Here is a 144,179-nt window from a genome sequence, read left to right as displayed (position 1 = left end):
AGCTAGGACAGAAACAGAATCACAGAAATGGAGATCATATGGAGGGTTATCAGCAGGGAGGGGGAGGGAGGGAGAATGGGGGAAAAGGTACAGAGAATAAGCAGCATAAATGGTAAGTACAAAATAGACAGGCGGAGGTTAAGAATAGTATAGGAAATGGAGAAACCAAAGAACTTACATGTGTGACCCGTAGACATGAGCTAAGGAGGGGAATGCTGGAGGGAAGGGGGTGCAGGGCACAGGGGGATAGAGGGGAGGAAAAATGGGACAACTATACGAGCATAATCAATAATGCATATTTAAAAAAATAAAGCTAAATTAATTTTAAAAGTTGCTTTGGATTAAAAAGTGTAGGTGATCACTATTTTTTGTAAATCAATCAAAGTTATATCTATTTTTTGTCAGATTAGCGAAAATATATTTTTGGTGTGTTGCAGAATTTTAGTAATTAGTTTATGTATGCCGTGAGATGGAAAAGGTTAAAAATTGCTGGTATACAGATATTATAGTACCTTTCAAAGAAACGGAAAGACTCACACTGGAGAGAAACCCTGTGAATGTAAGCAATGTGGTAAAGCCTACAGAGATCACAGTTCCTTAAAAACAAAATAACTCATACTGGAGAGAGAAACCTTATTATGTAAATAATGCCGTGAAGCATTTAGTTATCTCAGTTATCTTCAAACACATGAAAGAAATCACACCAGAAAGAAACCATATGAATGTAAAAATTGTAGTGAAGCCTTTAGGCGTCCCAGAGAGCTCTGAAAATATGAAAAGTCTCGCTGGAGAGAAACCATTTGAATGGAAACAACGTGGTAAAGCCTCTGTGAGATCCCAGCTTCTTCCAAACACGTGAAAGAAAGCACTTGGGAGAGAAACACTCTGCACGTAAGGAATGTTGAAAAGCCGTTGTTTACCATGCAAATTTTTAAAGGCGCAACAATGTCCTCTGGAGAGAAACCACATAGTCAATAGAATTATAGAATTCAGCAAAAGCTTCAGTTACCCCAGTTCCTTTCCAACACATGAAAGGACTCACTGGATAAAACCTCTTGAATGTAAACAGTGTGAAAAAGACCCACACCATTACACGCGAAGACTTCCGTGGAAAAGAAATGAAATGTAAGTAACAGGGGAAAGCTTGATAGAAATTAATCCATGTGTGATGTGCCAGAAAACTTTCAGCATGAAAGGGTTAGTATTAATGTTGTACATATATTGTGTTTATTGAACCTCTGCATAGAGTACATCTTTGGACTGTGATTTCTACTAATTTCAGAAGTGAATATGCACACAGGATAATTCAGAGTTGCCTCTCAACAACAGTATGTAGATTAACAAGTAGTGCTTCTGCCTTAAAACATGTAATATTTTCTCTCCATTTGGAAGCCTGTTAGGTGTATGGGTGAATCAAAGTTAGGTTTGATTAAGCAGTTAGGTTAAGTATCTCTTCATTAAGGTTTATTTGTTCTATGTTAACGGGCCATTGAAAAAGACAGTTTGGTGTTTGGATTTCCTAGTGACCTTGTGACAGGGGATCAGATCCATCCCTCTGACAAAGCTCCTTTTGAGGGGGCAGTGGAAATAGGGGCATTTTCCTGTTCTCCATACTAAAAACAAATACTTGGGTTAAACTTCATGTGTGGAAAAAAGTGCTCAAGGACTTTGGAAAAGATTTCATGATCAGCTGCTTCTCATAATTTCCTCCAGCACAGAGAGGGAAGGAGTAGGAAGAGAGAAACAAATGAATGAGAGAGAATGTGCTATGTGCGCAATAAATTTGGTTAGGCCTAAATGCCTTCATGAGACTTGTAAATATATTCTAGAAGAAAAATAGAAAGAAATTACCTCTTCCCAGCCTCTCCTGCTCCTCAAATACTAAATAATACAGAAAAGGTATGGACAGGTTTTTGGTTACTAGACCTCATATCTAGAGATTACAGGTAAGCCTCGTGAATGCCTTCTTTTAATCAAGATGAGGAGTGAAGATGAACTTGAATAGAATTCATTACAGTCAATAAAGAAGCAGTTTATTAAAAACAGACTATTAGGATTTCTCCAGGTAATGTGGACCTGACTTTGAAAGAGAAGGGCTTCGTGATTACGAGATGGACCAGTGGAAAAGATTACATGTCCAGGTTTTGTGGCACCCCTCCTCACCCATCATCAGTTTGCCTTGGTGCTCTGCTCTCACTTCATACAGATAGGTTTTTCCATGTGAGACATATGTGAGAGTTTCTATGTGGGTAGCCTGGAAGTTGGACTTTTTAATTAGAGGTCTTTAAGTTGATGGGTTTTATTCAATAAAACCCAAGAAAGAACACCCAACCCAAATGACAGTTTTCCAATGACAGTAAGTTAAGTTAAATTTTCCAAAGTGGAACTACTGTGTATTGACTTGTGTAACTCCCCAAATCACATATTGGAGGCATTATTCCCAGTCCTCAGAATGTGGCCTATTTGTAAACAGAGTCATTGCAGATGTAGTTAGCTGAGGTCATACTGGAGAAGGATGAGTCCCTTCAAACATTGCTGGTGTGGTGTCTTTATAAAAGGGGGAGATCTGAACATAGACACACACGCAGGGAGAACAGCATGTAAAGATAAAGGCAGAAATTGATGTGATGCTTTTCCAAGCCCAGGAATGCCAGTGCCTGCCAGCAAACCACTAAAGCTAGGTGAGGTGGCTGAACCAGATTCTTTCTCACAGCCCTCAGAAAGAACCAGCACTGTTGACGTCTTGGTCTTGCACTTCCAGCCTCCAGAACCCCGAGACAATACATTTCTGTTGTTTCAGTCACCCAGTCGGTAGTGTTCTGTTATATCAGCTCTAGTAGATGAAGACAAGCACTGAAAACAAACATGCTCTCTGGCTGCCTTTATTTTGTGTCATCTACAATACAATCTACGTCACAGAGCAGAACCACAGATGCTAGCAGCTGATAGGAAACAACACACTGGGTTTCTTTAATTTCGTAATTTATCTTACTGAACTACGTCCACCTCCAGCTGCAGCACAACCTGGAGACATAAGATGTTGTGAAAAAAATGGATTTCTAGAATCCTTGCAGGTTAAAATGAGGCAAGTGTTTGAGATATTATTAAAATGAAAAACGCTTAAGAAAAGAAAAGGTGAGAGCCCGAGGAGAAAAGAGTCCGGCTGCATGGTGACTACACTGTACTTTCAGTCTTCCGTGCGTCTCCCTCCATCCTGCAGGCAAACCCTTTCTGTCAGCTCCTCGTCCATCCACATTTACTTGGCCGTTATTCGTACTTTCACCAGCCTTCTACATACTCATTTCTTATCGTATTCCCTTCATTTTCCTCCCACTTTTTAACTTATCTCTTTCCAGTGGGGTGGATACAGTTGTCATTGGCTCCCATGGGAGCAAAAGAGTGTGCAGAAGTGGATGTGGGGTTAGTTTTGCTGGTCCCATTAAGCTGCTGGATTTCAAGTTGTGTTAAGAAGGAGATGAAGGAGATTTTAGGGCTTGGTTTTTGGCAGCAAATTTCAACACTAACTTTTGCTGGATTTAGGGAGGTTAGAACCGCATGAGTCCGTAAGCCAGGCTTGTCTCAAGCCAAGGAAGATTGGATTAGATAAAGAAGGAAGCGGATAATGGTAGGAATGGAAAAGGATGAGGAATAGAAAGTATTAAATGTGCGAATATCAATAGCAATGATGATAATTAAAGCTCACTGAACGCTCATATGCTTAGTACATTTTCTTCCTAAGAACCCATGACACCAATAAATATTTTCAAAACAATGTTATCATATTTTTAAAGTACATATCTGTAACTTCCAGGAAATAATCTGAGTGCATATTATTATTTTATTTTATTTTCCTGATTATTTTATTTTATTTAAGATTATTTTATTTTCCTACTTTTTAAAAAATATTTAAAAATTTTCAAAAATTTATTGATTTTTAGGGAGATAAAGAGAGAGGGGGATATCAATTTGTTGTTCCACTTAATTATGCATTCACTGGTTGCTTCTTGTATGTGCCACTGGGGATGGAACCCACAGCCTTGGTGTATTGGACCAACACTCTAACCAGCTGAGCTCCCCAGCCAGAACCTATTTTCCTGATTGTTCAATAGGCATTTGCTAAGCAATGTTTTAAGGTATTGAATTTCCCTAGAGACATTTCTAAAAACAAAACAACATAAAACAAAAAACTTTTATTCATCAGACAAAATGGTTTAAAATTCCAGGAATTTTTTCACCTGAGATACTTTATGTGCTTTCTTGTGGTGATACAAGCAGGATGTTTAACCCATAGTTTCATTTTCAAAACTTATTTCAAAAGTATTTAACCAGAGGATGATGAACTTAGTGGTAAGTCTTCTGGAAGCTATGGACCTCTGTCTCCGAGTTATCAACTTCTACCCAGTTACACACCACACTGTGCTCCATTAGCCATAGTTGTAGGAATTTGGACTAACTGGGGATGTCTGGGAGAGGGGGCTTCTGGCAAATTGGGAATTCCAGAAAAAGTACCAAAAAAGATACTTTAAATGCCCATTGATCCAACCAACATTTTATAAACACCAACTTTCTGGCAGATTCTCTGTAGTGTTCAAGGATTAAAATGAATAAGATATACCCCCTCCAACTCTGTCCTTGAGTAACTGATTCCCCAACTGGAGAATTATAACCCAGAGAAGAACTATGAACCTTATAGAGCACTCTAAATAAATCTTCAAAAGTACTTCCAAAAACCAAAATGCCGAATTTTCTACTCAGGGACACTGTTTTACATATCAATTTCTCCTAACTAAAGAAAGGCCATTAGAAATTCTGTAGAAAAAGTAACTTTATTTCTCTGAACATACTAACCCTTTTTAGTTTTTACTTAGCAAGCCCCTAGCCCTTATTATATGCTAGATTTTATTGTAGTCACTTTTAAAAAATTAACCCATCACTCATTATAACAAGTCTGTGAAGTAGGTATTATTATTTTCACCATTTTATAGATGAGAAAATTGAGGAGCAAAGCTAATAAGTAACCTACTCAGGTTTACGTGCCTAGCAAGTACGTTACCTTGAAGTAAGATAATAAAATAAATGGTAAAAATAAAAAACTATATTAAAACAAAAATAAAAATATATCATATTCCATGTTAAATTGAATCAGAACAAAAAAATGTTTAATGCCATCCTCATTAGAATAAAATGTTCTGTCCTTGACCTGTTAGAATGTGTGAGAGAATAAAATGTGGAAATATGAAATATTTCCTAAGAAAACCTGGTTATCCTGTTATTCCCTTCAGATTAGGTAAAGAGCGATCAATTAATCTATGTGAGTCTTTCTTGGATCTATTTAAATGTTTGGCCTATGTGTCCTCTTTTGGATAAAACATTTAGTCACTAGTTCAAGCAGTAAATATTATTAATCTGCATTTACTCATTTAAAAAATAGGACTAAAAACAGTACCTACATCATAGGATTATGAAACAGTTTATAATATAATGGTATGAGATCCAGGTAAGATACCAAGGTACTAGAAAGTTATATTCACCAATCAGTACACTCCTCAAAATAGCCCTTATGTTTTGCTATGAATAAAATACAGCTATAAATAAAGGAAACCTTAACATCTTCACAATTCAAAAGTAAATACCAACATGTAAACAAGTCAGTAAACCGCTGTGTAGTTAAGGACAGTTTCCCAAACTTCCTTAGCCCACACACACAAAAAAAGGTTACTTTTCTTGGATTAGCAAATTGGCTTCCTGATCTCTACCACATTAGAGGTTTTTTGTTGTTTTCTTTTTTTTGTAAATCATTCTTCAAAGAAATGTGAAACAAAATCCTACGGAACTCTGTCTTTTTGGAAAACCTCATGGAATTCATTTATGTATGTCTGACTTCTTGGTGAAACAATTAAATTATTACTTCTGGGGTGAGAAGTTGGGCTATAGAAAATCAATTGAACAATCGTATCTACAAGGAAAGATCAAGTTTTTAGCTTTATTATATCTTGTAATAAAAAAGGAAAGCCCTCTACAAGACTGTCTAATTAGGATGTCCCAATAAATAAGCTTTAATTAACAAGCTTTACTTTAAGAGTTCTTGATACCACTGGCCTAGTGCAGATTTGGAGTCAGGACATAGACCAGGGTTGTCAAACTCATTTCCACTGGGGGCCACATCAGCCTTGCCATTGCCTTCAAAGGGCCGAATGTAATTTTAGGACTGTATAAATGTAACTACTCCTTAACTAGGGCAAGGAGCTCGGTGCTGCTGCTGGGTAGAAACAAGGTGCCGGGTTTAATAGAACAAGACAGAGGGCCGGATTTGGCCTGCGAGCCCTGTGTTTACCACCTTTGATACAGGCTGAATCTGATTGAAACAATGGGTGGTTCCCTTGAGCTTATTATCAAAGGAAACTTAATCTAAACTAAGATGCTTCAGGAATTGGTGAGTGACCTGCTTCAACGGATAACCATCAGACTCACAGGACCCACCAAGCATGGAAATGTATTTTTAACTTCATAAGGCTTAGAATGCCTGCCAGATCTTAACATTGGCTAGGTAGAAAGATGAATTCATGAATTCCTATGGCATATCTACCTTCTTGCTTGCAAACACTGCTATTACCTATTTCCTGGTTCAACCTTCAGCCCTCAGAGGCACTTTGCTCTTCATGGTGCTTCTCTTCTGGGGACTTCAAGTTCCAGGAGAGCAAAGACCATTTTGTTCACACTGAACCCTTAATTCTCATCATACTGCAAAGTACTGTAGACGTATGGATGCGCTGTCTGTGTGTCAATACATACGGCATTGGTAATATGGATAGAACGGGAGGAAGTGAACAGACCTACTTATTCTAGAAGCCAATAATGATGAGAAAACACTTTCACCGCTTCTCACATTTTTTTGTGCATTAAAAAATCATCTTACAGTGCAGGTGCTTAGTGGAACCTGAACCAGGTATCAGAATATGTTTCCCCTGGAAATATCACTCTGGTATAAGGATTACTTTGAGCTTAAGGAATTAAGAATTGGAAGACAAGAAAATCTCATTACTTCCTATTAACTGTCTAAAAACCAGGTATAAATGGTTCCTTTTGTAAAGGAAACTTCCATTTGTAAAAATGTTGCTGTACCAGGACCCGAGCGACTCCAGGAATCAACCCTTATCATCCGAGATAGTTTTATCTGCTTAACAAGACGGCCCTTACTGAGCATACATTCCTTCTTCTCACTTTCCCACATTTAACTCCCACACCCGGGTACCCCAGACCATTTTCCCTTTGTTTAACCCAGGGCGGTGTATAAGCCTCACTCTTCTGGCTGCCTCCTTCAGACACCCGTCTTCTTTCTGAACTCCCATATAGAACTGTTTGTTCTCTAGTTAATCTGCCCTTATCACTTTGATCAAGGGCCTCGAGGAACGTAGGAGAGTAGAGGGAAACTGATTGTTCCTCGACTGCCCTATGGCCAGTGCTGCTGTGCTTCTGACCACACACACAACAGTGAAGCCCTAGCTGCTATCTCTAAATGAGTAACAGAGCAACAAATACCTCAAAATCAGTGCACTTGGTAAAAGTCAGTCATTTTAATTCATGATAAACATTATTCTAAGTACATCAGAGGGCTTTTCTCATTTAATCCTCTCCACAACCTAGTAAATGTTATTTCACAAGTTTAATAATGTAGAGATGAGAACACTGAGACTCAGAGAAGACAGGTGGTTTGTACGAGGTTACACAGCCAGTAGCTCTGCCTGCCTCTGAGTCTGCACTGGCTCCAGACAGAGACTGGGCTCTGAAATGCCAACACCACTGCACCTCGAAGAGCAAAGGGCTCTTTCCCACCAGTTATTAGTGTCGTCGTGTCTCTGGGTCAGAAGGACACTTTTATTTGAGCTCATGCTCTAATTCAAAGGGCAGCACTCACAATGACAAGGGGCAGTTCTTCTTTTTTTTTACCACAAATTATTTTATTTTATTAATAAGAATTATATATAGTTAAGGTGTATGACATGATGATTTGATGTATATACACACAGTGAAATCATTGCTGTTATCAAGCTAATTAACATATCCATTTCCTCACCCACAATAGTTACCCTTTTTTGTGTGTGTGTGATGAGACCACTTTCAATCTAACCTCTAGCAAACTTTCGCTACTCAGTACAGCACTATTTACCATAGTCATCATGCTGCACATCGGCCCTCTAGCCTTACTCATGCCACACAACTGCAGCTTTGTACCCGTTCCAGTGTCTCCCCACTGCCCCTCCCCCGCACCCCTGGCAACTGCCATTCTACTCTCTGCTTCTCTAAGTTTGATTCCACGTATAAGCAAGGTCATGAAGGTTTTTTCTCTGTGTGTCTGGCTTATTTTACTTAACATAATGTTCTCCAGGTTGATCCATCCATGTTGATGCAAATGACAAGGTGTCTTTCTTTTTTAAGGCTGAAGTATAAATAGATAGATAGATAGAGAGATAGATATAGCAATTTCTTTATTTATTCAACAGACTGCCACTTAGATCCATCAACAGACTGTTGCTCTATCTTAGCGTTGTGAACATTGCTGCAATAACATGGGAGTGTAGATATCTCTTGGAGGTACTGATTTAATTTTCTTTCAAAATGTACAGAGAACAGTGATTGCTCAATCGTATGGTAGTTGTATTTTTATGTTTTTGAGGAACCCCTGTAGTGTTTTCCATAATGGTCATACCAATTTACATTCCCATCAAAAGTGTCCAAGTTTCCAAAAAGGATGAGGCCTTGAGGCAGACAAGTCAGGGCTTAAACCTGTGTACTACCTGCTCCAAGCTGTGTGAACTGTCATCTTACCTCTCTGAATTTTAGTTTCCTTGTGTAACCATAGAACCAGCTCAGAACGATCCTATCTGGTTAATGAGATACTGAGTTGTTTTTCAGAGACAATAGACCAAAAGTGCAAGTCATGCAGCCAAAGCCTGCACAGAGGAGGGAACTTCCATCTTCACCTGCACCTGGGAACCAAGTCTCGCCCCTCAGCGCCCACGGAACCAAAGGACCAGGACATAATCGGAACTCGAATACTGGAACACTTTCAGAAGCAGAGAGTTCGTGGTCCAGGAAGATCCTGTTTTGAACCCACTTTACCACAAATGGTCAAATTCCAAGTTCCTCCCATTAAAACGTGCCCCACTGGCACTTTTGCATACCTGTTCCCCCTGTACCCTAAAAACCCATCCACCTGAACCCTGAATCAGGAAATTTGGGTTGTTGAGCATTAGCTTCCCAGTCTCATAATCAAATAGCCAGTCTTTCTTTCCCACAATTCTCGAAAATTAGTATTTGTCTCTGCTAGCACCAGGTGAACGGACTGTTCTGTAACATGTGTAAAAGAAACTGTCCTTGTAGGATTTGAAGAGTTGATGATGAAATCCTTTTATAGTGCCTAGCACAACACTGATCATGTAGAGATTATTGAAACAATTTGGGATCTCTTTTTTTTTTGCTACCTTGCCTGATTTCCACTCAGTTGTGAATTTGGTAACTCACAAAAGTAAGTAGGACTTCGGTATGTGAAACCAAATGCTTCTAAAATGGTTTGGAAACAATGTACTCCAGCATATTCTGTCTACTTTAATGTTGTCCTTGCTGAAAATGGATTAATTACCTCTTGCTACTTGGCTGAGAGGGCCAAGATGAGGTTGAGTGTAATGTTGTTTAAGACCCAACCTGAGCATTTAAAGATAGTTTCCAAGTAAACAAGTCATGCCATCAAGTTACTTCTGCTTAAAAGAGGATGTTCTGACTTTATTCTTATTCTAAAGCATTAAGTACTGAAATCTGCAGCAAGGTTAGTTCCAAAGGATATCTTCTCTACGACACAGTAGATAATTCAGTTTGTGCAAAGATTCAGGCAATTTTTCAGGAATGTGCTGCTTGGGGGTAAAGATGCTGAGCACATGAATCAAATTAACTCCTATAGTAAAACATTAATCTGCTCCCCTGGTGCTTTTCCTGAAAGTGTTATAAAGAAGTCACTTAAAAATTGTTGGCTAGCAGAGTCTGGAGACCATCTTTGAGAAACAGAATTCAATTTCCAATCTTCTGGGTAACGTCAAAGCTTTTTTAAAATATGATATTCAACCTTGAAAGGTTTAGTACTCTTCATCTTCATGAAAAGTAACACCCAGATGCTGAGGCCCTGGGCCAAGCCCTCTGAATGCCTGTCTGTCGCTCTTGGTGTTACGTAAGCTCTCCTAAAGATTCACTTGAACCAAGGCCAGACTTTCTAAGTGGAGAAATCACAAGCCAAGCACAAAATCAGAAAAAAAATTAGAGGTTGAAAGGGTAGGGATAAAATGAGGAGGAATGACAAGTACATTTTATGCAAGATTATTCATGCCTTAATATGTGTGGTTTTTGAGAAATACTAAGCTGAGGGCAGACATGATGACGAGTATATATCCCAGTGGGTTTTAAAGAACACTTAATTATTAATTTCTCTTCATTGGTCTCAGTGGCCCCAGAGAACATTCTCCAGGGAACTATTCAATTTCAAAATTCAAGGTCATGTTTGCTCAAATCGGTAAACAGTCATCCACAAAATGAGGGTAAACTGGCACTCAGCAGTGTTTTTATTGTTAAATGATTTTGCCCAGCCGTAGGGTATTTGAGATAGGTTAGGCTAAGCCTGAGGTTCAGTAGGGTAAGTATATTAAGTGCATTTTTGACTGACAATATTTTCAACCTATGGTGGGGTTTATCGGGATGCGACCCCATCATAATGACAGTGAAAGAAAAATAAAATGGCAGAAGCATCGCTAAGAGAATCACTTAAAATAGAGTAAGGAGGCTATTGGGCAAGTGGGGCCTGTGCACAGCTTGTGCCTCCTGTTCTTGGAATTGCTATTAAGTTGCTAAACCTGTTGCTAAACTCTTCTCAAGGTGTAGCCATGCACATCCAGAACAGCAACTGCTGCCTGGACACATGTGGCCTTGACCTCCTCCTCGAAGTATTTGCCTCCCTCATTTGCATTTTGGAACTAACCTATTAATCTACCCAGAAAACTTTTATTTGCATAAAAGGATTACATATATGGTTTTGTCTGTATAAACCCTGCTTTTCTTTGTCCTCTCCAGTGCAATTTGGGTTTTACCTGAATCTGTGACTCTTGGGTAGCAATTCTTTTTGCTCAGATAAAACACTTTTTATTCTTTATCACAACCTTAAGCTTTTTTTGGTTGACAGTAAGCTAAGGAGCATCTGAACTTGATTCCCATTCCAACCGCAAAGCGGATGTCTCATGGTAGACATTTCGGTCCTCCTCCGTAGGTTAACACTCATCAGGTTTGGATGACATTGCAGAAGGCAGGTGGAGAAATGCACTCATTTTTTTGTAACAATTTTTTTTCTTTTTTTTTGGTTTTCTTTTTTTTAAACATTTTTAAAAGATTTTATTTATTTATCTTAGAGGAGAAGGGAAGGGGGGGGGAGAGAGAGAGAGAGAGAGAGAGAAATATCAATGTATGGTTGCCTCTCGTGTGTCCCCCGCCAGGAACCGAGAACTGGCCTGCAACCCAGACATGTGCCCCGACTGGGAATCGAACCGCGATGGTGTGGCTCACAGGCCCACGCTCAACCACTGAGCCACACCAGCCAGGGCATTTTTTTGTAACAATTATGATGATACCTGAGTTATGTGGAAATTTGCTTTAAACTATTAAAGCAAATGAGATTTTGAATGTGTCTCTCCTACATAAAAGAGTCCCAGACCTACTATCCATTGTTTTATTCCGACATTAGGATGACGCAAAAGAACAGTAGGATGCAAACACCTCAGAAACACCCCTGATGACCATGCCCGGTTAAACGAGACACACAAGTGAGTTAACCTCATTAATTTACCCCTGCGAAGAAAAGCGTGGGATCTCTTGCACCTTGATACTAAAGTTAATGTTCCAATGTACCCCTAGCAAGTAAATTTTACAGAAAATCTAGCGAGGGATACGGAAATTGCCTCTTGGTTTTATCGAGAGGAAAAGATACTATTTTGAAATTCAGTATCACAAAAACAGCAGACTTTTGTTTCTCTGCCTCATAAAGTGGATTGCTACAATCTCTATGTGTAAGAGAAAGGCTTTTCGCGGATGAGAAACGAGGAGCTGGATTTTGTGTGATTATTAGGAGGAGGAGGCAGAAACGGAGGAGCTGCTGGAATTTCTGAAAGCCATTAAGATCCGAATGAGAAACTTCCAAGTGCCCTCACGGAGCTCGATGCCATTTTTTTTTCCTGCCGCTCAAATTGTTCATTTTCAATCCAGACTGTTAGCCCAAGATTGATTTTACCAAGTTTTACTCTGCAGGTGATGTTTCACAGTGTGTATTAATTGTAGATTTTTATATAACTTAACACCAACACTGACTTTTTTAATGATTGGATTTGCAGCTTAAACCTAGCTAATCATCCATTTCTACCATTACAGATTCGCTAAGACCAAAATCAAATTTTCGCCTTATTTTCTCAGCTTTACCTCAAGACGCCAAGTGAACAAAAACCCAAACCTCTACTGCCACCCAGTGGTTCCTCTGATTTTTTCCCAAACCAAGCAGCTCTGCCGCAGCTAGCTAACTAGCGTTTGGAAAGGATTTTTTCCCTCTCGTATTGCCAGAAAGTTTTAGGTATTTTAATCTGAAGCAACTAGAAAGAAAAACTTTAAAAAAAAAAACTATAGTGCCCTGGCTGTGGCTCCGGGAATTGAGTTCTGGCCTGAGAACCTAAAGGTCACTGGTTCGATTCCCACTCAGGGCACATGCCTGCGTTGTGGGCGTGGTCCCCAGTTGGGGGTGCGTGAGAGGCAACCTTTCTCTCACACATCATTGTTTCTCTCCCTCTCTTTCTCCTTCCCTTCCCCTCTCCCTAAAAATAAATAAACAAAATCTTTAAAAAATAAATTATACACGTCTATCATATGCGCAATATCAATAATATCGTTTTTATCAGAGAAACAAAACAATGAAAGCAATGGTAGCCCATTCCCATCCTACTGTGTTTGACATGTGACTACATTAACTTTTTATTATGAAATAGAGATTCACATGAGGTTGCCAAAAAAATAAGAGTAAAGATTCCCATGAAACAAACTTCCAAACTGTTTTTAGAGTGGTTGTACCATTTTAGTTTCCCACCAGGAATGTATGAGAAATTGAGTTTCTTAGTGTTCTCACCAGCCTTTGGCCGTGTCACTGGGTTTTGTTTTCTTTTCCATTTTAGCTGTTCTAGTGATGACAGGTGCCTAGTGATATCTCACTGCTGTAACGTGCGTTTCCCCAACGGCTGATGATGCCACAGTTTTGCATGTGCTTATTTGTTGTCCACATCGTCTGTTTGGGAAATACCTGTCTATACCTTTGGCCATTTTCTAGGTTTTGTATTGTTTGCTATTGACTTTTGAGAGCGCTTTGTGTATTCTAAAGCTGCTCAACTACTCAGCCGGTAGCAGGGCCTTTCCCATGGCTCCCTGGTTTAGGTCCCGGGTCGGCCCTTCACCAGCTACAGGAACTGGGGGACTCGGCTACTAAACATTTCCACTTCTGCATTTTTAATTTCCAAAATAGAAGTTAAAATCCACTTATTACCTTGTGTTGCTGTGAGGCTGAGTTAATCAATTTAAAACACTTAGCACAGTGCTTGCTTGCCATATGAAGAATGCACTAAATGCAGCTATCATTAATCAAATTTGATCTAAAAAGTCCGATCATTCCAGTGACAGCTGGAGTAAAATCTGTCTTTTAAGATAAAATACCTTTATCCTAAACGTTGAGTAAGTTCCTCCCCTATCTTCATTTCCTTACTGCAAAATAAGATCATTGTGAGGAGAGAATGAACTAAAGTCTTAGAGACCGTGCTCAGTTCCAAAGTAAATTCTCCTTTAGTAAATACTACTTTTCTAACATTTAAAATTCTATTTGCCATAATTTACCACTCTCAACAATAGCGAATGTTTCTGGAGATCTAAAGCATATGTAAAATGCTGCGTTAGCTAACAGGGTTAAACAGCAGTTAACGCGGTCCTCCAGCCAGAGTGCATTTCACAGTCTACCGGCAAAATGAGGCCATCCGAAAGAGAGGAGGCGGGAAGCTAGTGCTCCCAGAGGCGTCTGAGACTAACCAGATTCGATGCCCGTAATGCCCAAATGTAGTCTGAGGGCGGGCGGATTACGGCACTAACAACTCTGTTGACCCAGTTTTTAAAAACAGGGACCGCAGTGAGCAAACACATGAAAACTGAGTTTCTCTGATATCCTAAGAGAAGGAAGTACAAAGATATCTTTTGCTACAGCACGGCAGAGTTGGATCAACTTAATTATCATATGCAGGAACTGGTTATTGACAAGGAAAATGTTATGTGGTCATGAACCTTTTATGAAGATAATAATCGAATGTATACTATTTTTTTATATTTGATCGTTTTGAAAGAAAAGTGAAACAGACTGCACGTCACAAAGTTCCTGAGGTCTCCCTTACTGTCCAAGGCTGAACCACATCACCGGCCCCCACATCCCTGCTCCCTCAACAGCTCACCAGTTTCAGCAGATGGATAATGACATCTTGTTGATTCAACCCACTTCACCTACAGCAAATTCCTCATTTGCCCTAAGAAGCAAGATGACTCAGAGAAGCCGTCTGAACCCATTATAAGGCCACACAGGGAAGTAGTGACCCAAACAAATCAATACGTGGCTTAGCAAGTTGAAGCTGTTTTGAAAGTTGTTCATAGTTGTGTGATAAGTAAATAGAATCAACTTGAAAGTCAGGGTCTCCTCTTGACTTCATGATGTCACTCTCTCCATTCCAGTCTAGTAATTTTTTGAAAAAATAATAACATTATCTTCTTTTTCCTAGGAATTACTTTGTGGTACATTTTAATATCTTCCTGACAATAAATCTTAGCATTGTAAAAGATGTATATTAATTAACTCATTTATTTACTTATCTTTTGAAGCACGTTCATGGCTTTTCAAAAGAGAGAGTCCGAATAACAATCCAGGCCTGAATGGCTCGCTGCAGCTGGAACAGGAGCAGGAGGAGAACTCACTCACTATGTGGCGTAAACCCTGACCCCTTCCAAGACTCTCTGGGAATAACCTGAAATGCCTGTGCATCTGATGGTTTGGACCGGGGACAACCTGCCTTCTTTTTCTTTCACACTTAAATAGGGTCAAACCTGCGGAGATGTGATCATAGCCGATTTGGAGGGAGAGAGGATGTAGGAATTGGGTCCAAGATGCTGTTACTCTGCAGAAGTGAAGGGGCATTTTGAAAAGAGCTTGCAAAACAAGAGTCTGTGCAAAGCTTTACCATGAACAAAGTGTTCTCATGCATATTATTTAACCCTCACAACCTAAATACGAATGGTGAAAATATATCGTCACCAGCAAAACTGAACTTTCGGTTTTGTTTTGTTTTCTAGGAAGCTCTGAATAAACTTGGAATTGTTCTTCTCAAAGGTAACACATGAAATGATTTTATGCATGTGAGGAAAGAAAAAGAGGTGGAGCATGATGTCAAAGTTAACTGAACAGATCCACTCGAGCAAATAGCAACCCGCAGAACAAAGTGACCTTTGTTCTACAACCTTCCCACTCACAGCCATCGCTAAAATGTTAGGCAAACAATATATGAATCTATATTCTTGATCTGCTAAAACAAATAGTTCTACTTTCCTGAAAGAGATTACATTGCCTGAAGAAGATAGCTAAAATTAATAGCCCCTTTCTTTAGGTAAAGAACAATATCACGCGAAACACAGTAATAAGTGGTATCGAGTCAATGAGAAATAGAGTATTAGAAGTCTTAAGAAGAGAAAAAGCCAGGAGCTTGGGCAATGTCAAGAAGGGTCAGGGGAACATAATACTTGAACTCGGTATTGAGAAATGGGTGGAATTTGGATAGTGCAACTCAGAGGACTAAGCAGGATGGTTGAAGTAAAGGAGAATGCCTCTGTGGGGCACTGCCAGTCAATCTCTTGGAATGGGGTGGGGTCGTCATTGTCTTGGACAAGTAGATATAAAGTTAGTCGAAGCCAGACAGGCCACAGGGTCCTGAACAAGGGTAAAGGACTTTACATTTTATTTGTCCTTTTAAAAATGGGAATTCATTGATGGCTTTTAATAGGAAAGGGATATAATTAAAAGTATAGTTTGGGGAAATTAACCTAACACAGGTCTGCAGCCTAAATTAGGAAGGTGCCAAACTGGAGACAGGGAGACTAGATAAGAGGGTATGGCAAGGAATTTCCCCTGTAGAGGGCAACACTGACCTTCAACCATGGGAGCTGAAGTACACAGGTACCTCGCTGATCAGGACTATCACCTACTGAGCACTTTCATGGAGCAAACCATTGTCTAGGGCTTCATTTAATCTTCCTAACAACACTGTGACATGAGCACTAAGGAAACTGCCAGTGGGTATGTGACAAGTTGTCACTTATTTATGCATTCATTAGTTGCTTCTTGTATGTGCCCTGATCAGGGATTGAACCCACAGCCTTGGTGTATCGGGATGACACTGTAACCAGCTGACTCACCTGGCCAGGGCCTGACTTACTTTCATAAAGAGGCCTAGGCCTCTGTCTATCTTCGTGTTCATAAGGACACTGCACCACACGGACTTCTTCAAGATGTAAAAGTGGAAACAAATGAAATACATTTCTTTCCCCATTTGCACTGGAGCCACACTTTTTCTCTCTCTCTTTAAACACTCAGTGGTGCAGGCAGTTCGGGCCCTGATGGTGCTAAAGGGCCAAGAGGTCAATAGCAGTGGATAACTCTCACCATAGTGAGAGGCGAGGGAAAAAATAGGCCCTAGCCCTTCGTGTTTGTGTTCCCCACGCAGTGTGGCAGAACCATGAATTTCTAGCCCAAGCAAATGAGCTTATTTATCATAGAGCAGAAACTGTTCGAATTACAAGCGTATTTCATTGAAAGGCTGGAGTAAGTTTTTATGAAGTGGGTGTGAGCAAATAAGTTATGGAGAACTCTGCCTCTAGAAGGCGGAGAGGAGAATCTGTCACGTTGGGATCAGTTTATATGTATGTGTGGTTTGTGAGATGCCTAAAACATGAGATACAATACAGTTCCTTAAAGGTTTACTTATAAAATGTAGCTCTCTGATTTTTTAAAAAATGTATGTTTAAACATTGTTTTCGATTTACAGTTTTAAAAGCTCAATTGTTATGATTGCCTTGGAATGAAGTCTGATTTGTTCAAGAATACCACCCTAGCACCTCATCCACTGAAGACGCTGAACGAAACTACCACTTGTCTGACATATTTGAAGGAAATGACTGATGACATTAAAGAGCTTTTGGAGGATTGACGATGTTTTTTATATCTTAGGAGTTGTGTGTCCGATGTAAAATGAAGTCTTATTTTTAAGTAAAGAACAAATGTACTTCTGGTAACAATCTTACATCTTACTCAGTCTTTTTACCAAACTGATTGACAGTTTATATTAGAAGGCAGACAAAGCTTCTAGATGAACACGAGCACGAAACCATTTTTCATCAACATTTCTATTTGTGAATGTTGAATCAGTTTCACAGAATGAGAAACCTGGATTTTTCCTCACGCCATAGTCAAAATTTCACTGATCTGATACACGACACAGTAGAAATGAACCTACTATAGTGGGGAGGAGGGTAGAGGTGATTACATGGTAGTGGAAAAAATACAATAAAATTTTTAAAAAAAGAAAAAATGAACCTAGACCTTCTGATAGGACTGGCACTCACTGTACAGATTTAATAAATTTACTAACAGGTAAGGGTCCATTTTATGAGCTTAGAGTGTTTAACATGACTTGCTCGAATATTGGCTCCATAATGATTTCTTCCTGCCCCAAAACCATCCTACACGAGCATGAGTTAGTCATGATATGTTGTCCATTTCCTTTGAAGTGTCTTTTTGAGAGTGTCACGGAGCATTAACATGTCACTGAAGTTGCATAACATTTTATTGCAATGTCATCTTGTGACTAACACGGGTAAAAGTTCCCCGCATCACCAGGGTAACGCCACTGCAGCTGGCTCAGACTGGAGTTGCTCTGAATGTGAGCTTCTCCCACGGTTTCAGTCTTAACCACAGAGACTCTCCAAGGAGGAATTGGGAACCTGGAGTATAGTTCAGTTAGGAGATCTCAGTACCGGAGAAGGGGGGAAATGGCCAAGATGAGCTGGAGTGTCACAGGATGCAGGAAGAACCTTCTTCTCCAAATAAGTTGTTGTGTGTTTTTTAGTGACGACACAACTTTATAACTGAAGTCGCAAAGAAAAGAACTGCGGATTATAACTTCAAACATACCTGTGTGAGAAGAATGGTACGAAAATAGTTTTATGATCAATCTCCACTTAAAGAATGCAGTATAGTCATGGTCCCTGGTAGAGTAACTTTATTTTTCTATTCTGAACCATGTAGGTGAGAGTAATACACCTGCAGGGATGTCTTTGATTTAGGAAAAGTCTAGCCTGTACAGGTAAACAAAGAAGAGCTGATACATTCTTGATTTAAACGGAAAGATTTAAACTGAAGAATTTCATTAGATGTTTAAAATAACTGCCTGCTAATGGACCCGATTTAAAAACATGGTGAACTCTCTCTTGGTGTCTTTATAAATTTGCATAACTCATGTGCCATGTGGGAGTTCATCGGACCCTGGTGACCTAGATAAACCTGGATGAAACCCCATATTAAAGTTTGTTGCAGATGTCCAAAGCTATTGGAAGACTCTTGGCTAATTTCAGGACAGTTTACTCTCTCATGACTTCCTCTGTTTCTTGAGCTCTTGTTCCACACACACTACTACATGCTACTGCACATTGACCTGGATATAAAACAGCTCCTTTACCCTGTTTCTCACAAATCGAACCGAAGCATTTGTGAGCATATGTGACTTCACTGATGATTGGAGAGGTTTAGGGGGCAGAAACGCATCACTTGTTACAGTGTCCTTTTCCCCGGGATCATTTTTACCAGTCACCTCCAGAAGTTTCTCTCCCAGCTCTTTCTCTCTGCAGCACCTGCTTTTTTGTTTTGCTGACATGTCTTTCTTCTTCTCCTCCCATCCAAAGGACTCTGAAGAGTCCACTCTTCCGGACTCTGTCCTTCTCGGTAGCAACCAAGAGCAACACATTCCTTCCCTTACCTCGTGCATACCAGCTTCCCCTCCCTCTGAAGTCACTAACTGATACACTCTGAGCATTCATTAACATGTTTTCAGAGCAGAAATAGCTCGCAGAGAAGACTTCTGGACCCAGTGTTAGGATAGTATTTTCTATCTGTTATTATATTATGTCCATATTTGAATGAGACGAATCTCGTGTGGTCATGTTGAAATCAGTAGGACAAAACAAGTAACTGCTTGCAAGTTTATGAGTATATCATGTAAATTTCAGCAAGTGTCGGGGAGGGAAATCTTTTGCTTTACTGTTTTAGCCTCAGGGACTGGGATTGCGTTAATTGCACTAACAAAAGACAGATTAAGAAAAAAGCGATACAATTTTTACATTCACAGAAAAGAAGTAAAAAAACCCAAAGAAGTGGTTAAACTCATGGGCTTCCACACCATTTTATCAAAGGCCAATAAATTGTGAAGGACTAGATGAAGGAAACTAAGTTTGGGCTTCTCAGGCTGATAAATTATGTGAAAGTGACTAGAAAATGTATGAAGAAATCTAATGACAGATGAAGGTTACCTCTTAGTAAGGCTTGTTTATGTGGACTGGTCTTGGGGCCAGCCCTCCCTCTCTGGTGACAAGGGCTGCCCTCCTCACCTTCATACAGGAGAGGAGGAAGTTGATGTCCTGCTTCTAGGTAGAAAAGGTAGGGAAAAGGGCTATTGTTGCACTTGCTGTTCCTCAATTACCTTCAGCTCAAAACAATCAAGATGCCAAAGTTGCAAATTGGGGGTAGCAAGTCCTAATCCCCATCACAAACAAGCAGGGCATCTCTATACCCCACTTTAGAGATGAGGGCACTAAGGCAATAAAATGGGAGGGAACTTCTCCATGACTCTGGAAAGAAGGGGTAAAGCCTATTAAAAATACTCAGTTCTATTGACTCCCACTCACACGTTTCACAGACTCTCTATGGCAATCAATGATCAACACAATTTTTTGAACATCAACAACACACACATTCAAAACTTGAGTACATACTATCTTGTATTCCTGTGAGTCTTTTCTGCCTGACAAGACGACAAGTTCTTCCAAATCCAAGACTAATTAATGAACTTCTCTTCTATCCTCAAGTTAATAACTGGTCACCATATTTAATAAACACATTTGGGTTTCATTTAATAAAAACTTTCGGTATGCTAATTTTATCCTCATGTGAATAAGAGAATAAAACCGCCTTCTATAAATCTTAGCATAAAGATGGCATTGTAGATATCCTTAAATCAGAAAACAGAATTCAAAGGAAATAAATAACCCTTCAGGGTTAACCATTAGTAGAATGCTGTGAGATACAGTTTCATACGAATGGATCAGAAAACTCAACTTCCTTCCCCTTAGTGTTGTTTAGGGCTTTCCCAGGACTTTTGTCCCAAGGTCTTGCATTTTGATCCTTCTGTCTCCCAGACTAAAGGATCTTGTAGTCCCTCCCTCTATCTGCCTTTCCAAGGTGTTAGTGAAGTGAAGCCACTCAGTTAAACGGGATTTTAAAAAGAAAATGAAGAAACGAAATAAAGAAAGAAAAAGAAAAGAAAACTAGGTTTAAGAAGATCACAGCTATAAATAACTAACCATCTCTTGGGGGGTGCCTGATACATTTTTTCTTTAAACTTTCTTTTCTCTCTGTCCCTCTCTTTGTCTTGTTTTGGGAAAGGGAAAGAAGAGGGAGTGTTTAACAGAATGGTAAAAATGTTATATCATCAGTTAAGAAGAGCATTCTTTGGCTTTTATCATTCCTTTTATGTCCCCATATAGTCTTTAAACTTTCTATTTCAGAATTTATACATTACAGTATACTTACTGATTTAGACAGCTTCCTCTACCAGACTGTAATCTCCTAGCATAATTAATTGTTATTTTTTAAATTGTGGAATTGTGAATGAATAAGTATAAATCTATTTTTTCTCACAAACTTCCCTCAATCCTATATCAATGAAATGAATGAAAGCAGTTTCTCAGTTTTTCTTTACAGTTTTATCTAATATTCAACCAAAGTAGTTGGTTGAATGAATCTGAGTGAGTTGGTCTTGAATCACGGTTATTAGCATTTAGCTCCAAACAGAGGATGCCTGACAATCTTGTGTTCATATTTCATTTGGGGACGGAAAAGGCGGTTCTATGGAAAACAGCCTCACAGGTGATCTGATCACGAATTCCTAACTAGGCATTGTGGGCAGTCATGCCCTTAGCATATAACTTTTTGTGTGTTATATAACTTTATGGTAAAAGTTTTATCTTTGCCTTAAGTAAGATACGCCCTGTTCATTGTTTCTGTGCATTTAGGTCAACAGGCCTTTGATGTGATCACCCTCAAGAGAGCACATAATCTTGTTACCCATCTGCACCCCAATTCCTGACTTGCTTTCCCCCACCTCCATGTAATCTTCCTTGTGTCCCCTTCTCAATTTCAAATGCCTACAAGCAGCTGTGAAATTATTATTCGCCTAAGCATTTGAGACCTTGCTGCCTGGTGTATGTTTGTCAGCCTGGCTCAGATAAAGTAATAAAAATTCTCCATAAGTTTGGATGTTTCTTGTGTTGGCACATTAAGTTTCATCAACTTATTCCCAAAGAATGACTCATTATTTAGTAAGAGCTTTTCTCTAATACTCTGGTATATACTTTCATAGCCACAAAACCATCTGCATTGGTTGGATTATTATTTTAACAATGATTTCCTTGACATGCAGCCCACAGAAATAAAGTGAGCTGTCTAGTTCATCATTCTGATCATGAAAATAACACTCAGATTTTCTAGAAATAGTAACCCTGGTGCCAGTCAGAGCGCCCAGAACATACCTGATGACTAATAAAGACGTGTCGAGTGAATAAATGAACAAGGAAAAGCCACAAGGTAAGTGAACTGGTGTTAAGTGCTAAATATACACATACTTTTTCCCTCACTTAAGCCAACAGCCTTATCAGCCCTGAAACAGTGATAAGATTTTGTTGGAAGTCAATCAGAATCCACCCAGAATCTCTGACCAGTCAAGCAGGAGAGGAATGGGTACTTCTCTGAGGCACCTCTTTCCTGTAACAAGAGGCAAAACAGAAAAATCTAATATCTGGATCTTATTTTTTTCCACTCTCACTAATTTATCGTTTTTAATTGCAGCCACATTCTTTCATTTTAACCCCGGCTCCTTATCAGTGAGCACTTGCTCGCAAGTCTCCCTCCCGGGGAAGACTGTGGTTATTAAGGTCCTTCTGAGGAGGAATGGGCGTCCGCCCACATTCCACGGCAGCTCCTCAGCCACTCAGATGTGCCGTGGCGCTTCTTGCAAATGAGAACAAAAGGAGCTCTCTCCTTCCCCACCTAGTTTTCTGGACTCAGTGACAGAGGCTGCAGCGCTAGTGGTGAAAACAGCAAGGCTGTTGAGGAAAACGTTCACACACGTCTCACATCACCAGGGGCAGATGCACCCTCCAAATAATACCACTGCCTCTCTGAGAGGCCCCGCCATCACTCCCACAGGAGTTTGGGGAACACACCCTTCTGTGAGGACAACTGGGAAGAAACCAACGAGAGCAAGATCCTGTTGTTGATTTCTGTGTATCGTCAGGTTTAATGGACTCTTTCCAATGCTGGAAAAGACAATCTGATACAAGGCTAAATTCTCTTTCCCAGGGCATCTCCATTAGGGGACAAACTGCTGCACTCTTTCCTTCCTACACAGATAATTTTACAGGTACAGAATGAAGCTGATAATTCTCTGGCTTTAGAATAATAATAGATATACGAACATAAGAGGCAAAATTTGGACCAAACATTTGGGTAGTTGAGAGAAGACAAATTTATGATAGCTGGCTAACATCTTCTGGCCATTGGGAGAGGCTAAGGAGTTCAAGTGAAGATTCCTGTTGCAGGATGAGGTTCTGTCTGCCCTTGACACAGAGGACAACACGACTCTTCAAAGCCTGCAGGGAGATAAGTGTATTATATGACCTCAGTGGCCCATTACAGCAAATTGGGGCATCAGCACCTTGAGCAACTGGTCTCCAAATGTAACATCTTCGTAGATGCTATGGCTCAAACAGCTTTAGTTTTATGTATTTCTTTAAGAAGAGATCCATTGTTATTATCTTGAAATGGAACATTGGAAACACATCAACTTTTCCTCTTTCATTTATCTAGAGTTCAAAGTATTGCAACAATTCTGTCTCTTTTCTACAAGAAACTGCTACAGGTTGACCCTGAGTTTCCCCCACACGAAGTGAATTGAACAGTTAAGGGTTTTGGAGATTTAGCTCATGAACTAAATTCCCACATTAACCATTGTGTCAAGTTGGAATTACAGCTATTGGAAAATAAACTGCTATAATAGTTCAGAGTGAACACTGAGTTTTGTCCAAAATCTGTCACTTCCAATGACAGTGAAAATTACATTTAAGAACTCACTCTCCTTCTGGCTTTGCAGATGTGGTTTTACACATCATATAAAATAAATCTGTGGAAGTAATCAAGGAATACCAAATGCTTGGTAATAAGATAAAAAGTCCACTTAAAATGATTAGTTGATTTTTTTAGATATTAATCAAAAAGGTTCCAACCTGCTTTATTGGTAATTAATCTATTTTGACTTTTATTTCATTTCTCTGGGGGAAAAAAGCACATGATTGTCTCTGTGGAAGTACAATTACCAGTTGAAACTGTATTATAAAGTTTTTAAATGATTGAGTTAAATTTGGTGCTTTGGTGAAGTTATTTACTAAATAGTTTAACCCTAAGGTATTAGGAGGGTGGAGACATTTCTAGTGAGTCATTAATAATAACAAAACTACCCCCAGCTTATCTACAAGTAGCAAATAGCAGCTGTCGTCTTGGGTAAACTAATATATATATGTGTGTGTGTGTGTGTATGTAAATACATACATATATATATATATATATATATATACACATACACATATATTTTCACCCGAGTAAATTAAATCCAGGCTTCTTATCAGTGAACACTTGCCAATAAGTCTCCCTCATAGGGCAATTGTGGTTATTAACATACCAAGATTCTAGACAGGAGAAACTGTACTTTCTCAATTATTCTGCAGGCCACCTAACAGCACCGTAGCCATTCAGATGACCGTGACATTTCTTGCAAACAAGATTATGAGAAGTTCTCTGGAGTAAAGATTTTTCTTCTTCCCCTTCCTCCACCCCCGATTCTTCTCCTTCTAAACATCCATCATAATGAAATCAAATCCAAGAGAAGGGAGAGGGTTATATTTTAGTAAAAGAGGCCATAAAGCAGAGTCCAAAACCTGAGGTGGTGATGATGAAGTTTCCTTCCCTGCCCCCCGCCCCCACAATGTGCCTTCCCCTGAGGACAGAAATCAGATTTTTTGAGAGAGAAAGAGAGAGAGAGAGAGAGAGAACATTGAACTATCTGCTCTTAAAACCAAAGGATTTTTGAACAGTAGACAAAAATCACCTGGGAAATATTACTTATCGTCAGAATCTTGGGGTCACATGGGAAGTTGCACAAAGGGGCCTTGTTAGGCACAGAGATGAGGTAAGAATAGAAAGCCACATGGTAAGAGCAGGAGAGGAATCGACCTGCTTCTCAGATAACCTGTCATTTCATGGATGCAGATGGACGGAAGAGCAATAGAAACTGATTGCTGTGCTATGTGATTGAGACCTTTACCAAGTTATCATGGTCGTCAAGCTTTTGACTGCCATCACGGTGCTGAATAGAAATATTTTGTTTCATACACATTTTTCAGCTGCCTTAAATCCTGTGTGTAAAGGGAACAACAGGAAAAAGAGAGAGCCACAGTAAACTAGGCCACTAGGGGGACGCAGCAGAGCAAAGGCAGTCCGTTACGCTTAGGCAATTCACAGTCTTCAGAGGAAAACCTTGTATGGAGAAGCAAATGAAAGTGTAACACGGTCAATGCAGTCACCGCCAGGTGAACAAAGTACTGGTGGAGGGCGGGGCAGGAGTGTTTCTCAAGGGAGCTTAGAGTTCTCAAAGCACTTGCAATGGGTATTGAAGAAATAACATCAATTTGCCAAAAAAAGAAAACAGAAAAACGCAAACGGGGTATTCCACACCCTGGGAAAGAACAGTGCATTTGTAGGAGAAGCTCCACGAGAATAGAGCATCCGATGCACGAGGGACTCAAACACAGGAGAGGCTGCACAGTCTGGTAGCGTCCAGAACAAAAAGGTTCTTCCAGCCAGTGAGGAAGTGGTCCCTCCGGCTTTAACAGGAGTCAGAATCACCCGGAGGAGGGCTCGGGGCAATCGAGGTCACCCGGCCACAGAGTGTTGCTCTCAGCAGGTCTCCCTGGGGACCCAAGACTCTGCTTCCCCAGCGAGTTCCCAGGAGTGCTGGAGTTTTAATGCTGCTGATGCAGGGATCGCCCTGTGAGACACTCTGATACAAGATGTTCCTGTTTTGTCCTGAGGGAGTACAGAGACCATAATGGAAGACAACAGAGAGCTTTGTGGGAGAGATATGTGTATCATTGGCTTTGGTTTACAGTGTGAGATATCACGAGAGTAGAGAAATCGAGGAACAACAAGAAAGTCAATTAGGGTTTATTAAGTATTCTAATTGTGGTAGAAATGAGAGCTTCCTGACAGAGTAGAAAGTGGGAGGATGAGGAATGGCTTGGTGCAGTGCTAGTCACCCGATGGCCTTACACACAGCAAGTGTTTTGGGCAAAGGACTGACACACAGGGTTAAATGATAGTCAGGGGTTATGGAAGTTGCAGGACAAAAAAAGTTTGGGTTTGGCTTACTTCACTCCCTCCTCACTGAAGAGAAAAAAAGCCAAACTGTAATCAGTTGGGCGGTGCATGGGAGTTAAGAATGTGGGCACATCAAGTGTGACTACACTCTTAATATTTGTGAACCAGCCCTGGTTGCTGTGGCTCAGTGGACTGAGTGCCAGCCTGTGAACCAAAAGGTTGCCAGTTCAATTCCCAGTCAGGGCACATGCCTGGGTTGTGGGCCAGGTCCCCAGTAGGGGGCATGCGTGAGGCAACCAATGGATGTTTCTCTCGCACATCAATGTTTCCCTCTTTCTCCCTCCCTTCCACCCTCTCTAAAAGTAAATACATAAAATCTTTAAAAGAAAAAAGAAATGTGAACCAATGTCTCCCCAATACATTTACTTTAAAAAAATTAAGGAGGGAAACAAAAAAGAAACAAGTAAAAAAATACAGAAATGTGATAATAAAGAAAGGAAGAATATAAGAACTTGACAAATGGTTGGATCAAGAGACATTGGTGGTTGTTGTTGGAGGTTAAGAAGGATTTTTAGCATGTTTGAAGGCAAACACCAGTGGAAAGGAAAGATGCATAATTCTTGAAATTGGGTATCACTAACTGATAAAGGAAGTATTAAGAAATACCAGCCAGAGAATGTGTCTTTTTCTACTCTTTTCCATACCAATAGTAGCTAAATCTTCATATTAAAAGCATGTTTTGAGTGTGTCTGGGGTGCGAATCTTGATTTACAAGTTAGGTTGTACTTAACTTCATTTTTTTAAATCAATCTAACTTCAATTTCCAAGCGCTGCCCCCCCCCCCTCCATTGGGCGACGCTGAAGCTTATCAGTGCTGTGAAAGCCTGTCCCTGCCCCACCCAGAGCTCTGCTTTGGTTCTGAGTCACCCAAAGTGGTATCTCGGGCTTCCGGCCAACTGCATCCACCCCCTGCACTTACCAGAGTTATCCCTTGACCCCATATGACTCTGGATGGCTCCTTCACCTTTGGCAGATCTTGGGGCGTTTATACCTCCTTGGGAATGTACTGTGACACTCTCTAAGGTGCTCCTGCTGGATGGTCTGCAGTAACTGTCCTCTTGGGAGTCCCAGGTTTTCAGGCCCTGACACTGAGCAGGTAAACACCTCTGTTCTCAGGATCCACCAGCCCCCTCTTTTCTCTCAGCTTTTGAGATCCTCTGTGTGCTCGGGAGGCACATTTGTCCCTTTGCGTTTTTCTCAGGCACTCTATCTCTGACTTCAAAGTATACACCTCCCTTTCCTCCTTACTCAAAAACCTAAAGCCTCCATAGATTTGAGGCTCTGAAGAAATTAAAGAACAATTTCAAGCCAGTTCCACTTTCTGTCCTGCCCCTGCTACTGAACAGGGTCTGGACCCAGAACGGGTCTGCTTTGGGCCTTCCAGTAGTGTGTGGGTTCTCGACTTCATGCAGGAAGGACTGCACAACGTGAGTCCAGGTGATTTTGACAGTATGTTTATTAAAGATGGGGCCAGTGAAACAAAGGAAGAGCTTAAGACAGAAGAAGGAACATGAGAGAGCCTAGGTAGGGCTGCTTTGGCTCTCCAAGAAATAGAAGTCACTGTAGAAGAAGTGAGCCCACTGGGAAGTCAGAAAAAGGGGGCGCTGGAGACAGGCCACCAGTGGCACTGTTGACTCCTTTCTGGACAGCCTCTTAACGTTTGTGGGCTTGTAGTACAGCTACAGCTTCATCCACTTTAGAACGGAGAGACTCTGGAGACTCAAGCATACGAAGAAGTTCTGAATTACTGATTTCCAACAACATGCCAGTGATTTTACCAGCAAAAGTAGGCTGCATGGCTTGAATGAAAGGAAAAAGCTGTTCACCTAACATTTGCTTTTGCTCTCGAGGAGGGGCAGATGCCAACATGGAAGCAGTCAGAGGCTCCTGACCTTGTTTGTGCACAGCAAGCTTCAGCATGGTAACTCGTGGCTGTGCATTAAGATGTTGAGGATTGAGAACTCCTGAAGCATGTTTGCACGGTGGAACAGTGCAGACAGGAGAAGTAGCAGCAGCAGCAGCAGCTGCAGGATGTGAACCCACTGTCTTTCTTGCGGTGTTAGCAACACGTTGTGTGGACATGACTCGTGGAACCTGTGAAGAAGCTGGTTTCATAGTACTAAGTGGTGGTCCAGGAGCAGCTGGGTGGATGGCACTGGGCATGTTTGGGAATGGACGAGGTCTGGCACCCTGAGCAGTCCAGTGAGGACTTGGTCTTCGTTGAGCCATTTGGCTAGGAGGGGAGTATGCAGCCCGATTCTGAGTCAGTGGGTCAGCTGCCAGCTGATAGGGGTTGATTTTGGGAGTGAGCATAGCTGTCGCACTCGTCAGTCTCTGCATATACTTGTTAGTGAGATGAGCCTGGCGCTTTTCTTTGCACGGAGCTAAAGCTACATACCATGGCTTGGTAGCCACAATTCTTCCATTCATTTCTGTAGCTGCTTTACTGGCTTCTTTGGCTGAGGAGAAACATACAAAACCAAACCCTTGGCTGCGACCACCCTTCGTCATAACCTTGGCACTAGTGATAGTACCAAATGGAGAGAACTCTTTCCGGAGACGTTCATCATCAATATGATCGTCAAGATTCGCCACATAGAGGTTAACACCCTGGTATCTGCTGACCTTGTCTTGCCTCTTCTCTTCCAATTGGCGCTTAAGTTCTGCCCGCCGTTCCACTTTCTTCTGAGCTTGGCCGACATAAATTGGTTTTCCACTGAGTTCCTTTCCATTCATCTCATCCACAGCTTTCTGTGCATCTTCATGTCTTTTGAAGCTCACGAATCCAAAACCTTTGGATTTTCCACTTTCATCCGCCATTACTTTCACACTCAAGACAGGTCCAAACTTTCCAAAGAGATCTTTAAGTTGCTCATCACCCATGTCTTCCCCCAAATTCTTGATGCAAACATTGGTGAACTCCTCTGTATTAGCTTCAAGGTCCATTTCTCGTTCTTTAGGAGCCTTATATTGTCCAACAAATATTTTGTGATCATTTAGAAGCATCCCATTCATTTTTTCCACAGATCGTTCAGCTGCTTCCTCTGTCTCAAAATGTACAAATCCGTAACACTTGGAACGATTTTCGTCACAAACCACCTTACATGAAAGGATGTTACCAAACGCAGCAAATGTATCATACAGTGCTCTTTTTTTAATGGCTTTGTCCAAATTTTTAATGAATATGTTGCCCACTCCACTTTTGCCAAGCAGTGGATCTCGCTGGCATAACATAAGGCGAAGTGGGTTGCCCTTCACAATATCAAAATTCATGGTCTCCAAAGCACGCTCAGCGTCTGCTGGCTGCTGGAAGCACACGTAAGCGCAGCCCAGGGAGCGACGGGTTATCCTGTCCCTGCAGATTCGGACGGCTAGGATGGGTCCCGCGGGGCTGAACTTGTTGTAGAGCATCCTCTCTGTCACGTCCCAGTGTAGGTTCCCCACGTAGAGCGTGGAAGGCGAGTGGCTGGGGGCGCCGGCATGCATCTCAGCAAGGCTGCCTGCAGGGCCACAGGCCACGGCCTCTCCGCTGGAGGGGAGCTCGTGTGAGGACCAGGGCCTGGGCCTCAAAGTGGGGAAAGGAAAGGGGGGGGGGAGAAGGGAAAGAGAGGGTGGGGGAGGGGCAGAGGGGTGGGGGAGGGGCAGAGGGGTCGGGGAGGGAAAGAGCCGAGTTGGCTGGGGAAACCGGGGCCAGCGGGACGCTAACCCACCGGGAGAGAAAGCTACGTACTCAACAGCCGCCGAGCAGGGTCGGTCCGCCGCCGCTGGTCGCTGGCTGTGGGCTACCGCCGGGAGCGAGGGTGGCGGGGTGTTCCTCCCGGGAGTGAGCCGGCCTCGGTGTCTGGCTGGGGAGCGAGGGCGCTGGTCCGTCTGGGCAGCGGGGAGGCCCCGGTCGCGGGGTCGCTCCGTAGCTTCCTTTTCGCAGCTGCTGCGAGGGCCGCGGTCCGGTCGTCTCGGCTGCTTCACTGGGTTATTTTATAAAAAGAAAGAAAGAAAAAATAAGTCTCTGGCCGGGGAGACGCGGGTGTCTCGTAATTTGCCAGAGGTGTTAAAAGATATTTTAAGATTTGGTGGGCGTATTTTAAAATAGTAAATGTGTGTTCCTGGCCCGGAGCACACACTCCGCACTCTCAGCGCTCACCGCCCTGGGGGAAGGCCGGTTAGTTTCATTTCTCAAGAATGTTATCAAGAGATTAGTTTCATTTTTAAAGAACCTCAGCAAGAAGGTCATTGAAGTGAAACCGGGACTTAGGCGGCTCCTTTGGGAGGGTTGGGGGAGAGGGAGAGACCTTTGTGACTCATCAGCTGATTGTAAGTTGCTCAGGTTGTTTGGCCTTGTTTCGTTACTCTGTCTCAGTTTCCCTTATTACACTTGTCAAATAATTTCTGTAGCTTGTTCCTATCCTGCCCTGCCCCCCAAATTATTTCAGAAGTTGCGGTAATGGCTGGGGAAAGAAAGAAAGCAAAATAATAATAATAATAATAATAATAATAATAATAATAATAATAATATGGAGGGGGGAATACTCAGACCCACACTCGTACAAATACATCACGTGTCAGCTGTAAACCTTAGTTCTTACATGTGTTGACTCATTTAATCTTCGCACAAAAGAGTATGATATCCATTTCCTAAGTGAGAAGAAGGCGGCTTAGGGAAATTAAGTTATGCGTTCAGGTTTCAAAAACTAGTACATAAGTAGAACTAAGAATGCAACTGGAAAAAGAAATACAGCCCTGACTGGTACAGTTCAGTGGGGTGGGCCTCACCCAGAACCTCACCCATGCGCCTGCGTCAGGGCGCGTGCCTGGGTTGCCGCCAGGTCCCCTGTTGGGGGATTGGGGGCTTGGGAGAGGCAACTCATGGGTGTTTCTCTGGCACATAATACTTCTCTCCCTCTCTTTCCCCCTCCCTTCCCTCTCTCTAAAGAATAAAATCTTTAAAAATAAAAGAAAAGAAAAACACAAAAAAGAATTCAACAACAGCAAAAAAAATCTTATCACCAAATCCATCCAAATTAATCACTCCGGTAACCTCTGCCTAACGATAAAGTTTCTTAAGATATAATAAGGTGGGACTTCCACCCGGATCTACTGACACAACAAGGAGTTTCACAAAGGTCTGCCATTTATGTAGGTATGGGGATTTTAAAGACGTGATTTAGCCTTGCTTGCTAGAGGAATATATACACATGAACTTTAACACGAATATTACCTCAAATATTTACTTTAAAATTACTGTGCATTAACTTTAGACTTTTTGAGGACAGAGTTAATATCTCTATCTCACCCCTGCCAAATGTCTAACATATTTCCTATAAAGAGCAAATAATAAATAGAAATGAATACCCCCACCTATAGATAGATCTGGGCAGTTACTCGCTGAGGCTCACTCCATGGGGGCTGGATGTTGGCATGGAGAAGGCAGACCAAGCTTCCTGGGAAAGCAAGGCCCTTAAAAACTTGCTCCTGGGAAATGTGCTTACCTTGAGTCACTAGTACGGTACTTTCTTATTTTAGGGGCACTCTGTACTACTGTTAATCCATAGTCTGGTAGGGTAGGCAGTCTGGCGCCTAACCCAAAGAAAGGCCAGGATAAACTGGGAAAGCACAGAAGACTGCCGTGCCCCATAGGAAAAGGAATTAGAATCTATGTATGGGATTCTTCAAAATTTTTATTCTCTTTGACTCAGTAAGTCTACTTCTGAACATGTAACCCTGAGGATCTTTTGATGTGTCAGCCTGGCCAAGCCGCAGCTCCTAGTTCTTCCCAAACACTTCCTGAGGTGTTACTGAGAAGGCGTTTTTCCGATGTGATTAAAGTCCGCCATCAATGGACTGCGAGTGAGAGAGATCATTCTAGGTAATCTCTGTGGGCCTTATTCAATCAGTTAAAAGGACTGAAATGCAGCTGAGCCTTCCCGGGAGGAATTCCGCGTGCAGAACAGCCCTGTCAGCCCATCGCTAAGCGCTCCAGACTGCTCTGCCTGGCAGCCGTCCCAACACATGGCACCCTTGCCTAGCTGGCCTCCAGAGTCAGATGAGCCAATTTCTTGCCACGAATGTCTTAACTGCGTATCTCCTACTAGTTCTGTTTTCCTAGTTGAACCCTGGCAGATACTCTAAGTCAAAGGAACCATCTGAAATCTGTGAAAATGTCAGGTACTAAGGTGTGCACGAGAGTAGTTTCATAACAGCGAGCTTCAATGTGCAGTATTACGGCCTTAACTAAAGTAGTAATGGCATAGTTGCTTGGATTTTTAAATTACACGCGTGACATTTTGGTAAACTTGTGTTTGATTTTAAATTTAAAATACATGGTTACAGTTATGTCAAAATAAATTTTTTTAAAAAGCCTAAAAGAGAACATGTATTAAAAGAGGCTGTCTTTGGGAGGCAGAAATATTTATTACACTTTAAACTAAGAAAAAATGAAGTAAATTTTAATCTTAAAAAAATCTAGCCATTTATGTTAATGCTGCACATTCCTTCACAATGGAGAACAGTTCCAAATATAAGTAATTCAAGAACTGCTTCTAACTTCAGAGATGATTTTTCAGAGAAGCTCATGCTTTAAGATTCTGTGCAATGACAACATATTCCTGCATAATACAGGAACTGGAATAAACGTGCAGACTTAGTAAGCTCTTTGGTTCCAGGACCAAGTGGCATAAGTGCCCTGAAGCCAGAGATCATTGCAAAGGAACAAATGAACAGTAGGGATTTTCAAACACTTTTGGCACTAAGCCCCGACAGCTTACGTTTGTTCCAGTCACGTGTTGTGATACTTTACACAGAGCGTTAGCAAATGTTTAATGTAACTAGTGCAGCCAGTCTGAAAAATTAGTACCTAGGAAGCACAGATGATTGCTATGATTCTCCTTGGTGAACTGCTGTCTGAAATTAGATGCTGAGGTTGATATTTTCCTATCAAAATGAGCCGTAATTTGAGCAGTTGCTGTAATAAGCCTCTATTTTAGCACAGATCAGTATCTATGCATGATAATAATAATAATAATTAACCGGTGCTCCTCACAACCCTACCCTCTTTTGCCATCAGCACTCCCCTCACACCCACCATCTGTGCGTGCCCTGGCGGCTCTGTGCACATACGTCTCCACATATCTCCCTGCTCTTAAGCTGTCTTTGAAAGTCAACAGTTTTTGTCAGAAAAGGAGTCAGAAAAAAAGAGACAGATGGAATCAGGGCCATAGACCCATGAGATGAAGTAAGTAGTTAAATCACTCTGATGTGTATGCAGAAAAAAAGGGACGAAATGAATTCTGTCTTGTAGGGTTTGTCCAATTAGAATAAAAACTTAGCCCTAGCTTCCACATTCAGTTATTGACCATCTAACCTACTATCACTTTTTTTTTTATTTAAAACGTTTCATTGCGGCAAAATTCAAGCAATGCAAAACATAGTATATCAACAATTTTTAATACAGTTCAATGGCATTAGGTTCATTCACATTGTTGTGCTACCAACCCCATATAATCACTTCTTAAACATATTCTATACATACCTTTAAACAGACATTAAATTGAAAGCACATACCCCTAGAACAGAAACCATTGCTTTATGTTATTTTATGTTTTATACTGTATGAGAACTCATCTTCCCTCATATATCATGCATACCTTTATTGTGAAAGTATGTGCATGTATTCATAGAAATACTGATATTTCAATAGGTCAACTTAAAAAATATATATCTTAAAGGCACAAGAATGCGGATACCAAATACAGGGTCAGGGGTACCCTCTTCTACTTGTCTTGTGTCTTTGGATCGTGGAGAGACTCCAGATCCTCAGATGTGAGAGGAGTCAAACTTTGGAGGATTCTGAGAGCGTCCAGCAGGGGTTAGGCCAGTCGTGTCCTCAAACCCTCAAACGCATGTGTGCTCCTTCCCCCAGCACTCCTGGGGGTACCCGCTCCTTTGAAAAAAACATCCTGGGGAGGCGTGCTGTTTAGTCAGTAATCCTGAACTCTGTGAGATCATAATCATAGTTTCATGCAGAAATTTTGGAAGAAGTCAATAAACTTTGGCGATGTGCTGTGGGCATGTGAGCTTGTTAAAGAAAACATGTAGTGATCGTGAAGAGTTGATGACAATTCTGGATCCTCTTCTCTGGGGCATCTGTTTTCATTTATATTCAGTTGTTCATCTGCTGTTCATTCTGGAAGGTTTATTGGTAGCATAGACATATTTAAGCAGTTGAATAGTTGAATCTACATAGAAAGTTAATATAGTTGATGGTCAGAAAAGATTAAGGCAATTCCCCCTTTAATTGTAGCCTTGTTACTTTTATTTATATTGAAACTCATTATGGATAATAATGTTAGTTTCTGGGGCAAGTGGCCATGCAGTGCTATGATTCCCAACCTAGAGTTTCTATGTCCTGAACGTAGACAATCCTGTGTCAAGGACTAATTGTGGGCTTTTACCTTGGAGCATCAGATAAACTTGCTCATATGTAAAGAATTGCATTTTATGTTAAGGCCAGTAAGGTTATTCAATAGAATGCCAAATTCGTTTGTGCACAAAACACCGGGTCACTTCAGGCTGCACCCGTGGACTGCTGGGGCTGCCCTTGACTCCTCCCAACCACTGCTCCTCCCCTCATTCAGTCCCAGGCGAAACACCAAAGGCACAAGACTGGAAAGCAAATCATTGGTAAATTGGACTTCATTAAAACAGAAACGTTTGTTCTTTAAAACAAAACACCACCAAGAAAATGAAAACGCGAGCCAAGAACTGGGAGAAAATCTGCACAACACATACCTCAGATGAAAGACATATCCAGAATATATAAAGAACTCTTAAAATGTAATAATAAGGGGACAGACAACTCAAAAAATGCCAAACTGTTCCCCTAGGTGGCCGTGCAATTCCTACCAGCAGCGTATGAGAGTTTAGTTACTAACTGTATGACATTTGGCAAGTCAGAACATCTCACTCCAATTCAAAAACAGTAGTAGAATGCAAAAAGTAGTCACAATGAAAGTCTTTCTGGGAAGCAATTTCCCCGCCCTTTGACACCTGGGAGACCTGGTGACTTTCTTGACCAACAGAATGCACTCCAAACAAGACGGCTGTGCCGGTTCCAAGTCTGGGCCTCGAGTGGTCTTGCAGGTTCCATTCTGGAGCTTTTAGAACTTGACATGACCACATGGATAAGCTTGGACTAGCGGGCTGGAGAATGAGAGATTCGTAGAGAGGCCCTGTTGTCACAGCGAAGTCCTTTATAGATTAGTAAGGCTCCAACTGACGCACCAGCTCACCACAAGGTCATAGAGCCCAGCCAAATCATCTAAACCTGGTCAAGACTAACAACCAGCCAGTGGAGCCCCTCCCCCACATCACTATCCACAGAATCGTGAGTTCCATTCAGGGTCGGTATTTTGAGCCACTAATTTTGGAGGTAGTTTGTTAATCACAATAGATCATTGATATATGATCCTAAATGAGCTATCTCATTTAGGAACAGGGATAACACAAGTATCTACCTGATGGGATTGTTAAGAGATGTATACATAATCCACTCTGTGCCCAGTTAGAGTAGGTGCTCAGATTTGTTAGCGATGATTATTGTTATTATTATTATTAAAGCTTATCTTGTGAAGGGAGGGGTTTTTCAAAAGTAGCACTTCCTGTGGCTAATGTGTTGCCTCATAGTCTGTAAAACTTCCCACTAGGAAAAAATGCGCATGTCGCCGGCTCCAGTGCTGCATTCCCGCTGCCCTGGCCACGAATTCCCGCTCGTGACGAGAAGGGTGGGGGAGCTTCTCCAGGCCCTGGGAGTTAAACGTTAGTGTGTCGCTGATAAAGAGGGGAAGAAACTCTATTGTTCTCCCTAGTCATCTATCAGCTCCTATTCTATCAGATTAAGAAAGCTCTTTGTCTTGTGTGGTATCGAGTTTGACCGAATAGAGGGAGGGAGGGATGCAGGGAGGGAGGGGAGTGTGGAGATGATATTCAGGAGACAGAGGTTCCCAGAGGACCAGGTAGAGCAAACTCGAGCAGAACACCTTATTGATTGTCATGACGTTAGCTGGGTCTCTTACCTGTATTCTGTTGAACGAGACTACAGATGACGATGCTCATTTGGACATGACATTCCAAATTTTATTTCAATGCATCTCCTCTTCATGCTCCCAAGACCTAAAATATAAAAGATACATTTAAAAAATATCCTGAAAAATATATTCCTAAACCTATAAAGCCTGAAAAAACACTAGTTCTTTTTCATCTTTCCTTAGTTTTTTTTTTTTGCATAATTTTCCGATTTTTCCCAGAGTCTTTCTCAGCAGTGCGGTAACTGTTACACTAACAAGTGTTAATGTAGTTCCTGTGTTTCCCCCAAAGGACTATAAAACTGCAAGACTTTTAGGATTTAAGGCAGGGATATAAATATTCCATGCAGGTGTTTCTAAATCACCTTCCACAATCTCAAACGATGCTATACTTGAATAGCTCTGACAAAATGTCTTAGGGTGTCATCTGTGTTTGTATCGAGTTATGTTACATCCAGAATAAATGCATAAAATAAAGCAAAGCCTGCTGACATATTTATTTTCAGGATAGTTCTGTCACATGAACTTTATAATCATATTTGAAAATCCAGCTGTGGAAAGGTATGTGTACTAGATAAATGGCTATTGGTCATTTGCCAGACCACAAAATTGAACTGTATATAGTAAAGAAAAATTCTAAACCAATGTTAGAACAATTCATCCTTTTAAGTTAAAATCATCAATTAAGCACCTAATTTCTGTCAATATCAATATAACAATCCTTTTTATGCCTATTAAAAATAAAAAAAGACTACAACATTTTTCTAAACTCCCCCTAAAAGTGATTTCTTTCCTGGCTTTTAAAAGTCTTGTCTTATCTTAAGTATTTCTATAAATATAAATGTCCTCTGTGCCCAGTGTAATCAATTTTCCATTGTCAGTAAATTCCAAAGAACTCTGCCTTCCACAAGAAGGATGCAATGTGGATCATTTCTACGAGCAAATGTGTTTGGTAGGGGAGGAATGTCTCCGTGTGTTCTAGACTTCAATTTCAGGAAGGTAACAGGTTCAATTCTAAGCATCATTTCCCTCCAATTAGGGACAAAATTGTGTTTGTTACTCCAAAAATACATTGCTTGAGCCACAATGTATGGATATGTTCAAGTCAAAAAAATTTCTATTTAAGCTAAGGCTCAATGTACTGAGGAAACGTCTGAACTGGAACAGTAAGTGGTCATGATTAGTGCTTACGTTGCCTGAGATCTTTGGCAGTTCACATGTGAAGTACATAAAATTTCTGCCTCTTGGAGACCCAAACCACTTGGGGAGACATTTTCTGTTATAAATATGCTCATAAAAATTTAAGTGAATTATATTTGATGAAAATATGGGAAAAATTATATGCTAGCAATTTGAGGAGTCAATAAATGCAGTGTGTGGAGCCAAGGCCTATTACATATGGCCCATGGAAATGTGTTTATAAGATGTGGCTGATGCAATTAATAGAACGAATCTAGCATGTTGCCAGTGTTGCATGTTCAAAGACTAAGAAAATGCTATCTCATTATTTTCCTTTTTTCCATTGCCATTGCTTTCTCCTACTCTACTGAAATGAATGACATGGTTCGGCTGAGCATGTATAATCAACACAGGAGTTGGGGTCTTAGATACAGGGACTTTATTTTCTCCTTATTTCCCCAGCTTAAACGGAACTCGGAGCTTTTAGACTACCAGCCCTATAAAAAACTGTCTTCTGTGCTCTATCCATCTCTCCCCAGTGCTTTACTGCTGGGCTGTTTCTTAGCTCCTCCCTCTAACAGTGTTTGACCCTTTCACTATGCTGGGTGTGCAACGCTTTCCTTACGTGGGACGAAGCAAGGATGGGCAACTTTGGTATTTCTGTAACATCTGGATTTTTCTCTGTCTTCTTTTCTCTCTGTCTTCTTTTCTGCTCGCTCTTCCCTCCCCACCCCCATACGCTCTGGCCGGACCAAGCGCTGGCTCTGAACTCAATCATCTACCGAGCCTTCATCAGCCATGAGGAGGTGTTCTCTGGCATCTACAAGATCCTTGAGACCACAGACAGGTAGTGTCTGGAGGTAGAGGGGAAGAGTCAGTAGGACAGAGGTACCACCGATGACTCGATTATTGTTGGCAACGCCACTGCTGAAGGCCTAGAGGGCGAATGTACTGAAAGCACAGTAATCACAGCTGTTGCTATTCCTAGGACCTACCATTTGCAGGAAGCCAGCTTCTCAGAAGAAGCTGACAGAAACTACATCTCAGATGACAGGAAAGCAAAGAGGAACTTGAAGAACTCAGACCAGAAAGACTAAGACGTTTTATGACAGGGGCTGCAGAACAAATGAAGCACATCCTTGCTAATTTCGAAAATGCTGGCTCTTGATGGATGTGCACATGCGCCCAGATGGCATGGTGGCTCTGCAGGACCACTGCGAGAATGGTGCGACCCCGCATGTGCTTCTCTATGGGTGGCTCAGAAATGGAAACATGCTAGCAGATTTCCCAACTGCTGCTGCTTTTTATCCACACACCAGGACTAGGATAAATGGGGCTGATGTTATTTTTGAGCTCTTCATTGATTTTGACTTTGATCTATTTGGAGCAGAGGCATTGTTTATAGGAAAAACACATCATACAGGTTGTCTAAAATGAAAATACATTTAAACTCATTTGAGAGAACACCTCTTAGTTTAATGTGCATTGAAACCCATCCTGTAGAGTGAGTGTTCCTGGAGAAGCTAGAGCCTGGTTGTGGGCCACTGGGGTAAAGTGTAAGACTGTCTTCAGATAGTGTCTACAGTGAAAACTGTTCCTGGGCTGGGATGTGAAAAACTAGGATCAAAAGTCTTAATTCTGAGTTGAACTAAAGGGAAAGACCATGCTCACCGCAGAAGCAATAACTGAAATGGATTCTGTGGACATTGCATCGCCTACAAACAGGAGTAGTTAACTGGAAGAGATCATCAAAAGAGTAAAAAGACAGTAATACAGTTGGGGGAAAATGTCAGTAACATATTTAAGTGAATGAAGTGGGTTTTCCATGTCAAGAAAGCATGTGCTTTCCTGCCTCCATAGCTCCCGTTTGTCATGACAACAAAGGAATATGAAAGCCATAAACCCACACGAAGGGTACAGGCCGGGGGCTCACAAGCGGAGGCTTTAACAGGTTTCTCAAACAGGGAAATCAGATGGGCACATGGCGCCGATGCAGCAGGAAGGAAAAGCCAAGGGTCAGGGGACACCCGCTGAAAGCCGTAGAGCTGGCGACGGAGCCAGCTTTCCGGGCAGAATGCCAGAGAGCCTCTGCACCAAATCAGTGAGCGCCACTGACACAGGAGGGTCTTAGAAATAGACACAGAGATTAAACACAGGAGAAATAAGGGTTTTAGAAATAAGAAATAGGGATTAAACACAGGAAAATCCCATGGTGGGTGGCATGGAGTAGCCCTTGAGAGCACCCAGCCCAGGTCGGAACAAGAAGATAGAGTCCTCCATGCGGGGAGATTCTAGGAAGAAAACACAAAATGATAGACTTAAATATTGTACAAACATATTGGTAGGATGGGTAGATAGGAATTAGCATGCTATTTCTTCCATGATAGTACAAAGGTAATGCCTAAAGTAGACGAAACAAGCAAAATGTATAACCATATTATTTAGAAATAGTTCTGGTGTAGCTCAGTGGATTGAGCGCGGGCCTGCGAACCACACGATCGCGATTCAATTCCCAGTCAGGGCACATGCTTGGGTTGCAGGCCGGTTCCCAGCAGGGGACTCACAAGAAGCAACCATACATTGATATTTCTCTCCTTCTCTCCTTCCCTTCCCCTCCAAAGATAAATGAATAAAATATATATATATATAAAGAAAGAAATAGTTAGACACCAGAAGGAACAGTTAAAATAGCCAGTTTTTTTCCTCTGGGGGTGTGAGGCTCAGGTAAAGAGCTATGGGGATCAGAAACCTATGTAATTGTCTTACTTTACTTAAAAAACTTTTTATTGTTTTTTTTTCAGTTACCATTTAGTTCCCTTATACAGTTCCCATTTAGTTCCTCACCACACTATTGTCCATGTCCATGAGTCTTTTTTTCTTTTTTGCTCCTTCCCTCTATCTCCGAACCTTCCCAGCCACTGAGCTGTCAGCCTGCTCTCCATCTGAGTCTGTCTCTATTTTCCTTGTTAGTTCAGTTTGTTCATTAGATTCCACATATAAGTGAAATCACATGGTGTTTGTCTTTCTCTGACAGCTTATTTCACTTAGCATAACATTCTCTAGGTCCACCCATACTGTTGCAAAGGAAAAACTTTTTTTACAGATGAGTAGTATTCCATTGTGTGTTGTCCACTCATCTACTGGTGGACATAATTGACTTACTTTAATTTAAAAAATTATGAGTAAATATTATGATGAAATAATATAATTTATGTACTAATTAGGAGAGATTTAAAAATATATATTCAATTGTGGTGAATGTATATTTACAAGAAAGATTCTTAGAGAAGAGTATAACATGTATGGATATAAATTCACAAATAGATAGCAGTTATCTTAATCACTGTATACCCTAAACACATATCCTAAGGAAATAATAACATTATCAGCGATTTACATATAGAAACATTTATCATGGCACTTTTTATATTTAAGAACTTTATAAACCAATACACAGTAGAGAAATGATTTGAAAGATTGTGGTATTAATTCCTGGCACACTGAAGAAGACCAAAAGTTTGTAAAATTTCCAAAAGAGGATATTTGTAGCTATTAAAATCCAGATTTTGCATTTAAAAGCATATTTAATGACATGGGAAGTGCTCATGAATTCCATAAAAAATAAAATTACACCTAAAATAGAATCTCCATTTGTAAATAACCCACACAATCCACATAAATACACACATAGAAAAAAAGGGAAAAATTATATATATCAAAATATTAACAAAAGTTATTTCTGGGTGCAATTTGCTCTTTGTATTTCTAAAAAATTTCAAAATGACAATATAATGAACACGTGTTACTTTACATACTTTTAAAAAAATGAATGTGTTACATACTCAGAATAAAAACAAGATTGTATATACTTATGTAGTTATTTTAACAGGAAGTATAAAAGCTGAAACTATAATAAGTGTTCTTATCTAAAAAATTTGAGTTTACATATTCCTTTTGACCTAAGGGTAGAGGATGTTATTTGTAACTCATCTAAACTCATGTTTAAAAATTTAACAAGACAGTGCAGTAGTCTATTTTCACCATAAATCTATCTTGAGCAAGAATGTTGATAACCTGAGGTTAGCTAAAACTCATTAGCATTTTTCTTTACTAAATCAGAGAACAGCATAATCCAAACAGTCTTATCAGTTTTCTAGACCCCACCCCCTGTCTCCCCACCAAACCTCCATGGACTGACTACCTTTTGAACTTTTTCCCTTCAGTTTCTCATAGCATAAAGTTTTTAGTTCCCATGAGTAAAGTGCATTCTCAAAGCTATAAAGTGTGAGAACATTATCCTGGAAGCAAAATGTTATTGTTAAACTATCAAATATATTTTAACATTGTCTACTTTATAACATTTATAAACTTGAAGGTATATCAGAACAATTTAAAAACACTTGTCTCCTTTAACTTTTACAACTTAAAACCAACTAAAACTGCACTGAAAGGAGGAAAGCTAACAACTTAAAAAAATGCTTATGACTAACTCCTGGTAAAACTGTATTTATGTGTGTGTGTGAGTGTTTGACCAAAGTGCTTTTCTGTGTGCTTCCCTACTCATTCTGACTCACCTTCCTGATAAAATGGGAAACTATAATTGTTATAACTTTTTATATCCTAATCTTAAATGCTAATACTTTGTAGTAAGTTTTTCTATGTAACAGATTTTAAAAGCCTTTTAAAATTCATATTGTTAAATGATAGCTTGGGCCTACAAAGTTATGATACCTTCTACACAGAATTTAATTTGCCCTGGCTGGTATAGCTCAGTGGATTGAGCTTGGGCCTGTGAACCACACGATCGTGGTTCAGTTCCCAGTCAGGGCACATGCCTGGGTTGCAGGCCAGTTCCCAGCAGGGGACTCATGAGAGGCAACCATACATTGATATTTCTTTCCTTCTCTCCTTCCCTTCCCCTCTAAAGATAAATAAATGAAATGTAAAATAAAAAATAAAAAAGTAATTAGTTTGAGTTGTACAATAATAACTTCTACATGCATCAAAGTGTCATGGTTAAATATCATATTAAGTAATTCTTTGCCATGATAAAACAAGTTTTAAAATGTTTGATTTTTTTCCTATAAAATACAATTTCCTGGATACATCATTATCCCCACAATGCCTCTAATAATAATATGCCTCTAATAATAACAGCAGAATATTGACTCATGCAAATGAAAAGTCTATAGGTCATCCTGGCTTTGAAAGAAGCTTTCACTGGCATTTCACTGTCTTACCTTTTGAGATATTGGCTTCTTCTCTGAGGTTCCATGTGGCAGTTTTTCATTCAGGCACAAATAACTTTATCAAGTCCAGTTTCACATCCTCATACTACACTGTACAGAGTAAGGGAGTCTCTTCTGGTAACCTACTGTGGAAAAAGAAAGACGTTCCTCTTTCTCAGAAGGCCAAGCTCCCAGCCTACAGTTGCCTACTCATCTCTCAATCAGTGGCTGGGAATGTGTTGAATGAGTGAGTCCATATCTGAATTCACTTCCATTTAGAACTACATAGCTCAGAATGGGAAGGTGATGTCGCCATCAAGAAACTTGGGCAAATTCCGTAAATGAAAGGAAGTGCAAGAGTGGATAGCAAGTAAGTGTCTACTATATCAATCACAATTACATAGGTGATTTCATATTAATAATTGTTATGCTTCCTCACTTTTCAGAGAAAACAACCAAGACAAAAACACAATTCAGTAGTCTTTAATTCTATGAACAAAATGAACAAAGTAACACACTTTTGACTTGAATCCCAGGTCCCAGGTTGACGAAGCTACACACCCTGCCTTTCAAGATCATTGGAAGAATGGAGAGGCAGAGATGATCCCGTGACGTATCAATGATGATTTTAGGTAGTATTAAGAACAAAGGTTGTATCTGAGCCCCTTAAAAGAACTTTGTGAAAATACTGCTAGAAAATTATGCAGAAACTAAATTGTTGTTTAGGGTAGCATGAGGACACTACTAAATTCACATATGAATTTGTGATAAATAAATTCACAAATAAATCAGATATGAAGAGCCTATCCAACAAATCAATGCATTTAGTTAATTCAGAATTCTAGGTTGGAGACTATTTATTCTATGGGACCCATTGACTTTCCATAGAAACACTGCCAATATTCTTTGGTGACTATAATCCATTCAAGACAGAAAGACCCTTTCTTTGCCTTTCCACACCCAGCCAGTCAACAGAGGATTCGGCATGCGTAGTATTTCTCTCTTCTGTCTTTCCTTTATCTCCAGTGCTATTTCTTTACCCCGAGCTCCATTTCTCTTCTGGACACGAACAGTTCCCTAATTGGGTCCTCCTGTCTCCAGCTATGTCCTCTTTGAATTCGCCTTCTAAAACACCACTAGAGTCATCTCTCTAAAGTGAAATTCTTGTCCTCATGGCTTTTCATGGTTTTGCAAGGTCAGGCTATTTAGAAGGATATACAAGATTCTACCTCCCCAGGTTCATTTCTCACCAATGGTCACTGCCAGTTTTTTTAGAAATTTCATGCAATGCTACTATGCATGCTATAAATATTCTTGTGTATTCTTTAAGTACTTGTGAGAGAATTCATTTAAGATATATGCCATAGTGGGTTGCCATAGATGTGGTGCACATCTCCACCTTTATAAGATTTTTCCAAATTCTATGAAAAGTGGTTGTACTGACTGCACTCCTGCCAAAAATATTTAAGACTTCCTGCTTACAACCTTAACAAAACTTAATTGTTTGACTTTTCAGGTTTTATAAATCTAGTGTGTATCTATCTCATCAATATATTTTCATGTGTCTATTTCTCATTCAGGACTCTTTTTCTCAGTAATTCTTAATATCTTTTATACTTTGTTCTATTGTATTACTCTTATTTATTTATAGATGTTCTTTGCATATTCTGAATACTAGTCTGTCAATTATTTCTACTAAAAAAACTTGATCTTCTTCTTCCCACTTGGAAGCTTCCACTGCCCCCGGACACTCTCAAGATGGCGACTTCTCTGGGTCCCAACACCTACAACAGGCAGAGCTGGGAGGTTGCAGGCTTTCCCATTCTGTGCCAGATGTGTCTTGGAGAAAACCTACATATCCCAATAACCAGAGAAAAGTATGGAAAAGAATGCAAAACCTGTGCCAGGCCATTCACAGTGTTTCGCTGTTGGCCTGGGGTTTGTTTGTGTTTCAAGAAGATGGAAGTGTGTTGCAGACCACTCTGCCTGGTTCTAGGAATTGTATCTCAACCCCTTATGGCTAAAGGTGAGGGACCACCTCTGGAATCCGAGCCAAAGGAGACAAAGCCTGTCTCTAGTAGCAAATGCTGCCTCAGTGTCCTCTCCCTGCCCCCAAAGCTTGGTCGAAAGTCAATGATGGATAAGACCCCTCAAAGCGGGGGGCAACCTAAGCCAGACTGGATCACTTGGGAGGCCTTCATGGAGGACTTGGAGGGGCTGCAACAAGGAGCAATGGACTCTCGCCCCCTGGCTTTGACATAGTCTGAGTCCCCATGTCCTCTGAGAGAAGTGCTTCCTGGCTCTAATCCCCTTAAGCCTGAATACCTGTTGGGGAGGGGTGCTGCTCCTTGCTTTGCTAGAGCGTGTCCTGGGGAAAAATCTGGCATCACAAAGACTTCCCAATAAACCTGTGAAATCTGCTCTGCTAAGAGTGCTTTCATTCTATGTTAAGGATTTGAGCAAGAAACCCTAAAACTCCGTTCCTGACAGACTGACTCATAGTAAGCCCTCAGATTTCTTCGAAATGTTATCTACTGTTTGATCCTTGCCACCCTGTATTCCTGTGTATTAGAATCCAATAAAAGACTATGGATGAAGGGGCTTGGGGCCTTTTTTCTCCTCGGAGAAACTGGCTGCTGCTGGCCTTTGTCTCCCCTGAGAAACTGGCCATCAGCCCACGGCCTTTTCCCAGCAGGGAAGATGGCCACCCCTCCTCTCCAAGCAGATCATGTCATGTCTCAGCCATGATTCACTCTCATCCGTGCCAACTGGGGGGGCTTGTGAGGGAAGTCGCCCCCACAGAAGTGTGCCAAACCAGTAGTAAATCAAAGAATATCTGTGGGACCTGCCTCTTGGATCTAAATCATGGCCTGCCCATCCAGGTTCGTGACACAGGGTTGTCTTTCAAGGAAGACATGCCAAGGTCAGATGTCAACAAACAGTACTATCCACAGAATATGGAGAGGGAGATTGCTAACCCTGATGGAGCACGGCCAGTCGGCATGCTGGGGAAACACACTCTCTGGTGACATGCTGCTCAAACTGGCCCAGACCGCACCCTGTTACAAAAGGAATCGGCCCCACATTTGTTCCTTCTGGGTCAAAGAAGAATGTGAGAGAGAAGGGAAGTGTCCAACTGACATGAGAAGCCTGCAGATCCAGATGACCCTCTTGCCGATCAGAACATTAAAGACGGATGTTACGGAATCAATGACCCTGTAGCAGATAGGCTTCTGAAGTGGGCTTCAATGATGCCTTGTACGGACTCATCAGAGGACAAGACTGTCACCACACTATGTTGGTGGCCTAGGTCGTACCATTACTGAGACAGATCTAAGAGATCATTTCTGCCATTTTGGAGAGATCCAGATGATCACCATTGTACAGTGACCTTTCATCCAGTTTGCCATAAGGCAGGCTGCAGAAGTGGCTGTGGACAAGTCTTCTGGTAAGTTGATTGTCAAGGGCGGTAGACTCAATATGAAATGGGGAAGGCCCCAAGCAGCCAGAGGAAAAGAAAAAGATGACAGAGCCACAGAGTCTGGGATCAAGCTAGAGCCTGTACCAGGCCCTCCAGCTCTTCCTCCTCTTCCTCCTCTTCCTCCTCTTCCCGCAGCAGAAGCAGCCTCTGCCTACTACTCCAACTCACCCGCTAGTGGCCCTCCAGCCGTGGGGAGCACTGCTCTGCCCCCACCCTCTCGTATTGCCCTTTCCCCACCTCCAGATTTAGGGCCACACATGTTCCACCCAGTGAGACCACCTCCTCCTTTCATGAGGGATCCAGGACCAATCCACTATCCCTCTCAGGACCCTGAGAGAACGGGGGCTCATGTCGGGCAACACAGCAGCTCCTAGCACGTTGTCATCATTCTGGGGACCTACAGAAGACAGGGTGCTTAAAAGTCCCAATAAACAAATCTTGGAATGAATATATTTTTCCTTCCTTTGTAGTTTCCAAGGTAGCTGAATGCATTCAGATGTGGGCAGTCAGAGAATGACAGCCGTTATTTGATTGATAGACCTCAAAGAAGCTGTCATTAACACTTCCGGTTACTACTATAATATTCCTAGTAAAATCAATGCTTGTTCTCCTTACTTCTAGGGGAATAAGCAATGGGGTGAATTGGAATAGCCAACGGAGTTACCATCCCAACTATACGTTCATTTTGTGTTATTTTTTTTGAGGAAAAATGTTGACTTTCAGTAAAAACCTTTTGACCATTTTTACGTCCTTGGGTATTTTCCTTTTTATCATCCAACAATAAAAGATGACTAGTATTAATAATCATGGTAGTGGCATGAGTGTGATTTAACACGTCTGCAGTCCCCCCCTAGGAAAGGCACGTGGAAACCAGCAGCCGGCACACCCTGGGCCTCTCCTCACCTTTCCTCTCACTGCTCACCGACGAAGGCTCCTTCGGCTGGTACTTTTACCTCCCCACACCTATCCCAGGAAAGGGCAGAGATAAAAACTCCTTTTTATTGCTATCAACTGGATGGAAACAAATGCCACCAAGTTGTGCATCATTGAAGAAATCTGGTGCCCGGGATGAGATTAGTTTAAAGAACTCCCTGTAAAACACGTTAACAAACTGTGAAACGAAAAGCACCGGAGTGCGTTTGAACAGAGTGCGTTTGGCCGACAGCAGGAACTCCGATCTTCAGCACTCACCTTTGTGGGTCTCGTTTTAATTCCCCGCCTCTGGGCAGGGGACTTGGTTTGGTCTTAGAATGTTTGGGTGTAATTGAATTGTAGATGGAAAAAAATGATGTTCTGTTTTGTTTTTAAAAAATTAAAATGGGTCAATTAAAAAAAAACCCAAACTTGGTGTCTGCTTTCTCATCTCACATTGTCTTTTGATGAGAATATTTTGGAGGGATTCTCATTTTTGTTTCAGTGGTGAAATCACATGGGGAGAAATCACACAAAATATTGTGAATGGAGAATGAGGTGTCAACGTGAAGTCACAGAGGATGAGTGTTCAGAGGCCCTGAAGTTTTTTTGGAACTTGCATGTTTTCGACGAAAGCCCTCCAGTAACTTCTGGAACCTCCGAAGGTTCCATGGTGCCTCGTTTGAGAACTAGTGCCCTGGGCCGAGCTTCTCTGTGCAGGGGAAGAAACCAAGGCTCAGACAGGTGCAGGAACTCTGGTAGTTGCCTGGGGCAAGTAGGAAAGGCTGGGGCAATATGCTGGAGTGGAGGGGCTGTGGGGGCAAGGGGCTGTGGGGCTGATGTGGTTGGTGGTCTGGATCTTACAGGCCTTGTTCTCCAAGGCCACACCAGCAGTTGAGCCCCACAGATATGCAAACTGAAGTTTTCATTCCGTGTACTCTCATACCTAACCTCGTACCCGTGGCATCCAGACTTCCAGCTCACCCTCTCAATCTTGTTGGCTCCATCAGAGGAGGAATGTGAGCACTGGAACCATTTTCTTCATGTGCTTTATTAGGGAAAACGAGGGCTGACAGAGGAGGCAGACTGGGTAAGAACAGTGCAGAAATTGTGTGGAAGTGGGAAGATCTGGCCATTGTTCATCACTGGCAGTTTGATCTTTTGTCAGCTGAGGCAGAAAAGGCTTTTCAGGCTGTAGGTGGAAAAGGAGGCCATCTCCAGTGCGCCTACAACAGCTGACCAGCTCTCTGGAGGAGGAGGCTGGGCTTGACGGCCAAGCAATAACCAACACTAACTGTGTCTCTAGATGATCCTGTGTCTTGTCCATATGAACATCTAGATCGTCTTTTGAGATGCAAAAAGGTGCTGATTTTGGTGCTGTTAAACCTCTCTAATAATGAGAGCATTTTCTCAGACGGGTCCAGACACTTGTCCCTCAGCATAGACACCTGGACTTTGTGGGCACGGTGGGGGTGGGGCAGTCATGAGCCCCAGCTGCATCTCCGTCACACAACTGTGCCCGCCCACACTGGCCTCAGCTTCAGGTGACTGATTCTCACAGCCTTCGGGCTTGGAATTCCCACATGGCCACAAGGTAGTTTTCTCCCCCTCCTCTGTGAGATTTCTGTGGTCTGTATGTCTGTGGTTCACTTTACTCATCAAATTGATGAGCCAATAAATTCCCTTTCATGCTTAAGCCAATGTAAGTGATTTGTTAGATGCTGGAGGCGGAGGATACCTCCAACTACCCTCCGACCTCACATTTGCAGGGCTACCTTCAGTGTGAACAACCGATCCTCCAGGAAGCCACCTTCTTTTCTGCCAGTAATTGAAGTATTTAATTTTAATGTCAAATATATCTATTTTTAACTGTTTCAATTGCAGTTGACATTCAATATTAATTTTAGCTTCAGGTGTATTTTTTCTCATGGTTTGTGCATTTTGTGTTTTGAGAATCATCTAAAATTTGATAACCAGGCATTATAAAACTAGTTACTGAATAATAAATACATTTTCTCCCCTCTAATCAGTAATGCAGTGTTTGTCTTTTATTATATAGAAAGCCTGAGAGCTCTCTACTCTGCTTAAAAAGCCAATTTGTCTGCCTTACGCTACAATTGTTTCAGTTTTAATTACTCTTACAATTACTAGTTTTACAATAATTTTACCTATCTTATAGGATCAATCTCCATCTTGTTTCTCTTCCTCAAAATTGTTATCTTTGGGCCTCTTTCTAATTCTTTATAATGTTAAACTGGAATTAATTGTAGTAAAATTATAAACCAGGTGAGAATGAACAAGCTTTATTCAGTCTTCCTAATATGAAGATGGTATGTCTTTCCATTAATTTGTTCCCTTTAGTGTTTTTACTTTGTATAAGTGTTATATTTTTATACATGAGTTTCACATATAACTTAAATTTTTTTAAATTATTGATTTTAGAGAGAGCAAAAGGAGAAAGGGGGGAGAGAAAAAGAGAGAGAGAGAGAGAAATATCAATTTGGTGTTCCACCTACCCATGCATTCATTGGTTGTTTCTTGTATGAGCCCTGACGGGGGATCAAACCCACAACCTTGCCATGTCAGGACAATGTTCTAACCAACTGAACTACTCAACACATACAGGGACACATACAATAAATGTTTTATTACATATGGTCCTATGTACCACTTAATTATCTGTTTCCTTTATACATATAAACTTCAATTCATGGCTCCTTTACATAAATAGTTGATTTTTTAAAATATTTATTTATTTATCTTTAGAGGGGAAGGAGAGAAGGAGAGAAATGTCAATGTATGGTTGCCTCTGGTGAGTCCCCCCTGCTGGGAACTGGCCTGCAACCCAGGCATGTGCCCTGACTGGGAATCGAACTGCGATCGTCTGGTTCGCAGGCCCGCACTCAATCCACTGAGCTACACCAGCCAGGGCGATTTTTATATATTGGCATAATATCCCCAAATTCTAAACATTTGCAGTTTATCTGGTTGTTCTACATAGCGCTTGGCATTGCCCCTGTGAACGTTAGAACACAAATCTATTTTTGGACATGCATTTTCACTTCTCTCAGTAAAGCTAGGAGTGGGATGGCTGGGCCACATGACAAAGTTATGTTTAACTTGAGGAGAAACTGCTAAACTCATGGAATTATGGCTTAAGTTGGTGCAACTGTATTGTATGTGAATTATTCCGCAATAAGGCTGATGAAACATGTGAGGGGAAAAAACTGAAGGCCTCAGATTTTTACGAATCTAAATTGACTTTGGGGAATGACTTTGGGGAAGCAAATGACTTTGGGGAAGCTGCTGTTTCAAGCAAACTTAATACTCTGAATTTCTACTTCCTCGTTTGTCCAGTAGGAATTTCCCTTAATTTCTTGTGATAAATACTGTATTTTCTGTAGAACATTTAATTTATTGCAGGAGTTTTTTACATCTTGTTTGTCATACTGCTGTAAGCTGCAATCATTTCTTCCCTAAAACTTCACCGGCTTTTAGTGCTTTAAATGAGACCTAGGTACCTTTTTGTGTAAACTTGAAAAAATATGGTAGTTCATCTAATTTCTTCACTTTTTTATTGGGAGAAAGAAACTCATCCTATGAGTTTCTACATTGTATGAGCTCATAAATATTAATGTTTACAGCATGGAGAACAGTGTTAAAAGTTACCAAGTTGGAAATTAATGGTATATTATCAAACCCACTTAAATACATCAACAGACCAACAATTACCAGAATCTGGAAACAAAGCAGATAGGAGACGGCTGCTCTCGGGCTTGTACAGGGCTTGCACAGAAGGTGCGTCTGGCGGAAGACAAGCTGTCGGGGGAGCTTATGAACTCTTGTGCTCTCTGCCTCCCGCTCACTGCCCCAGACCCGGTGCACCCGCTGACGATGCTGCCCAAGACTGTATTCAAAACTTAATATGCCTTCTCCTACTTCTCAAATTAGGTTGTACTTGATGCATTTTTAAAAAGATCATATATCACTGAATTTGAATTTAAGTGTAAAATATGGATTCTTAGTGATCACTTTCCATGTATTTAAAAGAGGACTGTGACATAATATTGACTCACTAGGTCAGAAAGGGACTCCAGATTTTGTATTTCTATTTAAGATCCTACTCAGGACCAATTAATTAGGCAAGGCATTAGACTAAAGATAAGTGTAGAATTTCCCCCAACTCAATACAGATACTAAGTCAAAGATAATCCTTAAATCGATGTTCTTATTTAAGATATTCTTATTTATTTTTACAGAGAAGGGAAGAGAAGGAGAAGGAGGGAGAGAAACATCAATGTGTGGCTGCCTCTCCTGCGTGTCCAACTGGGGACCCAGCCCACAACCCAGGTGTGTGCCCTGACTGGGAATCGAACCAGTGACCTTTAGGTTCGCAGACTGGTACTCAATTCACCGAGCCACTCTAGCCAGGGCAAAGATAGTCTTAAATTGGAAGAAATACATTCTCTCAAATCCCACTTCCCTCCATCTCCACTCTCATCCTAATCCGAGTCCCCCTTGCTATCTATCTTTCTCAGGTTGTAACAGCCTCCCAAGTGGTTTTTCTGCCTCCAGCTTGCCACCTCTTGTTTATCCTCCACGTAAGCACTAAATAATCCTTCAGAAACTATGATATTCAGCTGCTTAAAGTTTTCAGTAAGTCGACTACACACTGCCTCTGGGGCCTGTGGAGTGACCCGGCCGCTGTGACGTCCTCCTCCACCCACACACACTCAGTAGCTGCACCTAGTGCTTCTTTCAAATAACCTTCCTCACAAGCCTTTGTTCATGCTGGTCCTTCCGTTTAACCCTCTTCCCTGGCTCTCCCTAGTCACCCTTTAGGATTTGGATTTAGGTTGTTACTTCCTTTTAGAAGACTTCCCTCCACCCCAGATAAGTCAGAGGCACCATATTCCCTTTTAGTTCTTACTAGACACTGTTGCTTAACTCTTTCCTGCTCAGCTGTTAGGTCTGTGAGCACAGGAACCATGTTTATCTGGTTCTGCTCCTGCAGCCAGTGCCTGACACACTGGCTGGCACCTAGCACACACTTCAATGGACTCCCATTGTAAATTCATCCACTAACATGCCGACAAAGAATGGTGTCTCTCTTCCAGAACACATGCTGATTCTTTCTTTTTCAATGCATTCTTCCCATAAATATCACACAGCATGAATGGCCAGACTGCAGCTTTCAACTTGATATATCCTATTTATCTGGAAACTTGACATAATTTATAACTTAATTATAATTTGATATTCATGCAGCCAACAAATAATTAAGAACCAGTTCGTAACGAAGGAAGGAAAACATACACAAATGCCAGGCACTAGTAAAGGCCGGAAGAGTGACTGAAGACTGAAAGGCAGAACATTGGAGATGAAAGTCATATAAACAAGTAATAGCCATGAAATCAGTGTAAAAGTCAAAAGTATAAACAAGCCACTAAAGAAGAAAAGAGACAGAAGCATATCATTTGGCTTGGATGGTTGAGATGAGAAAAGCCGTTCCAAAGAAGCGAGTGTCTCACAGGATGAGTAAAAACTCGCGGGATGGAAGGGAAGGTCATTTTCAGCAGAAGGCAAAGTGAGCGAAAGCACGATTTGCAAGAGAACTATGTATACGGAGTTATAGAAGTGTAGAAGCTGACACTGGGGAGGTAGATGAGACTTCAGAGAAAAGGATGCGTTGTCCAGGGTAAGATGTTTGCGCTTTGCTCAGTAGAAATAAGAACACTTAAAAATGTATTGTAAGCAGCAGAAAGGCATAACCAAATGAATGTGCAAGACCACAAGAAGGAAGATCAGTGCATCGTACAAGCAAAGAATGAGAAGAGGGAATGCAGTGTCACGGGAAAGGAGGTAAACAGATGCAATGAAACAGTGTCAGGAACAGGACTTGGTGGGACGGTATGAGGAGCAGTCATTACCTCTGGTTGAGGTTCTCCACAGCAACTATCACTAAAACGAAAACAAACCGCCTGAATTACGGCAGACAAAGAAACGCTTCCTTCCTTCCTTCCCGAAGTCAGGGGATGAGAAAAATGAATAGTCGGTAATGGGTCGAAAAATGATCATTCCTGGCCTCATTCTAATTTGAATGAATAATTTTACATTTATAACTACCAGTAACAAGTTCATCACATATTTTAAAACTTTTAAAAATAAATATACTAGCAGAGATACGTTCGTTCTTAGAGAATCTCAGAAGTTTCAGTGACATCAAAATAATAACAGGAGTAGACACATTGTCTACTGAGGACCCAGAAAGAGAAACATTTACTGGGGTAAATTTTAATGGTAAATTACAAAAGTAAAAGGTAAATGGTGGGAGCAGATAAGGGAACTTATGGTCCAGTCACAGCAACAATCAAAGGGCATTTAAGGCACAGGTATAGAATAATTCTGGTAGGTATCCACAAGTGTCTTTCAGGATCTCAACACCAGTCAAATGGAAGAGCTCCACCCAGTGATTAAATACGCTGATTACACTCCAAGTAAATATCAGCTTAAATGAACTGAAGAATCGGATCTACAATTAGGACTTTTTCCAAAATATTCAGCTTTCCCATCACTCTAATTCCTACTGTTCAACTTTCCTGGGTTAATTAATATTGTGATTCTTTCCTTTTTCTTAATACTCATCATAATGTAAAATTCAAATAATGTATGTGTTTGGTCTGTGATACTTACTAAATAAGTACTCTGTTCCTAATTTTAAAGTGCTAAGTTGAACACTTTGCATCCAAAAAATTTGAATCCAATTAATATTTGCTACTAATGATTTAGTGAACTTCAGAGAGAAAAATAAAATACACGTTATATAGTCTCTCCACTCCTGTACTAGATATAAATAAAAATCATCATAAAATGAACATAGACTTGCCCTCTCAAAATAAAGCTGCACGTTCTTAGCTTTGCTAGCCCTTATCGGTACTGCCTTTCCAGACTTCCTCGCTCTTTGAGTACCACAAGGAACCTGCCGTTTTCACTAGAAGAATTAAGGCTCAAGTAACACAACAATTAAAGTTTTGATTTTGTAGGTTAACTTTCAAGTTTCACACTAACCCCACCTCATCACCTTCTCTACATCCTTCAGCTTGAAAGAGTGAGCACACACCTGGGGATTGTTAAAAAGTAAAAATTAAATCTATAATGTTACTTGGGCTCAAAAAGTGTTGTAGTTTGTAAAATTGACAAGGTTCTTTTACTTTTTAATGTTTCCCCAAGTGCTTGTCAATTATATAAAGTTGTGAGTAATAAATAGCATAAAACGCAGTTCCAAAGTCTTTAATTTTTATTTTTCAGGGACTGTATTACATGGTAAAACATTGCATACCAGAGTAAAGCAAGCAAAAAAATATAGAATTACTTTTTCCCACTTTCTGGTCCTTAGTGGGAGCATTTGAGATCTTGCTCCCCAGACATGTCGTCAGTTTGGCTCAAATCAACTCTTAGAAAATTTCAAAAAAGAAAAGGCCTTCGTGAAGATTTTTCACCTAACATTGCCTCTTTTTAATCTGTTCTCACTAATACCTTACCTTACGCACTCTTTAGGGTGCTCCTGTATGGTCTCACCCCAGATCCGCTCAGAGGGTGGGACAGACAGGGCGGCACAAGCTGCGGATGCCTGTCTGGTTAGTGTAATAAATACCCATCATCCAGCTTAGGAGACAGTTATGGGGATGGAGTTAGTGAAAACTCTAGTTAACTGAGTGTTTAATTATGTAGCTTCAAATACTCTATCCAGGACTTTCCTCTCTCATTTTCTTAAGACCTTCAAGTTAATCAAAAGGGGGGGAATTTTAGTTACAAGCTACTTACCAAACTGCCTGAGAGGAAACTTAACTTTTTCTATAATTTTTAAAAGAGAATAATGGATAATTTGGGTATCTCTTCAATAACTTCAACTAAGTCAGTTTTGCTCTCCGCCCCCGCCCCCCACCGAAAATTATGCTGTCAAAGAATAGATTAAGATTCTTTGTAAGTGTAAATGTATGGTGTTAGTGTGAGGTGATTAATTTAATTTAATTAATTTAAAGTAAATTTCTTTTTCTCTTAGTTCCTGATGTTAGATAACAATGTAACAAAATTTAGATTCCAGTTTCTACTTGATGACACAGGATATCTTTTACTCTATTTTCAATTGATATTTATAAATTGCACACTATATGTAAATTGGGAGATTAAAAATGTTTCAAATATGTAACTGTGTGTACTCTATGTAAAGAAAAAGAAAACAATGTCAAGTATAATTCAAAAATTTTTTAAAGTTGTAAAAAAGAAAAAAGGAGAGGGAGGAAAAAGACAAAGGAGATTTTTTCTTTTGTCTTTGCACAATAAAACTTTAAAAATGTTTCTTTTAAAAAAATTGAATTGAGTTTTGAATTGAGATTTCAAAAAGAAAAATACAGTCCTGTGAAAAATCACTTGTTTTAATAAAAGATAAAAGTTTTTTGTGGCATAAGAACCACAAGGTGGTGCTATAATTCCATGCTGGTACTAATATTTTAGAAGTTAATTATAAGAGTTTTTCTTTGAAGTTCTTGATTTTCATATATTTTTTGAAATTGAAAATATAAAGCTGACTGGATTTGTTTTAGAATATTTACTGAAATTAGTAAATGTGAGGTTTTATGTGAACTTTAAAAGTTCATAATTTTGAAGTCTAATTACTTAGCATGTACTAGAATATTAAAAATGCTTTCTTAAACGTTATTTCTACTTAGAATTTCATCTTAATGTTTCATATGTGACAAATTTGAAAGTACACACATACAACATAAATGGATGGGTAAATAATATACAATCAGATAAACAATAATAACAAAGAAAAAGTACTCTCCTTTTTCCTCACAAATAATGGAATCAATTTTCTTGAAGATTATCCAGGATGATTACTACGTTTTTATTTACAAAGTTAAGAAATAATACTTCGTTTAGTAATTTAAAGTAAATTTCTTTTTCTCTTGATTTAACTTCATCTAAGACATTTTCTCTCTCCAGAAAAATATATTACTCCCCATCACTTTAAAAAAATCCTGCCCAGGCACGTGTACATAGCGGGCGGCCGCCGTCCGAGGGTCTCTGGGGCTCGTCTCCCAACAACCCAGCACAGAAGTCCCCGCCGCGTTCTTCACTGAACTTGCCGCCCGGCTTCTAAACACCAAAGGGGAATCACACCCGCACTTTCTCCAGGTCAACTGAAAATGCGCTGCTGCTTTCTCACTAAGCATTAAATCGTTGTATTTTTGTTTTATTTAATTTTCAATGAGCATTTTTAAGTTTTCATTACGACCTACTCATCAGTACAGATGGCAAAACATCGTGTAGACGGCCTCCTGGGTACAATACGCAAGTCCCAGTTGGAGTGTTTCCAACAGGATGTAAACTACGGTCCTGAAGCCCGTACTTTAAACACATGTTACTTAGCACACTGCCAACAAATGTCAACACAAAAATACGGCGCTACAGTGACTTCACTCTGTAAAAGAAATGTACTGGCGTTTTCCTAGGGAAAGTAAAACAGAGAAAAACCATACAAGCATAGCACAAAAATATTTAAGTATTTATTCAATTCCAAATGAAAAAGCTCATCTATTAAATGGAATTATGATTCTTAATAAAAATACTGTAGCATATTAAAATTTATAGAGAATTCTTAAAATACACAACATGTATAGTAGCCAACATCCTGGAAAAGTTCATGTAGAAAAATTCTATAATTAGTGATTTGAACCTTTTAGTAATTCAGCAGTTTCTTCAAACCTGAAAAATAATAAATAATACATTAAGTAAATAAATATCATTTACTTATTGGTTTGAAGAAACCAATAGGTTTTAAGTTGCTAAAATTATACTTTTGAGTCTAGAATAAATTTCAATATTTATCTTATTTATAGGTATAATTACTGTTAATAAATTAAGTATATCATAGCCAGAAGGGAGGAATAACAATTAGATCCATTACTAGTCTTTATTTCTTGGAGCACATGTTATTTCAGTACTTCTCAAATTTCAAGAAATCTTACAGTTTTTAAAGTAGTAGGCTACCTAATAACTTAAATATAATCTCACATTTCCTTTCAACTACTCTTTAATATAAATATAAGTATCATTTTTAGTATTATCTCACTGATTAAGACTTACTGAAAAATGTTAGCAATACTTTAACAATGCTTAAAATGTCTCCAAACCATCCATCTACGCATATTACTTAATATTTTGACAAATCAATTATCAAAAATAGATAATCCTCTCGATTAACTATCAACCAAAAACATCTCTGTACCCTTTAATCCACAATTAATTCCATTAGTGATGTTTTACATCCCTGGCTGGAAACCCAAACAGTGACTCGTCTCACACACACATAACTGTAGGTGGATTTATTACCCACTTGAGTCCTGAAATTCCACACCTGATCGAGAGACCTTTAGGGTTTGAAACACATATGCACATTCTATATACACTGTAACCCAATACAATTCCCCATGGAGGAATGAATTTCTGCTGCCCCTTTCTGTTACTTACATTTTTTTCATCCTTTCCATTTTCTGGATCGTTGTTTCCTTTAATTTAAAAATCAACAAATTTAGGCAATTTTTCCAAGTAAACCCATCATCAAAGACAGACCACGAACATATAAAACACAGTCTGAAACCTCCCATGAAGTCCTGTTTACTTATCACAGAGAATTTTTATGGGAGATTAAGATTTACACAGTTTCACTACTTTTCTTGCCAATGAGATCTACAACAAAATCTAATGCTTGCTTGTTCTCCTGACCATAGAAAGGAAATCCTCTAAGCAGTTGTCAGTTTTTCTTACCTCGGAAATATCTTTCAAGCCACAGTAGTTAACAACTGAGGTTCTGGGAGTCGAGTCCATTGATACTGTACTATAACCAGAGGACAGAGGGGCGCTTGTTTCCTTTGCTTTGCTTTTTCTCTCTGTGGAGAAATTAATTTTTAGGTTATCTTTGCCTTTCACAGTGGAGTTCTAAAAATTTCATGTGTATATATGAAAGAAAAACACATACTGTAATATAAAATTGTGACTAGTATACAGATAGATGAGTATTTAATATTCTCCTAGGATAATGACTTACATATAAAGACCTAGATGTTAAAAACTGGCCAATAATTACAAAAGGCAATTATTATCTTTATCATGATAGCCACCAATTATTTGAATAAATAGGCAAGTTAATTAATTTTAAAATATAAACTACTAACTCATGGCAAATCTTCCCCACCACTGAATCAATTCCGGAACATCACAGATAAGGCGTACTCCTGTCAAATCAATCAACAGGCTTGAGGACCATTTGGCTGCAAAAACATGCAACCCCCCCCCCTCAAAAAAGAAAACTCCTTTATCAGTTTTATTTTAAGCCAACACAGACAACCTCAATTAGGGAACAAAGTATTACCACATGAGGACCGAAAACAACTAAAAAGACTCCTACATTCCTTTTACTTTCATCTCTCCTACAACCAGGGTCTTTTGTCTACTTCTCTTGCTTATTTGCTCCATTCTTCTACTTGCTCATCAGCATGAACTTGGATAAAACACCCAGTCCAGGCTCAACATCATTTGATGTTACTATCCTAGGAGTCCTTGATTTGAAATTCCAAATTTCCAAGGGAAACAAAATGATTTGGCTCAATGCCTTTTGTATCCATGTTCCTGGGATGAAGTGTCCACTCTTAACCCAATTACTTGAGCTCAGGGGTCAAGACCACATGGCACAACTTTGAAGACTAGCTACACCCCACTGGTTTAGCGAATGTAGGCCGTGTACAGGTTACTGACCAATGCATTTTCTTCTCTAACATATATTATTTACACGTGAAAAGCTACTACTTAAGTTTAAATTAGAAACTTGGAGAATCATTTTTATTACTTTATAGCATTTAGTAATTAAAAAGGTAAAAACAACTGTAACAGTTTGCAATTTTGTACACTAGAATTTATTCAACACTGTGTCATGTAAAATATGTAAGGTGGCTTCTTCAGCTATCTTTGGTTTTGGTAGTTTGTAAGTTCAATATTTTCTTTGCTCCTAGGAGCTTTGCAGTTTCTAAAAGGTAAGTTTGGGGAATATTAAAATTGCCAAATACCTACAAAAAGTATTTTCCTAAACTCCTAACTATACCACCAGTACTAATACTTCTACAAGAACTTACCAAGTTTCAGAATATCTGTGTCACTACTAGAAGAATAATCTTCATTCATTTCATTATATTCTGTATAGTCATCATTCTGGAATAATATGGTTTAGAATTTAGAATGAAATGAAAAGGATAATGTTGTTATTTTATATTATTACTGCTAAGCATAAAATATAAAGATGACATATAAGTGTTTAAATATTTTTAAGTATTTTACTTATAAGCAACACATAAATATTTCTATGTATAAGAAATCCTAAAAATGTGAAATCAGACAGCAACCTTCTTGAATCTACTAATTTTACTTTTTAGGAAGGAAAGATAGGCCAGGACCAGAAATTGAAATCCTGAGTAAATCAAGAAACAATTTCTCAGATTTGATAAGGCAGTGGAAAACTTGGTAATTGTCTCTATAAAATGTACAAGTTGGATAAAGGAAATGAGCGGGAGAAGGAAGTTCTAATTTTAATTTTTCCTCTCCTGTCCACTTTTTCTTCACCCTGCAAAACACACCATCTGTGCTATCATGGGACATAAAATAATTTCATGGCCATGACAACAGCATAAAATAGGCTGTGTCTAAACAGGACTGCCTTCCCACCACGCATTCTCCACGCATTATCTTAACATTCTTTGATTCAGCATTTCCAAAGGAATACTTACCCAACAGTAAAAAGAAACTTCATTGTAACTGAGATATTCTACACGCATTATCAAAAGAAAATACCTTTTTGGACAGAAGCAGTTCTGTCTCAAGAAGAGTGACACGACTGAGAAGATTAGTCCAGGTTTTCTCATCTACCATCACTTTTCCTTTCATTTTTTCTTCCAAAGCGTCTAATCTGCTCTCTACCTGAGTCAGTTTCTTAAGCTTTTCTTGGCACTCAGCAAGCATACTCTGCAGTGCAGTAATCTCAGGATTAACTTTTATATCCTACAATGATTAGAAAGGTTACAAATATTACACAAACAGAACTTCCTTTCGAAGTCAAATGTATTCCCATTTCCACAGTGCCACTGCAATAGTTAAAAGAGCAATACAGCACGCGGGTGGAGGCTGCCGCCCGGGAGGCAGACTGTCTGGGCACTTGTATTAGCTTGTCTAACATGTACCACCTTGATGCTTCAATTTCCTTATTGAAAAAAAACAAAACAGTTCCTACTTCATATGGTTCTTGTGAGGACTGAATAAATTAATTTTCATAAGGCTCTTTAGAACAACACTGGGTAGTACAATAAAACTGTCACTAACTAGCTTCTTGTAACAACACCTAGCCCAAAGCTGAGAGGAAATGACCAAGAAATGACAGCGCATTAAAACTGTTCAGTTTGCTATAAATAGGAAATAAACCTAATGGCCATCTGGTAGTTTTTATAAATACCAACTGTATACTAAGATGTGTAAAGGTCACAAGCAAAAGAAAGATAGAAAACAGAGTTTTAGCAGAAGCAAGAGCAGCCACGCTAACAGGGTCTGTGGCAGTACAGTAACAGAAACGATTCTCTAAGAGAAAAGAGAAAAGGACACCAAAGGCCCCAAAATTAAAATGAAAAGGCAGTAGTGTACCAATGATTCCCATTCATCAATGCAGGAAGGTGAGAGAGACCCTTCACTGTAATGAGCAGTGTATCTCTGAATCTCATTACACTGTAAATTCCTTGAAGACAAGTACTATGTCTTATTCATCTCAGCATCACCCATAACACCTAGCCCAGTACCCTAACTATAAGCAATAAGTAATATCTGTCAAGTTATTATCAGTAAGACTTACCGATTCTTAAGTAATTGTAAAAAAAGACAATGTGTCATGATTAATAATTCAAAAGACTAGATATTCCAAAAATTAGATGCTGAAGCAATTAGGTACCTCAAAGTAAGAAAGACTGGCATGTGTTAAGGAAGTCCAGAATTCTTACTTGTTGCTCAGACTTGATGTCAGGGACCTTTTCTTCAGGATCCTTCATTTCGGTGTCCTTTATCTCACACACAGCAAATGCGGCGTTAACATCCGTCACTGTGCTTAACGCGTCCTCAGGAATGTTCACCCCGTCTTCACTATAGAGGTGGCGTATCACTACAGCCTTCTTCTGCGTGGAGAAAAGTGCCACAGCTGCTGGCTTCCATGTTTCCGCAGTCGTTTCAGGCATACGCAGTGCAACTTTGCCCAAGAACGTTTATCTTCCCTTTACCATTTACAACGGCTTACATGCCACATATAATGTATGTATCCAGTACTAATTAAGCTATTAATATTTTATGTGTGATGATGAAATTATGGTTATGATCTTTTACAGTATTTTTTAGATTAGAAAAAGTATTGAAATATCTCTTCGGTGATGTCTGGGATTTGTTTCAAACTACTTTAGATTTGGGGAAAGATGTAGGGAAACAGGGTTGTAGTAAAGATGAAACAAAATCAGCAAAGGGTTGATAAGATGCTGAAAGTGGGAATGAGTGCTTCTGTAAATGTTCGAAATGTTCCATTACAAAAAGTTATTTTAAAAATAATTTCATCATAAAAAGGTTACCACATAATTCACATACAAGTAAGCAAGAAGTGGCTCTATGAATAAAACTCACTACAATTTTTAAAAAATTTGGTTAAATCACAAAACATCAGACTCTCAGCTAACAATTTACACATAGTAATGCCAAAGGGAAAGTCCTGGGGGTGAGGACCAGGTCAACCTGTGCCTTTACAGAGGACTCATTCCACCACAGGTGCTCAAAGCAGGTAAGGGTAGGGAAGATGTCCTCATTAAAACACTAACCCAAGGCCAGATTATAGTTTTGGGAACTATCAATCACTGGATACTTCACATTCCTGATAGAGAAGTATGAACACAGGTAAAGGAATCACCATAACCTATAACTAATGGCATGCTCTTTCTATGTTCCCATGTTTTAGGAAGGCTGAACACACAATGAGGAGAAAATGTTCACGGGCACATAATATAACCTTCCTAAATCATTGTTTTCTATGTGGGGAAAAATGCAGAAATAGGAATTAAACATATAAAGAGAAAGTTCAATTGGACATTTCTACCCTCTCCTTACAACTTTTGGAACAGTTCCCAGAGAGCATATGGTATGCACTGTTAAAAAACACACAGTACAATATTTAATTGCAATGTCACACCAGCTGCTAGTTAGAAAAGTGTACATTCGATTAACTGGGAGGTAACTCTTAGCGCCACGACACACTCTCTGCACTCCCCCACCTTTCCCGAAGTCATAAACCTGCCCGTGATGTCAATGCCGACAGGTTCTGCAGACGTCTTCTCACTGCTTGAAGAAGGTTCTGACTTAACTGAATTGATCTTTTTCCTTTGTTGTGATGGAGGCTACAAAAAAGAAGTGTTAAGATGTAAAAAACTTTGTGTGAAAGCACGAGGTATATTTAAAGTCTGTTATTTCAATTTTTATATATGAAATATGACTATCAACCCATGAGAGTCTGTGAAACTGTGTTTTTGAAAACTAAGAAGTGATAAAAATATCCTCTTTGAACTGTTAGCTTAGGACTAGTAGCTCCGAGTCTCAAATGTGTGAATACAAGTCACTGGTGTTTAAAGCAAACGCCAGGTATTACAAAGTTACACAAACTGGTAAATAATGCACTAATTATACTGTGTATTAATTTGTTATCTGAGTGAGTAGTTGATTTTATATATTAAACTACTGGCCACTTAGCATAAGTTAAAATCTACTAAGAAAATTACCTTCTCAATACTACTCAACTCCTTGTGCTTTTTTATCACACAATTCAAAATATCACAAATAATCTGGATTTTCCATTCTGCAAATCCACATTGGAGAAACTGCTTTTTCGTCAAGATCGGTTTATAATTAAATTGATCACGAAGAAGCTGTAAAGTGAGAATAGATCAACAAAAAACTGAGAACAATTTCTTCCAAAAATCCAAAATAACACTGGCCATCTAGTTAGGATGGCCTTTTATTTAAAAGATACTGAAGAGATTCATAGAAATGGTAAAAGTCATGACCAGGTAGGAGAGGTATCTAGGTGGAAACAGGTAGGTATTGACGTATCCAAGAATAGATGGCTGTCCAAAGAAATGGAAAAATAGAGCCAATAATCAAAAAAGTTCAAATATCCTCATAGGTACTAGAAATACTCCTTAGCTCACTATAGAATAAAAAATACCATACCAGATATGCCAGCAAATCATAGTTCTATTTGTTTATAATTCTTCCACTACATGAGTTTTTTCAGACAAGTCAATAGGCCTCTGAGTTTCAATTTCTCATTTGTAAAATGAGAGTAATAGATGAAATCAGTAATTTTTCAAACCTAATCTTGAACCCCAGGATTTCTTAGAAGTACCTCTTAGGCTTCCACAGAAGTTGTCTGGGTGAAAGGCAAAGAAAGGAAAGATTAAACAGAAGCCTTACACATAAAATCTCCCATTGCATCAAATGCAACTTCCTACTGAAAAAAGAAAAGATTTGACTTGATAAATGAGTTTTACCATTTCTTAAAAAGTTTAAGAAAACCTGAGTACTTGAGTAAAAAGTAACGATAGTAAGTAGGTTTAAAAAAAATCAAATATGAGATTAAGTTCAGTGTACGTAATACAAGTGGAAATACTAAGTTAGATGTAAGACATGGTCCCAGATCACAATACAAAATCCCAGTAAACGCTGTAGTTCATTCTCACAAACAACTAAATTAACTTACAATTCTACAAACTATAACCACTACTCAATAAAACCACATTTCTAACTTCCGCCAGCATACCAAATTTTACTAAAATTTGATATAAAAAGGGGCAAATGATAACCAATGATCCATGTTTACCAGCTTTTTTAATAGAGTGATATAGGATATTTAATAGAGTATGAAACACAAACTTCAGTTACATCTTCATGGCAATAGGCGCGGCATTTGAATGAGGTGAATGTGTGTGAAAATGCTCTGTCAACTATACCACTGCGTATATATTTAAGAAGGCATTATGAAAATGAATCTTAAAAAATCAGTAACGTCTAAAACAATTATTGCCCCACAAACTGAAAAATACCTTATAGACAGTGTCTATAAAGCGCAAGTCATTCTTTGCCGTGAGCTCTGCGTTGGACTTCATCAGAAGCTCTGCTACGTGAGACGAATATGAGGTCAGGGAATAGCTGATGATGGGCAAACACGCTGCCGTCTCTCCCTTCATCAAACTGTCGTGGGGGAAAATATTTTCAGTGAGCATAATTCCACAAGGTTGGATAACCAGGGAAATACAAGAATTACTGTCAATAACTTATAACTTGCTGCTACAGCCATAATGACTAAGTGGTGCACAAGACCCTTTAGATTCTAGCCCCTGTGCTAAGCCAGTCTAGCAAAAGAATTTCATTACCATGAAATTCTACTACTCATATGCTCTTTAGTACCAAGAAAAATCTAGTACATTTTCTCCTAATAAAACAAATGTACCATCTTACAGAGCTCAGGTGTACTTTACACTCTTGCAAACACTTGTTACTTTATCTCACATGCTTTTTCACCACAAACCACAAAGGAAAAATATTATGAGTTCTAAGTTATAGAGGGAAACAGGTTTGGGATACTGTAAGTAGCTATCAGTAGCTTTCAAGTGCATCAGGCTCCTTTGAAAGCTGTACTTTATTTTAGATTATGCCAATTCCTCCAGTCTAGAAAGGTATCCCACTTTCTCTGCCTATTACTGATTCTTCATCCATCACTTCTCAGATCTCAAGCTTCCCATGAAGCCATCCTCACTGTTCTGATCCATTTTTCTCTCTCCCAGAATGACTCTCAGGCTATTTAGTGTCTGATGCCTCATGACCTGTCTTGTACTGTTTTGTAATTGTCTGCATATACGAACTTCACATTCTCCATGTGAAGTACCTTCAGATTCTCCCACAAGTAATTGAGATTGGTTCAATTACCCAGTTATATTCATTCAACTGAAGTAATAATGCACAGATAAAACATTTTTTCCCACAAAATTCAAGACATAAATAAATATTCCTATTCCCATTCCATTTTATTTTTCTGGTAAGACAAAGAACAAGTATATGATGACAGCATTACAATTTGTTTTTCAGGACAAATACAAATTGTTTCTATTTTATGTTAATGGATATAATATGTTACCTAATGAGAAGACTGCTCTGGCAACCTTGTCTATCTGTAAGACAGTTTTAAAAAGGAAAAAAAAATGCCTGAACAGCAAAACCTGTCCCACTTGGTGCACGCTGTGATTAGAAGATGGCCAAGTCTGCACACAACATCTCATATAAAACAACCTTGGAGATCTTGGTCCTCTCTCATCTAATAGCGACTTCGACTAGCAACGGTAAGGAAAACACGGCGGAGGTGGGAAGTGGGCTGCTGGAGGGGGGTAGGCCCACGGAAAGGCGAATCCAGAGGGCCTGGGAGGGTCAAAACTGCCACCATGACCGGGGGCAAGAGCAGCGAGATGCTGCGGCACATCGACTACAGGATGAGGTGCGTCCTGCAAGACGGTCGTATCTTCACTGGCACCGTCAAGGCTTTCGACAAACATACGAATCGATCCTATGTGACTGTTACAAATTCAGGAAGATCAAGCCAAGGAGCTCAAAACAAGCAGAAAGGGAAGAGAGAGTCTCTGGTCTGGTGCTGCTTCTAGGGGAGAACCCGGTCTCTCCCCGCAAAGAGGGGGGCACCCGATAACCACTTGCCGGAGTGGCTGGGGGCCCAGGGATCAGTAGAGCTGTGGGCAGGGAATCCCAGCTGTTGTTCCCCGGCCCCAGGCCCCTGCAGGGCTCGCTGGGCCGGTTGGTGGGGTTGGTGGGCCCTCCGGACAGGTGATGACTCCACAAGGAAGAGGCCCCATTGCGGCGGCTGCCACAGCCAGTATTTCGGGGGCCCCAACCCAGTGCCCACCAGGCCGTGGGGGTCCTGCCCCACCTAAAGGCCGAGGAGCACCCCCTCCAGTCATGCTGGGCCCACCTGCTGGTTTGAGGCCTCCCACGGGTGCCCCAATCGGGATCCCCCTGGACGAGGAACTCCACTGAACATGCCCCCTCGAGGAATGCGGCTCCCTCCCCGGGGAACGCGAGGCCTTCTTCGACCCTCGGGCACAGTTATGAAAGTAGCTCCGCAGAGGCACCGTCCGGTTCCAAGGGGCCACGTTAGCACAGACCTGTTCGTTGGTTACTCCGTTGCGCTGCAGTCTCACCCTTATTCCGCAAGTTTGACTTCTCACGGGTTGTCCGGTTTCCCTTTCAGGGCCCCTCCCCCGGGAATGCACCCACCAAGGCCCTAAAAACTCAGCCTGGCCTCCTCAGCTCCCTGCCTGTTTCCCAAAGGGCTGTACGTAGTCCTTTTATTGCCTTGTGGCCTATGGAACAAATTTACAATAAACTCTGAATAGCCTCTTTAAAAAACACAAACAGTAAGAAAAGCAGACATTATAAATTGGCACACTAAAGCAAAAAACGAAGAAGAAATTTTAAATGGGAAAAAGTGGAAAGAATCAACATGTGTGTATGGGGCTGTGTCAGGCGGCAACCGGAAGGAGCAGCAGTAAACAGTTCCCTGTCTCAACAGGCTATCACTATTACGGAACAATCTAAAAACGATTGTTCTCCACGCGACCGTGTGGTTTTTATCCTCTATTTTGTTGATGTGGTGAATCACATTTATTGATTTGTGAAAGTTGTACCAACCTCGCACTCCGGGAAGAAATCCCACTTGCTCCTGGTGAACGATCTTTTTGATGCATTGCTGTTCTCGGTTTGCTAACATTTTGTTGAGGATTTTAGCGTGCATGTTCACCAGGGACATTGGCCTATAATTTTCTTTCTTAGTAGTGTCTTTATCTGCTTTTGGAATTAGGATAATGCTGGCCTCACAAAATGAGTTTGGGAGCCTTCCTTCCTCCTGAATTTTATAAAATAGTTTGAGGAGAGAGGTGTTAGTTCTCAGAGTGTTTGATAAAATTCACCTATGAAGCCAAACTGATCCAGGAGTTTGTTTGTTTGTTTGGAGGCTTTTGATTACTTCTCCAATTTCATGAGGTGTAATCTGTCGATTCAGATTCTCTGATTCATCTTGATTCAGTTTCGGAACACTGCATGTTTCTAGGAATTTCTCCATTTCGTCCAGTTAGTCCAGCTTGTTGGCCTATAGTTGTTCACAATATTTTCTTACAATCCTTTGCATTTCCTAGGTGTCTGTTGTTATTTTTCTCTTCATTTCTGATTTTATTTCTTGGGCCCTTTTTCTTTTTTTCTTGATGAGTCTGGTTAAAGGCTTGTTAATTTTGTTTATTATTTCAGAAAAGCAGCTCTCAATAAATGTAAAAAAAGCACTTGATAAAATACAGCACCCATTTATAATAAAAACTCTCAGCAAAGTGGGAATAGAGGGAACCTACCTAAATATAATAAAAGCCACACGTGACAAACCCACTGACAGCCTCATACTCAAGGGGCAAAAACGACAAGTGTAACCCTAAAGATCGGGTGTAACCCTAAAGATCGGGAGCAAGACAGGGATGTCTGCTCTCACCTCTCTTATTCAATGTAATACTGGAAGTCCCAGCCACAGCAATCAGATAAGGAGAAGAAATAAAAGGCATCCATATTGGAAAGGAAGTAGTAAAATTGTGTTTAGTTGCAGATGACACAATACTGTACACAGAGGACCCCAAAGATTCTACCGAGAATCTGCTCCACTAGCAGATGACAGCTAGTAGAGCACTGGAGGGATTAAGCAAAAAGGAATAAGGGCTCCTGGACATGGACAACAGTGGACGATTGCTGTAAAGTACTAGAACTGATAAACAAATTCAGCAGAGTAGCAAGGTACAAAATTAATATCCAGAAATCAGTTGTAGGCCAATAGCAAAGTAACAGAAAGGAAAATTAAGAAAATAATCCCACTGACAATTGCTTCAAAAAGAATAAAATACCTAGGAATAAACCTAACCAAGGATATAAAAGACCTATATTGGGAAAATCATAAGACACTGAAAAAAGAAACTGAAGAAGACACAAATAAGTGGAAGCACATAACATGTTCATGCATAGGAAGTATTAACATCATTAAAATGTCCATAATACCCAAAGCAATCTGCGGATTCAACGCAATTCTTAGCAAGATTCTACTGACATATTTCACAGAACTAGAATATTTCAAAAATTATATAAAACCAAAAAATCTCCTGCATAGCAACAGTGATTCTGAGAAAAAAGAACAAAGTTAGAGGAATCAGGCTACCTAATATCAAACTATACAATAAGGCCACAGTAATCAAAACAGGATGGTACTGACAAAAAACAGACACATAGATCAATGAAATAGAATAGAAAGTCCAGAAATAAACCCACACCTTTATAGTCAATTAATTTTTGACAGAGGAAGCAAGCCAATACTATGGGCTAAAGACAATTTATTTATTCAATAAATAGTGAGGGACAACTTGGACAGATAATGTACAGAAAAATAAAACTAGACCACTTTCTTATACCGCCCATAAGAATAAATTCAAAATGGATCAAAGGCTTAAATGTTAGACCTTTTCAAAACCACAAAAAGCCTAGAAAAAAACATGGGCAGCAAAATCTCAGACATTGCCAGCAGCAATTTTTTAAATCAGATCTATCTCCCCAAGCAAGGTAAACAAAGGAAAAAAATGGGACTACATCAAATTAAAAAGTTTTTTCACAGCAAAGGAAATCATCAACAAAATAAAAAGACAACCCACAGAATGGGAGAACATATTCACCAATACATCTGATAAGAGGTTAATGTCTGAGATTTATAAAGTACTTACAAAACTCAACACCAAAAAAAACAACCCAATTAAAAAATGGGCAAAGGACCTAAATAGACACTTCTCTAAAAAGGACATACAAATGGCCCATAGACATATGAAAACATAGCTCAATGTAACTAATCATTAGAGAAATGCAAATTAAAACAGCAATGAGATACTATCTCACACCTGATTTATTGATGGCTGTCATCAATAAATCAATAAACAAGGGCTGGCGAGAATGTGGAAAAAGGGGAACCCTTTTGCACTGTTAGTGGGGACGCAGACTTGTGCAACCACTGTGAAAAGCAGTATGGAGATACCTCAAAAAATTAAAATTAGATCAGCCTTTTGATGCAGCAATCCCATTTCTGGGATTATATCTAATGGACCCCAAAACACTAATTCGAAAGAACATAAGCACTACTATGTTAATTGCAGCATTGTTTACAATTGCCAAGATATGGAAGCAGCCAAAGTGTCCATCAGTAGATGAGTGGATAAAACAACTATGGGACATTTCTACAATGGAATATTACTCAGTCATTAAAAAAGAAGAAAATTTTACCTTTGTGAGAATACAGATGGCCCTGAAGAACATCACGCTATGTGAAATAAGCCAATCAGAGAAAGACAAATACCATATGATTTCACTCGTATGTGGAATCTAATGGACCAAGTGAACTAACGAGGGAAATGGGAACAGATTCATAGATGGAAAGCAGATGACAGCTAGTGGAGCACTGGAGGGATTAAGCAAAAAGGAGTAAGGACTCCTGGACATGGACAACAGTGGGTGATTGCTGGGCAGACGGGGGTATAAGGGGACGAAATGGTAATGGAGAAAATACAATAAAGATTTTAAAAGGTAAAACAAAAGAAAATCCATTTTCTAAAATATTAAAAAATAAAAGTATTGCTCTTAATGACACTCAGGTCAATAAGAAAATCAAAAGTTTAAACAGTGTACTCAGAAGAAGGGAAAAGAATTGGTATCTTAGAATTATTCCTATACAAAATGTCCTTTAAAATGTTGATGGTTACTGTGGTAAGAAAACAACTTGGCTACTCAAACTGGTTAAGTCCTGGCAAGACTATGCAGTAGACATTTTCCTGTTTTGAGGAACCAGCTGATGATTGACACATGCTATAGAAGTATACTCTGGAATACTTTTTGCTTCTCATATATGATGTCTATAGCACCAGCCGCTAGAACTCAACTTGCTCCTTGCTGTCCTCACTACCCTTTCACCTGCAGTCATCTCGCGGTGTTAACTCTCCTTGTATGCCATCAGAACATCCATCGTTATGTGTAAAGCTCATTACTCCAGGTTTCTACCTGGTTGGTTTAACTCCATTACTTGAACAAGTACCTAATCTGAACTTGCCCCTTGACACTCATTGCATAAATGTCTAAGTAGCTTCTAATATGTGCCAGGCATCAGTCTTTTCTAGATGTGGGGACACTACAGTGAAAAAACTAAGTACTAGATGTCAACTTGCCTCCCAGAGAGAGAGTATTTCATTGAAGAACAATCTCAGGTAAAAAGAAAAAAGTAATAGGGATAGCGGATGGCAGGAATACCATAATACATGGGCATGAATATAGAAGAAATGCATGTTGCTACATTCCATAAAAGCGAGTAAGTCATATTTAAAAAATGGAAACTAAAGTGAAACATTCAAAGTGCGGTCTGTATGTTGAGTTAGCTTAATCATCTTCAGACAAGGTATAAATTGCCATAAGGAATCTATTAAGTAGAATCTTCCAAATCCTAAAGAAATACTATTCAACTGAATGTGAAAGGATGGTGAGTTATATAACTAACGAATTCATTATGAGTTTAAAAGTTGTACACTCAAGTATAGTATGCTGCTACTTCTAAGAGGTATTTTAAATCTCTAGAGTTGGACTTTATGTGAAATCAATGTCTTTTAGATATACCCCATGTCAAATATTACATCAAACCATTACCACAAAGATTACGAATTGCCTTTCGTATTATAGCTTACCCTACACAATCCACCTCTTGAGGATAACTTAGCAAACGAAGCACTTGTTCTAGGTTCCGTAAGCTTCTCTTTAAGTCACCTGTTGCCATTATTTAACATTACGTTCAGCTACTATTTCACCTAAAAATAAAAATCCATGAAACACTGGTTAAGTCTATATATTTTTTAAGCTTTTCTATTCTATCTTGTCATATCTCCTATGGGCACTTACCATATTTATCTTATCTTAGCAACTTCTTCCCTAACTCATCTTCCCTACTGGTCTAGTGCTACCTAGCATCTACCTTACATTACTGAATATAAGGTGTGCTTTTTCCAATATTTTTCCTTGTAAAAAAGTTTGCCTTATGTTCATGCTCTTATAATGTGTCTCATATATGATATTCTCCCGGATAGTTTATTTTGAACAACAAAGTACCATTTGGAAATACATAAACCCAAAATAATCTCCAACATGGCTATTTTGGAGGCTTATAAAGGCTACATTAAAAAAATCAGTAAAAAATGAAGACAAATTTAGCATAGATGTAGTCATTATTCCCAGGGCTCTCTGACCTCACATGGTTACCAATAAAATGCTTTGCTTAAAAAAAGATTAAAAATCATATATACTAACCAGAATGCACAGAGTTAGCAGGATTCCACATGGCAGAAGAGGTATCAACAAAATTTTGGAAGATGAATGAGTGATAATCAACCTAACAGAACAGAGATGGGCCAGTCCTATCTGTCTATCTAGGAGACCATTAGCAGGAAGACAGGTTCAGAAACAAGGAGCCCCTTACAGTTCTGTGAGGAGAGAGGCCAGGGGTACTGAAACAGAACGAGCACTGGCAAGCTCCCATAAAGAGCTGCTAAATCCTAGATTTTTACTTTCCCTTCTCTCTCTGATACATAACTTGCTCAGCTAGACAACTACCTCTCTGCTTCTCTAGGCTTAGTTTATAAAGTTGTTTTCCATGTATGTACGAGTTAATTTTTATACTTTTATGCATATGTACTGGAACTGAACAATTAAGCAAATGGATGGCTGAACAGTAAGAGCCAGGTGTCTCACTGCTGGAGTGAGAATTCACAGATAAGGCAAGGGAGGAGACTAACGGATCAGTTAGAGACACCAGTATGAACTCATGTTTAGCTTAATATAGATACAGACAGTTTCCTATTGAAATATTTATAGATGTGTGGATATCGACAGCTTAGCATATACACATATATTTCCTTTCTCTGCCAGCTGAAAGTGACTAAAGGCATTGACACCCCAGTAGCAAAGAGCACACATGGCATCCAGATCTTGGTTGTAATGCTATTCTCCAATAAAAGGAACCAGAGGTTCCTGGAGAAACGGCCAATTCTAGGACTGGGGCAGGAAATACGCAGGATGAACCACTACTGAGGTCCAGAGAGTAAGAAAGAACACACAAAACAAACAAACCCATCCGACATTGGTGGGGGTATGTGGAAAAGGACACAGGAACCAAATGAAATAGCTAGCTCCTATGGGCAAAGCTAAAGCAATTTGAAAAAAATTAATAAAATAGTATCAAATTGCAATCTAAAGTCTAAAACAAGGCAAAAATCAGTATAATTCAATACATGAACAAATAAAGAAAAAATCTTATAATCATTTCAATACATGTAGAATAGGCATTTGATAAAATTCAACACTCATTCATTGTATAATTCTTAGGACATTAGCAGTGGAAGAAAACTGCCTGTACTTTATAAAGGTTATCTACAAAAATCTCTTGCAAACATCATACTTAATAGTGAAATATTAAACACCTTCTTCCTAAGATTGGGAATGAGGCAGCTTACCCAGTCTCATTATTTCTATTCAACACTGTACTAGAGGTGGTAGATAGTACAAAAGTGCAAGAAAAAGAAATAAAAGGGATAAAGACTAAAAAAAGGAAGAAATAAAAGTCACAAATCATAGATAACATAATTGTACATAAAAAAATCTAAAGAAATAAATAAATTCCTATGGTTGCTGGGTAGAAGGCCAATATACAAAAACCCCTTGTATATCCTGTATTCTCCAAACATTTAGAAAATGTTTAAAAATTATATCTGTATACATAGGAGACTGTTCTGCGTGGTGTGGGCCCAGCTCCCACTCGGAGATGCACGGGACCCATGCCCACGGATAGGTTCTCCCGTGGGGAATCAGGCCTGCATTGTACCTTGACTGCTATGAAACTTGCTTTTGCTAAAACTCCCTCACCCTGAATTGAGGTAGAAAACACTTACTGTATATCTTTATAGTAACTTCCTAAAATCCATGCTAAACCTTCCAAGGACCAGTGTAACCAGCTCAACAACTTTTCCCTTTGCATTTGCAAATATCCTTCTTCTGTGATGTGATTAGGGGCATCCTCTCTTTTGTTTTCTGTAAAAAGTAACCACCTAAGGAGAACCTGTGCATAGCAAATGAAGACCAGAAAAACAATAAAAGCTTGTCAAGGCAAGGGCCGAGGCTTTTTCTCTTCTTGAGAGAGAAGCTGTGCCATCCCTTTTCCTCCACAGGACTCGGTAGTCTGTGTGGATTTGTCGTGTCTCATCCATAATTCTCTGGACCCCATGAGGTCCTCGGGCCTGGGGTCTGCATCATATACAAATAATTTACTATAGTCTCAATAAATAATCATGCACATGTGAATAGATCTAGAAAAGATGTGTAATATGTCAAAAAAGCTATAAAACTTTATTGACATATATTAAAGAAGCCCTAAATAGAAGAGGTATGCATGCTGATTAACAATTGGAAGACTCTACATATTGATTCATAGATTCAGTGGATTCCCTCCTGCCTACCTCTCCCTCCAAAAAATCCCTGCAGTTTTTCTTAGGTGGAAATTGATAAATTGAGTCTAAAATTTATACAGAAATGCAAAAGATAAAGGAAAACCTTCAAGATCAAAACTGGAGGACTTACCCACAGGGTATCAAGAGTCAGTATAAAGTTAAATTTGGAAGTAGTGAAAATATGTACAAATAGAACAACAGAACAGAACAGAGTCCAGAAACAGACCATGCGTACATCGACACTAGATTTATGACAGACTTGATGCCTAGTAGCCCTGGAGAAAGGACGGTCTTTTTTTAAAAATGGCACTTTGTCAGCTGAATATCCAGATGCAATAAATAAATCTTGAACCCCTGATGTAAAGAGTACCTCACACTCTTCACAAAATTAATTTCGGGTTTGTTGAAGATCTAAATGTAAACTATAAGACAACCAGGTTTTCTGGAGATCACCTAAGAGCATAATCTTTAGGAGCTTCAGGTACAGAATGATTTCTTATTTTATGACTGGTGAAATGAAACACATTAAAATTGGTAACTTCTGTTCATCAAAAGACACCTTTAAGAGAGTAAAAAGATAAGCCATTGATGGAAGAGGATGCTGCCATATACACAACCAACAAAAATATTCGTAACTAGAAATTCCTACAGAGCAACAAGAAAAAGAAAGACAACTCAATACAAAAAATCGGGAAAGAGACCTGAACAGGAACTTTACAGAAAAGTAAACATGTGAAGAGATACCCAATTTCATTAATCATTAGGAAAGTGCAAAGTAAATAAAAATGTGAGGTTGTAGAGGATCTGAAAGCCAGACTGCTGTGAAAGGTAAATTAGTACAGTCATTTTGGAAACTTCATTGGCGCTATCTACTAAAGCTGACCTTCATAGGGCCCATGAGGCAGAAACACGGCTCCAAAGAATATACGTAACAGAGTAACATGTTTATATATGTATGTGCACCAAAACACATGAAAAATGTTTGACGTTTTAAATAAAACACTTCACTTTTTTTAAATCCCAAAGAAAATAATAGCATGGAATTATATTTTTAAATGATCTTTTATATTGCTTGTAGTAGGGCCTTTTGCTAAATTCCCAAAAAAGGTTATGACCGAGGGGGTTATTGAAATACATAAATTTTTAAAAATAGTTAAGAACTTTTGCTAGAAAGAGATAAAAGACATACAGTTATCTGAACTATTAGTCTAGTCAACTAGTAAGGCAAAGCTCAAGAGCACACTTTAAAAACATCTATTTGTAACTGTCCATGAATACTTTATAGAAGGAAAATAATAAATAACAATACCTTGAGTAATGAATCCTCTGGGCACGAAGCTCCTTTAAAGTGAAGTCATGACATTAAAAACAAAACAGAACAATTCATAAATCTGGTGAAGTAGAGATAATGTGATCTTTCCCCCCAGTCACCCTTCCAGCAGGTGCCTAGGAGAGAAGTCATCTCCTTACACACCTTCTATCTGTGCTAACTAGAGGTGATGAGGCTAACAGTATGCAAAACCCTAAATTCTGTAAGCTTTCTAGCGTAAGTAAGCTCCTAGCCACCCAATTCTGAACCCTTTCCCCACTTTAGAGACACAGTCTCTTCGTCATCCAAGTCTCCTCTCCTTGATCAATATAGTAAAGGACAGGCTAATGAATATATTTAAATACCCTTATGCATGCATTTTAGTCACAATTTTTCAGCTTAAAAAGTTACTTCAACTAAACATTTACATTTTTAGGCAGAGGGAATTTTAGGTACTGTCAACTGGGATACAACTAGGAAAAAACAGAAGTAATCCTGAAATCACATTATGCAAAATACTGGCCCCAAAGGCCAATGTTATTTTAACATCATCAGGATGACTGGGGGTTAGACAGACGGACAATGGAAGCAATAAGAGAGATGACCTCCAATGACCAGCCTTTACTTTCCAAGGGAAGATGTGGTGGGAGCTAATATGGCTGTAACTACAAACAATATACATTCTTAAATACTGGCATTGGCCGGTGTAGTAGTCTGTCTGAGCCTGTTTTAAGTGTCAGACTCATCTATCTTAACACAATTCTTCTAGGGGCACCTTTTCACTTAAGACATTTTATAACTTCAATATACATTGTATTCCTTTCCATAAACTTTTTAATACTTCCAGATGTATATTGCATCTTTCCAATATATGTGATTTTGCTTTATTTCTTTATTTAACACTTTATGGTATCTTTCCATCTTTCCTTCCTCTGAAGCTCTGGAACAAATAGCAATGTCTCATTATTTCTACCTCTGGTAATGGGATTTCTGACAACAAAGTGTGTCCCTGGAACACATCCTCTTCAGTACCAGCAGAATAAATATTTTGAAGAAGAGTAAGATACAAGTACAGCTTGGATCTGTAGGTGAAGGAGATAAGCGATAAAACAGGACAGAAAAAAATAAAGGGATACAAAATGTGAATATTATAGAAAAAATTAGTTACTGCTCTACATTTCCATGAAAAGCCTTACTGAGTCTATTATAAAATTAAAAAATCAGGATATTAAAAGAATTCATAATCAATGACTTATGCAAAATAAGTTACAACTTTATGATTAATATTTATACTGTATAACCCTTATCAAAGGAAATTAAAAGGAGCTATTACTCAGCTTATAATCTAGATTCAACCATTAAGATGGTCTCAATATTGCTTCCTCCCTTCCTCCAGAGAGCTCTCTGCAAGTCAGGTCTGCCTAACTGAACTCAATAGATTTTCAGTCTGGATACATCACATTGCTGTTGGAGGTCATTAAACGATGCCTCCCAGTGCAATGCCATTAAACTTGAAGTGAATTTTGTTCAGAATGAAGCAATTATACTGACTATAACAATTACGGTTGATAACTAAGTTTGTGACATAGGTCATAGCCCTAGATACAAAAAACATGTATCAAAAATAGAGTATGGGAATCTAATGAACAAACTAAACCAATGAGCAAAATAATACCAGAGGCTTAGAATCATGAACAGACTGACAGATTTAAGAGGGAAGAGGGGAGGTGGGGACTGATTTAAAGAAGGGGAAGGGATTAGTCAAAGAACCTACAGAAGGACCCAGGGACTTGGACAAGAGTGAATGATGATGGAAGGAGGGGTCCTGGGCTGGGTAGAGTGGCTAGAAGGAGGAAAAAGTGGGACAAGTGTAAGAGCATAAACAATAAAATATAACAAATAAAGTAGGAAGACAGACTGTAGAAAAAATAGAGGAGTAGAGATGAAGAAAAAATCCTCTGAAAAGTTTATAAAACTTTCCGCAAAAAAGATACCAGGGATATACTGTTGTTCTAAGAGAGAGAGAGAACGGTCTGGGAAAGAAAACACTGAGAAAAATTGGGGAAAACACAGAGAGTAAGAGACAAGTACAGAGTTCAGTGGGACTGCTGCGTTTACATATAAAACTGTTAAAAAGTTTGGGCAATTTTAGGAAAAAGTCTAGTATAGCCATAATTTCGGAATCGAATCGTCAAGATTAATTTTTTTTTTCATAGCGAAGGAAAAACCAACAGTCTTCTAGGAAAGTAGAAAAATACTGAAACGCCAGCGAAATGCAAGCAAGGAAAACATCCACTACTTTCGTCCCTTCCTTCCAGTCAATTTTTCCAAGGAGCTGGACCGTTCCTTCAACACCATAAATCACAACCTAATCTCAGAGGATGAGCTGCTACGATTCTGCTTACTTCGATGTCACTAAGGGACGTACCAGTTGGATATATCGGCAAGCCACATCTCTGGCTTCCCTCCCACCGCTCGATTTAAAAAGATGAAAAGCCAGACCTGGTCATTCGGGTCCAGGGCCTCAGTAAAGGCATCGGACACAGGAGACCTCAGCCCAGTTTAAGGTGCAATCTCGCCAGTTTCCCCCCGGCTCACCCAGCAGCAGCTGAGCAAACAAGCGGGCTCCGAAGAGGAGAGGGAGAGGTTGCATTCACAACCACAGACAGCCACGGGAGCCCAGCTCCAGCAACAAGTCCCTGCGGCGTCCAGCAACAAGTCACTGCGGCCGGACCGCTGCCCTGGTGTGCTTCTCGCGCCGACGGTTTGTATTTGGAACAGCGGGTAGAAGCCCGCCAAGCACCGCGGCAGGACCTTCAAAGCCGCTGGCTCCCGACAGCTCCACGATTTTTTCGCTGCAGATTCCACACCACGTTCGCTCCGACCCCTGAGGACGTGGACTCTGCTGAGAGGCTTCTCGACGGCAAGTCCGAGCCCAAGCGGCAGAGCAGCACTTGGCTTAGTTTTGATGCTCAGAGTGGCTCGGGATGCGAAATGAGGAAACAAGGAATTTATAACGAATTGTAAACAACGGGAATAAACTTTTTTTCCCTTTAAGGCTCATATCCCCGACGTCACTTCCGGCAACAATAGGAAACGTCAAAACTCGGACAGTCTACAGCCCTAGCTGCTGCAGCTGGAGGTGGGCTCAGTTTGGAGGAATACGGTGCTGTTTCTGGGATTCTCGCCGCCGTCACTTCCACTGGCGTGAACAACTGAAGTTTGAATCAGCTTCTTCATGGCCTGGGCACCAGTTCCCGGCTGAGCCATTTTCTTTTTGGCTAAAAGCCCCCGCCCAGAGACCGATTCGTCGCGGCGGCGGTGGAGATCGCAGGTCGCTCAGGTACAAGCCTCAGCCTAGCTATTTCAGAGCTCTTTCCTCTTTGCCCGGTACACCCCTACTTTTCTTTTCGGAAATAAAGATAACCGGTGCTTGCCAGTTGGCCCAAACTTTCCAACCAACGAGACTTTGGGGCCAATGACAGTGCAAAGCATCTTGAGTGACAGTGGTGGTGGCTTATTGAAATGAGGAATCAGTGCCAGGAGGCGGGAGTAGGTGTGTTCCTTGTGTTTCTAGGCCACTGGGGTAGAAGGTCAGTTTGGGACCCCAGATAGTGACTAGGTTTCACTCTGAAATAAAGCCGAGAAACGTCAATGATTAATCTCTTCTAACCCAAGGTGTTGCTTTTCAAGCAAAATGCGGGGAGGGTGTGCAGAGACACAGTTTTCAGCTCTTTGCATTTTCAGTGATACGAATGCAAGCAAAGTTAAGGTCACGATAAATTGCCAGTTACTTCAGTTGTCAAACTGGTTATAAATTTGGCAGTTCTTAGTCTGTCCTTTCGTTTCTCTGTGACTCAGCTCTAGTTTCCTTCATGGGGGGGTGCTCAATTAAATATTATTAATTGGATGAAATTACACATTAATGATTCCTAATCCTCATTTAAGTATTTGATGGTTGTTCTCTTTTTAAGTTCTGTATGTATTTAGTAACTTAATTAAGCCTACTTGTCTTAACAAGCAGAATTTACATTTTCAAGGTTCTTAGGTGTTTCTCTCCAAATTTCCAATATCATGACCTTTACTACTGGAAGGTGGAGCTAATTTATGTATTCCATTTCAGCTTTTCTTCTATTAATGTTTGGCATTTAGTAACCTTATTTCTTAGGTAGAAGGGACCTGCCCTCCCCCAACCCTGGCCTAAGAAAACTGGTTTACAAAATTGAATAGAATGAAAAATAAACTTCATTCTATTTTTTCAGTGTAAGTAGGAAACTTCTCATTTTTATGCAGTAAACTTGACAATTGGCCTGATGAGATACTGTATTAGTTATCTTTTGCTGAGTAACAAATCACCCCAAACTTTAAAACAGCAGATGTTTATTATGTCAAATTTTTGTGGGTCAGAAATTCATGCACAACTTAACAGAGCCCCTTTGGCTCCTGTTCTTTCATGCAGTTGTAGTCAAACTGTATGTGGGGGCTGAGATCTCACTTGAAGATTCCACTGAGGGGTGTAGAAGGATCCACTTTCAAGTGTACTCACCTGGTTATTTTCAGTTTACTAAAATATTATTTTGTCAAAACAAATGAACAGATAACATCTTAGTGATTATTCACTGTGATATGAAGTTGCATATGTGTTATCTCATTTAATATGGCAGCCATTTGAGCATAAGTATTATTTCCCACATTACATATGAAGAAACTAAACTAAAGCTTAGAATAGTCAAGTAAATCTCCCCAAAGATCCTGTAAGTAATAACCAGTGAAGTGAGGCTTTTAACTCCTCTGTTCCACCACATGGGTTTCCCCCATAGTGCTGCCTCACGGTATAGCAGCTGGCTTCAATCTAAGAGAGAGTACCCCAGACTGCCTAGTCTTTTATAACATAATCTCAGAAGTTTATCTCATTACTACTGTCGTATTGTATGTTAGAAGTGAGTTAATAATCCATCCCAAAATCTATCTGGAGAGGATTACACAAGAGCATAAATCCCAGGATACAAGGATCTTTGGGGGTTATTTTACAGGCTGCCTAACAGAGATACGCTGGCTGATAATAGAGCAGAAATAGTCAACAGAAATGCAGTCAGAGAAGGAGGAATGCCAGACTGTAAAGAAATAAACTTGTACAAGCCCTATCTCTCTTGGAAAACTTACCCCCATCTTTTCTTCCCCCTACTAATTGTCTGAAGGGAGGCTGATTATTTTGCTTGGGAAACTGCCTGACGGATATGTGTGCTAGGAATGCTTGTGTTTTTAGGGTCTACGTGAGCAGAGGCCCTTGCAGCTGGAGGTTGTGTGTATTCCTCACCCATGGCCATTTTATGTGGTTGAAATTGTATCAAAACAAACATGAGCAAAGATAGTTTTTAAGGAAGAAAGAAGAAAGAGTAGAGGAAAGCCTTCTGGAGTAGAAAGAATCCAGGTCAGCGGCAGTCTTTGTATTGGTATGAGATCAGACAGGGGTGGGACTGGTCTTAGAGTGGAAATGTGTCTTGTATGTTTGTTTTTAAGCATAATTAGGTGGCAGGTACCACCTTTTCCAGCATTACTTGGATGCATGTTGCCAGCACAGCTTTTGTTAGTAAGTCAAGTTTAGTAGAAATTAAAAATAGACTTTGGGTTTTTTGTGACACTGTTTTGGCTGTGACTCACTGTAAAATTGCCTATGCTTCTTGAGTTTGGAATGTAGTAAATCCTTATCTGTTAGTTACTAAAGTGTTATTTAAGTTAATCTTTTATTCCTCAGGGGCTCAATACCAGCATGATTGTATCAATTCTCAGATTGTAAACTTGGCTTTTAAATTGGGGCTCCCTATCAGGTTCACGTACTTCATTTATGGTAATTTGGGGCAATGGCTGCAAAATTTTAAACAGATTCTTAAGAAAAGAATACAGTTGAAATACTTACACCCACGAAATATATTATTGTAGTCACTTCTGGGTAAGCTAAAACAGGAACTGTAATTTGTTGAATATGATGAGTTTAATAGGAATGTTTTGTGTTTATTGTGCTTTGTGTAGACTAAAACATTGAACTGCTGGAGATGATCTTTTCTTTCATCACAGTACATTGAAATTAGTCTTTCAAATTTATTTTATAGTTAAGTACTAAACCAACTGTAATACACAGGTATCTATTTTTTTCTACATTTTGATTCAAATGTGGAAACTGAAGCTAATCCCTTGGCTCGTCTGTGATAATGCATTAAAGTCATTAATATTGAAAGTCTATGAAATACACATCTGACTCATGATGTTTTTTTTTAAGATTTATTTGTTTTTAGAGAGAGCTGAAGGAAGGGAGAAAGAGAGGGAGAGAAAGATGGATACATCTATCAGTTACCTCTCACACACCCCCAACTGGGTTCCTGGCCAGCAACAGGAATGTGCCCTGACGGGGGGATATAAACAGGCCAATGTAACCTTCTGGTTCTCAGGCTGGCACACAGTCCATTGAGTCACACCTGCCAGGGCTCATGATGCTTTTTCATTGAAGTATTTTACTTACGATTTTTAAAAATATTTATGTATTTATTTATTTATTTATTTATTTTAGAGACAGGGAAAGGTAGGATGAAATAGTGTGAGAGAAACACGAAATAGTTGCTTCTCCCTCACGCCCCAACCCAAGCATGTGCCCTGACCCGAATGGAACCAGCAACCTCTGGCTTTGTGGGTCGACACTCAACCTACTGAGCCATGCCAGCCAGGGCGTATTTTACTTAAGATTTTGAAACAACTTTGACATCATACATCTACTTCTAGAAATTTATATTCCCTGCTTCTTTATTTTTCCCCCATTATTTTGTTATTTTGACAAATTTTCTGACACAGATTCTACAATAATACTAAAATGTCCTGACTTAAGTTTATGTAATATATGGGGCAAGTAGTTTTGTGGTATACAGATAACAAAAAATATTTGTGGTTTTAAATTTAGGCAACAGGTTTAGAGAGTTTAGCTCTGTGATCAGCAGTTTGCATGTTCTTCAAGAATAGGCTGCATAGGATTTTATAAGCTATTGGAAAAAAGGAGTGAGATTTGAGCAAGTGAGCCATGCTTGCAAATCCCCTGTCTGCTCTCACTGAGTAGTGATTTGAAGTCATGAACATAGGAAAGAGAGATGGAAAGGACAGATGCTAAGTACACATAAACACACATACACACATCTGTCTCCATCACCTCTTCATTTTACTTTAACAAAATTTTCCCACTCTTTTTGTTTTTATAGAATCATAGAATTTTATAGCTAAAAGACCTTAGGGATCATCAAGTTACAAACCCTTGTAATACAGACAAGGAAAGTGAGACTTTGAAATTTAAGTGACTTGCCCAATACTTACAACTACTTAAGGAGTCTGGCCCCGTCCAGTTTGGTTCAGTTGGTTGGAGTGTCATCCCATAACCAAAGGGTTGCGGATTTGATACCTGCTCAGGGCACATACATAGGTTGCAGGTTCAGTCCCTGGTCCGGGTGCTTGCAGGAGGCAGCCAATCGATGCTTCTCTTTCATGTTAATGTTTCTCTCTCTCTCTCTCTCCCTTCCTCTCTCCTTTCCTCTCTCCCTGAAAGCAATGAAAATATGTCCTGGGATGAGGATTTTCAAAAAAGAAAGAAAGAAGGAGCTTGAATCAAATCCATGTTTTGTTTCCATCTTTATTATTACGTGTTTTGTCATCTCATTTCTGACTTGTCTCCTATTTTGGGTTTTCTTCAATACTCATTTTATTGTAATACATTTTTTGGTTTGCATGAAAGTAATTCAGTGAGAATTGCAGGTTTTTTATTTTTAATTCCACAATTCTCATAGGAATGGCCATTGTGGTTGGTGGGCCTGGAGTGTGTGATATGTTCCAAGGAGGTAGGTTGGGATATGCAGCTGCTGATTATAATTAGGTTGAACAAACAGTTCAGTTAAGTAAGAACCAGTGTAATTAAAAATAATGCGAGTGAGAAATGTGATAAATTTATTTCATTTAAAAGTTAAAACAGGGAATATTTTTTTGCAAAAGAAGCTGAAGAAATTAAATAAGTGAAATTAAATAGGCACAAAATTCTCAGCTTTTCAGTTACATTTAAATGACACATCTTAATTTTTACATTTGTTTAGATGCCATTTGGTAACACTCATTGTAGAATCAAATTAAAGAGCAGGAAAAATCCTCCAGAAAACAAAGTAATATTGTAAATCTTTGTGAATTAAAAAAAGTACAACTGGTATGCCTTTTAGGAACAAAAACTGCTCTTGCAGGACCAGATCTTTAAATTTAATGAGTGGGTTTTTTTTATGTGTTTAATGTAGCCTGTGACCTCTTAGTACTTAGCCATTTCCCTCTCTCCTTAGAAAGACCTCCTTGTGGAAGCACCTTCCTTCATCTCTCCACAGTTGTTGCCTTTCAGTTTAGAGGTGTGATTGGTTATCAGGCTTTTTCTTTTCTTTCCTTTCCTTTTTTTTTTTTTTTAAATTCTCAGACTCTTCGAAACTACTTTGGTGGTCTGTTCTTTAGGAAGTAGCGAAATAAATGCTGTGCTGCAAAATAGATTCTAAATGTCTCGTGGAAACTCCTTTCTCACAAAATCTCCTGTGTTCCTCTTCCACTGAGTAATATCACAGAATATTACCTAAAGGTTTTGAAAGCCTAGAGTAAACAAAAATATAGTTATTACTTTCTATTAGGGAAAAACATGAAAAATTTCAAAAAGATGCAAATGAATAATTACCCTTCATCTTTAAATCTTAGTAGAAATTGCATTTGAAGGAGAATTCCCTTGGTACACATTTTAGATCTTTACCTGAGATAGGAAGTTCTTGTTTATAAATTCTACTGTGAAGACACTTAAGAAACATTGGAGAAAACTAACCATTTAAATGACTATTTAAATGAGATTTTTTGTGTCAATCATCGTAAACCAGTGACTGAACCTTGTTTGCTCAGGAAGAGATTTATGGAATTGGTTTGCTCTGAACAAAAGTATTTAAAACAGAATACTTTTTGAGGCCTCCAGACTCCTTTATATTCTTCCTGTCTTCCACTTCATATTCTCTACATGCGTAGTGTATAAACCATTCTTTATTACTTACAGTTGTCTCCACACATGTGCTATTTGAATGCCTAGTGTCATGAGATTACTGAAATATTAGGATAGGTACCTTTTTCTTACAGAATAGTTTTTTATTTAATGTTTAACTGTTACAAGGAGATGCTTTGATTAAAGCTGCTTAATACATTAAATATAGGCTTTATATTAGATATAGCAATAACTATTAATACCATCCCTTTTTTTAGAAATACAGCCATCTACTGCAAGTAAATAGAAAAGTATTATTGTCCTTAAAAACTAACTAGTATAGTTGTTGGTAATTAATCTAATTTGTACTACCTTCTAGGTGGAAGTTCCTTTATGCTGTTTGCAACAGGTTTGTTTAGACTCAAACCTTACTCTTTTTTTTTTAGAAAAAGGAGAACTTTATCCAAAATGATGTCAAAAAAGTACTATAACTGTTTCTCAGACATGCGCATTAGAAAAAAAGAAAGTGACACAGGACCTACATATTGCCTTACCAATTAAAAGAGGTTTTTATCTTATGTTAATTAAGGCTCATAAGCAAGCCTATAAAATAGATAGGAGTGAATTCCCCTGTTTTGTAGGAAATAGCAGGCCAGAAACCTTGTTTGAGGTCATTACAGTCACACACCATGTGGCATAATTGGAGCCCCTGTTTTGAATTCACCCTCCAGAATAACTGTGTCGAGAAAACTTGGACCCCTTTCCCCATCAGGCATTGACGTATCAGTAGGAGTTAAACATTATGGTGGTTCTTAGCGCTGAAGAGGTATCTGTCGTCACTGATCTTCTTTGCCAAACCCTATTTTTGTATATAGTGCGTCAGTCTAAGCAAAGTTAGCTTCTACTTACTAGTTGTCATTTTCTTCTCTGAGTCAAGTTAAATGGAATCTCTCCAAATTTCACAAATCCTCAATTAATGAAATTCAGAACCAGGATCAGAACTACCCTGGTAATTAAATCCAAAATAATCAGGTGTACTCTGAAAATGAAAGAACCAAAATAAAAGTTGTCATTTCAGAGGGCTGGAGGGGTGGCCACAAAACTGCTTCTTACTATAAACTACCTACTGTGGGCTAGGTTCTCTAAATGCCACTGGATAAGAATTCTCCGTTTTCCTGATGGGGAAATAAGGACCACAGACTGCAGGCTCATCGCATTCTGTGTTGCAGTTTGAACCAGATCTCTTTTTACATCAAAGCTCATGTGCTTCCCACAAGAACAGTAGCCTGAGAGAAAAGCCCAGCTGGGAACCAGAATGGAGGTAATAAGCAGTGACAGAGGTGAGAGATGAGAGCCAGTGAGGCAGAAACAGATGGCCCACTGCCTGTGCCATCTGTAGGCTCTCATGACTCCGGGCGTGTGCTTCGGGGGTGAAGAACAAAAGCTTTGGACTCAGATAGACCTGAGTTTGAATCCTAAATCTCCATTTGCCAGCTCTCAGCTCTCAGGCCAAGTTACCTAACTTCTCTGGGTCACTACTACCTCAGCTATAAATTAGAATGATGACCCTACCTCTTAGGGTTGTTGGGAGGATTAACATGAGATTATACATGCATATATACACACACTAGAAAATATATGTAGTATATATAATCTCATTTGATATATATTTTTATATGTAAAAATATGTATACACATACATATATAAACTTCCACAGCATACTTGGCTCAGTAAGAAATAAATGGTGGTTTAAAGTACAAAAACAATATTGTTTCATATTTATATTATTATGTAAGTAAATAAATATTGTGTAGAAAAGGAGGAAACAGCTAGGAATTCCAAGTCTTAAATCTCCACACTCAAAACAAGTTAAAGCGGTGTTTTCCTACTTTCTTTAACAAAGTTTCTCCGTCATTTGAAATAAAAATTTATATCAAAAGTGGCAAAAATAATTCTGATGGACTAATTTGATGTTTTTCTTGACAGGGGCCTTCTACTACTCTGAAGCCCCAATGCTGAGCATTTATCTCCTTAGTTAATGCTTTTCACTCCGTAAGCCCTAGGGCAGGAATCCCTAGACTGAGTGAACATAAAACTCAAGAGTTTTTCCAAAATCGTATACCTAATTCCACAATCAGGAGATTTCTGTGAATAAATAGATTGTAAGATTAATCAAGATAACTAATGGATACCCTTTACTAAGACTCACCAATTAAAATAATTTTGCAACATTGCTTTATCATTTTCTTTACATAGAGATAGATGTTACTGTATTTCTGGATTATAACCATTGTAGTTACCAAATTCAGGATATTTAATATTCATGCAATATTTTAATCTAATTTTTAGACCATTTATCTAGGTTTTCAATTGTTCCAATAATGTCCTTTATAGCAATTTTTTTTCTAGTACAAGATCCAGCCCACATATTGCATTTAGATGTCATGCTGTTTAGTCTCTTCTAATCTGGAACAATTCCACGGACCTTCTTTGACTTTCCAGCTTTGGCATTTCTAAAGGAAAAAAATTGTCATTTTACAGAGTTTATTTGGGTTCCTCTGATACTCTTATGATTACATTCAGCTTATACATTTTCTGCCTGGAACACTATATAATTCATGTTGTTCTCAGGGTGTCAGGTCTAGGGTCACATGATGTCCATTTGATTCTTATTGGTAAAAGTTGATTTTGATCATTTGGTTAACTACAGTCTGATTTCTTAATTTCTTTTTGTAATTAATGAGTAATAATATCTGGGGAGGTACTTTGAGACTGTAAATATTCCTTTCTTTGTCCAATTCCAGATTCAGCATCCATTAATTCTTACCTGGATTATTTTTCCTTTGATGCTTGTAAAATGATGATTTTTCCAATTATTCTATCTTTATATAGTCAATATTTTACTCTAAAGGAGAGCTTTCCTTACTTTTCTATATATATGTATATGTATATTGATTGATTGATCATCATTAAAGAATCATGGATTCTTTTTTATGTGGTAGATTATAATGTATTTTTTTCAAATTGATTGATTTTTAGAGAGAGAGAGGAAGGGAGGGAGGGAGTTAGAGAGAGAGAAAGAGAGGCATCAGTTTGTCATTCCACTTATTTATGTATTGACTGATGGATTGATTCTTGAATGTGTTATGACTGGGGATGGAACTTACAAGCCTGGCATATGGAGATAACACTCTAATCACTTGAGCGACCCAGCCAGGGCTATAACCCATTGTTGTCCTTACTTTTATTTTGATGCTCAAATTGTCCCAGGGCAGTAGGAGTGTCTCAAAATTGGTTCCTATGTCCCTTGACATTGGGCCATTGCTTTAGTTTTGATTTTTCTTTTAGCTCACTGGACATTTATAATTCATATTTAAGAAACAGTTACTTGGTAGCCATTGCAGGGGTGTCCAACCTGCAGCCCGCAGGCCATAAAGGGCCCAGTTTGGCTGTGAATGCGGTCCAACACAAAATAGTAAGTTTACTTAAAACCTTTATTGCTCGTAAGTTTTTGTTAGCATTTGTGTGTTTAATGTGTGGCCCAAGGCAACTCTTCTTTCAGTGTGGCCCAGAGATGCCAAAAAGTTGGACACCCCTGTCTAGGGGATCCCAAGTGGCCTGGAAAGGGAAAAGTTGGGAGAAAGATGGACTTTTCTACCATATTTGTATATAGCAGAGCTTCAGTGGGTTCCTACTCTAGGCAACTCTTAGTATGCAATATATTGAGCATGTGATTTTGTAACTATGTCTACTAGATTACTATTGAGCTCAGCCCTGGCTGGCTAAGTTGGTTGGGGCATTGTCTGTGCACAAAAAGGTTGCAAGTTCTGTTCCCAGCTAGGACACATACCTAGGTTGTGGGTTCAATCCCTGGGTAGAAAGCACACAGGAGGCAGCCAATGGATATTTCTCTCTCACGTCAGTGTTTATCTCTCCCTTTTTCTCTCTTCCTCTCTCTCTAAAGTCAATAAACATATCCACGAGTGAGAATTAAAAAAAGATAAAAATATTAAACCGAACGCTTATTAAAGAGTCCCTGGGTGAAATCAGGAAAAATAAAGCAGGTGATTGTGGGCAAGGGCTGCTGCTGCTGCCGCACTTTAAGGCTTGCATGTTGGGTCTCTGGGACAATAAAAAGTCGATTTATAGATGTATGCGTCTGTATATGGCTACCCTCACTCTGGTCTGACAGCCATTGTGCTGGGCCGCTTGTTAGTGCTACCAGGAGAGGAGGGGAGTCTATTCTCTAATGTCATCCTTTTTCTCTAGAAAAATGCTTTTTCATTTTACCTAGGTAAGGAAAGGAGTTGAGGTGGATGCCTAAGCATTCTGGACACAAAGTATCTGAGTGTTGGTGTATAGATTGTAGTCTGTTTTTTCCTATACAGACATTTAATTCTCATAAAAATTATAAAGGGGGAATGACCCAGAGATGTTAATACCGTTTTTGTTCCTTGTTCTGCTCTGAATTATTCCTGGCCTCATACTGTATTGTAGACTCCTAATGGCTTCTTGAAGGTTCTGTAATGTGCTTCTCTCTCTGCGGTATTCCAGACTCTTCACCTCCTTCCTCTACACGGTTTCAGTGGTGACCACTGTGCCTTCCACTTTCTTGTTGCAGAAATCTGTTGAAGTTTCACGTGCACTCAACATCCTGTTTTCCCTTCTCGTATAGGTTTAGTTTCTACCTTTTTAAAAATGCCCTTTCTCTCATTTTAATAGAAGGCAAAAGTGATAAATACGTGTGCTCAATCTTATACCTAACAAGAAGCCAGAAGTTGACCATACAAGATTTTTTCAAAAATCCTTTCTTTGATCTGTTGTTCAGTTGATAACTCGTGTCAGTATTTTCAGCCTTTTTCCACATAAACTAATTACTCAAATGCTGTAGCACACACAACATATATTTTTTGCCCATCTGACAAAAAATAGGCAATTTCAATTCATTTACATTGGATGGCTATTATTGTGATGGCTGTTGTTACTTTTTTTATTTGACAATCTAAGGAAAAAGAGGTCAGTGCCTCTGACTAAATAGAGGTATTGCATATTTGAAGAATTCTTGTGGCACACCTGTGTCCTGTGGCACACCTGTGTCCCGTGGCACACTAGTTGGAAATTGCTGCCTCATGTCATAAATTGTGTTAATGAGATGGTACCCCACCATCTAGTTCTGGTTTAAAACCTATTTCTAAAACTATGAATGAATTAAAATAATTTTAGTGTTCAAAATATTAAAATTAATCTCTATGATACCAAAAAGAGGTTGTTTTGGAAGGAAAAGCACTAATGATGCATAATAACCCTACATGTAATATGCATATAAAATGTTGACAGGTAGGGGCACAATGGCTCATTTAGAGGTGATAGTGGCTTTTTGTTCCATAAATGGATCTTTAACTAAGCAAGAAGCTGTATGCACTCTTCTTAATATTTTCCAAAGACTTTATTTTTGAAAAATGCTAGAATCTTCCTACAGTCATGTTAATTTCCATTGGTGTCATCCTAGCTACTGGCCCATGACAGCATAGGATTTTATGTTTAGAAAGTTAAATTTGAAGTGTAAGACATGACAGTAAACACCAAAATATGAAATTCATGTACATGAGGTGAAAATAAAATAGCCCTCTGTCTTTTAGCTGATATGACCAGTGACTATCCAATGTCACTTAGTTTGGTTACCAGTCCCTATTCAAGAGGCCATAATGCCAGGCTTTTGAGTCTCCTGTCCACTTCCACACAAGTGGAGTGCATTTGTGAGTAGTGCAGAATTGAGCACAAATATTTGAGCCTTAAACCAAAGAACATATAGTAGCTCTGAGACAGAAGGAACATCATTTGACTACTGTATTTAAATTGATAGCCAAGTTTACATAATTCCAGGAAAATATAAATTCTTGAATAATATTCATCATGTTCCTATTTGGCCTTTGCTTCATTTGATACTTCATCCAATTTTAAAAGGACTTCTGCGTTTTGTTATATTTGTGTTAATTAGTCTCTATGAAATAGAATTTAAACTTACTAAAGAGTACTTAAACCTTTGTTTATAAGTGTCAATTTTATTACCATTCTGAAAAATAACAAAATGTAAGTTTCTTAATTGCCACGATTTTCCTTTTTTTCTTCTCTGAAAGAATTTTGATTTTGATACTTTCTAGAGGACTTTTTAGCATAATTTCTCCTCTGTAACCTAAGTAATCGTGAAATTTTTGCTTAATTCTGTCAGGTAATAAGTAATGAAGTACTATTTCTATATTTGAAGACCAAGAGAAAATATCTTTGGTTTCATTTTGAAGCTTCTTAGAATTTTATAGATCCTCTGAACATGATCAAATAAATTCAAATTTGGGAGAAAATGCAGGGGACTTCTTCAATAATATTACAAATAATTTACTGTTCTCATTATTTGTAGATTTTGTATTAGTGAGTTTGCCTATTCATCCATTTTTTTAATCCCCCAAATCAATTCTTGTGACACTTTCCTAGTCATTCTTAGACATTTGCAGAGCTGCAGAAAATTTGCATCCGTGGAGGCTCACACTGCCAGCCAAGTTTGAATAAGGCCGTGTTCTGCCTTCCTGTTTCAGTCCTCATGTTGCAAACAAGTCTTCCGTGGTCTGTTTAGTGCCATGTTTTTCACATTTGTGCTGTTTGTTGATGATTTCGTGATTTGAAATAGCCCCCAAGTGTAATGCTGGAGAGCTGTCTGGCATTCCCAGTTTAAGAAGGCTGTGACGGTGCTTTCCAGAGAAATACCTGTTAGATAAGCTTTCAGGATTGGTGAGTTCTGTGTTAATAAGTCAACAGTAACACACATAAAACCAGATTATGGATTGATCATTTGCCAAAATGTTTTGACCACAAGCTCGCAGGAACCTAACCAGGCATTTCTGCTAGGAGCAATGGTTCAATATTTGCTAATTGTTTGCAAGGACTTTATAGAACTACAAGCATTGCTTTTTTTTTCATGTACAAACATGAAATAAACTAATTATGTTCTTATAAGAATATTATTTCCAAGAAATAAATATCTATTTTCCTCTATCTATTTTGAGGTAACAAGTAATCAGCAGAGATTTCATCACAAAATACGTATTTGCACCAAAATTCTTTATTTCAAATACAAAAACTTGTTTTGTGTTTATTATTAAGTTTGAAACTCTTTGCCTATTCAGTGATTCCACTATGCAGCGTAATATTTTGACCAAATAACTGGCACAAATGACTGATTTTGAGTTTGAAATCATGTAAGAACACAGCATGAAAATGTATCATGTTTTATATCTCTTTTAGAGCCAAATGTTGCTGCTTACTGATGATAACATCAGGACCTGTTTCATGCCATTTCTGATGGCACTATCATAAGTCATGCTGAGTTAAAAAAAAAACAATTTTGTAAAACATAAGGCAGGATTTTTTGTTTTTTAGGTTTCAGATTTTTTTTTCAAAATGTGGTCATGGATATAAAAAAACTGCATTTATGAAGGGAAAATAACCATGGCTAAAATGGTTATTTTTATTATGTATATGTCTTACCATGTTGTGCAAGTATTGACCTGAACAGATGCGTTTGTTTGGTGGGCAGAACATCAGGACAATTGAAGTATCATTAAATATATTTTATCAGAGTGCTAATTATTTTCACTTGTAAAAAAAGATTTTAATTATTTATTTTCAGAGAGAGGGGAAGAGAGGGAGAAAGAGAAGGTCCCACATACCCACCCCAGCTATGGACCTAGCCCACAACTCAGGCATGTGCCCTGAGAATCACACCTACGATGTTTCCACTCTCAGGCTGACACTCAATCCACTGAGCCACACCTGCCGGGATATTTTCACTTTACTCAAGTATTATTTTGTTAAATTAATAGATAATATCTTAGTGATTATTTGCTGTTGAATGAAACTTTTTATGTGTTATTTAGTACATCCTTTTGAACTATAAGTAGTATTATTTTCCACATTACATATGAAGAAACTAAAACTTACAATAGTCAAGGTAAATCCCCCAAAACCCTGTAAGTGATAAACAGTGGAGTGAGAATTTTAACTCCTCTGTTCAACCTCAGAGTTCACCACACTGCTCCTTCCACGTCTTGCTTCACGAGTCTGCAATGGATATCTTGTCTTTCTGTGAGTTTCATCACTTTCCTGACAGCTCCACCTACACTCCATGACCCTGCTCCCTTAAGGAGGATTGGGAGTGGGGATGGAACACTGTAAACACCCTTGCCTTTCTCCAAAGGACAGACTTAGGATATTAATCTCCTTCAAGTGGCTTATTGTGTTGTGTTCTTGCCCAGTATCAACAACTGCATTAAGAGAAAAATGGAGTTCCAAAAGGTCAATGTACACTACTATTTAACGGGAGAATAGAAAATAGAGAGTGGTTGGTGGGGTTTTTTTTGGTCTGAATTATGTGTACATGAACTTAAAACTTCCATTCTCCCCATTAAGTTTTTTATTTTTATATTTTTAAATTTTTAAAATTTTAATTGTTCAAGTACAGTTTTCTGCCCTAATTTACCCCCATCCCAGCCCCTCCCCCCCCCCCAAGTTTTTTAATTTAAGAACCAGCGGCTGGCGTTACCTTTTTTTACTTGCCGGGTGCTCTCTGAATCACATTCAGCACTCAATTTTAGTGATCCCCATTAAAGCCCAGAGCCTAGGGAAATCACCTTAAATCCGTGTTCCCTAGCAACGTCCCTGAGAGTAACAACAGCTGCTTAACCACACGCCACTCGAAAGATGCTGTAGGGGAAATACACAGACATTGATATTAAACGTCTTAAATCTGGATACTTGAAATACTGTAGTTACCATGTTGGATTTTTTACCTTTTGTTGTGCTAAAGCAAAGGAGAAGGGTATGTTTAAGAATGTGAAATAGCAAACTAGATGAGCTTAGCAATCAATGCGATTTTGAGATCTTTTCTTGCTGAGATAAACACAGAAATAGCCATGAGGAAAATAAAATAACTTTATTTATAATTGTGAGTCTTAAAATGTTAAAGTTGTATCATAATTAAATTGTACATATGTTATAATATGACATGACATTTAAACATTAAGGGAACTTAAAATTCCTTCCACATTTCTTTGATACTCCATATTTTTGGTGTGTGTAAATTGTTTTATTCTTTCCGTTGTTTGTCTTTTTCAGGATGTCATATACTTAAAATCGTATTATGTAGACTTTCAGATCAGTTTCTTTCCCTTAATAATTGCCTTTAAGTTTCCTGCATATCTTTCTACAGCTTGAGCTATGAAGCCTTAAAAAGTGCTGAATACTCCATGACAAGGGTGTACTGGGTGTACTGTAGTTTATCCATTCACCTACTGAGGGACATCCTGGTTGCTTACAAACTTTGGTAATTATGACTAAGGCTGCTATAAACTTTCATGGACAGGTTTGTGTGTGGACATAAGTTTTCATGTATTTAGTTAGATACCAAGGAGCATGAGTGCTGAATTATGTGATGAAAGCATGTTTAGTTTTCTAAGAAACTGCCATACTGTCTTCCAAAGTGACTGTGCCATGATGTATCCCCCCGTCCTTGCCAGCATTTGGTGGTGTCTGCTTTGGATTTCGATCATTCTTGTAGAAGTGTAGTAGTAGCTATCTCATTGCTGTTTTGACTTGTGACTGCCCAATGGCGTGTGATGTTGAGCATCTTTTCACATGCATATTTGCTATCTGCATGTCTTTTTTGGTAAAACATCTTTTGAGATCTTTCTCACTTTTAAGTGTATTTGTTTTTTTTTATTGTTGAGTTTTAAGAGTTCTACGTATATTTTGGGTTCCAGTCCTTTATCAGATGGTATTTTGAAAAGATTTTTTCCCAGTCGGTGGCTTATCTTTTCATTTTCTTAAGATTGTATAATAAAAATAAGAATTTAATTATTGTAGGTTAACCACTAATAGAGGAACTGGTACCACTATTGTGCTTTGTGTTGTAGGGAGGAAAGATTATCTTTTGTGGTTTCTTCGTAAAAACAAATTTTCCCATGTTTACAAATCATTAATATGTTTCTTTTCTTTGTATCTCCCATCCCAAGTCTAAGCTCCTGCAAGGAGGAGAAGTAAAAAATGATCCTGTACATTTTGTGTTTGTTCGTTTTCATCAAGAAGTGACCTGTTACAGTGACCATTATCCAAAAAATGGCCAGCAACTCAATAAGTGTGCGGGTGGATCATGCCTTTACAGATATTAAAAAATAATAACTTTGACATTCTCTGAAATTCTACTCAAGTTGTTCCTAATAACTTTCAAATTTTCTAGTTATCCGTGAATGTTGTTTCTTGGTTTTCTTTTTCTTTTGTTTTTGTTAATCCTTATTGAAACAGCTAATTAAAACAAAACTGTGTTTTAAGGTCAAGCTATGCTATTAAATTTAGTTTAATGATTTTATACAAAAACCAGCTTTTCCCCAAACTACTAAAATACATACACATATTAATAGTCAACTTGTGTTTATAAAACAAGAATATTTTGTTTGGAAAAGAGATCATGAAAGTAATTATTTATACTAGCTAAAAGCTCTTTCTGATTTCCCTTTCCTCAATGAATTTATTTGCCTAGGAAAAGTTACTTGTTTTAAAGCCAAGATCAAATAGGAAGTTCTAGGCCATTTGTTTTCTGTGTGTTTGTATGTGATAAAGTTTAGTATTTGTAACAGACAGATGTGGAGCGGCTCTGGTTGGAGGTCCGTTGGGTGGAGGTGGAGGTGGAGGTGTAGGAGACTCTGGACCACACTCTCTTCCGCCTTTTCTCAGTTATCGCTCACTAATCCATAGTGCTATATGGAGAAGAACTGGAAAATTAGTCTAAATTATGATTTTTATTTAAAGCAACACCACCACCAAATAGTCATTATTGAGCCATCATGGAGTTCTAGGTGTCTAATTTATAAGGTTTCTGAATTAGACTTCAGGGCCTATGTTACATTTTATTACAGTCTACAACATAAATGTAGACTGGCAAGAATTAAACTAAAAGCCTGTTTCACAGCTGTTATGCATCTGGGGGTTTGGTTAAAAGGGGCTAGCATAGTTTAGCCTGAGTTGTGATAAAAAGCAGGGTCTAGAGGCCTTTTAACTCAAGTCCTGTGCTCTGATCAGAGCTCTATTTAATACTGGCCCATAAGTCCACATGATTATAATTTGTAAGTCTTTAGGACACCAGTAACTTTTAAATCTCACCATGTGAAAAATTATTATGTCACCTGTGGACTTTAAAAGTAGTTAGCAAACTGGGATAAAGGCGATAATCAAACCAAATATTTCTGAAACTTTCTTTGTCCAAGTTTTCTACATATGATATACCAGCTATTCTTTGTAATATATTCCTCAGTATGCTTTAATGAGGAATGTTAATTCTGATAAATGAGTGCTTCATGTCAGAGTTGTACCACTGAGAAAGGCAGGTTCCTTTTTTAATGTAACCTTTTACATTTGGCTTTCTCCCAGGCTTGCAGATGGGTCAGGGGCTGTGGAGAGTGGCCAGAAACCAGCAGCTACAACAGGAAGGCTATAGTGAGCCAGGCTACCTCAGCAGAGAGCAGAGCAGGAGGATGGCTGCCAGCAGCATCTCTAACCCCGGTCATCGTAAACAAGTCCAAGGAGGCATTGATATATATCATCTCTTGAAGGCAAGGAAATCTAAAGAACAGGAAGGATTCATTAATTTGGAAATGTTGCCTCCCGAGCTAAGCTTTACCATCTTGTCCTACCTGAATGCAACTGACCTCTGCTTAGCTTCATGTGTTTGGCAGGACCTCGCTAATGATGAACTTCTGTGGCAAGGGTAAGTTTAATCCACCGTGTTCAAGTCAGAGATCTCTAAACATATCATCTTATGTGTTCTTTTTGAACTAGAGATACATGTATTATGAAATATTTCTATCACCGGGACTTGTATTTAAGTTGTCTGTATCAAAACCTGGAAATACAAAGATAGGGTTATCATCACAGTCAAATTTGATATTGGGAAAAGAAGGGCAGTATAAAAGAAAATAATGAATTACAGTTAGAAGGTTACCAATCAAAATGTGTCAGTTTATTACAAATCAAAAATTGTCAGTTTAGTCTAAAAATACAAATTGTTAAGTGAGAATTTATCATTTAAAGCTGGTGTAGTCTTTGCTTGCCTTATAAAGAATAGGCATACCTAAAAATCAATAAATAATCTTTAAATCTTGCTGTTTTTATTGGTACAGATGGCGTATGTGTGTGTTTGTTTACTCATTTACGTATTTTTTTAATCAGAGGTGCTTATTAGCATAAACTGTGGTGAATATTTTGTCAGCTTTTTTTTCTAACCACCATATAATCAATGAAGGAGGCAAATACTAGAAAACAAAGAGATGATCTATTTGCTAAACTGAATATAAATTATAGAAATTTTACTAGCTATTATACCAGTTTAAATTTAAGCTTTAAATCTAAGAATGTTTGCTGGAATAGAATCTATTTTATGGAACCCAAATTAATCCTTAAGTAGCATACATACTTGAGTTGTGAAAATATACCAAACATAGGAGAATCATTGGTGTTCTAGCATTCTTTACCATCGTTTATTTAAGTCTCATTATTTTAAAAAGGGACTGTGTAATAATATAAAACATACCTTTTAAAAAGCACACAATGCACTAGACAGATCAGGTATCATAGAAATGTATGGTGGAGGTTACTGAGGATGAGGGCGTGATGGAGGTGGAAGAGGGTATGGGGGTGGTAAATGTTAATGGAAAACTAATGTAAAAAAAAAGAAATGTACACTCGAAACCTGTACGATCATATTAATCAATGTCACTGTGATAAATTTGACTAAAAAAATAAGAAAAAGTCTTTTTGAGACTTTGATTTCTAAGTGAAAATCTAATTGAATTAATACATTATCTAAATAGCCATCTTTAGTCAAAATGTATTATCAACAATGACATTCCTCAGGCTTCCTAATGCAACAGAATTACAGTTTAATTATATAGTTCATTTTCCAACCTCTAAATAGATATAAATCATCTTGTCATTCTCTCATTGTCTTCAAATAGTGAAGGTACTACAAAAGTAAGAGGAAATTCTATTAATTAGTAATGTTTAAAATAAATTATGGTTACTTTTTTAATGATTTAGTATAAGAGAAAATGAAAATACTTTAAAACTGGTTCATTTTATTGATAATTTTCTTTCTACATTTTAGTATTTCCAGTAAACTTATGTTCTTATCTTTGAAAAAAAATTTTGTATCTAAGCTCATCTGAATGAACTCAACCAGAATGATATATTTTTTATTTGGGATTTAAATCTGGATTGTTAATTTCTTTCAGAAATGCTTCTTTTTGGTTTACCACATAATTATGCCTATTTTTATGACACATGGATTTTTTTTAGTGATAAATTGTTGCTATTTTAAATTAAAGGCTGGCTTAGTTTTTATTTAAACTGTGGATGTGTTGAATACTTACTGAGGTTCTGTTGCTTAGTAATAAAAGTAAAAAACTATGAAACTAGGCTAAAGAAGAACTGAAATGTTGATAATTTTCTAAAGTTACTAAACATACTGTTTTATTTTTTCTTTATTTTTAATTGAATTTGTCAGGGTGACAATGGTTGATAAAATGATATAGGCTTCAGGTATACATACAATAAATCTGTAAATTGTATATATATTGTACATCTGTATAACACACCTATATATTGTATTGTGTATTCACCGCCCCAAGTCAAGTTTCCTTTCATCTACTTGCTGTTTTAAAGTAAATTATTTTTTGGTAATAATAATATAAGTATATAAATTGACTATTAAGAAGGTATTCTCATATTAAATTAGATATGTTACCCAACTATTGTCATAATTTTTGATGGTATAGGCTGAGCAAGTAATTTTTTGTTTTTCTGTATATTGTGTGTGTGTGAAAAGAAGGAAGTTTGAGCCAAAAGTTAATAATCAGTATCACAAAATGAAACTATTTAATGTTTATTTCTACAAGTAGGCATTTGTTGTTGTTGTTTTAAATTTAATTTATTGGGATGACATTGGTTAATAAAATTATATAGATTTCAGGTATATGATTCTATAATACATTATCTGCATATTGTATACAAGTAGGTGTTCTTTAACACACACACACAAAAAATCATATCAGTCTGAGAAAGAGTTATTTAAAGTATTTAAAAATATAATTTCAGTATTTTTCATGTTTCTGGAGTACCATATTTATATTTTATGATCTGTGATGCATAGCTAGAATTCCTGGCATTGTAGTAAAGTAAAATGTTACCTTTCAAATAATGATCAGTAGCTAATGGCTCTGTACAGAGTTGAAAACAACCATTCCAATCTGCAGAAATAGTGTGTTTTCAAATATAAGCTGTTAGCACCTCGGATTTTATTGAATTTTTGAACAATCGTGTATCACTGTGATAGTAAAGAGCCAGTGTTCTGAAGCATTGTCTTAAAAACAGCTATGCTCAATATCACAGCTTTTGATGTATATGTATAGAAGTTACAACATTACAAACAATTTCAATGTCTAGTTTGCCTGTTGTTAATCTATATAGTTAAGAAAAAAAATTTTCCCCCTGCCCAGCAATCTCCATCTCTTCCCCATTCATTTTTATGTCACAATTGAGCACGTATTTTACTTGATCCCGTTTTGCCTCTTAGTTAAGATTGCAAGCTCTGGAATAAGAGTCCCTGGGTTCAAATCCTGCCTTTATGCCAATTTGCTTGCAGCCTTGGGCATCTTTTTTGTCATGCTTGTGTTTCTTTACCTGTAGCACCATCATAGGATTATTATAAAAATTAAGCAAGTTAATACTGTTACAATTCTTCAGTTAGTACCTGGCATTTAGTAGGTACTTGGTAAACGTTCGCTATCATCATTATTAAGTTTATATTTAGCTTCAGATAGTACTTATGAATATTATTAATCTTTGTAACTCACGTTAAGTGCCATCTGAATTGCTAAATTGAAGGCATTTATCTATCATACTCCAGTAAACAAATTTTAAAAATATAAAATTAAACATTTAAAACTTTAGATCTATAAAATCTAATTTGATATCATTTCATGTTACTATTTTATCATTTTTATACACACATTTAACTTGGGAAATTAAATATGATAATGTTCCCTTGTCTGATTTTATCTTTTACAGGTTGTGTAAATCCACTTGGGGTCACTGTTCCATATACAATAAGAACCCACCTATAGGATTTTCTTTTAGAAAATTATACATGCAGCTGGATGAAGGCAGCCTCACCTTCAATGCCAATCCAGATGAGGTAAGTGAAGAACTTGAATATTTGTAACAGTTGAACTTTATTACTTTCTTGCTGCAACTTTCCAATATAATAAACTGCAAGTAAGATAACAAGTCACCGCACATGCCTTTTCAGTCACTGCAAAGCCCAGTATTTGAGTTATTGCTGTTTTTACCTTCCCATGTCACCTTCTAATCTCTCTACCTGCTCACTTTGTGTGACAGCTTCCATGACACATGCAGTCCTCTGCTGGACCTGACTGAGATTTACTGCATTATAAGTGGAGAACATAAAATATGTTCATCAGCTTTTGTCTGCAGCATTTTTTTTCTTGCTTTGTTTATGTTTATATACTACTACTTTTATCAAAGATAATCACAAAAGGCATTGTTCTAGTTTGGGACACATCAAAATGTTGTCTTTAAGTAATGCCTTTAACAGTCTAATTCCATGTTGACATAGAAACTGCTTTTAGATTCTGTTACATAATTGAATAATTTTATATTTATTACTTAATTTTTTAAAGACAAACACACAAATAGAAAAAAAGGAAGATAGGAAAAGCAAGAATTACTGCTTAACAGTTAAGTTTTTTCTTAACATAATACAGAAGAATAATTAAAAGACAATTATTTCACCTACTTTTCCCCCTCTATTCTCACTTTAATATATCCTGGAAAGGTTCACATTTTCAGATAGATGTTTAAATACCAACTAGATTTATTCTTAGAAATCTAATAAAAATTATATAACACTTAGTACTACTTTTTCTGTATTTTATATCCAAAAAATTAACTGGCAGTTATTTTAACTTAATTTTCAAGACCCAACTTTTTGTTTCATTTGTTGTGGAGGTACTGAAGGCTATTTAAATCATACAAATAGTTTTAAAATATCTTAACTTTTTAAAAAAGATTTTATTTATTTACTGATTTATTTTTTTAGAGAGGGGAAGGAAGGGAGAAAGAAGGAGAGAAACATCAGTGTGTGAGAGAAACATTGATTGCACACCCCCAACCAGGGACCAGGCATGTGCCCTGAGTGAGAAATGAACCAGCGACCTCCCGTTTCACAGGCTGGTGCTCAACATTGAGACACATCAGCCAGGGCTAAAATATCTAAACTTGTGCTATGTTATAATTAGAGAAATGTTTCTCGGTGTAAAATATTAAATATTAAGCAGAAATGCTGATTTTAGAAATATGCATATAATACAAATGATACCATATTTTTTAAGTTAATTTGATTTTTGCTTGTTCTATATGATTTCTTTCTCTGAGTTAATTTTTTGTTCATGAATGAAAAATAAAATATAACACCACTACAAAAGATACATATACATTATCAGTTAAATCTTAGCCCCACAAATATAACAAAATGTGGGTGTGTATATATATATATATATAAATATAAAATATTAAGCCTGGTATAGATATTTAAATTAAGATATTTGTTCCCTCCTTTCACCATGGTTTAAAGAGTTTTTACTTTTAATTAAAGAAAACTGATAACTTTATATAAAAGTAGGATGATTTAAAATAAGTTAAAGTGATACATTTGAAACCAGTATGATACTGATTTATAGAAATGAATCATTCTTTGGAAGGCAAATAGGTAGATAAACTCTCACTCATTTTAGGTTTTGTAACTTGTCACTTTATCTCAAATTTTTGGATGCCTTTATCATAAAATATACTTTTTTTACTTTGTTTTTTTATCAAATTCAAGTTCTCTTCTGTTTAAATATACAGCACCAGTAAGTATGTCACCTCTCTGATCTTGCACTATGACATACCTGCTCTGTACAAGAAATTTAATTAACCACACTTAATGTATATGAAAAATGACATAGTTTCAGAGATTTAATTATTCATGTTTATTAGAATTAGGCATTCTTGTTGCTAATTGAAACAGTTCATATGATGAGCTTTGTCATAAAGTATATATTTCACATCAGTCTTTTGAGTTAACTGAATGATGGTCACCAGAGAGGAACTGAGGCAAGATGCTACAGTGCTTCACTCTAGACCCTTGAGTCAGAAAGGCAGCTATTCCCAGCCCCGGTCTTACCGTGCCCAGTTTATCAAGGCTTGCTAGCTCCTGTCCTAATTATGCAGATGTTGAGTAAAACTGTCATCTTCGATTCATCTCACTTGCAAATGTTACATTCTAAGGAAAATGTGACTTGGTAAGTGCCAAGTTATAGATTTACAAAAGTCAGAGAAGTTGGATGTAACCGCTGACACTGATCGTGGTAAGTCGTCACTCCTTGCTGATGGAGTACCCATTCTTTAAGCAAATTATAAAGCCATTTTTATGCAGAAGTGAAAATATAGATAGGCTAGATACACTAGAATGTGATGGATATTTTTAAATATCTAAATTGGAAAAGCTGGATGTCAAAATATGTTTCTGTCTTTGTAGCTACATATGTCAGACGATTGAGTTCTTGTTATACCTCCTCTAGAGTGTTTGGAGAGGGGGCAGAGAAAAGAGGTAAAACTGAAGTCCTCTTTTTATCTGACAAAAAATTTTAAAAATTTAAGTCAAATGTTTGCCAAGAGAGGGGATTGAAGTTATTATATAAAATAAGGTTTTTAGATCTTCAGAATTACTTATTCATCCTACCTCCCGTTGTTATTGAGAGTTGGCTGTATTTTCCTTTTCTTCACTCCCTGGCCTGATTTAAAGATATCCTGCAGCATTCCAGAAGTATTGGATTCCCTGTTCTGAGAGGGGCACAGAGTGCTGCCAGGAGGCATAGAGCTGCACCAGTCAAAGTGTCCTGTGGGTCCAGCATTTTGATTCTGTGCTTTTATGAACATTAGTAATTTAGCAAGTGTTGCCTAATGGCAAAATAGAATTCTGCCTTTACTAGAATGTACTTAGGGTATAAATAGCAAAAAAAGATCTTGAAATACACTTAGAGGTACAGAGAAATGAGGGGAAGTATTTTAATGACTATATTCCATACTTTCTTTCATTGACTAATATAAATAATGTCAATTTGGTTGTTTATCCAAGTCAAGGCTTCAAAATTGAAATCATGTAATTCAAAGAGATATCCTAAGTGATGTTTTTATGTAGAACTTCTTTGTATGAGTTATGCGTTAGCTAAATCTTAGAATGACTCTTCTCATGTTTTTTGAATGGTAGAAATTAGTAGACACTTTTTGGAGGTTTCTTTTTTTTTCTCCTCACTGGAGCACTGTCATCAGATGTGTTATTTTTGGCTTAATATAAGCCTAATAAATAAATTAGTTTTGATGATATGTTTAAATGTAAGTGGTGTTTAATGCGAGTACCTGAGATAAGATGTATATAATTGTTCAGTATTGTAAAAAAAAAAGTCTACTTTCCCATCATTTCTAGTTCTCTACTTAACATTTTGATAGCGAGCATCATTAAAATATTATCAAAATAAGAATACTTACAGCCACAGGGAACAAGATTCTCCAAAGGACATCGTTCATGTCACGGATATGGGTAACCAAACTCCACAGCAACTGCTGGCCGTGGCTCATGGGGTGGGGGAGAAGAGCTGCACAGTTGGTGGTACGATTCTCTAGCACGCTGTTGTTATGTGCATGCCGTTGTGATCTCAGCTGTGCGTAAAGTCTTGATCTTGTGCATGAGCTTGTGTCCTTTGTGGCAGGTGATCACATTCTAGTAGAGGAATGTGCTACGAACCATGTGTTTACATTAGACTGTATCTCCCCTGCATGGACAAGTTATGTGTGTTGAGTTTTTTCCACTAGCGGCATTGTGATAAAATGAGTTTACTTATCATTCAGTAAGCTACGTTCCTTGTGCTCCATGTAGTACTGAACACTTTCTTGACCTAGTTATTTTTAAATTTAGAGTCTGAAAAATTGGTAATGCACGTGGTTTCTTAACTTTATTATAGGTTTATTTTTGTTTGTGTAAATACATGTTTGAAAAGTTTTTAAACACAATGTCCTCATTGTGGTCAGGTAAAAGAAGTCTTTCTTTTTAACTACATAAGCACATTTTTTTTCTGTGTTCATGCAAAAACACCCACATGCATATGGTTTTACGAATTTTGTTAGATCTGGTTAGAATCTGTTATGAGAAATATTTTAAATTTGACCCATGCATGTGTTTTGGATGGAAATACATAAGTAAATTATTTTCAAGATAACAAATTCTTTTTGTTGTTGGACCAGCTAAAATATAGACAGGAAATCTGTGGTTCTCCATTGTAGAAAGAGCACAGGAGTTTATACTCAATTCTTATGAATAACATCTCAGAAATTAAATCTTCCTGATTTTTTGCTTTAACCTACAGCAGAAAGATGTTCTTTATTGTTATTTCATAGCATAGCAACAGTGGTGAAAAATAACTTTTATTTTTATTGTTAGAGATAGAAGGCCCTCATTGATATCAGCAGAATTTACACATAAGCCTTTCCCAAATGTATTTTTTGTCAGTAAGATGAAGGTATACTTTGAACAGTGCCTGATAGCATAGAGAAAGAAAGGTAAACTAAAATTCCTAAATTCTTAACTTGTTATAAACGATATGTATCTAGGGATAATTCATCCTCAGTGCCCTTCACTTTGCTCCTCCACTCAGCCAGTACCACGTGCTGTGATCTGCTACCTGCAGGACACACTTTTCCCTGTGTGTGTTTGGGGTGTTTGGGCTTGAAGGAGCAGAGAACCTAACTAATAATGACTTAAACATATACATTCATTTACTCGAAGGACGCCCAGAGGTAGGTGTCCCAGAGTTATTTCAGTGATACAACGATCCCCTCATGGACCCTCAGTCAGTGCATCGACCTTTGCCCTTTCTTCAGAGCAAGGTGGCTACCACTGTTCAAAACATCCCATTCTCATGTGAGGTTCCCCTTGGGACAAAGAAGGCAGGCAGAGGAACTCTCCTCCACTTCCTTATGCTTGTTAGGGAGAAAAAGTCTTTCAGGAGCCTTCAGTATATGTGTGCTCGTTTCTTATGAAAAGAACTGACTCAAATGAACACCCCTAGACCCACAGAGTACAGAATAGAAAGGATTACATGATTGACTAAACTTAGCATGATTTAGTAACTGTGACTGAGATGCTGGAAGCAGTGAATAGAGTGAAATGGCCTTTAGGCAGGCATCCAAGCATCTGCAACACTAGTTTTAACTAGTGAGCCACTTGGAAAATTTGTACTTCTGCTTCCCTTATTTGTAGGCTATGCCGGGTAGAGACCTTGATACGCACAGGGGGTCCTATTGGCACCAGAAATACAAAATTTCAAATTGGTTGCTGAGACTACCTTCTTGCTCTATTAGGTTCTTCTGCTGAACAGAGAGGCCAAAACAAAACCAGACAAATAATAAATAAAAGGCTATGAGGGTAGGTAATTATGCTGTGGTTGAGGTAATTAAGCCTAATTACCAGAAGGAAATGGTTACTGGCACACAGTAGGGGAAAACAAAAGGTGGAACTCAGGGGACGTCTTAGAGTTCTTTGTGATACTACTATATCCTCTGGTAAAGTCATTTCTGAAACAATCATCGTAGCCCTGGATAGGCAGCCGTTAAAGCTCAGCACTTAGACCCCTCACTATAAACCAGCTGAGAGGCTGCTCTCAGCCCAGCCTCCAGTTGAGTATAGATTATTCCACACTAATCATGTCAGTTCTGTTCCCCTTAACTTCCATGGCATCCATTGAACCCAGTTCTGTCCTGTGTGATTGTAGAAGATTGAGTAGAGAGTGATTTGGGGGGTTTTAAAAAGAGACAAAGAGAAGTAGTACTGTGTGTGCACATGTGTACATGCCCACTTCTGGACATTGGTGTATGGAGTCCCATGATGCCACGTGTGAACTAAACAACCCTGGAGTCATATTAGTTTGCAACTCCTTGATATGCAAGATGATAAGTTCCTTTACTTTTTTTGAATTGAGGTTTCTGTTGTTTACAGTCAAAAACTTCCTAATGCTACATAATCATCATTTTCAGCACTATTATTGCTTCTACCCAAACTTAGAGTAGTTTGATGTCATCTCAAACACCATTTTTATAAAAATAAACATTGCTGTTTCTCATTGGCAAATTAATTAATTTTATCCCCCAACTTGATGATGAGAATTTAATCACAGCAGAAGGAGCTAGTTGACAATGAAAGGAGTCCCTTACCAAATATATTTTTTCCTCTATAAGAATTATTTACCCAGAAGAGCTAAAATGCTCAAGTTCATTGGCACAGTTGCTTTCCTTGTGTCAGCATTAGAGTCAAAGGGCAAAACTATGCCTCTCAGACACTAAATATTATCCTCTGTCTAGAACTTTGATAGTACCTTCAATCTGGTTACAGCCAGTCAAGTCTTACAAAACTGGAGACGTTCACTTTTCCAAGGGCAACATGATGTGTGTACAGGTATCTACCTCTTTTAATCTGACTCATGTGTTGATTTTATGGTTAAGAAGTCACCTTTATTGTGTCTGTACTAGAATAAAATAAAAGATTTATTTTATTTTTTTAAATTTAACTTTCTGCTGCACTCTGTCCTGACCATATGATATCATGGCCAATGTCTCCCTCTCATCTCCGAGAGTCATTCTAGCATGTGCTTTAGAATGAGTACACTGAAGGATGTTTGTAGACTCATCCTCTTAGAAGCTTCAGAGAGAATCACATTTCCCAGGCTGTTATCTAGCCTTAGTTTAATTGAAAAAGAGATTCAGGCCTAGAGTATTCCGTGGTTCGTTCTTCAGTCACACCACCTGATAGGTTTTGCGTTGGTGTTCCTCAGTATGCTATGGGAGATGCTAATCCGTTATCTCATTTAGTGTGAACTGTCTAGAGTAAAACTGCTTTTGGTTTTTATTATTTGGACTGGTGACTCCAAAATTTGAGAGTTTATAATTTAAAGCATTTCATAGCATACTAGAGTTTTGGCCCAACTATAGACTTTTATGGTTGTAATTATTTTTCTTTTTTCCCTTTAGTTGAATTATGTAATTCATAAAAGTTTATAGCTCCTCTTGAAAGTCAGCTGTAAAGTCAGCTGTCAGGAATTTTTGTACAGATGAACTCCTGTAAATATTCATTCAACAAATATTTATTAAGTATCTTTTCATTTACTAGGTTTATGATTTTCACCTTGGGCAAATTAAACTCCCTGTGCTTTAGTTTCACCATCTGTAGAATGGGAAAATAATAGTTCCTATATCATTGTGGTGTTGTAAAAATTAAATGAAATAATGTGCCCTGGCTGCTGTGGCTCACAGATTTAGTGCGGGCCTGTGACCTGGAAGTTCACTGGTTCAATTCCCAGTCAGGGCACTCACAAGCCAGGTCCCCAGGCGCAAGAGGCAACTCATTGATGTGTCTCTTGTACACTGACGTTTCTCTCCTTCTCTTTCTCCCTCCCTTCTCCTCTCTCTAAAAATAAATAAAATCTTAAAAACGAATCATGTATGTTTAGTGCTTCTTAGAGCTTAGTACTTCTAAGTGCTCACCAACATGCAGCTTTAACTTTACACTACACTTACAACTACAACCTGTCCTGCCGAGAGGCAAGCACTGCCCTAGGCTGTGGGGGTTTTCCCCTTTGGGGACTCTTGGGTTCTAGTAGATAAATATTGGCACCTGACGATGAGCCTCGTGACGTGTGTATTGGTCACACCAACGTCTCCCAGCTTTAGATGGTGATACTCTTTGCCTTTTGTTTCATTTCCTGGCATGTGATGAGCAATTTTTTGCACATACAGTGATTTTTTGTTTCAACGGTTCTACTTAGTCTTTGTGGGCATTTAAAATAGTAATTCAGGGCCCAAAATTATGTTCAAATTAAACATGAGTCTTGGCCGAAATGGTGGTAGGATGGGCAGACACTTTAATCACACGAATGAGCACACACATGTGCTAGCAGTGAAACTAGTGTTTAAATCCCAACTTGCTTCTCTGCTTTTCTGCTATTAAGATTTTGTATTTTTAATGCTGTTTTTAAATTGTTTAATAGCTGTTAAAATAGATTTATGAGTGTACATCTTAGAATCTGGGTAATATAAAACTTTATGTAGAGTTAGTCATTTAAATCAGTGCACACACATATTACAAATACGGCTTTTGTGTATTAATTTTTAAATTAGCTAACATTGATGTTCAGGTGTGTCACTTTCTCACTAGTTGGAATTACTGTTAATTAGACCTTAACTAATAGTTTTATCTCCGTGTCTTGATTAAAATGCTTTCTTTTTCTAATTTTCAGACATATTAGAATAGAAGAGTTTTTCAAGAAGCTTACCTCAGCTACCAGCAACTTTGTCAGGAATAATTACAGTAATGATTGCTGTGTAGTTACTTATCAGTTAGGAAGTAACTTCATATTCATCATCTTATTCTCTACCCCAGTCTTGGTAGGACTCTTTTGGGGACTATTAGATGTGTTCTTTTTCTGTGTGAGGCTGTTAGAACTAGTTACTAAGGACCTTATATTGTTATGTAAAGCCTTAAATACTGAGGTTTATGGTTTTTGTCTAGTGTCATTGCTTTTTCCCCTGTGAAAAAGAATTAGAAGTCTCTGTTCATCTCTCTTCCATTTTCCCTGGACTCCATTAAAGGGGACTTCCCATTTTTCTTTTAATTTTCTTTGAACTATCCTTCCTTTATGTGAGATTTCCTATGGCCTTCTTCTGGCTACAAATAATTTAGGCTGTCTATGTGACCATTCTCAGCAGTTCCTGAACATTTACACTTTAATGTACTGAGAAGTTATATAGAGATTGTTCTTAGAAGCCACAGTCCTTGTCAGTTTAAACAAGGAACATAGTAAACTGATTTCCTTCCATCTTCCGTACTCAGGACTGAACAGCATGACTCCTCATCACCTTCAGATCACACGTGATGATCTGGCCGGTTTCAGTAATTGCATCGAAGGGAATGGGCCATGGGTGTGGGCACTCTGCCTTCTCTTCACAGCCCTTAGTCCCCGCTCCCACTCGGGTGTGGGCGGCGTGTGCTCTCTGTCCTTCTGAGGGAAGAGGCAAAACTTAAATCTGCTGCTCAGATTTCAAATGAAAATTATCTTTGCATTTATTTTTCCAGTTTTCTTTGCCTCCTTTCCTCTGAGTTATAAGTCACACAGGGCCTTGCTGTGAACAGCCTAATTATGGGTACCTCAATAAGAGGAAAACATTACTCTTCTAAAACAATCTTTCTGCATAGGACAACTGAAAACACCTAGGCATAGCTTTTACTGTCACCTTTGAATCTAGTGACTGAATTGGGAATAAGAATTATTAGATGCATGAGTAGTTGAAATTACCATGAATGAACGCATTGTGTGACGTTTCTGAAATAGGTGCTGAGGTCAGTCGCACACATAGGAGAGGGCACGGAAACTTCCAGAAGGGAGGGAACAATGCGAAAGTTAGTGGGCAGAATGAATGAAATGACAGAATGAAAATAGATGCCTCGTCTTAGACTTGCCCATTTTGCAGTCTTCTGCATTTATTTTACTTCTGCTAAGGAGCAAGGTGTTGAGTTTTTTTTACAGAATAGAGATCTCCAGGTGAATTTTACCTATTCAAGTTCTATGTAGGGTGTTTTTTAAAATTTTTCACTTAACTATAGAGCACATGTTATATTATTAAATAAGGAGAAAGAGCTACTGGAGTATGTAAAAATTAATAAATTTAACAATTTTCTTAGCAATTCTGAAGGCACTGTAAAAAGAAGAAATAGCATCAGCAGTCATCTTAACCACTGATGTTCTTTTCAAACAAGACAATGGGAATACTCTTATGTGACCTGTAGAGAGCTGTTCCTGATGTGCTAATAGCTTAGAAATAATCAAGAAAACAAAAGTTTTCATAACATGTTGTGTCACCTAATTTTTACATCGTTATTTTTGATGTGAAAATGTTCAATTTCAGCACATCGAATATTAATATATTAGTGCCATGTTGAAAGAAAAATTAGAGATCTAGATGGAACTATGTTTTATAAGTAATTATTGTTAAAATTTGGGGGTTGTTATTTTAAAAGTCTTTCATTTTTTTAAATAAAGAACATTAAATGCACCGTCCAGTTTGCTTTCTATTATATAGTGCTCTAAAGGTAGGTTCATTATCTGAAAGGCAGTACCCACGGTACAGGATTTTCACGTGGCATACAAGCGCGGATTTGAACAAAACGAGCTACATCGAGATTTTCACTAAATGTGTTTCCTAAGTTGTTCTGCGGGGAAACGAGGGAACGCCCTCGCATGCCACAGTCTGGCTTAGTTAATGATTCCCTTTACTGATCAGTGGTTACACAGTGTTTCTGCCGACAGCTCGTACTCTGAGCACCAAGAGTCAGCGCTTTTGTTTTTAATTAAGACTTTATTTTTTTAAGAGTAGCTTTAAGTTCACAGCAAAAGCGGTACTTTTTTATTTGGCTTTGCATGCCTGGTTTTCTAGAATTCACTCTGTTCCCAAATATGTATTTTCTGGTTCTGAGAGTATATATATTTGGGAGATTTTGCTTTTGAAACACACTGTGGATGAGTGATTTAATTTTTTAAAACAGGCTTTTTAAAAGGTGAGAGAAAAGGGTATTTATGTAATAGAAGAAAACAAAGGAGCTACATGTTAAACCTTGAATTGTTATGTGGAAAGAGCCATTCGCACATGAGTAGTGAGTGAATGGAGAGGAGCATAATATAGGTGGCCAAGCTCCAGAACATCTTTTCTTCATTCTGAATGACTTCTTAATATTGGTTTTAGTGTTATATTTGTATTTTCTTGAATTATTTGCTTTTGCCACCTAAACAAATTATGACAGAACAGCTCACCACTCCAATTTGATCGTATAAATCTTGGTGCTCTCATTCACATGACAAATTTTAGTGGGACACTTTATGGAAACTGCTTTATAAAATTTCTTTTTTTTTCCCTTGAATTGCTGGAAACATCTGTTCTACTAAAGAAAAGTTTAACAAGAGATAGGGTGAATTCATTTTACCTGGGTTCTCATTCCGGCTTGGCTCTCCTTTGATTTATTCCTTGAGGATTTCTTGTTCCACCCTGCACTGCTCCTGATAGGTCTTTACCACGTTGCTCAGGATCCTGATCAGCTCGCCTCTCCAACTCTCCCCAGTGCTCCCTTAGGAGAAAACCAACATGCACTCCGCTTTCTACTTTTATCGCTTTCTTAAAACCTTGTCTCTGCACCAGCAGTGCTAGCCTATCCACCAGGTTTAGAAAGCACAATGAACTCACCTGTATTCTCAGTCCTCCCCCTGCTCCCCTCTTCTCTCTACCTTGCTGCTCACATTATCTCCTCTTTCTCTTGCACTTCAGTCTTGTCTTGTATCTATTGATGTTCTTTTCTTCTTTTTTCTGACATGCATGGGTCAAAATTATCTTAGAAATTTTTCATTTTAGCTTTTTGCCCTTTAATTTTGCCATGTTTGTACTTCTTGGTACTAATATATTTTTCAGGTGAGTGGTCTATCCTGTTTCCTTACTTTGTGTTCCTTCCTTAGCTTTCTACTTGCACTTGAGAGCCCCTGTTACTCTGCAAAGAGACCTCTTGAAAGTCACTGCTTTCATTTTTCTCAATCACCAAATCCATTGTCCTCTTTTCCCATTTTTATTTCTAGAGCTATCTAAAAGACAAAGGAAACTAACCACTGTTCTATGCTAGACACTTTTATATCCTCACAATAGCCTTTTTTTTTTTTTACTGATCAGGACCTGAGGCTCAAAAAGTTGGGTAAATTGTTTATGTCAACATAATCATTCAGTGGCAGAGCCATAATTTGGCCCTGCTTCTTGAAAAGTTTGCTTCTTTAACTATGCTGTGTAATTTGCATTGTATACTTTTAATTTCAAAGACTCTTAGCCTCTGGGCATTCATTATTCTGTCCCTGTCCCCTTACTGATTCTTCTTATTCAGGATCCTTTATCTGTACCTTCAATTCTCACTTTTTTCATGTTACATTGCCCACAGTGTACTGTGCCTTTCTAGTTGTATCTGTCAGCATTTCTAAGACCATACCACCACTGTTCCCTTCAAATTAATGCCCTCCAGAACCTTTGGGCTTTTTACTATCTGCCTTTTTTTTTTTTCAGTGCATCATTTCTTTCTGCATCTAAGCCAAATGTGTCGGGTATCTTTGTCTTTTACTTTTGATTATCCCCTGGCTTGGTAGTTAGCATATGAAGGGGTTTTCCCCCATGTTTTTAGAATAGATTTCCCTTGCATTTTTTATTGCTTTTTCACATGTCCAAACCTGAACAAGTTAGGTTAATATTAGTCTCGAAACATGTAATCCATAAAAAAGGAAATGACCAACAATATACTTTTATGATACTTATGTGAGGCAAATACCAATGTTAATTTATAACTAAGGAGCATCAAATGATATTAAAATGATATATATTATATAAATAGGGATTTATATACTATTTATGAATCACATTAGTGTTTTTTAATATTTTATATAATTTTACTTATTTATTCTCACCTGAGGACTTTTTAAATTGCTTTTTAGAGATAGGGAGAGGAGGAGGAGGAAGAAGAGAAGAGAAAGAGAGAGAGAGAGAGAAACATTGATGTGAGATAGAAACATTGGTTGCCTCTCATAAGTGCCCCAACTGGGGGAATCTACCCGCCACTTAGGTATGTGCCCTGACTGGGCATCGAACCCTCAGTCTTTCAGTCCACAGGACGATGCTCCAACCAACTGAGCCATCATGGCCAGAGCATGTATCTTATATGATTTTTTAAAAATAGATTAAAATTGTTTTACATGTCTTAAAAATTGATTTACAAGTAGGTATGAATTGAAGACCCTATTAAATAATATCTAATTGACACTTCTCTGTCTTTGAATCACTTGGGTTAAAATTAAGCACTTCTGATTCTTATTCTTTTAAATGCAGGAATTTTATAAAATACCTGACAATTTTTGCTGAGTACATCAATTACATATACAGTCAACTCTCGATTATCCAAACTAATGGAGGAAGGATGGAACAAGCATCACCATCCCTCTGGTTCCTGCCCCCTCAGACAATTGTTGAAAGCCGCACTCCAGACAGACTCTCTGGCTTTCCATCTCCATCATGTTAACATTCTCTAGTCTTGTATCGCAGATGCAGTCCGAAATATGGCTTGCAGTTGAGTTGACAAGAAAGTTTCATGTTATCACACTTTGTTTCTCTACATTTTTTGAATCGGGTGCTTTAGGACTGCTTTGGTACTATTAAAATTCTCACTAGGATGTTATCTGATGGCTCATACAATTAGTTTTATATAAAAAACTTATCTTTGAATTACAATTTACAGAGAATGATCGCCTTTCAAAAGCATTACCTTGTGGTACCAAATTATTTTTTAACATTTTTCAATATGAAAAATTTGTGAGAGTTTTAAGAGCATTTAATAAAAATCTTACAACTTTTTGAATTCTTAATGTGTATAATATATCTGAGTACTATGTAAGTGTAAGGGGAAGAAATGCTGAAGGAATTTATGTGTGAAAACAGTATGTCGGGTGCATATAATACATCATTTTCTCTACCGATTAACTGCACACAATATGCTATTATCCAGACATGAGCATTCATGGTAATGCATGTATCTGGATAACTGTGAGTTGAAATAAACACACCTGCCTTTTATTTCAATGATTGCACATTCAAATCCACTTAAGGCAATCATTTGAATGTGACCTCCATATACATTGAGAGAACATTGGTTTTAGCATTTGATTTTTTTTGTTGGTGGTGGTGGTTTAAATCTAAAGTAGGTACAGACTATGGGTAATGCTTCTCTGGAAAACTTTGCATGCAGAGAAAAGGAAATTCAAAGATAAATCCTATGAAAAACATAAAGCGTTTTATGTTTTGCCTCAGTGTGTGTTGGAGCTCAGTTCTTGTAGAATATAGCAACGCTTAAAGCCAAAGTGTCCACAGCCCATAAACTGGCCTGGAATTGTGCCCACTTTGCTTTAAGTTAGATAATTTAATTATTTTTCTTTTCAGAATAAAGTTGTTAGCCTTTCATTTGGAGAATCTTTTTTTCTCAAGAAACTAGTTCTTTGAAAAGTCCATGAGAATGCGTATCTGAGCTTTAAGAAATTGTGTGTGTGCATGTGTGGGTGGGTGTGTTGGCTAGCAGGAGTGTTTGTGATAGGGTTTATTTTGAAGTATATATAGTTTCTCCTTCCCCTCCTCAACACCCCCCTCCCTAATTTAGGCTGTGTTTTGGTATAGTTCGTTTTAACTGACATGACCCAGAAAATGGAATTAGACTTTCTTTAGGAGTCTGAACTTTGAACTTCCTACTTTTCATTGCATGTAAACCAGTGTCCATGAATAATAGTTTCAGTTTAAGTTCTAGCTTGTATTTTGCATGTTAAAGCTATAAAAAGTCTTCATGCTAGAAAGAATTTATAGCTATTGTTCTGGTGTTGCCTAATTGTTAAATTTGTAAGTAAAGACTGACTTTATTATTTATGAGATTTGTCTTTCATCCTTAGGGGGTGAGCTACTTTATGTCCAAGGGTATCCTGGATGACTCGCCGAAGGAGATAGCAAAGTTTATCTTCTGCACAAGAACACTAAATTGGAAAAAACTGAGAATCTATCTTGATGAAAGGTAAAAAATTAAAATTTTCACCAGAAATGAGTTTAGTGATGCTTTTTATGAGTCGTTTTATTTTTTAAAAACTATAGTACATAGTAGTTATCTAGTTGGAAAATAGGGTAAAGACAGGGAAAAGGTTCATATATTTTACAAGTAATTTCTTTGCTAGGTTTAACTTGCTAGTAAGGAAAGTAAAAGTTTAAAAAATTCCCCCCACACAACACACACACGCACACAAAGTGGAAGCCCAACATCTTTGTAATGGCAAACCAAAACCAAGTATTTTTTTGAGGAAGCTTCAGTCCGTTTTTCTTCATAACTAGCCATAAAATTTATGTGTTTAGGTAACTAAAAGTTCTGAATTCTGAAATTACTCAGATAAAAATCAAATAGACAAATTGGAATGATGAACTTATAAATCCCAGTGATATGAAATATGTGTGTATTTTCATATCAATACTACACAAAAATGTCATGTACAGTTTCAGAAGTCCTGCAGAGGTGTCATTTAACAGTGTGTTTTGCACATGTAGAAATGATGTCTCCTAGCTCTTCTAACTTGAGTCATATGTACTCTTCAATAATGGTGATCAATTGGCATAAAAAATAGTGGTGTAATATTTTGATGTGATGTCACTGAACTACTACTTTTAAAATTATAGATTTGATACTAATGTGAATGGCTCAAAATATGTTTTTTTATGGTAATTTTCAGTCTTTTTTACTTCTTAGGATTTTTCAACAGCCCCTGCATTCATTATATTCTAGGAACTTTGCTAGAGAGTAGGGGTATGCCGTTGATTCAAGCATAGCCCCTGTCTTTGAGGAGTTTACAGTCCAGCATACTGATCATTGAAAGAAATCTCTTACACAGACATGGTTTCATTTACTCTTTTGCTCTCTAAATGGGAAGTACCTGTGAATCAGCAGTTTTTCTCTAAAGAAGCCAATCTTTTTGTAAATATTTTAGGTTTTTACAGACCATGTGATCTCTGTCACAGCTACTTATAACTCTGCCATTGTGTCATGAAATTAGACGTACACAGTAAACAAACAAGTGAGTGTAGCTGCGTTCCAATACAATTTTATTTACAAAAATAGACGGTGGCCAAATCTGGTCCACTAACCACTGTTTGCCTATCCCTGCCATAAGCTACTGGTAGATATTAAAAGAGTGTGATTATATAATCATGATTTGGTTCAGTGATGATTGAAGCATGTATAACAAAAATGACTATTTATTAGAGTGCTATTAATAAAATATTTATGTATATACAAATATTTCTATCATTGTAAATAACCTGAATATTATTAGAATGATTGCATAAGATGGAATACTGTGGAGCTATTAAAAGAAATGAGTTAGACCTAGGTGTAAAGACATAGAAAGTTGTTCACAGTCACAGGTCTGTCCAGAAAGTGTCCAGCCACGCAATAGGAAAAGTTGAGACATTCAGTGAAGAAGATACAAGATGCAAGAAACATTGTACATAGGACAATGATGCCTCAGTCCACTTCAAAGTAGGTACCTTGGGACCTCACACAGTTCTCTCAATTGCCATCAGCTGCCCTGTCATATTTTCCCTAATCTCATCAAAGGTCTGAAATCTCCTCCCTTTCAAAGGTGATTTTGGTTTTGGGAAAAGCCAGAAGTCTCCAGGCACCAAATCTGGGCTGTAGGGGGACTGAGTTACCTGGCTGATTTGATGTTTTGCCAAAAATCTCTGCCTGAGACGTGATGCATGAGTGGGTGTGTTGTAGTGATGAAGCTGTTAATCACTAGTTGCTCATACCTGCAGCCTTCTGAATCATCCAAGTAGTTTCCATGAAAGAATGTTCAAGCTTAATGCAAAATTTGATGTAGATTCATTGGTCTGCTCACTCAGTCATTTTGAATGTGAAGGCCACACAGTACACATGCTCAGTCAACAGTGTCTATCCCCTCCCCCCACTGACTACTACAGTGAAATTGTCATTGTTCACACATGTGCACTCCAGTCCACTCTCCTTGGCTGCCAGGTTATATTGATGTCATGCAAACTGTTCTCGTTATATTAACAATGGTTGGACTTTTTCCAGACAGACCTCGTATACTGTGTAAAATAAACAAAAGAAAATTCTGAAACAATATATAGAATACATAGATATTTTTTAAAGTATGCATAAATAGTTGTTACGTCTGGTGTTGTGGATTGTTATAGAAGGTGGAGACTCCTTATTTTCATAATTTAAAAATATAAAATATTATGTTGTTCATTTGGACTTAGCCAAGAAAACACTTAAAAAGTATGGTAGCTGCCCTTTTTAATACTGAAAACTTTATTTTTTTATTTTATAATTAGAATTACTTGTTATTCAATTTATGAAATATATTTAAATCATTGCTTAGATAATCACACTCAGATTTTTTTAAAATTTTAAGAATTATATATACTTTATAGGATTAGCTGATCTGGTACTCAGTAATAAAGTATTTTTATTCAAAAGCTGATTAATAGAGAAACATTAACTAAAGGTCTGTCCATTTTTTTTTCTTATTAGGAGAGATGTCTTGGATGACCTGGTAACACTGCATAATTTTAGAAATCAATTCTTGCCCAATGCACTGAGAGAATTTTTTCGTCACATCCATGCCCCTGAAGAGCGTGGGGAATATCTTGAAACTCTTATAACAAAGTTCTCACATAGATTCTGTGCTTGTAACCCTGATTTAATGAGAGAACTTGGCCTTAGCCCTGGTAAGAATATATATATATATATATATGTACATATATATAGTGAATTCCTTCCTTCTCTCACTCCCACCTCCAGGTAAAAACAGTTTCTCACCATAGAGAAAAATTACAGATACTTGTTTTATTGCTTGTAGCAGTGACGACTTTAGCTTGCCGTATCATTTGTATATAGTAGATATACTGTCTTAAGAGGAAAGTTAGACTTCGCTATTTAAGTTTTTAGAAAATTATTCTTGTTTGAATGTTGGTAGTTTTACTAGTCGAATTAAAAACTTGAGAAATATTTTTAAAACTTTTATGAGTTTACATATTACATAGGTAACATGTAGAATTTTTCTAATATGTGTTTTTAATATAACTAGTGTTCATGTGCATATGTACATAATGTAGCCTGAGTCACTTGCATATTTTTTCTCATGAGATATAGCTTTAGTAATCTATTCATATCAAGTTTTATTATGCTTACTAAGAATATAACAAAATATTTATCATATAAAATTGGTTGTAAATGCTTTTATAAGACATAATGTTTAATTGGCCTTATGAAGACTGAGGATTCTGAAATATAAACACCATAGTAGTAGCAAGCAGTTTAGCAGATAGGAGTAGCAAGATCATCCATTTGTAACTGTTTTAACAGTAAACATCAGCCATTGCCCTAACTGTGTGTGTGTGTATAAATATTTTTGTTGCATGGTGCTCAGCTTTAGCAATCTTCTCCCTAAAGATTTACTTTTGAGGGTCATGTGTAAATTCCACAGACCTTAAAATACATATCTCAAATAATATTATTTTAACAATCTTATGAGTTGTTTACATTTTATTTTCTAGTACCAAGTTAATAACGTTTTCTTGTCATTAAAGATGCTTTCAGATTAAATTGGGGTTTTGTAAAATCATATGTAAATAAATATTTGGCCTCTTTTTAAGGAAAGGTAAATATGCTGACAGCACAATAGTACTTTTCGGGGAGTTGAATGGGACTATCACATTTGAAACAAGATGAAAAAGGACCTTTTAAAACTTAGAGTTTTCACTATAAACGCTTGAACCATTTGGAAATTCTTTAGAACTCAAGAAAGTGCAGAATTGGTATTCGGTTAGGATGCTGAGCCCTCCCCGTTTGCCCACTACAGGGAATTTCCCAGGACACTGGACCGTCGTGGCTAAAAATGGGAGAGACCAGCCAGTGTGGCCTGGCGACCCTCGCGTTAGAATCCAGTCTCGAGCCCTTGGAATCGTGAATATGTCTGCATTGCCTCATGCCTGTGGAACCACATTTTGAAACATTTCTTTTTCCTTCCAGACGCAGTCTATGTCCTGTGCTACTCTCTGATTCTGCTTTCCATTGACCTCACTAGCCCTCATGTGAAGAATAAAATGTCAAAACGAGAATTTATTCGAAACACCCGTCGTGCTGCTCAGAATATCAGTGAAGATTTTGTAGGGCACCTTTATGACAACATCTACCTTATTGGCCATGTGGCTGCATAAAAGCACAATTGCTAGGACTTTAACTTTTCACGTCTAACTAAAAGCTACCCAAGGACTTATTTCGCACATATGGGATTTACGTTAGTGCTGGTTCTTCTAGCCACTGTACACGATCAAGCTTGAGTGTGCGGTCTTGTTTCCTTTCACTGTTTTCTTTTTCTGTAATTTCCTTGAGGAACTAAACAATTTTGCAGAATTTTTCTTAATTTTACTTATCATGTTTGCACAAAGCAGAGCCCTTGTCTGACATAGCTGTTTAAGAATGTTAAACTGACATTATAGTCTAAAAGATAGTATATTTGTGCATTAGATTTTCCTGAAAAACTTTACTCACTTCCATTCTTTTTTTAAAATACCATGTAATGTGTACATAATTAACTAAAGAGATTTATAATCATAATTATTTTATTGTAAAAATTTTAACTAAAGCCTTTTTTTCTCTCAAACTGAGTCCTGAAATTTATTTGATTTTTGATCTGAGATTATTAGTTTTCATGAACATTGAATCTTACTTTGGTAAAAATCAATACTAGTTTCTCTTTCCTTTGAACTTTCAAGAGTATTGATTTGTTAGTATGCAAAATAGGCATATATTTTTATGATATGAATTTATCACTTTTAATTTTAAAACTTCTGGGTTAGTCAAGTCACAATGAACAAAATAGCATCACAACATATTTGAAATAATTAGTCTAACTTTACTATTGACCTAGTATTGATGATTTCTGTTCATATCAGTTGGGATAAGGATTTTGTGAATGATAGTAAACATTCTCCATTCATTCATTCAGTAAACATTTATCAAGGGTCTTCCACATGCTAAGCACTATGGTAGGTCCTGGTGAAATTTGGATATCAGTGCTGCCTTCACAAGTGTTACGTGAGTGGGTCATGAGAGGAAAAATACTGCTTAATGGAGATCAAACGTATAAAGTATATCTTAATTAACAATTGGTTAGTAATTAAAACACTTAACATTGGAATGATAAAGAACAGTGTATTTATACAGTAAGACAGAAGTTCCCGGGAGATGCCTCAAAACGAAGAGCATCAGCTTGCAGATGACACACTATGCGATGGACAGAGCTACTAGTTTATTGGGAGGGGATTGGAGGCCTAGGAACCCCTTACTGGGGGGGGGTGGCATCCTAGCTTTCTTCCATCTCTGGCCCTGCATCAGCAATGCAGCTGAACGGCGTGCTGCAGAATTTTCAAGGACAAACCGTAAGATAAACAACTTTTGAAAGTCAAAGGGACTTTTAAACTGGTAGCAAACACTTTCTAAAATTTTGAAGCAAGTATCATAATAATATTCACAGATACATAATCTTGAATTCCATGACTAAATATTTCTTCAATTTCCAAAATGATTAAATAACTTCAAAACTATCATGAAATTTTCTAAAAACAAAGAGTAGTGATAATATTTATTTTATTCCTTTTTTCCAGGGAATGGCACTTTCCCTTCTCTATCTCCTTTTTGTCTTTGTTTTTCCATTCCTGTCCCCCCCCACCATTTGGTTTTTCCACCTGTTTTAGCTTGACTATCTGTTTTCTTTTACTTTTTTTTTGTATCTTCCTTTTCTGTTTCTTTTCCTTTTTTCTGTTTTACTTTTCCATTCTGACCTGACTATAAATATAAATTGCCGGTATTATTTTTTTAGCATTTTATTTAAAAAACTTCAAGCATATAAAAGTTAAATATTACATAGAATGCTAGTGTTCACCTACCCAGATTCAACAATTAAAATTTTACGGCATTCACTTTACCATGTACTTATCCATCTCTCTATCCATCAATCAGCCCATCGAACTGTTTTGATATAGGTTGCAGGAAGTTTCAGATATCAATACACTTCGTTCCTAAAGACTTCAACTTGCATGTCATTAACTAGAGATCCATTTTTAATTTTTTTCTTTTAGGTAAATTTACATTTAATAAAATGCATAAATATTGAATATACTAATTAGTGAGTCTTCACAAATGCCTGCACCTGTGTAAACCAGGACCATATCAAAAGACAGAACTCTATAAAGTGTATTTATCATTAATATTGAACCACTACACCTAAAATATAAAAACTTTGTAACCATAAAATTATGGTTACATAAGGTATGTTTACCTCATTGCCCTATGTGTTATCTTATAGTTGTCATATGTCTTACAAATAACATATGTTATACAATTCACAATAAAATAATATAATTTGCTTTGAACAGTTATAAATATTTTAAAGAAAAATACTCTTATATTTACTCACTGTCATTTCTAATGCTAGGCCTTTTTGGAGTCTCACAGACCTGTGAGGGTCCATTGATTTTTTTCACTGTTTATCTGAATCTTTATTCCAGTTCACTTACTCTCTGGCAGTTATTCTTTTAAGCCCGTTGAAAGAGTTTTTTCCTCTTAATTACTGTATTTTTTGGTTATAGAAATTTTATTTACTTTTTGTAATTTATATTTCTGTGTTATTTCCTATCCTTTCTTTCATTTTGAGCACATTTTCCTTACACTCTTAATCGTTACAATAGCTGCTTTAAAATCCTTTTCAGCTTATTTCGGTATCGAGGTCATCTCAGTGGCAGTCTTCCTTGATCATCTATTGTGAATAGATTACATTTTTCTGTTCCTTCTTATGTTAGTAATTTAGATTTTGTCCTGGGTATGGTGAATAAGGTATAGAAACCCAGGATTCTGATAACATGTCTCCTAAGACTTTTTTTGAACATGTTGTTGGTTAATTTGACTGAATTTCTATCTCAAGCTCCTGCCCCCCTCAGTTGGTGGCAGCTCAGATCTCAGTTTAGTTCTTGAACTCAGCTGCTCTGCTTGGAGTCTCTCCTGTGCATACACGCTTCAGAGACCGGTCAAGGGTTTGGGGCAGAGTTTGCACATGGAATTCAGGGCTCTTCTCTGGTGCTTTTTTTTTTTTTTGCCAGTATTTTTCTCTTTATTTTTCAGCAACTGCCATTGCCCCAAACTCTGTCCCATGGTTCTTCAAGTCAGTGAAGCTATAGGCCGCCATGATACAGAATGAGGACTGCCCTCAGGCTAAGAGCTATACAAATTGGGAAAGTCATTCAGTGTTATTTTCTTCTTCAAAGTGTTCTCTCCTCTGTCATATCAGCCTATTTTTAAATTTTATTTATTTTTAGAGACAGAAGAAGGGAGGGAGAGAAACACCGATCAGTTGCCTGTCATCTGCACCCGGACTGGGACAGAACCAGCAACCCAGGCCTGTCCCCTGACTGGGAATCGAACAGGCTACACCCAGCCAAGGGAGCCAATGGTCAGGGCCTTAGCAGCCAATTTTAGATTGCTTTCCACTGCTTCCAGGTAGTTGATATATTCTGTCCAGAGTTCATGCTTTTTTATCTGTTGGAGGGTGGTTCTGAAAGAGTTACATGGCCATCGCTGAAAGTGGGAACCCTCTCCAATTAGACAATATTCTTTTACTACTTGTTACGCTGCTGAATAGGTTTTGCTCTTGGTTCTTTTTAAAACTAGGGGAGTACAATTTTAAAAATATTCTATCTATGAAAAACCTTAATAAATACTAAGCATTTACTAAATTAGCAATTCAGTGTTTCCCAGTGGGGGTCTCATTGGCTTTTGGGGAAGGATGGTCTTCATTATGGGAGACTGCTCCATACAGTATAGGACATAAATATGCCTAGACTTTCCCTACTAGATGTAAATAGCATCCCTCAGTAATTGTGACACGTAAATAATGTTCCAGCGTTTCCAGGTACCCACTGGGGAAGGATATCCCCTAAAGTTGGGAACTGTTGGAACTTCTTTTGGCTACAACAAACTTATCTTTCTAAAACGGAAACTCCTGACGATACCAAGTAGTTAAAGCCTTTCAATGCCTCACTCTCTACGAAATTGATTATAGCTTGGCCTGGTATGGAAGCTCCCTCATAATCTGGCCTTAGGTTTTCTTTCTTTTTTTTAAAATATATTTTATTGATTATACCATTACAGTTGTTCTATTCCCCCCCTTCAATCCCCTCCACCCGCACCCATCACTGGGCCCACGCGTTTCGTCCCACTGCACGCGAGTGTGCCACCGCCGTCAGCTCTCGCCCCCTGGGGCCTGCGTGGTCTGTCTCACTGTGCACGAATATGCGCCCATGGTCTGCCCCACACCCTAGCTGGTTCTCATCTTCCTGCGTGCCTGTCCTGCCCGACCCTGCTCACTGCTGGCTCCGCCCTCTTACCGTCCCCGTTGAACGGTTAGATGTAGTCGGACTTCCGTATAATTCAATTTTCTGTCCTTTGGTTGTGTCTTTGTTTCTCCAAACCTTTGTTGTATTCAAACTTGGTTGTGGGAGAAGGCACAGAGTTTCCACCTNGGACAGAACCAGCAACCCAGGCCTGTCCCCTGACTGGGAATCGAACAGGCTACACCCAGCCAAGAGAGCCAATGGTCAGGGCCTTAGCAGCCAATTTTAGATTGCTTTCCACTGCTTCCAGGTAGTTGATATATTCTGTCCAGAGTTCATGCTTTTTTATCTGTTGGAGGGTGGTTCTGAAAGAGTTACATGGCCATCGCTGAAAGTGGGAACCCTCTCCAATTAGACAATATTCTTTTACTACTTGTTACGCTGCTGAATAGGTTTTGCTCTTGGTTCTTTTTAAAACTAGGGGAGTACAATTTTAAAAATATTCTATCTATGAAAAACCTTAATAAATACTAAGCATTTACTAAATTAGCAATTCAGTGTTTCCCAGTGGGGGTCCCATTGGCTTTTGGGGAAGGATGGTCTTCATTATGGGAGACTGGTCCATACAGTATAGGACATAAATATGCCTAGACTTCCCCTACTAGATGTAAATAGCATCCCTCAGTAATTGTGACACATAAATAATGTTCCAGTGTTTCCAGGTACCCACTGGGGAAGGATATCCCCTAAAGTTGGGAACTGTTGGAACTTCTTTTGGCTACAACAAACTTATCTTTCTAAAACGGAAACTCCTGATGATACCAAGTAGTTAAAGCCTTTCAATGCCTCACTCTCTACGAAATTGATTATAGCCTGGCCTGGTATGGAAGCTCCCTCATAATCTGGCCTTAGCTTTTCTTTCAAAGCTTCATCTCAAATGTGGTCTGGTCTCTCTTTGCCTCTTACAAGCTGTTCTTTCTGTGTATTCTTCTCTCCCTTCTGTCTCTAAAGTTCCCCTTATCTAAGATCCACTCCAAGTGTATTTTCTTTATCAAAGCTATCAAAGACTGCCTTTACCATAACATTACTGGTTTTAATTGCTTCTTCCTAAACCGTAGCACTTTGTAAATATTTTTATTATTATAATTATATTATAATTTTCTACATGTCTAATTCCATTATTGGAATGTGATCTTATTACTGTCAATGATTGCTCCCAGCTTGTCAGATTTTATTATAAGGACTGAACTAGCAAAGTGGCAGAGGACTTAGAGAGGAGGAATGAATTTCAAAAAAATTAGTAACACTAATAATTGATAAAATGTAGTGATTTTTGGACAAAGTCTTCTAACATGGGGATCTGGTTGTCTTATTAGCAAAGTAGCTACTAGGAGAAGCAACCTGTACAGTAATGGAGAAAAATGGAAAGATAAGGATCCCAATTTTTGAATTTGGAAGTATCAATAGAACATTGATGGACTGCAACTGGAGAATAAGAACAGAATTCATAAACAATTGGGGCTGAATATGTCCATTTGGGGGATTGTATTAGTTTATGAAGTATGTTATATTAAGTGAAGGGTGGGAAAAGAACTCTTCTAGAGAATATGTTGACTAAAAAGAAATACTTGGGAAACAAAGCATTTTAAGTTTTGGCAGAGGAAACAAGTCAGAAAAAGAGGTTTTTTTTGAAACTGGAGAAGGGCCAGAGAAGAATGGTATCCCAAGAACTAGGAAAGGAGAGATTTAGGAAGGATGTTAAGCTCTGCATGTGATGCAGGCTGAGAAAATAGTTTTTTCCATCTACACTCAGCCTTGTTTGAGCCTGCCTTTTCCACTTGGGGCTGAGTTCTTTGAGGCTATAAACTCCCGGTAGTGCTAATGTCTTTTATGTTGTCTGTGACCACACGTTCCCTTCCTTGCTGTGTAATCTGAGCTCTGCTGAAACCCACCAGGGTACTTCCGATCCACTGCACCTCCGACCTGTCTACACCTTCCTGCCTACTGAAGGCTGTGCTCTTTCAAGCTCAGAACACACCTTGCCAGCTGGGTCCTGTGAGTACATGTGTCCTACACACAATCAACACCTGTGTTTTCTAACATACACGATTTCTTTGAAAGAAAAAGAACACAAAATGGAGAAATGCTTAAAAACTTTCAGTTTTCCAAACTTATCATCAGGGGTTTTCCTATTATATTCTGTTAAAACGAACACGTTCTAATCTCATTTGTTCTGCTTTTCCATCTGCAAAGCTTGTCATCCCTCCCCTGGAGTTACCTGTTGAAATGCAATTTGTCCCTCAAAGTTTTTCCCAGACTCTTTTTCCTCCAGCACAACTTTCTCAATTCTCGCAGGTGAAAATGCTGCTGTTGTGTCTCCCTCAGTTCCTAACACAGACCTGGGCCCTGAGCAGTTTCTCCATAAACCCGACTGAGTTATTTTAGCCCTGGTTCAATTTCTACATAGGCATACAGAAGGATGCTTTACTATTTGCATTTTTAAAAAATATACCCAGACCCTTTAGATGTGCTACAGTTTCAAGTCAGAATATTAGTTAATATTTTAAAATATTTATACAGATTTAACCTATGTATTATTCTAGATGTAAATTCATCTCTCTAGTACTTCTAATTTTAAATATTTGGGTAAATTTTGGCTTTGAGATATATATATATATATGTTTAATTTCAGGAGTTTAAATCATTGAGCTTGTAACTTCTCTAAATCGATCTTTTATATTTTCAACAATATTTTTTATATGTGCTCAATGAGAGTAAGCTGGTTCAGAAGTCTTAATATTTAAGATAACCTGTTTATTCCAAGTGGGATTTGTTTTTTGGAGTTTAAAGTAAACTTGCTCTTAAGGATCACGATTTCTTAAAGATCACTTTAAATAACACAACTGCTCCCCATTTCTTCTCAAACACTTGCAAGTGAGTGTGTCCTCTTTGGAAAGCTGTTCTATGGAAATAGCCCAAAATAGACAAAAGGCAGTACATGCACCTTGATCACATCATCGTTTTTAATTTTTTTCAAAGAGACAGAAACAAGTGGAGGCCCCAGATATGGGCCTTTTCTAGCAAATGACCAACAGTATTTGAGTACCTACTGTGTAGCGGACTCTATGCTAAGCACTGGTGCAGTATGCCCAGATACATCCTCGTGATGTATTACTATGAAGCCATGGTGTTTGTATAGTAAATAATACGGAAAACAGTTACAAAGATGATATGTAAAGGGATATTAAGTTATAGACATACTCACATGTTCTAATTGCTATGTAACACAAAGCAAAAACCTATGACTGGAAAAAAATGAATAAAGTATGCCAAAATATTACAGGTAATGACTTTTTTTCTTATTCTTTCAAATATTATTAAAGGTTGCATATTTTAGATACGATGAAATAAATACATTAAAAGATAAATGGTGGCCTTAATTTAATGCGTATAGTTGCCCCTCAGAATGTTCCCATGTATTTTTATTCAAGCTTTGTTTTATTTTTAAAAGACACCTGGTTGATCTGTTAAATCATATCTGAACAAATGTTTTGTTTGCACGCTTAGAAAAGTGGATTGCTTTATTTTAGTTTTGTCTGATCAAATTAAAGACCAACAAAAGAAAGATACCAAATCTTTACTGAGGAAATTTTCATTTGTTTAACAGAAAAGGGCTTTCTTCGCAGCATGGTTGGGGAGGAAGGTTGGATTTAATTTAGAATGATTAATGAGATTTCTTCGGGCTCCTTGACTTGACCGCCACTGCGGTTTGTCAGCGCAACAACCTGGGAAGCCCGGACGCCACTCTGTCGCCCAAAACCACTCTCCAGGGGAAAAATTAACTGGCAGGACTAGTGCCAGGTTCATGTCAGTGGCATTGTCTCTCGGGTATCGACAGCTTAAAAGTCTGGATCAGAAATATGTGCGCTGGGGGACACACATACCTGGCATGTTGTGTTCAGGCTCTTTACAAGAGGCTAACCACTTTCAAAACATTTAAGTCGTTGATATTTTCCCCAAAGGAAACTATTTAAAGACAAGATCTTTACCAAGTTCCTCCTCCCCAATTCATTTTAAAAATTAAACAAAGTAAGAGGATCTCAGGTTACTTTCTGTTTTTCTTTCTTTCTGTTTTTCATTCTTTCTTTCTTTCTTTCTTTCTTTTTACTTAAAGAGTTAAGATGAAGCTTGTCTTCAAAAGTGAAATCATTTTTCGTTTTTGAAAACTTTTTTGGGCCATCTGCATGACCTAATTTTACAATCATGTTTCAGATTAGTCAAGAAGGTTGTGATCTGACTTAATATACCCCCGTTTTACTTATGTAAGCACTTATGTTTAAAATAATCAGTCGGGATTAGCCAAAACAAAATTACTGATCATGGCTAGTTCTTATGTGGTCTATGCAATATACAGTTTTGCTTTGGTGTTTAACGATAAGAAACCGATGCTTATTATCTTATTTTAAAAACTTAGGTCTAAGAGTCCCAGCAGAAAGAATTTCTTCCACCAAATGCATGGAGAAGGATCCTAGGCATCTGATATACATCTGAAGACCACTCTGTAGACATTTAACATAATGCGTCCTGGCCAATTTTTATCAAAACCAAAAAAAATGAACAATGGGTTCTTTTATATTAAACAGTTTTGGGGGCACCCCTCCTGAGCAGCGTGAATGTATGCAGCCTGGGGAGAGAGACCAATCGGCCAAAGCCAGGCCCCCAATGAGTATCTACTTGCACCGCTGGGGTGAGCACGTGGAAGCGGAGAGGCGTGGGAACAGTTACCAAGGCTGCCGCTCTTATTGAGAAGGAACATGAAGCAGCTGTGTGTGTAAACCAGTACAATTGTCGCCCAGGATGTACGTGGCCCTGCAGTGAAGTTTCTTCCCAAGCCAACTGTCATTTTCAATCCTAGCAAGAGAGAGACTGATGATTATGAAATCGGATCAAAGGAAGTCACCTGGATCAAATGATTCGTCTTTGACATCGGACCGAGAGAGCCCAATGCATCTCTGTCTCCATAGAGATGATTGGATATTCAAAATTTGATAACTAAAGTCACTTTTTAATAAGTATTGCTGATATTTGCTTCTGTGCTCCTCTTTATTTTATACTGTTAAGTCGAACGATATTGGCCCTTCTTCTCACCAGTTTCCTATTTTCATTGACTCAGAATGTTTCTAATGTTTTCAGTTATTATTACATCAACTTACTTAAAACCTTAATATAGCCATTATGAGCATGGCCTGCTCCCCTAAATTCATTCTGATGAATTTTGTGCTTTTCTCACCATTTGAGGAAAATCTCATTTCTCACATAATCAAATTCATCATAGCTCCCAATTACTTCTAATATGACCTAAGTTTAGGGTATTATTTTACATTACCCTGAAGTTTTGATTTAGATATTCAAACAAGCATTTTTAATAAACTTTTTAATTTTTTTAAAGATTTTATTTATTTATCTTTAGAGGGGAGGGAAGGAAAGAGGGGGAGAAACATCAATGTATGGTTGCCTCTCACGGGTACCCTGCTAGGAACTGGCCCGCAACCCAGGCATGTGCCCTGACTGGGAATCAAACCGTGATCCTTTGGTTCGCAGGCCCGCACTCAATCCACTGAGCTACACCAGCCAGGGCCTTAAACAAGCATTTAAAGATGTCTCGTTTTTTGTGCAAAGGAGGAATTAACTAGGTGCTGTGAAAGAGACAAAAATAAAGCAAACTGCTCCCTGTTGTCAAGGACTTCGGGGGGAGGAAGGCAACCATAATCACATACAGTTTGATAATACTTTCTTTGTATCACCACGACTCAGCGAAGGGCTGCGAAAGTGACGTGACTTTTGGAAGTTCACAGGACCGCTTAAGGGATTGAGAGGCAGACTCCCAAGTACATCCTGTATGTTACTAACTTAATGAATAGCAGAAGGAAATGTGTTCAAAGATCTCTTTAAAAAGTGTTTTAGAAAGAGAGGAGTGAGCATTTAATAGTGACTAGCTGGATTTGAAAAGGTGAATATTATTTCCATCAGTGTATTACTTGGTGGGACAATAGCCCGATCAGGGAGGCGTGGAAGCGAAAGTATATAAGGGTCATAGAATAGTAAATAATCTGCTGAAATTCAAGGGTAAAGTCTGAGCAATCATTTAGTGGAGGAATGGACTGAAAAAGATAGGTTGGAAAAAGACTATGCTAAAACAGATCTGATACTTTATTTTTGTAGGAGATCAGAGACTTTCCTGAAGACAGGTATCACTTCTGATCTGTGATTTAGGAAGATCTTTCAAAAGGCAATCTAAAATATGAAGTACAAGTGCAACAGAATGTAATATAAGGAAATCAATGAAGGGTACCTTCAATGAGGCTACCTGGCCAGGGCTACACTTAAAACTAAATAACCAAGGTACTCTGTGTTTACAAAAGTGTCATAAGGCATCCGACTTACAAAAAATCTTCTTTAAATTAATAGACTGTAATTAGCTCTGTAATTGGAGTACCCAATTTTAAAATTATACCAAACCCAGTGAAATCTTGCACTGTCAGAGAAATATGCAGATCAGCCCCCAACTCTAAAAGAGCCTAATGGTGCTATTCTCTGCAGTCCTCACTGTCCAAGAATATAATGCTTTCTTAGCAGAAGTGGTAGGAGGAACTCTCTCTTCTGGGGCCCAGACATCATCTTTGAGGTCCTCCTGACTTTCCTGTACTGATTCTGCCTTCACCTTTCAGTGCCTAAGTTTCTCCTCAAAGCCCTTCTCTGCTTGCAAATCAGCCAGATAGCTCTGGGTCACCAGAGCCTCAACAATGCCTCACAAAGGCCGGCACTGGACTCTGAGACCACCCAGTGCTTTTCAGGCGCTCCAGCCAGGCACCTGCCCCATAACGTGGGGGGACTCTAGAGTTTATTGTCTACACCAGGACACCTTTGAGAGTGCTAAAATGCTAAACCAGATGGTACTTCAAGACAACAGGCATAAACTAGGAAGTATGGCCACCCCACCCATGACTATAATACAACGTGATAAATGCAATAATAAAAGTTTAAACAGTTTGCAGTGGAAACATTTTGAATGTAAATGCACCAAAGGGTCAAAATTCATTTCCAATCAGAAACGTCTCTAAATTATTTGCCAACTGGCATCCACGATAAAACCCATACTGTTTAACCAGGCATAGTTGTACCATGCTGCACAGTGGAGCAGGAAATGATCTTTCAGCATCTTGGAAATAGATTTCATAGATTTGGATTCCTGTAGAGGGGTTCATTTTGTAGTTTGGTCAACACCAAAAGGACCTGAGTCTCAGAAATCTCTGCAAAGATTGTGGAGATCTTTAATAGACAATAATGCTAAGTCAAAACAATAGATGACATTTATCCTACTCTGCTGTTAAGCTTACTCTGCTAAGGGCTTTGTATTTCTTAACTCATTTAGTCTTCACAAGTACACTCTGAAGAGATAAACTTGACCTTACTGAGGGATCCCAGGATAGTGAGTCCTGGATATATTTGCCATAGTGATATATATGTATAGGTATAGTATGTGTATATGTATAGTATTTGTATATGTGTATGTGTATCTATCTAAATATATTCATCTCTGAGAGGGTCTGGATACGAGTGGTTCAAGGCAAGGGAAGCAGCAAATGCAAAGGCCATGAAGCAAAAGCACAGTTAATCCATGTATGACAGATTGTTGGCTTTGTGACGAAATACAGTTATATTTGCTTCTCTATTCCAAGTACCTTAAAAGAGTCACTGAAACAAGGAAAAGTCAGGAAATATTTAAGGAATGCATGAATGAATGAAGGAGGAAACCCACAGAAGGAGGTGATTTTAGCGAAGAAGACAGAGGTCAAATCTTGCAGGGCCTGGTGGTGGTGGTGAGACGTTAGGAAAAAATCTCAAACTCTACATTTAAACCACATAAAAAGCATCTCTACATTCTGTATAAACCATTTTCTAAGAAGAGAATATATTTTAATTTCTTTGGGTGATCTAAAGATGAATAAAGGTCCAATTTTATTTGCGAATATCTTCTATTCTGAAGAAGAAACCTGAATAAATGAAGTAATTTTATTTCTTTAATGTAAGTCTGAGGTTGCACCTCAGGTGTGTCTGGAAACAAAAAATATGCTTGGTCACATATATGTATATACATTGGCAGGTGTGTGACTATTTCTCAGCATGGATGTTATTCTAAGTTGTTAGACTTCAGGATAATATGAGAAAATCACAGTGTGATCGCTAAGTTTTTCTGTGTAAATTTGCCTACAACCAGCTCAAGGCTTTGGGGAACCCCATGCAGAGCCAGATGCTCAGACCTGTAAGCAGGTTTGTGTCACCCATACCCCTTGAGACATAGAGAAATATGGGAGGAAGAAAGCAAAATTTCTTAAGATAAGCTTAGGATCTTGTAGACGGGCATTTGGGAAATGCAGCTGACTCTTTCCTTGAAAGCATGAGCCCCTCACAAGGAGTCATGTATAAAACTGAGCACAAGATTCCTTATGACCATTGGCTATTAACTGCTGTGCTCAAAAAGAAACATTTTGGTCCATACCAAGCTGTCAAGTTTTGCATATTTTGCCACCTGGTGGATAGCCTGAAAACTACAGGATTTAATTTTATTTTCTATTCCTAATAATTAATTTCCATACTCTCTGAAAGAATTACCTTAACTCTACCTAGGGCAAAGATTTTGTTTGTTTTCTTTATCGGTGCCCCTAGAATAGTGCCTGGCATTTCATGGATTAAAATTAGTTGTTAAATGAATGGTAAGTTCTCACTGGAGGAAACTCCACGTGAAGACTGTTAATATGGAGAATGTAATTGAAAATGAAATCACGCTATGGTGTTGGGGAAATGCTTTTCCCTACTGAAATGAAAGTTACAGATTATTTCAAAAGTCGGGGGTGGTGTTATATTATCGAGTTAGAAATATATAGCTCATTAAAAACAAGAGGTGTAGTCATTGCTTTGTGTAGACAGATAATGCAGATAGCTTAGTGGCAGCCTAAGGCTCCTTCACCCCAACTGCTCCAAATTAAATGAACTATACCCTGGAAAATATTCTTTCTCCTTTGCCTGAAAACCATGACTAGCTTTCTTCTTGCTTTGGGCTTTGATGCTTGCTATTCCCTTTTTCTGCTGCCAAAAATCATGAAGCCCCGTTAGCCCTCGTTTTAAAATGAGTGCCTATGCATATGTATGAATATATATATTATTCTTTTTCAACATAACATACCATGCTTCTCCTCAGTGAACTGAAAGCCTTAGTGACTTCTTAACATATTTCTCCTAGAATAAAGATTGGTGATTTCATAAAGCAGAATAATGACTGTATTTTTTAGAGAGGGGGTTCCTCTGATGTCTCTTTGATTTCTGAGAATTTCTTTGGAAATATTTTTTTTAAATAAAACATATGCTTATGTTTTAGCACCTTAAAATTTGGGCTGGAAAAATAATTAGGTAATTCACTTCAAATTTCTTTCTCAGGAGGATTATTTTGCATTCTAAAATCAGCAAAATATGTACACATATAATGTGCAATGGTATACTTTTAGTAAATTGAAAGAAGTTAATCATTTTGTTTTCACATCAGGTTGACCTTGGCTTGACATATACTAATATGTTTAGAGAATACATGGTTGAGGTACAATCTTGGTTCTTTAAAGCTGAAACTACATGTATTTGTTAGGTAAAACTCATTTATGTTGTATAGAATTAAAACTCTCCTCAGAGTTCTCAGTTTTAAGCAAACGGTCACACACATCTAAATAAATATTAAATCCCAAGCAAATGACTTCATTTTGACAGAATCTACAGGAAATGTAACCTTACAGATGTAACTTACCAAACAACATCAGTTTTTTAAATGGCAGCTTTTAAGAAGCCTAAACTTTTTAGCGCGAGAAATATCCACATTTCAAAGACTTTGAAAACAGGAGTTGCTTCTAAGGTGATTTCTGCTGCTCTGGGGGAAAAAGCAGTTTAAATATGTTTTTATGATCCCTTCTTACATATCTGTTGATTGGATGTAGCAGTCACATGTACATACAAAATAACATACACAAGAAAAACAGATTTTAGAATACCATTTGAATTATGTGTTTAGTGTACATGAAATCATTTGTTTTCCTCCACTATGTCCCTGGGTCAAGGTCGATAGCATTTCTTTGAACCAGCTATCTATCCCCTTTTATAAGGGTCCCAGGAGGCAGTGGTCATACATTGTTACTTCAGCCTTCACAAAGACAAAACAGTGCAGAGCCCAGTACTGTAACCGGCTACAGAGGACAGCCCCCCGTTGTGCTCCTGCCACGCTGACGAGCCTCCTTCAGGTAAGAGATTAAAACGCTCTTTTATCATTATGAGGTTAGTGACCATTTTAATGGAATAAAAGGATTATTTCTGCTGTATTGGGATAGGAAGTTGGGAGGGTGAATATGTGGGGAAACTGACTTTTTACTTTTATGTGTTTTTCAAAAGTTCTCCCTAACTGAGATAAAGCTAGTCCTATAATCTGAATATTAATATTTTTGTCCTACTGAGGACACAGATTATGTAGAGTCTGACCAAAGAATTCCACGTACTTCTTCTTTTAAATCCAGAGAAAGTGGGTAGGTGATTTTCACTACTTATATTTGATCTATCATTGTGACAAAAATTCTACAGTTAGTTTACTTACCTCAAACTATGTGTAACATTTGAAAAATAAATTAAGAATTTTTAAATTAATTCCCCCTGCCTGCTTAGTATGCATGACTTACGTGGAAAATGATAGTGAAGGTCACACAAAATATATATTCAGGTATGTACATTACAGGCATTAGAAATAGAAAAAAACAACAAATATAATCTCTAAAGTTATCAAAAGACTTTCCAAGAGCTAATTCCTTCAGATTTTCTATTTTGATATAACTTGCTGTTTAAACAAAAAGGTCTCTCATTTGAAGAGAGAGGCTTTGAAAAGATATAAAATAAAACAAAGTGATTGCTTTACAAATGTGCTGAAACTAAACACTAAGACTTCCATGTTGCTACAAAATGTATATGACAAATGAATTATTTTTCATAAAAGTACAAAATTGATAAATGAGTTTCATATGATCAACTATGAATTATAAGTTATGTTTTACTAGGAAAATCATATAGCATTTTAATCTTGATGTTTAATGATTTCTTACAAATACTCATTTATTACTTTCCAATCCACATGAGGAATTCAGAAAAAAATGTTTAACCCAAAGAGTTAGTTGTTCTTTCTTGGTTTAAATGGGGTAAATTCTGATTTCATAGCGGAGAATGTATTAGAATAATTTCTAAAAATACAACCATATGCTTAGTGTTTTGTGTAAGTTCCAGGTACTTACAAATATTTTGTTTCAAAATAACTGCATGTGTTTAAAAGCCAAATACACTATTTGCTGCCCTGGCGTTATAATTTGATAGGGGAGTAATATTTTTTCTGCAAAGTTTTACAATCAAACGTCAATTTAGAAAAGCTGTGCAAACGACTAAAATAACTACATTTCATTAAATCGGGAATGTAATTTCTTCATTGTAACTGTTCTCGTAAAATTATGTGAGCGTTTTGTTGTGTTCTTTTAAAAACTCTTAGTTCTTTTTTTCCTTTCACTTTAACAGCGGTCTGGCACGTGACTAGCACAAACCCTACCGATCTCCTTCCTCGTCTTTGGTGCACCACCGGAGATTCTAAAGGGAATAAAAACCACTTAAAGTCTTTAACATATCTGGAGTAGTATTTATGAATGAGGGTTGTGCCCTTCCGAGCATAGTCGTGCAGCACCGCTGAAGTGTCTCAGCATCTTCTGTGACTTCCACCAGAACTAAGCAAATCTCGAGGCTTTGAGAGATTCCGATCGCCTGGGGGTTGGAGGGGATGGAGCCGCTTCTGCAACCGTCTCCCGCGTGCACTTCCTCTCCCTCCAGGTGCGCGTTGGGAGGGGGCGTGGGGGCGGGACGGCGGGACCGCCACGGAGGCGAAGTAGGGAAGCAGGCTGAATAGATTGCTCCTAGATTGCCAGACCTCATCTCCGCCTCACGGTCGCATCTTTATCTCGCCGTCTCTCTCCTGCAGGGCCTCGAGCCCAGAGTTGGCGGCTGCGCTTCGGCGGCCGGGCTGTGTGCGCAGAGGGGGTTCCCGGGCTTCACCGCCGAGAGCCGGGGAGGAACGGCCCGTTACGCTCCATTCGGTTTCAAGACCGTGTCTGCGTCGCTCTCTGGAATCAAGCCGACCACAAAGTTGAAAGAAATAGCGTGAATTGTAAAGGGGGGATAGCCCCCTCCCTCCCTCAGTCTCAAGGGACAATGTTGCCAAAACATTGGTGCCTGACTTCAGTTAAATTCTTTGTAATCTCTTAGTCGTCTGATTTTGTTTGGAAATAGTTTTAAAAGGTGAATTTTCCAACTGCTGCATTGAGAAAGGAACGGGGAAGGAGCCTGGAAGGGTCAAGTCAGCACCCACCAACGGCGTTAGGAGACCCGCGGTCCCCACCCGAGGCCCGCCGGGAGGAGGCGTGTGCTTGGCGACGTCTGGAGAGGCTGCAGCAAGCTTCGGTGAGACAGCCTGCAGAGACTTGTGGGTTGTGAATGGCAAGAGAAGCGCGTCAGGATCTGCTAGCTAGGGGAAAAAAAGTGTATTTGTAACCGGATGGAACCAGTCTAGCTCCTTCGTAGAGAGCACAGTTTGGCTGCTTGCCTGGAGCTGGGGCTCTGGCCACAGCAGCTGCTAGGTTCTGGAGGAGTTCACGTCTTAAAATAAATGATCAAGGATAATTCATTCCCGAGGCAAAGAGCCCATCCCCCCACCCCACCCTGCACCACCAGGGCGATTCACTTTGAACTCCTGGGCGGATGGTTTCCACTGTCCGCTCGCCGGGCCTTGGCGCTCCGTAGCCTGGCAGCAGCTTGCACCGGAGCTCGCGCAGCCGGCGGCCGCCAGGACACGCGCAGACTCGGGCAGACAGGTCCAGGAGTGGACGTGCTTTCAGTCAATCAAGGGCTTTGACATCGAATCCAACACAGCAGGAAAAGCTGAAAACTCCGCGCCATGGGGCGCCGAGTCGGGAGCCTGGGGAAAGGCGTGCCGGGTGGAGGATCAGTCCTCTGGACTCAGCAGTCCTGCGTTAACTCCGCCGCGGCTCCCAAATCCAGGCTAACAATCCAGGTTTATGGCCGAGTTGTGTCACCAGAGCATAAATCACTGTCAGCCTGGATAGCAGGGGCAGAGCGAGCCCGCGCGCCCTGGCCGCACTGGCCCTAGGCAAGATAACTGTCCCGGGTCGGCGTGAAATTTCCCGACCCAGACGGACTATTTGCCCCCAATCTTCGCAGGAATCTCCTTGGCTCCAGAAACCCGCGCTTGCACTTTGACACGCAAGAGGCGCTGGGGGAGCTTCTCGCAACTGACCGCCTCTGCTCTCGGTGACCTGATTATGGTCCAAGAGTCAAAGAATGCGAGAGCGCATCATCAGATTTCATTTTGTGCGTGGGGAGCCCTGCGCCCATCAAATTTAAAGTGGCATTCTCAAGGTCACTGAAAGCTCAGGGAAAACTGCTGCTTGGTCCTAGTCTCTCGATTCCCGCTCTCACCGCCTGCCCCCTCCACCCTCCCGCCTCGCAGATTCGTTCTGTTTTAGAGGGAGGATCTAGGGATGCCTGTAAAGAAGGATTCACTGTTTACTCTCATAGTAATTAATCGGCATGATTTTCAAGGTGATGTTTCCAGTTGTTGGCTCAGGGATGTACTTCAGGTCTTCTTTCTCAACCTACATCACACATTCGGATGAGAGGAATCTCAGGCAATCTCCGACAGATGTCAGGGTGCTAGACACCCAGCTCACCTCCCAGCCGCTTGGGCCGCTGGGCGACGGGTTCCCAAGTCAGGGAAAGGAATTCCGTGCAGAGCCAGAGACTGGGGGACACGGGGGAGGAGGGGGGTGGGCGCGGGCTTAGAGAAATGCCACAGTGAGGCGAGTGGTCAGGCAATCAACTTTCACCTTCTCATACGCTGCTGTTAGAAAAGGGACTGGTTTTCGTCCAGCAAACTCTCCCCTCGGGCGTTCAGGTCTTGATGTTATCGTGACTATTTCTCACTACTCACATTCATTACTTTGGGAAAAGACACACACACCTCCACACTTCAGTGAACTAGAGCCATCCTCAGGTTCTCTTTGTCCCTGTAGTTCCTTTGACGATTTTTTGAAATCTGTATTAGAACGTTAGCACTCCTTCCCCCACCCCCACCCCAAGCATTTATTTCCAAAGAAGCCACAAAATACTGATTTTTACTTTTTTAATTCTCATTCAGACACCCATTCATTCTCTCTCTCTCTCTCTCTCTCTCTCTCTCTCTCCCTCTCTCTCCAAGAATGGAAAAGAAAGAAACCCCAACCTTCAACTGTCAACTGTTTTCCAAACACCAGATTAATGTTTCCCAGGACTCGGTAGTAACGTGACCTTTCTGTTTTCAGATGTGTTTTTCAACATGTAATCGTTTGTTTGTTATGTCTCTCCATACGGAATAAGGAAAGCTGGGGGAAGGGGTGCATGTTGCCAGAGGGAGGGGAAAAAAAGATTGGGAGCCTGTTTTTGTTCCCTCCTCAACCCAGAAAAGCTCAAAGCATTTCATTTTTATTTTCTTGAAAACAATCCCCAGGGGGGCGAAAAATCCATGATACTGACACTGAAAAAAAAAATCTGAGCAGATGATGAGCAACCATTAAAAAATACTACCAAACAAAAATCCAATAAATGTTGTCTGCCTTTCTTTTCTTTTCTTTTCTTTTTTTTCAATGAGGGGGCTTTCTGGGATGCTAGTAATGCTCTTCTCTTGATCTAGGTAGATACATGAAAAATATTATTTTAAATTATTTATCAAGCTTTCATTTATGATTAGTGTCCATTTTTGGATTGATATAGTTCAATAAAAAGTTTTAGAAATCTAAAAAAACAGGAAATCTCTCATGTGTGTACACTACTTGAGATTCTACAATTTATTCAAGATAAATTGCCAAACCAATATTTGTTAAACTCTAAGCAGTTTACCAAAATCTTGATTTCTGAATGATAGGTTCTAAATAAGATTGACAATATTCTTGAATTGGTTATTAGGAAACCAGCATAAATATTAGATCATTGTTTCTAGGGTCCTGAAATATCAAATAAGCAGTGAAAAGTTTAAAGCTTGTCTTAAGAAATATCTGAAGAAGCAAAATAGCTATTTGGCTTAAAAGAAAAAAACCCAGCAGACTTCATACTTTAAAACAATATTTAATTGTTTGATACGAGTTCCTGTTAGAAAATATTTGATCCCAAATGAGAAGTTTAAAGAGAATCTCAGCCACACTTAAAAGTGAATTTCTGCTACTAGAAAGACGTCCGTTTTACACTTGTTTTTCCCTCCATAAAATATTATTAGGCTGCTTTCCCGGTCGTGACGAAGTATTTCACCAAGGAGCGGAGACTAAATTGCTCTTCCCGTCCAATCAGCAGCTTTTACTGCTGGGACCGACCTCACTAATGAGTCGGTTATTTCTTCCTTTCTCCTCATCGCTTTCTATCTGAGCTCAATTTCTCTCCTACTCCGTTCAATTTAGAGACACGGCGATCCCCAAGCTAGGGACTCATTTGCCGACAGATCGCGTTATCAGGGACTCCCACCCCTTTCCCTTTCTCCCTCTAATGGACCCTTGATCACCGAGAACAATTGCTAAGCCCTCACTGCCCACATGGAGGCTTCACTGCCGCTTTATTTTATAGGCCCTTCCGCGGTTTTATGATTGGTTGCTGTGGTTGGAATGTTTATAGATAATAAACAACTAATCCATTTCTTGCCTAATGAATTGCCCCACCCTCATACCAGTTTAACACCAGTAACCAGCTCCAGGATCAATCTGAGCCAGTGAGTAGAGGGGACGGAAACCACCCAACTTCGCTGCCGTTTAATATCAAAGCCGAATCCCCCAAGTTCAGCAGAAGCCCATTGCCATTTTCCAGGTCCTCTCCCCCTCAGCCTCCTCCCCTTCACCCTGAACTCAAGGTCTCTCCACACGCTCTTCTCCCCACCGGTGGATGGAATGGGCTTTTCCAAAGGTGCTTTTCTTGGCGTCTAATAAAGCGAAAGGGCGATCTCGGAGCCTGGGTGCGCCACGCTGCACTTCGAGATGGGCACACCCCCTCGGACCCGGCACTGCAAAGCTTGTGTCTGCAGCAACTCCTTATTCCCCCGGACCTGCCTCTCTGGCCCTCCACATCACAGAACCGAGGGGAAATGAGCATCGTGTTGGTTCTGAAAGAAGTCATGCCCGCGGCGGAAGATCCAAAATCGGTTTTCAAGGGCGCACGCTGGACAACTAACCTTTGGGAGAGGCTCTTTTACACACCTGATGGCTGCCGCGGCTCATGGCCTCTGGCGGCGGTTGCTGGACACAAGGGTTGTGGTGCACGTGGCTGGGGGCCAGGAGCTGAACTGAACCCTAGGTGTTGCATGGAGGGAGTCCACCGTCTAGACGTGGACGTGCTGTTCGCCACGGGAAGGTCTCTTTTCATAAGGACCCAGAGCGGGGAAGCCTAGAGAGAGTCTCAACCCTCAGGACCTGGATCAACAGTTCTCTTACCAGATGCAGCCTTTTCCCAAAAATCAATTTAACAGCTTTATTTTGCATGAATGCACTTCGTTTACTTTGGCAATAGTTTGAAGGTCCTGCAGTTTTGCTCGTACCAACTTTTCAAAGCTCACGTTCGAGTTGCCTTCCATCTGAGGCCACCGGTCCCCAGCATCACTTCTGTCCCGGAAGCCGAGGGAGGGTCCTTCGGGGCACTCACTTCCTTGCCCCAGCCATGGCACCGCATTCACGAGTGGTTTTGCTTTCCTTTATTATAAAGAGTTGCCGAAGACATTTTTAATCAGAATTAACTTTCCTGGGTGGCCAGATCTTCCCAAAACTGTGGTTGCAGAACCCTTGAGTCCCTGCTCCTGTCTTCTCTCTCTGGTCTTGGTTTGTGAGTCCCATAGTTCAGTGTGGTGTGTGTGTGTGTGTGTGTGTGTGAGGGGCTTCTAATGCTCTACCATTCAAGTAATAAATGTTTATTTAATGCCCACTGTCTAGGGGTTGCAGACACAGCAATTAAATGAACCAACAAGAAACCTTTCACTCCAGGGGGGAGGATAAGGGTGCTGGGAGGACGTGGTTTTTTAAATTTTTAATTTATTGATGTGTGTGTGTGTGAGAGAGAGAGAGAGATTGAGAGAGATCAATTTATTATTGCACTTATTTATGCATTCATTGGTTAATTTTTGTATGTGCCTTGAAGAGGGACTGAAGTTGCCAACACCCCACCCAACTGAGCTACCTGGCAGGGCTGAGGATGTGGTTTCAATGGAAGCATAAGGCACAGTCCCAGGCACTGGGTTGAAATCTCTCTTTGCTCTCTAAGAGGTTTCTTTATCTTGTGGAGCTTAAATCGCACTGCCTTCCTTTCCTGAGGCTTTCCACAGTGCACTGATGCGCTAAATCACAGGTAACAGCACCCTCCCCCTCCTTCCCTTCACAAGCCCATTTTCATCTGGGTGGCCCTGGCCAGAAGGTTCCTTCATGCCACTCTAACTAGTGTTGGTCATCGTTCAGCTCCTGGAGTTGACAATTCAATACTTTCCATGTCCTCTGCAGAGTCTAGGCCCCATACATCTTCAGTGACACCAGGCCAGCTCCAAAACAAAACGCACAAAAAGCACAGTGAGGTCATGTTCCTCCACGGGAAAAGGTTTTTTTCTTTCTCCACCAGGGTCTGCTTGGCTCTTCTACCTGTCTGGGATCTCACTCTGCTTCTGCTCTCCGGGGATGTAGGTGTTGCCAGGAGAAGTATTAGCAGCTCCTTGGTGGCCGCCAGGGCTGGCCAGTTTTCTCCAGGCATTGACTAATTTTGCTGGGAGGTCTCTCAATCACTCTCTCTGTTTCTCAACAGAAAGCCTCCCCTCCTCAGTAGGAAGGGAAGTTGCCCATTTCACAGCCAGGCAAGAAAGCCTTCAGGGTCTCAGAGGTTTCCCCAGGCCTCCCTGCGACCTAAGGTTCTGCATTCGCGCCAGCTCACAAGGATACTGACTTAATTGGTTCGTGATAAAGAAGAGAATTAGGAGCCGCAAAGAAAAACTGGAATTAAAACAAAGCAAAGAGCCTACCGCGAGCTGTTTGATTATTTTCTCTGACTTTGCTATTTGATTTGAACCTGCCTCGTCAGAAAATAAAAATAAATAAGAACACAAAACGTCGACTGGTTCTTCAGCACTGAATGTGTGCATAGTTGATACAGAGAGAAAAGAAAATAAATTTTTGGTTACTTAATGAAAGGAAGAAGTAATTTGTGTAAATAGAGCTTTAGGAAAAGAAACCCAGGACGCACAGGAAAGGGTTGCTGGGACCATTGGTACCTTGGAAGACCGAGGGGGGACGAGGACGCAGTGAATCGTTGCCACGCCGAGGGCTCCGAGCAGCCCAAACACCCTGGACGCAGCCGCACATCAAAGAGCGGAGAGCCGGCTTGATTTGTTTCATCATCAAAGGAATGGCTAAAGATGTCAGTAAGACATCCATGTCTGCATCCTGGGTAGCGCTGGGAACTTTAAAAAGGTGCGCTTCGGGCTGGCTTCTATGGAACCAGGAAGGAGACGAACAGTAGACTGTGAGAGAGAGAAAGCTCTTACCTGCAGGAAGGTACCTTCCTTGGGTCTTGACTAGGCTACGCGCACTAGACGTAGTGTGCGCGCAAACACAGGCACAGCTGTGGGACCTGCGCACCTGGAGGCGCCGGCGGGGGTTCCTTCCCAGAGAGGTGGCGCCTGAAGGGCGTTGGTGCCCAGTGGGCCAGTTTCCCGCCTCCAGTAGCATCCTGGATAACTTTCTGTTGAGTTTAGGAGTGTCCAGGAATCACAGCCTGCAGAAAAGAGAAAATGCACGTGAAAGCACTTTTTCAACCATGAAGGGTTAGGTGACAATATTACTATGTATATCTGAAAATTTCATAGGCAAATGTGGGGACAACTGGTAAGAATATTCTTGGAAAAGTTCTGATTTCATTTCATTAAACTTCTCTGCCACCACTCTCCCCCTCTTTAGTTCCCGCCCTCCTCTGAAGTTGACATTTACTGGGACTTCACACAGTATTTCTAAAATCCAGTCTTGTTGCCTTCTTCCTTTGTGAAGTTAAGCTGCCTGCAAACTTGGCTTTAGAATTAACCAGGGATCACTCTCAGTTCAGAAGCACAAAATCACTGTGTGTTCAGAGGTATGCTTAAAGGAAAAATTCCTTCAGTGCAGGCCTGGAGACCTGGAATAATAACTTACACATAGTGAGTCATAGCTATAACTCAATTTTACTTATCACTTTAATGTAATGTAAAAACTAGACCCAGTAGGCCCTTTCCTCATTTATTTTACAAATTGTGGGAGTTAAGTACTCTGCCCATACCTTGCTGCAGGGAAATATAATTAGAGAATTTATGGTATTACATTTTACCTTTGTACCCTAGATGAATAACTTCCTATGTAAAAAAAAATAGGGCACTAGACGTCAATGTATATAACAAATTTTTGTGCATAGATTTGAGAATGTTCTTGCCTGAGTTTGGGGAACAGTGGACAGCGTGTTTCATGAAAGAGACAGAAGTCAGGGTAAATATACGTTAGGCATTATTTTTGGCATTGGTGGCAACAGAGAATCCCTTTAGAGTAAAATTCAATAAAAACAAAAATATTTATAGATGACAAGTCAGAAGAATAAAGGACTCATCAGAAAAAGAAACTCTCTTTCAAGGCTGCTCAAGGAGCAGATCAGGCCAGGACTGCCCCCACCCTGCACTTGGCATTGACCCTTCACTCTCCTGGTGAGACTTTCAGAGCCTAGGTTTCTTATCACTGCCCCCTGCTGCTCAGGGTTCCGTAGCTTTTCTTTTTGTCTCCTTCACTCCCCAGTGACGGAGTGACTTGTAGTTCCCTGAATGGTGACCTGGAAAACGTTTCTCTATCCCCACCTTCCACCCCCAGTAAAACTTGCTAGTTAATATTCTTCCAAGCCCAAGAATTAATAAATAAACTTATTCATATGGAAGTGCCCGTGGATGGCTTAATGTGTTCTCCTGTCCAATCTATTATAGTTCCTCAGAAACTGATGTTTTCAATGCCATAAAAGAGGTGGCACTGAAAGTGGGAATTCTACGTGGCTTTGCCACAAGGCCAGATGTTTGGGGGACGGTTGCTAATAAAGACCCTTTCGGCTACACTAATATCTCATCTAATCATGGCCTGAAGTAGCCTGGGCCTGCCCTAGTAGTGAGTGAACTCAGTTAACCTCACAATTTGTAGGAAACCTGTGTTTCAAATGGAATTTTTCCGGGATGCCCAATACATGAAATGAATAAAAAGAAACTGCCCTGGTAGAAAGGAGGGAGGTGGGTCTGTCAATGGAGAACGAGGCCCAGTAGCAGCTCACCACCCTCCACATGTTTATGTCTTCCCCCCAGGCTCCTGGGAGCACAATTTGAAAATTGTGATATTGCATGAAGTCAACATGGAAGATGCGGACATCACTGCAGACAAAGGACACGGCTGGAAGGAGAGAGAAATTATATAACCAGAAGCATCATTCTGATCATGAATGAGAACAATCAGATATTATGTGAATAGGATTAATAGATGCCATATTCATAGATTCATGAATATGCTTATAAAGAATGATTACTGGAAGGGATTCACTTCCATATCTTCCTGTACCAGGGGCCTAGTAATGTCAGCATCTGTGTTGAGGAATGTACGCTAGGTAACCACAATGCGAGGCCTGGGAAGAGAGCCACCGGGATGAAACGTTGTGTAAGTCATAGTGATGTTGTTTTCTGTTTTCCTCATTTGCAACAGGTCAGACTGCGCTGATAGCAGCTGCAGAAACCATTGGGGACTTTATTCATAAAATCAAAGGCAGAGTGCCAGATGGCAGCAAACCAGAAGAACTGAACATGGAGAAGATTACAAAATGCTGGTGAAATAAGAAACAAGTCTCCTGGGGAGTAAACATCCCCGTGTTTTCGTTAAAATGTAGAAATCGATGTTTTTATGTGTAAAATCCCAATCAGTGTGAAATAAAAGCAGTAAGTGTTTGTTAACTGCAAAGTTTACCTGTGGAGGAAAATAATTTTCTTAGTAGAAAGTTTGATGGGCTGTTCAGGTTGGTCTGTCATTTTTCTTGTCTCTCTTCATAATCTCTATGTAATCCAGAAACAACCAGTAAGAGAAGAGACTGCTTCTTTAATCACTTCCTGTACATTTGACAACTACTACCCCAGTCTCATTGGCTATTCTACTTATAAGGAGGCCACTTTTTCAGAGACAGCGTAATTATTTGGGTACACTTACTTCCCTAGCTATATATCATGCCTTTCAAAACTAAGTGCTTCCAACCTCCCTTAACAGTGTCTTAACATCTCACTTGAGCAATATATTTAACTGTTAAATGTTGCTTAATTTCTTAGCTGCTATATTCAAGCCACTGATGATAATGTACATCCAAAATTTGAAATACAATCCCAAACAAAATGTATCAACATTGAGGATTAAAAAAACCCCAGTCTTTGTGGTGGATCAGAATTAATGGAGCCTACTTAATTTCACTCACACCTTAGTATTTTGTAGTTTACTGTGAATTTTCTATTTATGAGACTGTGCTGGGTGAAATGCCCTTAGGAATAAAAGTGAACTTGTGAAAATATTATTTGTCTGTGTGTTTAGTTGGAAACAAATACGCCATTAAGAAAATAACATAAACTAGAACTATGTTATAATTCTGGTGATTTAATGAGTTACTAAAATTCATATACCTAAATACTAGCATTTTTCATTGAGTTCCAAAAAAATTCTAATTTTTAAAAGTATGACTGCTGGTGTAGAT

At 38.8% G+C, this 144,179-nt stretch overlaps 3 protein-coding genes, 2 long non-coding RNA genes and 2 pseudogenes across 12 annotated transcripts; 4 read left to right on the top strand and 3 right to left on the bottom strand.

Moving 5' to 3' along the window:
• Positions 1 to 27,398: 27,398 nt before the first annotated feature.
• Positions 27,399 to 30,211, bottom strand: LOC118984309 (polyadenylate-binding protein 1-like). 3 transcript variants are annotated; one of them, XM_037042159.1, is made up of 2 exons: positions 30,102 to 30,211; positions 27,399 to 29,920 (listed from the first exon to the last, which is right to left on the bottom strand). In XM_037042159.1, exons 1-2 carry the CDS (start codon positions 30,189 to 30,191, stop codon positions 27,614 to 27,616), a joined length of 2,397 nt encoding a protein of 798 aa, XP_036898054.1. In that variant the 5' UTR covers positions 30,192 to 30,211; the 3' UTR covers positions 27,399 to 27,613. The 3 variants fall into 3 exon arrangements, with proteins under 3 accessions (XP_036898054.1, XP_036898055.1, XP_036898056.1); XM_037042160.1 differs by having other exon boundaries at positions 27,399 to 29,917; XM_037042161.1 differs by lacking the exon at positions 30,102 to 30,211 and having other exon boundaries at positions 27,399 to 29,484; positions 29,687 to 29,759.
• A 3,746-nt stretch (positions 30,212 to 33,957) lies between these two features.
• LOC118984311 (uncharacterized) lies at positions 33,958 to 37,920 on the bottom strand. The gene is made up of 2 exons (XR_005065901.1): positions 36,028 to 37,920; positions 33,958 to 34,191 (listed from the first exon to the last, which is right to left on the bottom strand). It is a non-coding gene; the product is annotated as an uncharacterized LOC118984311 (long non-coding RNA).
• Positions 37,921 to 37,949: 29 nt separating this feature from the next.
• On the top strand, positions 37,950 to 38,494 carry LOC118984617 (translationally-controlled tumor protein-like; annotated as a pseudogene).
• Positions 38,495 to 44,192: 5,698 nt separating this feature from the next.
• LOC118984616 (pre-mRNA-splicing factor RBM22-like) lies at positions 44,193 to 46,298 on the top strand (annotated as a pseudogene).
• An 8,957-nt stretch (positions 46,299 to 55,255) lies between these two features.
• On the bottom strand, positions 55,256 to 77,949 carry CEP44 (centrosomal protein 44). Of its 6 annotated transcripts, XM_037042153.1 has the most exons (13): positions 77,530 to 77,947; positions 75,905 to 76,013; positions 74,932 to 74,963; positions 70,815 to 70,934; positions 64,059 to 64,206; positions 62,736 to 62,882; positions 62,235 to 62,357; positions 60,930 to 61,100; positions 59,740 to 59,946; positions 59,028 to 59,103; positions 57,667 to 57,788; positions 57,370 to 57,407; positions 55,256 to 56,604 (listed from the first exon to the last, which is right to left on the bottom strand). In XM_037042153.1, exons 4-13 carry the CDS (start codon positions 70,901 to 70,903, stop codon positions 56,562 to 56,564), a joined length of 1,164 nt encoding a protein of 387 aa, XP_036898048.1. In that variant the 5' UTR covers positions 70,904 to 70,934; positions 74,932 to 74,963; positions 75,905 to 76,013; positions 77,530 to 77,947; the 3' UTR covers positions 55,256 to 56,561. The 6 variants fall into 6 exon arrangements, with proteins under 6 accessions (XP_036898048.1, XP_036898051.1, XP_036898046.1 ...); XM_037042156.1 differs by lacking the exon at positions 70,815 to 70,934 and having other exon boundaries at positions 77,530 to 77,949; XM_037042151.1 differs by having other exon boundaries at positions 74,932 to 76,013.
• LOC118984308 (uncharacterized) lies at positions 56,936 to 68,118 on the top strand. The gene is made up of 3 exons (XR_005065900.1): positions 56,936 to 56,947; positions 65,746 to 65,752; positions 68,052 to 68,118. It is a non-coding gene; the product is annotated as an uncharacterized LOC118984308 (long non-coding RNA).
• Positions 77,950 to 78,003: 54 nt separating the features above from the next.
• On the top strand, positions 78,004 to 118,498 carry FBXO8 (F-box protein 8). Its single transcript, XM_037042158.1, has 6 exons — positions 78,004 to 78,274; positions 95,424 to 95,760; positions 99,117 to 99,243; positions 113,717 to 113,835; positions 116,365 to 116,561; positions 117,865 to 118,498. The coding sequence occupies exons 2-6, from the start codon at positions 95,432 to 95,434 to the stop codon at positions 118,050 to 118,052; spliced, it is 960 nt and encodes a 319-aa protein (XP_036898053.1). The 5' UTR covers positions 78,004 to 78,274; positions 95,424 to 95,431; the 3' UTR covers positions 118,053 to 118,498.
• Positions 118,499 to 144,179: the final 25,681 nt, after the last annotated feature.

This window comes from Sturnira hondurensis, unplaced genomic scaffold (genome assembly GCF_014824575.4).
Source record: "Sturnira hondurensis isolate 20B ecotype Veracruz unplaced genomic scaffold, ASM1482457v3 Scaffold0003693, whole genome shotgun sequence".
Taxonomy (NCBI): Eukaryota; Metazoa; Chordata; class Mammalia; order Chiroptera; family Phyllostomidae; genus Sturnira; species Sturnira hondurensis.
The sequence above is the reverse complement of the archived record's forward strand: the minus strand, read 5'-3'. Positions and strand labels throughout refer to the sequence as shown.

Bases quoted from the DNA above. Each gene is read 5' to 3' on its own strand.
- CEP44 (XM_037042151.1), bottom strand. From the start codon at position 70,903: ATGGCAACAGGTGACTTAAAGAGAAGCTTACGGAACCTAGAACAAGTG. The intron at 57,789-59,027 runs GTAAGTTCTTGT...ATTTCTCCACAG, and splicing joins CACAGATATTCTGAAACTTG to AGAGAAAAAGCAAAGCAAAG. The intron at 56,605-57,369 runs GTAAGTAACAGA...ATTATTTTTCAG, and splicing joins ATGGAAAGGATGAAAAAAAT to GTTTGAAGAAACTGCTGAAT.
- FBXO8 (XM_037042158.1), top strand. From the start codon at position 95,432: ATGGGTCAGGGGCTGTGGAGAGTGGCCAGAAACCAGCAGCTACAACAG. The intron at 95,761-99,116 runs GTAAGTTTAATC...TATCTTTTACAG, and splicing joins GATGAACTTCTGTGGCAAGG to GTTGTGTAAATCCACTTGGG. The intron at 113,836-116,364 runs GTAAAAAATTAA...TTTTCTTATTAG, and splicing joins AGAATCTATCTTGATGAAAG to GAGAGATGTCTTGGATGACC.
- LOC118984309 (XM_037042159.1), bottom strand. From the start codon at position 30,191: ATGACCTTCTTGCTGAGGTTCTTTAAAAATGAAACTAATCTCTTGATA. The intron at 29,921-30,101 runs GTGAGCGCTGAG...AACCCAGTGAAG, and splicing joins ACCGGCCTTCCCCCAGGGCG to CAGCCGAGACGACCGGACCG.